Raw genomic sequence first — 144179 nt, forward strand, 5'->3', positions numbered from 1 at the left:
ACTTACCAGCTTTCTTGGGCGCTGGTGCAGTTTTCCCGGAGATCTGCGCATGCTCAGTAGCCTGCTCTGCCAGAGACAAGGGGGCCCAAACGGAGGCTGCACACGGGCCCTCTCCTCTCTTAAAACTCCTCTGTGGGCAGTGCTGCATTTCCCGCTTTTGGGTGTCTGGCTAGCTTGTTATGGTGCTGCCTCTACTGTCATAATATTAAATGCTTAGCTCTGTTTTTGTGTTCATTTAATCTTTAATGAGTATGACTGGGAGGAAAGCACTATATAAATAAAATTATTATTGTTATATTACCAGGATGGACAAATTAACATTAATTACAGTTTATTGCTATTACAGTAAATTTCAGACTTGTCCAAAGCCTAATAGTTATGCTAATGGCATTCTGTACTAGTGGTTAAGGGGCAAATTGTGCAGGTTTCTCGTAGTGTAGAAAGTAAGCTGGCTTCTAACATTCGAGTTCTGAGAAGACTGAAAACACTTAACCTGACTTGCCAACTATTGTGACCTCCTCACATGGCAAGTGCAGGGGGCATGGTGACGTTATTCACATCATGACCCAGTGGCATCACACGGGTGTGCGGCCATGAAGACGCAAAGTGCATCATTAAACCCCTGGCCATTTTACTAGGGAAGAAGGTGGGGTATCATAGGTATCTCAAAATTCCGAAGTTTCCCAGACATTCCGGGAGAGTAGGCAAGTATGAACTAATACCTGTTTTTAATTCACAGTCATCTAAAAAAATCAATTATTGTCACCAATGTAGTTTTATATGTTTTACCTTCCCCAATCATAGAGGAATTAGAACTTGTTGGAGATGCTGATATTTTGCAATTGGCAGATAAATATGCTGAAATTTAAATTTGATCTTTGATGCTGTTTGAATAAATGTCAAATTATAATTGCAGCCTTTAGGATATGCCTCATTTAAATGTACTGTATATATACACACACAATACCACTGTAGTGAATTCTGCTATATGACATGTTTCCTCCCTTTGTTAGGGTCCTGTAAAAAGGATCACATTCACTGAGCTTTTTTATTTGCGAAAATATGGCTTTTTGTCCACCTAACGCACTTATAGGCACTTGCCCAATTCCCAGAGTTTGGAACTGACTGTAGACAATCAGAGCCTGATACCGAGCTGCACACAGTGCCGATAATCACGCAAATGGTCAATGTATTTCAACTGCACGTGGCTTAATCACCAAAGAATCGCACAGTGCACGAGTCCCATTGAGGCGCAGTTGCGACTGAGATACCCGCTATGTATAGTGTCTTGGAAATGTGCTGGGCATGGGTGATGACTGGGAGGTGGCTATTTAGATACGAGAAGATGGCTTGTAATATGGGCGTATTTTGGGAATGTCACTGGCATGTCTTTAAACTGGTTACAAACTCAGAAGCTTAATTACTTACATCGGAGGCTATACTCTGACAGAGAATATGCACCTAACATGGGGCTGGTGCGACCGATCGTTGTGTCTATAAATGTACCAAGCTGTATTTCAGCATCTAAAGATGCTCAAACTGGGCGACTCGATCCTTGCACATTCAGACGTACGGCTGTACACCAGGAAAGGGCTTGTAGCAGTATTAGCATGAAGTCACACAGGATACACCACCAAAAGATGGAATCAGCCTCTCAATGTGCACCTACTTTTGCATTATTGTGAGTGTCATGTGCGATACTGATAGAGTTTGCTTCACTATAATCCCCATTATGAGGCATTTACCAAACATGGTTTTAGTGCGATGTACATACCTTTAAAAAAATAACTTAAAAACCCCACAGAAAGAGCATGAATGAGAATTGCATCCAAAATACAAAAATTATAGGATTTGAATTAAGCAGCTTTTCATTAAGGAACAAAATGGAATTAAGGAACAGATATTTCCAAAGAAATAATAAAATCTGGGACATGGGAAATTGGGATAGCTGCTCCTTATTACTTGCACCTCCTGAGTTGCGGGGATGAAAAAGCTGTGGCCCAAATTGTGGAACGTCTCGTAATTTACACTTTTTCAAACTCTAGAAATGCCCCATCTTTCCTCGGCATGACGTCAAGAAAACGGACTCTCAGGGAGTGTGGCCGGCACAGGGTGCCGTAAAGCCCTGTTGTGGCGCTGCATGCACCGGTTCTCTGGACACATGGCTACCTGTGATATGCATTAATCCTCAAACTATTTACGTCTTTTTCATTTTTTATGAAGTATCCAATTTGTAAGGACCCGATTCTCAGGTGGGAGCAAATAACTTTGCACTTTAGCAAAACCATGTTGCACGAAGATGTGGCAGATTTAAAATGTGCAGAGAGATTTATATTAGAGAGGGGTGTGCCCAAAGTCAGATCTGAATTGCAGTCTATAAATAAAGCTATTCAGCAAGCAGACAGTATTTACCATGCATGCCAATCATATATCTCCATACAGATTCAGAGTTACTTGCCTTTTTTGCTTTGCTCCCACCTCACTTAATCTCCTCACACTAGACTATAATGCATACTTGCTTAATCTCCCGGAAATTGTGGGAGACTCATGATTTTTCAGGTAACTCCCCCACACCCCCTAGAAGAGTAGGCAGATCTGACGCCCCTGACCTCCACCTAGTGAGGTGGCCAAGATTGGGAGATTATACAGGAAATTTGCAGGACTGTACAGAGGTGTGGGGCTAAAATTAAGCAAATCGTGTAATTTAGCCCCACCTCCTCAAGTATCCGCGAATTGTGGCATGTTGCTGCGACAGGGGCGGGGCCTAAAGACGTGGAGAGCCTGGCCGCACCCCCGAACTTGTCAGCTGCATCCCCTCTCCGGGCTTCTTCCGGAGAGGATTTAAATAAACTGTAAGCAAGTATGCTATAATGCCTTTTACTTTACAACAATACTAAACTATGTATGTTGTTATTTCAGGCATAAACGTGCTGCCCCATCATTATCCATATACTACGAACTGACTTTTACCTGAACTTAAATGTATGTTTGTATTTATTTTGTCTAGTGCAGGTCTGCCTGTACTAATCTTCTGTCAGTTGGTCTGTAAATAAATGTTAAGTTAGTCAAGTTAATATACAGTAGGTCCACCTTGTAAATGTGCTTGCTCAATAGTGCTCACTTGGATAAGTAAACAATGTGATTGGTAGGCATGCTCCTAGTTACTGTAATACTGGCCACATACAGTACTGATTGATTTTGCAGTTCAGCTTGACGTTCAGTGTCTCATTTCAGGGGGACCACATTGTGTATAATCAGAATGTTGTTCTGGGCAAAGTGTCTGGATCATGTCCCATTAGTGCTTTCAGATGAATATAGAGGCTGATAGCAGTTATATTCCAACCAAATTAACCAACATGCCCATTACCAACAGGATTTGATTGAAATTGATGACATTATTAATAGTGCTAGTTTTGGTGCCAGGTAATTATGTCACGATAACTGGTCAGTTGCACCCAAGTAATATTGAAGCTTTATATATGCCATTAGATAAGTCCCATAACAAGTACAGTAGCTTTGGGACAGGACATGAGGCAGTATAAATAACAAAGAATTCGTAACTTTGCATTTGAATCAGTCTCCTGTCTGGGATGTGGCAGATTCTCCCTGTTGATTGTGTATTAGCTTTAGGCCACATTTTTTAATCACCTATGTGCACGAATTAGATAAGGCTAATAAGGATTATTAAACGTAAGTAAACCAAAGCAATTAAAATAAGTAAATATATACACATGGCATCTCTTTCTTTTTCTGACTTTGCTGGGTGCAGATTCTCCATCTGAGTATGGCCTGCAATGTGACAGATGACGCGTCTTTGTACGCAACGAATTGGGTATGGGATCCCGGCGGTCGGGATGCCACCGGTCAGAATACCGATAGCGGCATCCCGACAGACAGAATCCCAACCCCTCTAGGCTTGTAAGGTAACACTAAAGCTGCATACAAAACACAATGATTTTGTAAATAAACGATTTTATTAAACGATTTTCGTTCATTTTTTCAAGGGAAAATGAACGAAAATCGTTTACTAAAATCGTTCATTTACTAAATGTAATGAACTATTTTTTGAACTACAAACGATTTTTGCATATTCCCTTGATGAAAATCGTTGAGTTGGTCAGTCTGACTGAACTACAAACGTGAACGTGCATGAACGATAATCACTCGTTTTAACTTAGAAAGTGAACGATTATTTCAACGATGAACGATAATCGTTAAAAAAATCGTTGTGTGTGCATGCACCTTTTAACCCTCACCCCTAACCCTCCCCGGTGCCTAACCCGACGCCTCCAGGTAATTCTGCAGTGAATGTGATTCACGGTGCCACATACCCTGCACCTCCCACCTGAATCTCCCTGGTCATTTAATAAAAAAGGAGCCAAGTATGTTGTTAGCGAATATATAGATTGTAATATGCTCCACTGTGACAGTGACAGATGTGAATGAATAAACATTACCTGTGAAAGTGCTTTGAAATATGTAGCTCTGTATAAATAACTTAATAAATAAATCAGGACAGCCATTAAATTGACATTGATGGAAATGATTCTCTCTGTTTTACATGTTGCCGGCTGATAGCTAGGAATTCCCTCACTCTTCATTATGTCATCCTGTCTCTCACAAGGACAGATCATTATCATGCTAAAGGCTGTCTCATAGGAGGTCCTCCTGACATATAAATACTGGGAAACACTGATCACAGCAGCTGATAGGAGAAAATAATGTGACTCATTTGTAGCTGTTGTAAAATATTCAAGGCACTATTTGTTCCTCTGCTTGTCAGTAGGTGCCAAACAGGTTATTTTTGAATTATGAACCACAATATAATTAATATTTTTTTTATACTAGTAGGGCTGTCTAGAAGATCAGAGTATCTGTGTCAAACTGCTGTCCAAACTGACATGAGGGACTAGGGAATCCAGGCAATCATTATACTCCTTCACACAGCACAAACTCCTGTTCTCTGCAACGTAAGATAAATTAATGTTTGTATGCTAAGTATATAGATTGATGTTTTGCATGCAGCTGTGTTGCAGTTTTCCCTTGCAAGCGCTTCAGCACAGAATCCATCTCTTAGTACAGCATAGCATACGCTGTCAGTTCTCAGTTATTCTGATCGCTCCTGAATTAATGTCAACCTCTTATTCTTGCAGTAGATTAAAGCAGTGTTAATTGCCTCCTGCTCTATTAGCTAGCAGTAGTGCTGACCTGAGCCTTGCAGAAGAGACACAGACAATCCCTAATCTGTTTACTTTAAATTAACCAGCAGGACTGTCCCACCCTTTTTGTGAGGTCCTCCTAACATCCAGAGAAGCAACCTGATGGGATCCAACAGTGCACTAAACTTATTTCTTTCTTTTCTTACATTCCCTCCTCCTGTTCTGCCTGCTCCTCCCATTACATTCAGTCTCCTGCTGGCTCCGTCTGCCTTCACTAACCACCACTTAGACTTTGCTAGGGAAAGAGTAAAGACACATCAAAACCTCTAGGAAAGAAACCGCAGGACTTGTCCACCTCTTCGTCCTCACACACTCCACAAAGCTCTTCAGCCATGATTGGATTCAGCTGATATCCAGAGAGCCATCATTGTGCCCGAGAGAGGGACATCTTTTCCAGAGAAATAGCTACACCAAATTTCTGTAATGGTATTTTATTTATGAACTCCCCTTTGGATAGAAGTACAGGTGCTGTAAAGTTTGCCCTACAAATCCAGGGGAAATGAATGTTTTCTTAAAGAACAAGACGGGTTCCACGTTCCTGTGTGGCTATTTGTTATTGAGGTCAATCCTGGCCGATTTCACTTTAGACAATGAGGTCCACTCCAGCTTTATCCAAAGGAGGTTGCGAAGCCAGGAACGAAGGGAGATGCAGAGGGAGATCTTGTCCATTTTGGGTCTACCACACAGACCGAGACCACATTTATATGGGAAACAGAACTCTGCTCCAATGTTCATGCTGGATTTGTACAATGCAATGACCGTTGAAGAGGAGGAGGCTGAAGGATACTCTTATCCGTACAAGCCCATCTTCACCACACAGGGTCCCCCACTTGCCAGTCAACAGGACAGCAACTTTCTCAATGATGCTGATATGGTTATGAGTTTTGTCAACTTAGGTGAGTACCTCCCCCCACATACACTTTATCTTCTTTTAAAAGGATCATATAGACCCATAAACCAGTGCTTTGTAGATCTCCCTGGGAACTAAAGGGTTGAGCATATCGAGGATGATTTAAAATGTTATGATGGCTTTTAGGCAGTGCCAAATAACTAGGGTTTTTGAGCCACAAAGAACAATGTCCGTGTTAATAGAACAGGATAGAACACACATAATAAACATTGGCTTTTAAGATAATAAATTAATAATATAAATCATGCATAGAAATTATATTGCGAGTTTGTCTCCATTCACTGCCTCTCCTGAATACTGTATGTTACAGACACAGGGGTGTGCGTGTTGTCTGTCTACCTACGTTGTTTCAGGTGCATGTGTCTTCTGGAGGCACCATCCGAGCAATTTCTTGAGATTGTACATGATCCAACAGGTTTCGGCTCTTCTTTGAAGTAGCAATTACTGTACAGGATGAGAGGGGAGCAGGAAGCTCTGAGCCCAGCAGAGTTCAAAGCACAGCCCTCAGTGATTCACCCTGCAACATGAAGCGCAAATGGACACAGTCCCATTAGGCGGCATAATAACATCCTTCAAGCTGCCTGCCAGACCCCTTCCATGCTGGAGAGGCGACTACTGCTCCTGCTTAAAGAACAGGAAGGCAGGTAGAATAAAATGTGCCCGTTAGGAAGACTAGAAGGGAAATGTATCATTGGGAAGTATTTAGAAAGAATCATAGATACAATGGACAACCACGGACACATCTGTGTGTATACAAATACAGTGTTGTATTACAGGTCTGGGGAATATAGAGGGTGACATTTCAATGCAGGTAGGAAAGGTCTCCGTCAACCTATATATTGATTGCTTCAATGTATAATGTGAAATATTGCAAACATTTACACAATAAATTGAATACTTTAAGTAACACAAACAGAAGCCAGTTGGTTGGCATACTGTTTTACTGCCCCTGAAAAGCAACCATGCTTCTAAATGAGCCCAATTAATTTTCTGGTCTTTTCCCAATCAACGTCTGATTGAGATGTATTCAATTGCAATCTGGATGGATGGTTAATCCACTACGATGATGACTGCATCTAACCATGTATTTGGTCATTGTCTACAGTGTTCTTTTGTATCTGGGCAGTCGAACTGAGTAACAAACAACCAAATCTCCCAGATTTGGTAATTTGTATGTTTAAGTACGTGTTTGGACACCTTTAGTCGCTAGCTACAGTATAAAGCAGGAGAGTAGAGATTTTTTTGTCTAATTGACAGTTTGTCTCTTGCGGATCATGTTTTGTAGCATTATGTAGATATCTAAATGTTTGCTCACATCGATGAGGTATTAAAAAATAAAGACACATAAGTAAAAAAAAAAAAAAAAAGAAGAGTCTGTGCATTGGGAAGGACACTTTAATTACGTGGATGTGAAAACTACATTAACACATGACAGTTGCAGCAGTGTGTTGGAAAAAATGTGAAAACAGGGAGGTGAATAGAGCTGTAGAAAAGCTTTGTACTGTACTATTAATACTTTTTTTCATAAATCCAAATAGCTTATTAACAAGCTAAAACTGCACAAATGTGAATGAGCCCTCATTGTTTGCCACTTTTTCCTATAGTATTACTCAACATTGTAGTCCGCCCTCCGCCAGGTTGAGTTTCCCTGCAGTGAAGAGCTTACTATGTAATTTCTGAAAGAGTAGTGGATGCATAGATCATACCTCCAGCAGATGTAATGGGAAAAACAAGAGTAGATCAATTGAAATATGCCCGAGATTAACACAGGTATGTTTGGGGGCTAAAACGGGCAAATGAGATGGATTTCTGTCCTTTTCTGACATATATATTCCTTGTTTTTCAGTTTAAGTTTTTGGAATGCAGCAAAAGTGACTTGGCCCAAGTTCAGAAAATACTGATTATGGATTTTAGCTCGTTATTGCTAAAGGTTCTGCAGTCAGAACCTATGGGGGTCTTGATAGAAGGATAAAAGAAATATGTAAAGTAATGGTTTCAGGAATACACATAAATGTCAATACATTAAAGTAAAAGCAGGTAAACAACCCCCTTAATCATTGAGTTTTTGAGACAAAAAGAAGAAAAAAAAAAAGAATCTTTTATGTTGTGTAGATATGAATCTGAATTTTTGGCTGCTGAATGTTCTTGATGGAATTATTTCATTTTTAAACATCCCCAGATTGCAACTAGCCAATGGTGTCACTCGTTTCCACCAATCTATATCTGCTGAATTAGTCAGAATTAGTTAGTGGTGATGTAACACTTGCCAGTCACACTCGTATAATGAAATGATGACAGAGCTTAGTTGCTGTGATGTCATATGATTTGATGGTGAAATATTTTGGTTTTAGTAGAGCATTTTACAGTGTTTTTGTTCTAGAAGGTGTAAAAATATAGCATTCTGTTTAGATTATAGATAGGCAACTTGTTTCAAATATGCCCTGTACGTAGAAAGCTTAGCTTCTACTTGGTATAACACGCTGGGACTTGTAGTTTCACAACAGTATTGGAGACACAGGTGACCTATCTTTGGTGACTTAAAATTGCTATGATTTGCACTAGGGGGAGCTTTATCCTATGTATTACCACATTTATTTCTGAAGCACCTCATGCAGCTTTTATAAATTGTACAGTAGCAGATCTTTAGGTATTTGTGGATGTATTTGCTTTGGTGCATTTCTTACTCTATGCCAGGTGGAGGCGCTGTACAAGTGTATGGGAGGTATGAAATATTGACTAAATGTTTACCTCTTGGGAGCTCACAGCAATAATGCATGTGCCAATCAGAACGCAATGTTAGCATCACTGGTAAAATACAAGAACATAGAGATCCAATAGTATTACACACAGCTTTGAGGCTACCGAAATTAAATGATGTAGACCCCATTGTCCTCAGTTTAGCAAAGCAGAGTATTGTATATATTTGCTGTCCATATATATAGCATGGGTGACATTGCAAGGTGATAAAGGCATCGCTATGCTGAGCCATTTTCCTGTTCTTTTTCTCTCACTTATTCAGAAACAGAAAAGTATGTGCGCGATCACAATTACCTTGGTACAGAGGTTCCCAAACGCGATCCTTAAGGCAGGTTCAGGTTTTCAAGATATATATGGTTGAGCACAGTTGGTTAAATTGACTGAGGTACTAATTAAGTCACCTATGGTCAGGATAGCCTTAAAACCTGAACTGTTAGGGTGAGTTTGGGAACCTTTGCCTTACTATAATCTGGTAGTGTGTAGCAAGATAAAAATGTACCATCTTTTAATGTTGTGGAAAACAAATGTATATAAATATTATATTTTATTTGGCAATACCATAGTCACTGCAAGCTATCGGAACACCAAAACTAAATTCCAGCATTTGTCTCTAAAGCATGTATGACGCCACTGCTTGTACACGTTTGTCCAGAAAATGTGTATATTCGCCTTTCATCCTCAACGCACGCTTGTTACAGCCCAGTTGTGCCTACTCATTTGCAGGGGTGCCAAGAGGGTGAGTACTTATTACCCGGGCACGGGGTTGTCAGAGGGGCCCGATGGGTCCCGGTCAGCTACTAAGGGGCACAAATATCCCCTTTAGCAATGCAGGGCGCCACGTATAGTATTTGTGTAACTTTTTTGGAGATGGGACGTGACCACGCCTCCCATATTTGGCCACGCCCCTCATGTACCTGGGTCTTTGTCGGTGACTGCTCATTTGCAAGTGAGGATGTGAATGAAATGCATACAACTCTGCATTTTCCTCAATTACTTGCTTCTAGGGGATGCATAGTGCAAATGAAACGCAAAATTGTTCTAAAAATAAGTGTATGCTTAACTCTTCATCGGCCCATTATAGTTTGTGCACATTACAATTATTACATGTATAAGGTGTCATGTATGACTTGGTGGGTTACTAAGCTATTACCTTTTTACAATATTAGAAACAGATTATTATAGTTAATAATACAGTATTACATGTAAAACCCCTTGGCATTATTACTTTTTTTAAGAGCGTGTTAATTAATGTACAAACCAATATGTTAACTGTCCAATATAAAGTGATTATAGGCAGTTTAATCTTAATGTATCATTATATTTAATCCATCCTACTTTTGAGAATGCCTCATTTTAATATTATACACAAATGATGCTAATATTCGTATACATTCATGTACATGGCATCTGTGAGCTATGATGTCATTGCTTATAATCATTAAATGACTCCTGATGTCATCAGTGTTCATTAAGAAATGTGTGTATTACAAGGCAAAACACACGCCCTTTGGTAAATTGTGTTATACGTATAGCTTGTCACAAATTACCCTTCCTTCCATTACTCTGAAAACTGATTTGCTGTACTGTACAATAAAATCTAAGCTATGCTATAATGTACTTTTTTATGCATAGCACATTAGTCAGCAATATCCTGCAGAATCATTATTAGCTGTAGCTAGATTGCAGTTCTATGGTCTTGCTTAATACTGATTTTGAACTTATGGGGTCCATACTGTACATCAGCAATCAATTGGGGCAATTCTGCATTTTTGTAGATGACTCTGAATAAATCGGCGAGGTATGAGGTTCGCAGATTGCCGTTTCCGACCATAAAGTGATTGGAATCGCTGAATCAGGTTGTCCAACATGTTGGATTTCACCAACCAATCGGGGCTGTAGATTTCTAGCGTATGGTAACAGTAAGCAGATTTGCCGACCGTTACTAGAATTTTACTAGCAAAATAGGCACAGATCTGATTTTTGGATGAAAAAGACCTGCAAATAGCTGATAAATATCTGCAATATATGGTCACATATTAGTGGATTTAATTGTAAAATCTGGGGGGAAAAAAATGCAGAATTCAAGAATATTTATTTGTGATTGCTGATGTTTGTGCCTCATAAGGTCATCTGTGAAGGGAACTGAAAGAAATATGGGAAATACTGTACATTGGAGAACACTAAAAAAAATGGGGATACAATACCAGTACAAAAGTAAAGAGGGAGTACTCTGTAAAATCGTAAGATTTTGGAGTTTACCATGGTCTTATTTAAAGCTGTGTACATATCTTTTCTCACCAAATTAGGTCCATATTGTTGTATCTTATCAGCATGCCAAGGAATGATACAATCAGATAATTTATTTGGAAACAGCAGAAGATCTGGAGGGAAGTGAACACTATCTGCCTTTTGTTTGATGGCCACCCTAAAAAAAAACAACCAGCAAGGGGGTGGGGTGGGGTTGGGTGGGGGGATTGGGAGTCTCCAGTAGTATAGAGGTTAATTACCACTAAGGCTGTGTACACACCTATAGATAAATCTGTCCAATCTATCTGGTGGGAAGGAAGATGTATGGGCGCAACTAACATTAGAAATTTGCACCCAAACACTGGAAAACAGACCAGATTTTCCATCCCACCAGACAGATTGGACAGATATATCTATAGGTGTGCATGCAGCCTAAAGGCCCCCATACTCGGCATATATAGTTGCTATATCGTGCTGTGTATGGGCACGATATCGTACATCGCATCCCCAGATCTTCCTGCAAAACCATCTGATCTGGGATGCAATGTACGATCCCATTCAGATGAAGGAGGGGGAAGCCGGCATATCGTACGGTCTGCGGGGACCGCACGATTCCCGTCGGCAGTCGCCCTACACGGTGCATCGCACCGTGTATGGGCACCTTAAGACAGGAATAATATCTGCGGCTTCCAGGGATGGAAGATAATATGAGATATGGTAAGAACTTACCCTTGTTATCTCTATTTCTACGAAGTCCATAGGGTTCCACAGGATACCTTGGGTATAGGTGTGACGTCAGTCGCAGGGCACCAAAGAGTTAAGCTTTCAGCCTCCCAGGATGCACTAGGTCCCCCTCCTATACCCCGCCCCCGGGCCAAGGCACCTCAGTTAGTTACCAAGCCATAGGCCGGAGGAGGAGAAGGAAGAGAGAGAACAAAGATCTGGACACATACAAGAATCACATTCTCACCAGAGGGAGACGGAAAACCGGTGACCAGAGCAAAGCCCATCTGCAGCACAGGTGCGACAGGGCGGGAGTCCTGTGGAACCCTATGGACTTCGTAGAAATAGAGATAACAAGGGTAAGTTCTTACCATATCTCATATTTTCTACTTCAGGGTCCATAGGGTATCCACAGGATACCTTAGGGATGTCCCAAAGCAGTATCCTTTAAGGGTGGGGACGCTCCTGTGCAGAAAGGAGAATCCGCCGCCCGAAGGAAGCATCCTGAGAGGCGAAGGTGTCAAACCTGTAATACCTCACGAAGGTATGGACAGAAGACCACGTAGCAGCCTTGCAGATCTGAACTGCCGAGGCACCACGTCGAGCTGCCCACGAAGGACCCACAGACCTAGTGGAATGAGCCTTCAGAGAAGGAGGGACCGGTAGGCCTTCATGAAGATAAGCTTCAGAAATAGCCATACGGATCCAGGCTGCCAAAGTTTGCTTTGAAGCAGGCCAACCCTTTTTACGGAAGCCAAAGAGGACAAACAAAGCGTCCGACTTCCTAAACGAAGAAGTGCGGTCAACATAAGTCCTTAAGGCCCGCACAACATCCAAAGAGGCCTCACCCACGGAAAGACCCGGTGAGTTAAAGGCCGGAACAACTATTTCCTCGTTAATATGAAACTGGGAAATAACTTTGGGAAGAAACTCGGGCCGAGTGCGGAGCACTGCCCTGTTCCCATAAAAAAACAAGAAAGGGGGTCTACAAGAAAGAGCCCCTAACTCAGAAACACGTCTGGCCGAAGCAATGGCCAGAAGGAAAACAGTCTTAGCTGTTAGCCATTTAAGATCCACTGAGCCCAGTGGTTCAAACGGCGGTCCTTGGAGAGCCCTCAGGACCACAGCCAAATCCCAAGGCGCCACAGGTGGAACAAAGGGCGGCTGAATGCGGAGAACACCCTGCATAAAGGTGCGCACATCCGGGATTGTAGCAATCCTACGGTGAAACCAGACAGATAGGGCCGAAACCTGTACCTTCAAAGAAGCAAGGCGAAGCCCATGATCTAGTCCCGCTTGCAGGAAGGCGAGAATCCGAGACAGACGAAACTCCCGCGGTGCATAACCTCTCGGTCGACACCACTGGAAGAACGTATGCCACACGCGATGGTATATCCTCGCGGAAGACGGTTTCCGAGCTCGTAACGTGGTACGCACCACAGAGCTGGAAAACCCCCGGGACCTCAGCATGGCCGTCTCAACAGCCACGCCGTCAAAGACAGCCGAGTCAGGTCCGGGTGAAGGCAAGGACCCTGAGACAGAAGGTCCGGTCGTAGCGGCAACCGCAGAGGAATGTCCACGGACAGACCCTGAAGGTCTGAGAACCAGTGCCGTCTGGGCCACGCGGGAGCTATCAACAGGAGCGTCCCTCCTTCCTGTTTGAATTTCCGGATTACCCGTGGAAGAAGGGAGACCAGAGGGAACAGGTATGCGAACCGGAACGTCCACCGGACGGACAGAGCATCCACCAGAGACGCCCCTTCGTCTCTTGTGCGAGACCCGTACACCGGCAACTTGTTGTTGTGCCGGGACGCCATGAGGTCGATTTCTGGAAGACCCCACCTGTCCACCAGTAGTTGAAAAACGTCCGGGTGCAGGAGGGACCATTCCCCCGGATGAACGTCCTGGCGACTTAGAAAGTCCGCCTCCCAATTGAGCACTCCCGGGATGAAGACCGCTGATATGGCCGGAAGATTGCGCTCCGCCCAAACCAGGATCCGAGAGACCTCTACGAGAGCCGCCCGACTGCGAGTTCCTCCTTGCCTGTTTATGTAGGCCACGGTGGTAGCGTTGTCCGACTGGACCTGCACCGGGCGACCCTGGAGAAACCGCTGTGCCTGCTGGAGAGCATTGAAGACCGCACGGAGTTCCAAGATATTTATTGGAAGCTCCGCTTCTGTCGGCGTCCACCTGCCCTGGAACAAGTGTGGACCCGAAACTGCTCCCCAGCCCCGAAGACTGGCGTCCGTTGTCAACAGGACCCAATTTGGAACCCAGAACGGACGTCCCTTGTTGAGGTGGGTCGTCTGTAACCACCACGTAAGGGACAGGCGAACCTCCTGGGTGAGCACAATCGTCTGGGACTTCAGAGACTGAGTCAGCCCGTTCCACTTGGACAGGATCAGGTGCTGCAGAGGTCTGGAGTGAAACTGGGCGTATTCCACCATGTCGAACACCGACACCATGGAGCCCAGTAACCTCATCGCCGAGTGTAAGGACACCCGGCGGCTGTGCAGACAACTGCGCACCCTTGACTGTAAAGCAGAGATCTTGTCCTCCGTCACGAAGATCCTTTGCTGTCCCGAGTCCAATAAGGCTCCAAGATGCCGAATCCTCCGAGACGGGATTAGAGTGGACTTCTGCCAGTTGATTAGCCAGCCGTGCCGTTGCAGCAGTGCAATGGTCAGGTCCAAGTGGCGTAACAGGAGCTCTGGAGATCCTGCCACCAATAACAGGTCGTCCAAATACGGCAACATGCGGACTCCCTGCAGCCGCAGAGAAGCCGCCATGACCGCCATCACCTTGGTGAAAACACGTGGTGCTGTTGCCAGGCCAAAAGGTAACGCCCGAAACTGGAAGTGGTCGCTGCTGATTGCAAACCTGAGGAACTGTTGATGGCGCCAAAGAATAGGGACATGCAGGTAAGCGTCCTGTATGTCCAATGACACCAAGTAGTCCCCAGGTTCCAGCGCCAGAATGATGGACCGTAGGGTCTCCATCCGAAACTTCGGGACCCGCAAAGACTTGTTGAGTGCTTTGAGGTTGAGTATCGGACGATATGACCCATTGGGTTTCTGTACCAAAAATAGATTTGAATAGAAACCCTGGCCCCTCTGGGAGAATGGAACCGCCACTATAACTCCAGCCTGGAGCATAGTGTGCAATACCTTCCGCAGCTCCGTAGCCTTGTTCCGGTCTGATGGGAGACCCGTGGTGAAGAAGCGAGCCGGGGGTCTGTGCCGGAAGGAGAGGGCGTATCCATGGGAAACCACCTCCAGAACCCAAGTGTCTGTCGTAGTGGTCGACCAACACTGGGCGAACTGTAGCAGGCGGCCTCCCACCCTGGGATCCCCCAAAGGGAGGCCCGGACCGTCAGGCCGCAGGCTTGTCATCTGGCTTGGGGGCCGGACGTCTGGTACTCCATGCCTGCTTCCGGGGCTTGACCGATTTCTTAGGGCCAGCCTGTCGAGGAAACGACTGTGGTTTGGGCCTGCCCTGGGCCCTAGATGACCGAAAGGACGATGGTCCCGAACCAGAAGGAGCAGCGGCCGACGGGAGACAGGCAGATTTGGCTGCCGCCAGCGTGGCCACAATCTTATCCAGATCCGGACCGAAGAGAACTTCTCCGGTAAACGGCAACGCTTCCAGACCTTTCTTGGAATCTGCGTCCGCCTTCCAGGATCGCAGCCACAAGGTGCGACGAGCAGCTACCGCTGCTGAAGAAATTCTAGACACCAGAGTACTAATGTCTAGAGCCGCCTCGTTGATGTAGGTGGCCGAATCACGGAGATTGCCAATCAACTCCGCCTGATCGGCCGGACAGTCGGATTCAAAAGAAGCCTCTAATGAATCCGCCCAGCGCTCCATCGCTCTGGCAACCCAGCAAATGGCCATAGCCGGCCGTGCTGCCCCCCCTGCAAGGGAATAAGCGGACTTCAGGCAGATTTCTACCTTGCGGTCCGTAGCATCCTTAAGGGAGGACATGGATGCCATCGGCAATGTGGCACTACGGACAAGACGGGTCACGTGAGAATCCACCTGTGGAGGGGATTCCCACTTAGCAAAATAATTATCCGCGAACGGATAAGCCACCGCCAGGCGTCTCTGCGGCTGGTATCTTTTGCCAGGTTGTTTCCACGCCTCCTCTAAATGGTCCACCAACTGACCCGAAAGAGGAAAGACTGTGGCATCGCCCTTCACATCTTTGAAAAAGGCATACTTAGATTTAGCCGCTGGGGGAACTTCGTCCTCAATCACCAAGGCTGTGCGGACCGCCCGAATAAGTCCAGGAATATATACTTTGTACTTAGCATCAGCGTCCTTAGTATGGAGAGGTTCCTGATCGTAAGGATCTAGAATCTCCCCATCATCAGACGTCCCTTCGTCATCCTCATAAGGAGCGGACAGAGACGCCACCGGCCTTTTATGAGACCGCATCACAGACTCCCCTTGCAACACATCCGACAAGTGCTGTACAGAACTTGTCAGGGAGTTAACCCACGCTGGCTCCTGAGAACCCGGGAGCGGGGAAATAGGGAGACTGTGGGGTACCACCAATTGTCGTGGGAACCCCTGCATGGGTGACGACACCACAGACTGCTGGGACAAACCCATCGGAGTAAACGCGGGCTGCGGAGCTAACTGGCCCACTAAAGCTGTTAACGCCTGAGCGAAACAAGCCCAGGGCGGCTCCTGTACCGGTGCTGTAACCGTAATAGGCCGCGCCATGGACAAACACTGCCGGCAAAGGCCCTCCGCGCTACCCTCCCCCTCCGCTAACGGTACTTTGCACGTGGTACACTGTAGCCGGAGGGGAAAATCACTTTCAGACATGATGGCACCACGTATGTGACCTCTCTCACCAATTAAGTATTAAATAGGCGAGAGACCACCCTGCAGCACCGCACCGCAAGGGCTTTAGCAGAAAGAACAGGGACAGTAATAAAGCTGACAGTTTAGAGAAGAAAAGATTACAGGCAGCAGCGCTAGCACAGTCACATACAATGCAGAAAAATAACAATTCCTGCACTAACAGCGCTGATCACTCAACTACACAGACACAGGGCCTGGTAGGACACAGCGCTGCATACACAGACCTGACCACAGCGGAGGAGAGGTATGCGGGGGGACCCAGACTACGATGCTTCCGTCCAGCGCTTCCAGCAGCGTTCACCATGCGTTCTGGAGAAGATGGCCGCCGAGGAGCAGAGAGGAGGCTGGCCTGGGGGAGGAGCGCTGCCACAGGACCAGTCGGCAGCATGCAGAGAGGGCTGTGTGCAGCGGGGGAGGCGCCGGCTGTGAGACAGGGAAGGCGCGCTCCCCTGGCATGCATTTAACCCCTGGGACGCCGCAGCGCTACCGCTCTGCTGCGGTCCACTGTCCCAGGGGGTAGTGGAAGCGCAGATTGGTCGCCTGGCTCCACGCTGCAGCCAGTCCCCAGGGAGCCCCCTGCCTGGGGACTTAGGACCATGTGATCAGCGGGGACCCACCGCGGGACCCCGCTGCTTACCTCTGTCCCCCTTGAATCCGGCCATGGTCCGGAGCATCTGGGGTCACCGCTAGCTGTGACCCCAGACGCCCACCAGCATCCCCGGATCAGTACCGGCGTTCTGGTACCGGCGGGGTGTAGGGAAGACAGCATGGACGTCAGGACTGACTGTCCATGCTGTTCATCCAGATGTGCAGCCACAGCTGCATGAAGAATAAGCTTCAGGGGCTCTTCTAGCCCCCACTCCAACAGGTGCACCCGACTCCGGCCGGGCACCAAACTAAACTGAGGTGCCTTGGCCCGGGGGCGGGGTATAGGAGGGGGACCTAGTGCATCCTGGGAGGCTGAAAGCTTAACTCTTTGGTGCCCTGCGACTGACGTCACACCTATACCCAAGGTATCCTGTGGATACCCTATGGACCCTGAAGTAGAAAGTGACACAGACTCATTGATGGTGATTCAAATGTTTTTTAGGTCATGAGAATTAATGAGCACCCAGTTTGCTATTCAATTGTTCTGGGCGCTCATTAATTATCACTCTCTTTGCCACCTATGAGACGAGGTTTAGCCGTGTAAAACGGCTAAACCAGTCTAAAATTCTGGTTAGACCAGGGGGTTTCGCACACATTTCTGCTCGCACCCTCCTGAGTGCGTGCAGAAATGCCGGCGCCGGCGGCTATCGCGCCCTGACAGAGCAACAATATTTTTTATTTTTTTTCCTTTATAATATTTTAATGTATTTTAAACTTAGCGGTTCTGAGTGAAGCTCACTAGTTGATTACTACAGCAATATTTCAGTAACTGTGCTAATAAATAACACAAGATATCAGCTATATGCATTGTAAAGACTAAATATTATGTAAAGGTAATAATACAAGGAGTAGTAGACTAGGTTCTGCATCCTAATTCTTTCAATGTGAATAAGAAAGAGTGCTCAGCTCTTTCTAAGGGGATTGGTGAATCTGTGTAACTGGAGGCTATTTTAGTATGTAATTATATGTCCCATCAAGTTCATTTTCAAGGGGGGGGGGGGGGGGGGTTACTAAGACATAGTGGGAGTAAAAACACAAGTTATATTGTAGTCCTGCTGCTGTTTTTAATGTTCCAGAATTCCAAAATTCTTGTACAGATGAAGGGAAGTCCTGGATATGTACATAGGGCCCAATTCCGCATTTTACGCTCTGCAGTAGCAGCTGCTACTGAGAAATTATGCTAATGCCGCAGGATGTGTCTTGTGTAAATAGACACCTCTTGCCAGTTTATGTGATCCGCAGCTGTGTCAGAAGACGCATCATCGGATCACTCTGCGTGACCATATATGTCATCTTAGTAACTGACATGCTTGACGCTGCCCCTGCCCTGCCCCCAAACGGCCTCAGCCTGTCAATTAGTCTGCCAATCAGGCTGCGGGGTCTGGGCACTGCGAGCAAGCGGAAGGAGATATGCAGATGCAGTACAGATCCTGCGCATGCGCAGATCTTCATACATCGGCGTTGTACGCAAACCATCTGCTATCCAGATGCAAATGCCGTGGGGCAGCGGCGGTGCTGTCCACACGGCTTTGCTTTCTGCGTGGTGGCACCGCTCACACCCCTAGTTATGGTTCTGCTCACAGCAATGTTGTTTTGGAGGACTAGATGGAAATAAAAGTCTGTATGAAGGGCTTAGAGGGCTGATAATCGGGTAGTATAACCTAGGGAAGTTAGGCGGGTAGTTTGAGCATTTGAGAAGCTTGCCTGAAGAGGTAAGTTTTCATGGAATGATTGAAGGTTTGGAGGCTAGGGGGAAGTCTTGTATGAGGGAGGAAACAGTTCTATAACCGGGAATTGAAGCATTATGAAAGTTGAAGCAGACCTTGCACAGAGTGGAGGGGTCAAGTAGGGAGATATTTTGTGTGCTGGCCTTGTGCAGCTTTATTTAGGCCTTCTATGATAGTAGAAGTATTTTATATGGAGTCTGCAAAATACAGGCAACCATGGTAGAGACTGACCGGAGCAGCAGTAGGAAAACCATTTTGTCAAGAACTACATTCAAAATATATATTGCTAAAGCTTGAATTAAAGTAGTTGTGATGTCTTGAGATATGTAAATAATTAACTCCGACTGCCTTAGTTCCCACAACCTCCAATGTTTACATTTGTATTCAGCAGCTGAGGAAGTGAGCAGCACAAGGTGGACAATGATGCAAATCTCGTTGAATCATGTCATCTCGGCATTGCATAGCTGGAGGCGGGGCTACGATAACATGATCCCCAAGACCCACCCACCCGCTTTAGCCTAGCCTGACCCTCCTCCCTAGACCCGCCCACCTCAGTCGAGCCCCGTCCCCCACAGTGCCGACCTGGCTGACTCCTCCTGGAGGCAGCTAAAAGGTCAGCAAGTATGACCTATATTTAGAGCCCTGCACATCTCAAGATGTGCCTGCATCTGTATTATATGCATCTGATTTACCACTAGTCGTCATCAGTGAGCGCTGCCCTAGGTGCAAATTATATTTCCACTTCTTTGGTCCTAACTAAGTGTAGATGTTGGTGAAATGCATATGACTCTGCATTGCCCATACTTGCGTGCTCCCATTTTTGGTGCAAATTCATGCAAGATACGCAGTATAAAACAGATGTACGTTCAACATAGCTTAAAAGCAGAAAATCATACAGTAAGCGTAGTCAACAAACTGTGCTGGGAACCCTGGTGCCAGCCATCCCCTGGAGCTGTCACACACTCCTACTAGATGGTTTGTCACTGTAAATCACACATTACAGTGCTCTAGCTTTACATCCACACAATGGTACAGCTCCTGATTCTGAAGACCAGAACAGCACAATGACATGTCCTCTAAGTAACACAAGGTTTATTTAGTTGGAAAGTTAAACAAAGAATGTCAAAAGATTGAATCTGTGAATTACATCAGGATATTCTGTTTGAAGAAAGAAAACAGGACATCTGTTGTGATCTGTTCTAACACGTCTTCTCTATACCCAGGAGCCAGCAGCTCCGCATGACAGAGAGGTGACTATTAACCCTGTGGTTGCTAGCTACAGATCCCTTTTTTCTTACATGAACACACATTACAATATTTTTACAAATATTTTGGCACTAGGGGGCACTATTCTATCGCAGTCTTTTATATATTGTCCATGGTAATTTTTGCAAAGAGATACTATTCTATGAAATACAGTATGTGGTATTTTTTCCCATGTTAATTTGCCCACCAAAAGTACTGTTAAAGTCTATAAATATAATATCCATAATAATTTGCCCACTAGGAGCACTGTTCTGCTGGAATCTCTGGGGCACATGCAGAGTTGGAGGTAAACCACCCCGCTTCCCAGCAAAATGTGTCTTTTTACACTGCACATATTGGCGTACAGTACACAGGCCGACCAAGTTGCGTTTAGCACTTATGACTCCTTGTGTAAAGTTGGTTGAGTTGGGGGAAGATGGTTGAAATACCATAATTCACTATTGATATGTTTATTCTTATAAAGCAGGTGCGATGGATGGATGGAGATAGGTCACTGGTAACACTGTTTTATGGTGTAATGGCTATGGTAATCTGTCACTAGTGCCACTGTTCTAGTGAAGTTTATAGTATATTATCTATGGGTAATTGTCAGTATAGACATTACGTTGTTGAAGTTAGTGGTATTTAATTTTGCTTTCGCTAAGAAACTTTACAGCAAGTGATCATCATAAGGAACAAACTGTTATACCAGTGGTCCCCAAACTCTGTCCTCCAGGTACCCAAACAGTCCAGGTTTTAAGACTGCCCATGGTTGAGCAGAAATGGTTCAATCAAAATGACTGTGGTACTAATTAAGTAATCTGTCCTCAAACATGGATATCTTTAAAACATGGACTGCTAGGGGCCTTGAAGATGTAAAGAAAAAAATCTATGTGTATATAGTATGATAATGATATATATCTCATTGGTCCAAGATACTAGAATCAGCAATAACCTACTGATTTTTTTTTTACGTGGATTTTTTTTTAGGTAGAGGTCATCTGCTTTATCCTAAAGCTGGGTACACACTAAACGATGTGTGTACCCAGCAATGTCGCCAATGATCCCAACGCCGACGGGCCAACGTATCGGATGGTACGTATACACTGGGCGATCTGGTGCCTGACTGTCCGATATGCCGACCCCCTCGCATAGCGCTGCATAGCCGCATCGCCGGATCTTACATGTTGCACATAAGAGCAAGAGAGGAGGCTGACGACCCCGTGGGAGCGCACACTACACGATGTAGTGCATACACACATTACACATTTTTAACGATTTGTCGTTCCGATGTTTCGGAATCGGACAAATCATTAAAGATATCGTGTAGTGTGTAGGGGCCATTAGCTAGATTAAGTTAATGATGTTTGTTTTATTAAATTATATATTTAAAATACTTATTTTACTTATACTTCTTACCATTAAGCATTGCAAAATACTCTGTATTTTAAAATAAAAACAAATACTCTAAAGAAGATTTGTAATAGCGAAAAGCAGTGATTTTGCCCTCTGTTTTGACAAAGTTTCCAGTCCCTGAAGCAGAGATGCATCTCCATATACTCCTATCACCACGCTTCACAGTAGGGTTACTGGTTTTGGGATGATGCATAGTTTTACCATTAAAAAAGTTACATTAGATAAAGCAGTTTAGGTTGTCCTTTGGACATTTGCTCCCATCACTGCCATATAAAACTAAAACTGTATCTCTGTCAGAGTGACCATGAGGGGTCTATGTACTAAGCCTTTCAGATAAAGTACCAACCAATCAGCTCCTAAAGCTGGTTACACACTAGACGATATGTCGCCCGATCCGGCAGATCGGGCCAATATATATTGTCCATGTCAGCAAGTGTATACCCATTATGAGCGACCATGCACGCTTCGGCAGGGTCGTTCATCGTATCGATAGATCAAGCCTACATGCTGCTCAATCTGTCAATTTGATAAACGATCCAATGCTTGTGGAGGCGGCTGGTGATCGACATACTGTGCGTTCGTTCACCAAAACGTGCGGTGTCAAACGACCCCACTATATGTCGTTCATCGCATCGTGTGTCGACTGGGTACACACATTGTACCAGGCAGAATTGTAATTTTTCAAACACAGCCTTTATAGTGTCTTGGCTACCTTCCTAACTAGATGGAAACAAGATGCCAGCGCTCAGGATCCCAGAAGTCAGAATCCGGACGCCGGCATCATGACAGGGTTAGAATACTGACACTTACGGGTCTATTTACTAAGCAGTGTTAGGAGACAGAGTGAAAAGTGATAAGAAAGTGATAAGGTGCCAGCAATCAGCTCCCAACTGTCATCTCAAAGGCTGTGTTTGAAAAATGACAGTTGGGAGCTGATTACCTGGCACCTTATCACTTTCTTATCACTTTTCACTCTTTGTCCTAACACTGCTTAGTAAATAGACCCCACAGGGGTATATTTATCAAGCAGTGAAAAGTGTAGAGAAGTGAACCAGTGGAGAAGTTGCCCATAGCAACCATTCAGCTTTGAAGTAGCATTTATCAAGTACAGTCTAAAATAGGTAGGAGCTGATTGGTTGCTATGGGCAACTTCTCCACTGGTCCACTTCTCCACTGCTTGATAAATAGACCCCTTAGTAGTCTAACCCTCCCCCTCTCCCTACTCTAACCCTCCCCGATGCCTGACCCTAACCTCCCCCTCCCCGCACCCTAAACCTAACCCTCTCCCCTTAGTGCCTAACCACCTAACCCTAACATTCTCCCCAACCCCGCTACGTACCTTAACTTACTTATAATAATTTTATGGATAATTGGAGGGAATATTACTTAAGATAGAAGCATCAATTCTATTAAGATTTTGTGGCACTACAAGTCCTAGCATGGATATTCTTTTATCGTGAATTAATATGGCCTCAATTAACATAAAAAATAATATTGGATTTATCAGTTAAAATAGTCTTATTTCTTTAACATTATTGCCGCAATAATAAATTTATTAAATAATTATGGCCCATCAAGAAAATTGGGACCCCTTAACTGAGTAATAAGTAGTGGCAAATAATACATATATTTAGAGTGGTTTATGCTCTGCTCGGGCACATAGCATAAAACACATACAGAGGCTACTCTTCTATTCTGCAAGTTTTTCCGGCGAGTTTGCAGTTCACATGCTATTACATATGACCACTTGCATGTTTGACATGACAAAAATCAAAGTGGCGATTTGTATCTAGTAATGAGTGTTTTGAGTGGATTGCTGGTGATTTTACCTCTACTCGCAGGCTATTACATTACCACTCTTATAGGCAGGGGCATATCTATAATGGGTGCAGGGTATGCGGGGCAGACAGGCCCCTGGGTCCAGTGGGGCCCACAACACACACCCTGCACCCATACTTCCAAATACCTACCTTTCCGAAGTCCCACGTCGGCTGGAGAGGCGCCACACAACGCCTGGAAAGTGGCCGCAGCAGCTGCTTTCCCAGCGTTCTGCGCATGCGCAGTAGGGAAATCGCCGCAGCAGCATGCGCAGTAGACTCCGGGCACAGACTAAGTAGACTGCCTGGAGTCTACTGAATGTGTCAGTACGCCACAGCTGCCGGAGAGAGAGGAGGGGGCCCTGGATGGTGAGTGAACACGGGCCCCATCCTCTCTATATACACCCCTGCTTATAGGTGGTAGTAAGAGGTGGTTACCAGAGATGGGGCACAGGTTAAAGGTAAATCTAATAGGGCAATAGGATTTCGAAATGAGATTTGACATGTATTAAGGATTGGCTTTGTTAAGGGCATTGTAGGTGAAGGGGAGTAATGTTTTATTAGATTCTGGAGGACACTGTGAATGAATAATAAACATGTCAAGAAGGCTACTTTTATTATAGAGATCAGCAGAAATAAAAGGAATTACCATTATACTGTATATCCTTTAATATAGAGGTAGAGAAACTGCAGTGGTACAAGTCCTAGCATCTATTTCAAGTTTGGTGCTTACAGGACTTGCTGGTACTTTTAGATCTACCACAGTTACAGAGCTAGAAGTTGCCTATTTCTGTTTTAAAATTGTATTTACCCAGAGATAATGAAGCTTTCTAACATTAGCTAGAAAAGAATGTGTGGCTTTTCAGCAGCTGTTGAACAACTGGCTCTAACTTGCAACTACCAGCGGTAATGTTCTATAGACCATGTCACTGACGGGTCCATTGAGATATCCACAGAGCTCAGGTACTGAGGGGAGCAGGGCCTAATCCAGGAGGCCTCAGCTGTGGGCCCGAGTCCCCTCCTGGCCCCTCTAACAGACCCAGGCCCGGATAATTAGTACCTGCATCCACCCACCACCACACCAACCCCATTCCTTCCCTTTCGGTGCCCTTGGCCTTTGATGTAGAACATAGTGAGATGGTGAGCAAGTGTTTGGCATTGATGGATGTGTAACAGTGTTATTCCTTATAAAAGCATCACTACTGTTTGATATATAGCAATTCATTCACAGAAATGATGGATAATAGTAAATTTAACATTCAACTGAAGTTTAATCTAGAGATCCACACAGAAAATGTCTACACTGACTATTGTATGTTTCCCCAGCCTTGATATATTATAGTCCTTCCTCTAAGTCCAATGCCTCCATCCAGAATAGCCACATAAATGTAAACCATATGCTACACTATCAGTCATCTTTTATGCAGGCTTCCCAGTGGACATCTGCCACACAGTTACTAGGGACAAGCAAGTGGGTTTATGCCAGTACACAAACGGTGGTGCCAATCAGCCAACCCGTTGACTCTCCACCAAGTCAGTGTTATATGCTGTTATCATTTCACAGAGAACATTTTTCTTTCCCAAAGCCCTGAGGTTTTCCAAGCCTGGTAAACATACCCTGGTGTTGATTAAAATAATCAGTGTTGTTTACAAACCCCACAAAAACTTTAAAACATGTGCAAAGAAAGGGAGAGGGAAACATTAGCTGTATTTAGAAGCTGATCTATTATATTTGAAGATTCCTGTGTTACATATGTTTCAGGCTTGAAAAATTGTACTGACACAATATTTCAGGGATTATAAAGTAACATAGACATACAAATTGACTCACATTTGCAAATGTTAACTGTAGACATGTTTACCCTCCAGAAGGGCAGATACATTATATATTTATATGCAGTGACAAAAACAATGGGAATGTTGTAAAGGGGAGATATACAGTATATGCCCCATGTTTTTAGCTTCTGTCTGGCAATTAAAAGGCTGATAAAGGATGTGTATGTCTCTGTTGTCAGTCTCTCACTGCCTGGGCAACGGTCAGAGACCTGTTGCGAGACACTGTGATTACTGAATGTAAGTGCTGTGCTAAAGACTTGTTTTGTGAGAGGGACGTTAGGTTCCTCCATTCAGAGAAAGAATAATTTTGTTTGGTTATACCCGGACAGGACACGATTTACTTTTAGGCTTTGTTTAATTTCGTGCTGCTAATAAAATTAGCTGCAGACTGCGGAAAATTTTACCAAGACCCTGGGCTGGTGTTGGTGCACTACTACTTGGTTGCAGCATGAAGCAATTGTTTACCCCAGGAGACTCAACTTGTACCCCGATATTGCCACTGACTATGAAAAGCACCCCCTGTGTGTATAATTATAATTGCAGGCAATTACAGCCTGAAGTCTGGAACGCATAGACATCACCAGACGCTGGGTTTCATCCCCGGTGATGCTCTGCCAGGCCTCTACTGCAAATGTCTTCAGTTCCTGCTTGTTCTTGGGGCATTGTTTGTTTCATTTCAAAGCCATTGTGGTGGTGAATAGAGGCCAAAATATGAAAATTCTGTCAATGTCCCAATATTTATGCACCTGACTGTATGTATGTATGTATATATATTTGTATTATTATTTTTTTTTGGAGTTCATGAGCTTAAATTTGGTGCAGTGATCCAATCTGATTGACTGCAAGAGCTCTACAGTGCTGCCCTCTTATCTACTAAGATGGCCCTGTTTCAGTCTCACAACTGTATAGTGCTATGCGTTCGGCATCCAGCGCTTGGGATGCCGACACTTACATTAGTGGTGCCAGAATACTGACGCTGGTCATAATCCCGGCACCAGCACCCCAACTGCTGGGATGCTGAAGGTAAGAAGCGGGGTGAGGGAGAGTTAGGTTTAGGGTGCGGGGAGGTGGAGGTTAGGGTTAGGCACCAAAAAGGGAAGGGTAGCGAGAGGGGGAGGGTTAGCATACTGACCAGCAAGTGTCAGTATGCTAACCCTGTCGGGGTCCCGGCGTCAGGATTCTGACCGCCAGGATCCCGACTGTCGGTATTTCATACCGATTTCCTATATAGTTTATGCCTCTTTTTATTTCAGTAATAATTTGCATAATTTAGAAAATCAAAGCAAGAGTGTGAGTGAAGAATATAGGGGAATGCTGCCTGAAGGCTAGAAGTTTTATCTTGGGTGAGGATAAAAGACACAACAAAACCTCAACCCCAATCTTTAAAGTAATAGTAATCAGGGTCACTCTCTTTCCTACTGATGTCCGCTCACTGTTTATGATTTGGGGCCTGATTCAGAGTTGTACGCTATACCAGCAGTTGGACAATGTTTTTTTTACAGTGCATATGTCTAAGTCGCTTGGCGCATGAATCCCGATGCCTCCACGAGAGGATTTAGTCGTCCTTTAGAATGTAAGTTCACACGAGCAGGGCCCTCTTCCCTCATGTGCTTCTCCTTCCCTTACTCATACTATCATCTACTCCTTACTCCCCACTAGGGTACCTAACACTTAGGGCCGTATTTAATTAGTGGTGAAAACGGCCATTTTTTTCGCAGGTGAAAAAAAAAAACTTAAAGAAAAGTTGTGATGTGGAGATTTCTTTCAGAACCCTTTGGACAGCCCCCTAATAATAAATTATTGAAAAAAAAAAAATCTTAACTTGCGTACTTTGCAGAGAAACGACAAATTTTGGGCGGAAAAAAAAAAAAAACATTGAGAAAAAGATAGAAAGCTATTTTTTTATAGGAAATTATTGTTCCACGTAAATTAGGGGTACGTTAAAATGAGTGCAAGTATATTTTCGTGCCGTAAAAACACAATTATAAAAAGTAAAAAAAAAAAACGCCTGCTGCAACCGCATGCAATATTTAAAAGACTTGACGCATCCATACCGCCCATCGAAAAATCAGACCCAATACGTTTAAATCATTTCCAAAATTTTTTTTTTCGCCCAAAATTTACACTGTTGTTTTTTGCCAAAGTACACAACTTACTATTTTTTTTTCCCCAGTAATTTATCATGAGGGGGTTGTCCAAAGGGTTCTGAAGGAAATCCCCACATTTTAGCCAAATATAGGGATTTTGCATTTTTTTTTTGCCTGGTCTGGGATAGAGAACACATTTCTCCAGTTTTTTTTCGTCTGTTGCAGTTTTCACCTGTTTTTTGTCGAAAATGTCGCCTTTTTTTGTCAAAAACTTAAGTTTTCAGTTTTCGCCACTAATTGAATACGGTCCTTAGTTGCTTACACCCCGATGCTTGTTGAGTGCTATGATCGCTAATGAAGCAATATTTATAAACCATGTCCTAGTCCTGCATTGTTTTGACCTGTAAGTTGCTGTTTTCTTGTTCGCTCATTTGTTCATGTACTTTGTAAGGTGCTGCAGAACCCTTATGCTGCCATATTAATAATAATAATAATAATAATAGAGTGAGTGTTAGGAAGTGTTTATAGCTTCCCTATCTAAGTCCCTTCTTATAGTATACACATATCACATTTTCTCTTTCTTCAATTTCACATCCTGCTAACCCTAGGCCAACTTTCCATTGCGACTGGATCATACAACTCATCAATAACATCTGCGATCGGGCTGGACCAATTTGCAGTATGTAGCACCTATCCTTGTGTATCAACACCTATTTCCCTATAGATTTATGTCTGTCTCTTACAACCCAGTTTTGATCTATTAATGTTGTTTCAACTTGTAAAGCGCAACGGAATATGCTGTGCTATATAAGAAAATGTTAATAATTAAATAAATAATAAATGCGTTTGTGGGTGTAACCAAGGAGTGGTTAGAAAAACGCGGGTGTGTTGCAACTGTTTTATAGGCGTGTCAGATCCAGCGACTGCAACTTTGGCCCTGATTCAGAGCCGGACGCAAGTGGCTGCTCGTTCGCTCCGAGCGATGTTTGCCCAACTGCGCATGCGTACGGATCGTAATACGCATGCGCGAACCACTCAGTGCGGCCGAAATTCATGTGCTCGCAAAATAGTGAATGCCTGATAATTTGAGTGACAGAAAGAGGCGTATGTGGGTGGTAACAGGGGAAGGTGCTTGAAAACGGGGAGTGGAGATCCGATCGCAGGCGTGCTTAAAGGTCAAAACGGGCGTTTTATGGGTGTGCATATTTAAAACAGCAGCGTCATTGACCACATCACTGGGTTATTTTATAGCCAGAACTGCTCGCAAAATTGTGGTAGCAAAAAACAACCACAAGAATAGCGAGCAGTTGATACCCTGGTCGATGTACTCGATTAATCTAATAAATAGTGGACATGACGTAGGATGCGAGCGGCCAGGGGGCGTATTTTTCAAAAAAACGAACGCAAGTTTTGTTCGCTCGTTCAGACCTAGAGGCGTGAACAGACCGCAAACAGCGAACGGTTCATTTGAATAGCCACCCCTTGTTTTAGAACGAACGACCGCAAATAGCGAGTGGCTCTGAATGAGGGCCCTTGTATGCAGTTTCACTGGTGCCAGTGTCTTAGTTTAGTCAGCCACCCTGAGTACCCATAGGGTTATTCAGCAGGCCGATGATTGTCTGATCTGCGGCTGATGCTTCATTTTTTTCTGCAAGTGCTGCAACTTATGCAGCCACTTGGACCTCTCAATACATATCATGGCGGCAGTGATATTTGCATATTAACAACATATTACAACTCTGAATCAGGCTTTAGATCCATATGCTGTTGTCTACAGTTCATCTAGCACCTGCATAATGGTGGTGCAAGTCATTTTACTTACATGTTCTAGATGTTTCAACCTAGACCATTCACAACCTCATACTTCTGCAATATTTATTGTAGTAATAAGTTGCAGATAATTAGTTTTTCTAACTTCTAGGGATCCACAGAATCCTACACTGATTGACAATAATGATAGACTCTGATGAGCATCTCACTATTTGAAACTGCAGTTCTCATTTTTGTTATAGGAACTATGGTCTTGGTCGTTTCTCATTACCCTTACCACTGGCACTCATAATCAAATATGTCACCCGCAAAGAAGTGCCATATAGCACTTTTGGACAAATCTACTTGTAAACCTTTTGAAATCATTTTACCAACAATGAACTATTTGTTTTCTTAGTTCAGAGGCAGATAGAAGAGTGTGAGAGGTTGTGTATCTCATTAGAAGGTCAGAAATATATAAAGGGAAGCAGTTGATAAGAGCTTTGAAAGTGAAGGTGAGGTCAAAGGGAGCCAATGTAGGGACTTGCAGTGGATGTACAAGAGACAGGAAGATCAGTCACCATGGCATTTAGGATGGATTGTAGTAGGGAAAGACAAGCAAGGGAAAGGCAGAATAACATGAGGTTGCAGCAGTCAAGGTGAGATATAGTGAGAAAGGATTAGCGTCTTGGTAACGCCATGAGAAAGGGAATGTTCTGGCAGTGTTTTCAAGGAGGAGGTGATAAGACAACTCAAGGGTTGAATGTGTGGAATGGAGCTGAGAGTGTAGTTGAGGAAGACACCAAGGCATCAGGCTTGGGGAACTGGGGCGGCTGTGATGTTGTCAACCATGTGAAAAAAAAAAAGGAGTAAAGTAAGAGGAGTAAAGTAACGCTTACAGAGGGGAAGATACTGAGCTGTAGGTAGCATTGAGACAACCAGGTGGAGATGGCAGAAAGTCAGTTGGAAACACAGGATGAATGAGTTCACCAAGAAATAAGAGAGAGTAAAAGTGGAGAAGTTGCCCATAGCAACCAATCAGCTTATAGCTATGTATCTAGCACAGTTTATAAAATGACAATTAGGAGCTGATTGGTTGCTATGGGCAAGTTCTCCACTATCTCTCACCAATGTGTTAGCTGGGAACAGAGCTTTGGGGGACCCCAACAGTGTGGGAATGTGAGGGGGTATATATCAGCTATACTGGCACTGAAGGAGTGCTGAGAACGTTTGGTGGTGAAAGCCAAGGTGATTGAAGGAAAATTAGGTGGTTGACTGTATCGAAAGTGGCAAAGAGTTCAACACCATCCATGTATATCCTGTACACAAAGGTGTATTAAGGTGTATTAAATACATTATGTCACCCTCTTTATAACGTGCACCCTCGCTATCATACCAGTTATGGCATCTGTCTAGGTTTCATAAAGAGGTAGAATTGTAGTGACATCAGATATCCGTGATCATCAGCAATATTGCCTGATACAACTTTAAGAACTAGCTCACACATCTAAAGAAAATAAACCCCAAACCAAATTTTGTTTAACAAAAAAAAAAAAAAAAAGAGCTCTGTGTTGGTTCTTTTGAAGTGTGTGAGGGTAGCTTGCTGCTACAACACTGCAGGACACCAAGAATAAAGGTTCTGTAAGACTTGAAACATATCCTCCGGAGCAATGTTTTATAAAACGAGTGCCGGTTGCAGGCATTTGCAGCTGTAACCTGGCTTGTGTTAAGACGTTTCTCTCTGGAAGGGGGTGCTGCACATTCCAGCTCGCAACACCCCCCACTTGGTGAACAGCCAAATGTTAACAGAGATGTCAGAGTGTTTCTGCAGGGAGAGAACTCAGATATATATTTAATATACACACACATACGTAATGTAACTCCTATGTTTGTCACAACCATTGCGCCCTCCACCATTTGTGAACTTTACTTGCCATTGGACGGTACATGGGTCCCACCCTTACCCACATTAATATGGGGCCCACAAATTAATAGTCATGCCCTTGTTTTCCTGGGTATCTGATTGCACAACTGAAAGAAGTAGCTACTTTACCCTTGAAGCCATGACAAAGTTAACACTGTAGATGCCAATGATACACATCAGTGCAGGCTTGAAATAGATGATCCTAACTGCAGTCGGCTGCAGGTGGGGGTTCCAAGCTGAACCATCAGACCTCCTGGTATGTTAATCCCCTGTCTGCTGGGAATTTTATATATTACCCCAACGCAAAAGCATATTAGCTGTCTGCATCTGTACAGTGGATTAGGGAAGTAATTTCCCCTGCGGTGATGAAATTAAAATGAATTCTACTATGTAATAACTATATGGGCTATCACTCCAATATTGCAGAACTGTACTTGAAAGGATATGAGTGTACGGTACGCAAACGGGAAGCCGACTGCCTAAATACCGGCAGCCGGCTTCCCGACTGTCATATCCCGGCAAGGGTGAAATGCCGTGCGTCTAGATGCAGACGCCCACATTTCCCCGACGCCAGAAGACCGGCGCCTGGCATCCCGATCGTAGTGATGCCGGGCGCCGCGAGCGGACAGCCGCGGGGGGGGGGGGGGGAGAGGGTTAGGTTTAGGGCTCCCGGGGGGACTTAGGGTTAGGCACCCCCGGAGGGGACTTAGGGTTAGGCATCCCCCCGGGGGACAGGTAGGTTTAGGCAGCGGGGAAGGGGGTGGTTAGGGTTTGGCACTTAGAGGGGGGATTAGGGTTAGGCACCCCTAAGGAGAGTTAGGGTTAGGTTAGGTTAGTAGATACTCACCTATCCACGATCGGGATATCCAGCGCTGTCGGGCTTCCGCTGCTTCGAACTCTGCTCATGTCGGGCTGCCGCTGACGGCCGGCGGTATTTCATACCCTTTCCGAGTGTACTTGTGTCACCCCAGATAATGATGATAACCTTTTCTGTTTATTAGAAGCTTTCCTCAATTCTCCCATAGGGGTATATTTACTAAAATGCATGCTTTTAGAAATGGAGATGTTGCCCATAACAACCAGATTCTACTTAACATTTATCTACCGTGTTTCCCCGATAATAAGACACTGTCTTATTTTTTTTTTTTGTTCAAAAAAACACCATAGGGCTTATTTTCGGGGTAGGTCCTATTTTAATTAACATTGACAGCAGTGCCGCTTATGCAGGCCCCCTTGTAGAAGTGCCCCTTATACAGGCCCCCCCTGTAGCAGTGCCGCTTATGCAGGCCCCCACCCTGTACCAGTGTCCCTTATGCAGCCTCCCTTGTACAGTAGCAGTGCCGCTTATGCAGGCCCCCCCTGTAGCAGTGTCCCTTATGCAGCCTCCCTTGTACGGTAGCAGTGCCGCTTATGCAGGCCCCCCCCCCCCTGTGGCAGTGTCCCTTATGCAGCCTCCCTTGTACGGTAGCAGTGCCGCTTATGCAGGCCCCCCCCTGTAGCAGTGTCCCTTACGCAGCCTCCTTTATTGCAGTGCAAGCCCCCCTGTAATTGATCCCCCACCCACCAGTACAGTACGGTACGGTACTTACCTGACTCGCCGCCGTCCGGGATGTCCCTCTCACTTGCGCACTGACTGGATCTAACATGATCCAGCAGGCACGGCCGCACAGGATCCTCAGCGCGCGGGTGATGTCATGGCGTCACCTGCGCACTGAATGACTGGGAACGCTGGCCTCTGAAGCGTTCCCAGCTCAAAATTGGATTTTGGTAGGTCTTATTTTCGGGGTAGGGCTTATTTTGGACCGGGTTACAAAATGAAGGGTAGGGCTTATTTTCGGGGTAGGTCTTATTATCGGGAAGTTAATAGCTAGAATCCGATTGGTTGCTATGGGCAACATCTCCAGTTCTAAAAACTATCAATTTAGTAAATATACTCCCTATTGTTCAACATTTGAAAATAAATCCAGGGACGGTTAGCCAGTGGCAAGGTACTTGTAAGCATGTTACACACACTGCCATGTCTATGCCATTACATGTACACTGAACATAGCGAAAATCTGCCATGCTTGCATTTTAAACTCTTTCTTAAATTAATTTGAAATTAATTAACCGCAGTAAGAGTTGCATCCAATATAATTTATATAGAATAATGGATAAAACCTGGGAATATCCTTAGAAATTAGGGTCAAATGTTAACCATACAATTGATGGCTGTGAGGACACAGTAGAACTTGAATTTTAATGTAACAGACAAGGACAACCCTGTTCTATGAAAGTAATTGTCATCCATCGCTTTCATTAACCCCAGTTAATGCTTTCTCTGTGATTGAGGATTATGATTGGTCCTCCTGCTCACACCCACCTCCCATTGTGCATAAAGGAACATCAGTGTTCCGGAGAGGGTAAGAGGCATATTAGTAATATATGGTATTGCAGCTCTAAATAGTCCCTATCATCCCATCTGTATGGCACTTGTGAGTATCCTGCCCTTTTTCTCATCCTTCCACTGCAATCAAAGCCTGAGGAACATGCAAGACTTTCATCTCAGCAATATAAGAAATCAGCATGAGGTGTACATCTTATGTAACGGAATTCAGGCCACAGATTTGCATGTTTGAGTTTCCCTGCCATAGCAGCAGTACCTTGCATTGTCTCTCTGTTACGGAGAGTGTTTTTCAGCAGTGTGGTAGATTGTAATGGGCTTATGCCACTAACTTATGTGCAAAGTCTTGGAATTCTTGTGCGTTAAGTAGTATAATTGTGCATGTCACACAGTGACCTCTTTTGCGGACTGAGGATTTGTAATTCATGTACTTGACTGAGGAAATGCTAAATTAAAAGCAGTGTACTTTTCAACATGGCAAAAAACAAAAACAAAGTAAAATCATCTGAGAGTGAAACATCGTTAATGTGCTATTTGAACTTCAAGGCAAAAGTGCTCATTGTTATGTGTGACAGTTAAGGTGCCCATCCACTAGCAGACATGAAAACGACTGCACAATTATGACATTGTAATCATGCAGTCGTTTGTCAGTCTGTGATGAGCCTGCACTGAACGAGCAGTCATTCAGTGCAGGCTCATCAATCATCTGCAAACACGCTCAACCTGACGTTATCGTCAGGTTTACCAGCATGTTTGCAGGATGTAACGGGCACGCGCATCGCTGGTCGTTTTAGACATTTTTGCAAACAATTTGCAAAAGATTGAACGATCGTTATCGTTCAATCGCTCAACTTAATCGTCTAGTGGATGGGCACCTTTACTCCAGGGATGCATCATGTATCGCATATTGCATGCGATACACCCCTCTCCACTTATCATAATATTTGTGGCGTTTATTAACCCTGTATGCATGTACAATTGTGATTAAAATTGCAAAGGACAGCTTTTCCCATAAGAAATCCTGAGATGACCCTAAATGTATCAATCCTTCTAAAGAATGGAGAAGAGGACTAGTGGAGAAGTTGTCCATAGCAACTAATGAGTTTCTAGCTAGCATTTGTCAAGTACATTCTATAAAATAATCTGTAGAAGCTGATGGGTTGCCATGGGCAATTTCTCCACCTGTCCACTTCTCCTCTCTTTAGAAGGTTTGCAACAAAGTATTAAAAAGTGAAAGCTAGATTTAGGATGGTTTAGTTTGTCCCATTACTTTTGGCCCGTTAAAAAGTGGGAGGCACATATAGAAACCGCTGTAATTCCTACACCGTTCACCTGATTTTGTTTGTTTGTTTCATTTCAAAGCCATTGTGGTGGTGAATAGATGCCAAAATATGAAAATTCTGTCAATGTCCCAATATTTATGCACCCGACTGTATTTACCAAAATAATGCAAAAGCCTGATGTTCAGTAACTCATGGTTACCATCCGACATCTGCATGCATTGTCCAATTTCCTGCTAGCTATAAACTGACTGGATTGGGTCACAGTATGTTTGTTCTTTTGTAGTAAACACCACCTGGCACACTGATATTTCCCATGTATGCCCACTGGCCTGGGACTGCGGCACCATTTTGTTGGGGGATATATTGCCACACCAACAGCTTTATTAAATGGTTGAGTAGAGTTGCCAAGAACTGTAGCATTTAATAATTAGATTTCTTTCATTTTGATTCTGGTATAGCTCATTAAAGACATTTAATCTCAGGATGGACATATGAGTCCTGTTAATGCAGAGACTCCGTTAGCATTGTGCAGTGCTGTCTGGCATATATCATAGGAACACTGAGCAGATGTTGTCAAATTAAATACTTCTCTACTTACAACCTTAAATTAATAGAATGAGTCCTAAACCTATAAGAGACTGTTACATTGTTACTAATTAAGAACTGATTTATATCTATATAACCTCACAGGGGATTATGATGATTTGGTGTTGGACAGAGTTACAATATCCAGAAATATACTTAACTGTCAGTAGTTCCAACATTCCCTTGATTAGAGCATGATATAAGACACACATCCATCCATTATGTACTTGACAGCTACCACTAACATACAGGATAATTCCAGGTTTCCATATTGGTCCCTGGGAATGTTTGCCTCTGAAACTGTCCCTATTTTCCAATGTGTGCAACTAAAATCCATCACTTTCTTCATGTTATTTGCAATTGTTCTATATTTTTATTCTCTGGTCTATAGAAGTTCATTTTTATTTTGGCGTTATGGGTATTTTAGTAGTCCAAGATCCGCCAAGCGAAAATGTCATGTTACGTGTGTAGTTTCATAGGCGCAGGAGCAATGAGTCGCTGATATATATTATAAAATGTTGGCAACTATGCCACTATAATGTGTCCATCGTAGCATTCAGAGGAGGCAGCCATATAATGTGCTGCATTCATCAGCCGGTATGTAGTCATTATTTCACAATGTCGACATTGACATGGTCATTATGTCAACAGTGATAGGGTCGACAGTACATGTCAGTGTTAGTTTAGGGTTAGATTTAGTATTAGGAATGTGCAGGCTCGGATAGGTTCGAATTTGCACGCCGAGTTCGGATTTTTCCCTCCAAAAATAGGGTCTCAGAAAGAGGCAAAACGTCATCTTTCATGGACAAACATCATTATTCCTGGACAAAAGTCCATGGAAGATGATGTTTGTCCATGAAAGATGACGTTTTGCCTCTTTCTGAGACACGATTTTTGGAGGGAAAAAAAACAAATCAGCGTGCAAATTCGAACCTATCCGAGCCTGAACATCCCTAATTAGGATGCAGTTAACATGCCGACTGTCAACAAGCACAATTTTCTTGACTGTAAGCAGTTGGTGGGTACGTTTACTCTATTGATTTTGGCAATCTGCGTAGTGAAGTAGTGCAATTTTGTCCAAGAGTTACGCCTGGCAGCAATCATTCCTGAAACATAACTGTAGGTAGTGAAGATAATTGTCCCATTTGCCAGTGCTCGGATCTTGGGTTTAATTCCAGACATGGCTCTGTCTGCATTGGGGGTTTTCACGCTCTCCAGGTTCTTATGTAACTTTTCTCCCCCCCTCAAATCCATAGACATACTGGTAAGTTAAGTAGCTTTTTAATACTGTTGGAAATGCTGAGGTAAAGAAATTAAATTGTAAGGGGCAGAGACTGATGTACCTGTAAAGAATACCTTTGTTTGAACAATTATTATTATTATCATTTATATGGCGCCACAAATGTTCCGCAGCGCCTTACAAAGCACATAAACAAGTTGTAGACAAGCGACTTACAGAACAATACAATACAAGACAAGGACATGGATAATATACAGTCAGGTGCATAAATATTGGGACATTGACAGAATTTTCATATTTTGGCCTCTATTCACCACCACAATGGCTTTGAAATGAAACAAACAAGATGTGCTTTAACTACAGACTTTCAGATTTAATTTGAGGGTAATTACATCCAAATCAGGTGAACAGTGTAGGAATTACAACGGTTTCTATATGTGCCTCCCACTTTTTAAGGGACCAAAAGTAATGGGACTATCAACTCAAAAGCTATTTCATGGACAGGTGTGGGCTATTCCCTCATTATTTAATTATCAATTAAGCAGGTAAAAGGTCTGGAGTTGATTCTAGGTGTGACATTTGCATTTGGAATCAGTTGCTTTCGACTCTCAATATGAGATCCAAAGAGCTGTCACTATCAGTGAAGCAAGCCATCATTAGGCTGAAAAATCAAAACAAACCCATCAGAGAGATAGCAAAAACATTAGGTGTGGCCAAATCAACTGTTTGGAACATTCTTAAAAAGAAAGAACGCACAGGAGAGCTCAGCAACACCAAAAGACCCGGAAGACCACGGAAAACAACTGTGGACGATGACAGAAGAATTATTTCCCTGGTGAAGAAAAACCCCTTCACAACAGTTGGCCAAATCAAGAACACTCTCCAGGAGGTAGGTGTATATGTGTCAAAGTCAACAATCAAGAGAAGACTTAACAAGAATGCATAAAGAGGGTTCACCACAAGACGTAAACCATTGGTGAGCCTCAAAAACAGGAAGACCAGATTAGAGTTTGCCAAACAACATAAAAAAAAGCCATTACAGTTCTGGAACAACATCCTATGGACAGATGAGACAAAGATCAACTTGTACCAGAGTGATGGGAAGAGAAGAGTATGGAGAAGGAAAGGAACTGCTCATGATCCAAAACATACCACCTTATCAGTGAAGCATGGTGGTGGTAGTGTCATGGCGTGGGCATGTATGGCTGCCAATGGAACTGGTTCCCTTGTATTTATTGATGATGTGACTGCTGACAAAAGCAGCAGAATGAATTCTGAAGTGTTTCAGGCAATTTTACATGCTCATATTCAATCAAATGCTTCAGAACTCATTGGACGGCACTTCACAGTGCAGATGGACAATGACCCGAAAAATACTGCAAAAGCAACCAAAGAGTTTTTTAAGGTTAAAAAGTGGAATGTTATGCAATGGCCAAGTCAATCCCCTGACCTGAATCCAATTGAGCATGCATTTCACTTGATGAAGACAAAACTGAAGGGAAAATACCCCAAGAACAAGCAGGAACTGAAGACATTTGCAGTAGAGGCCTGGCAGAGCATCACCAGGGATGAAACCCAGCATCTGGTGATGTCTATGCGTTCCAGACTTCAGGCTGTAATTGCCTGCAAAGGATTTGCAACAAAGTATTAAAAAGTGAAAGTTAGATATAGGATTGTTTAGTTTGTCCCATTACTTTTGGCCCCTTAAAAAGTGGGAGGCACATATAGAAACCATTGTAATTCCTACACCGTTCACCTGATTTGGATGTAATTACCCCCAAATTAAATCTGAAAGTCTGCAGTTAAAGCACATCTTGTTTGTATAATTTCAAAGCCATTGTGGTGGTGAATAGAGGCCAAAATATGAAAATTCTGTCAGTGTCCCAATATTTATGCACCTGACTGTATATTGCTACATTAGTGACCATAACACCCAGATAAGCAACAGAGCATAAGCAGCCAAGTGTTAGGTGCCCTAGTGGTGAGTAAGAAGTAGATGAAACTAAAGTAGGGAGAAGTACAAGAGATTAGAGGGCCCTGCTCATAAGAGCTTACATTCTAAAAGATGTCATGGATTACTTTGGATCTACATAAATAAAGGAAAATAATATATAAAATGCTTTTTGTTTAGCAAATCACAGCAAAGCATGTACTAAGGGATTGAAAGTAATCTGAATATATTTCAGCGTTATCTGCTGCATAAATGCTGAGTGTGTTAGCATTCATGGGGTTAAGCTACATCCTCTTTGACCCCTGCATGTCGTCCCACGGTGAAAATCCTCTCTTCATCCAAAGGAGTGGATTGAATTAAGAGCTAGCTGGAGACTATAAGATTTAGCGTAATAGCTTTATTGTTTTGGAACTCAAACTACTTCTAATCTACTGCTTGTGCAAACATGTTTAACGTGTGTTAATGTGTTTTCCAAGCAGGCCCTCTCAGCAAAATGCTGCTTCTCATTAATTGACATCAGTAGCACTATACAGGATTTCAAAGGTTTGGCCAAACCCTAGTCGTGTTTCTCATTTCCCCCTACTTTCCTGTGTTGGCAATTCCAATTTTAATTTGTTCCCATGGAGGGCCGGAGCCTGCCAAGCTGGGATTTTATATATAAATGGCTACATTTAGCTTGCCAGCATTAAATGCAGTGGAGGAATGCTTCCTTGTCGTTTACTGACACACTGGATGTGGTATCTGCTTGTGATTAGGAAGAAGTCTTGCTTTGGTCTGACAGAGACATCTCTCGGGCGGTGAGCGGAACCTCTCCCAGCAGCAAGCATGAAGTAATTGTTTTCTAACCGTCGTTTTTAATAACATTTCTACATGCAAGGCGTGCAATAGTCACTAATAAAGGCCAATGTAGCCTTCATCTAAAATGGCAGAGGGTGTAGGTAGAAAACGTGCTCTCTCTCATACTTGCCTGCTATGGCCAAGGGGTGTGTCTAGCTCCATCCATGGGCCAATTAAAGTGCCACCCATTGAATGTGGTGTGTGATGTATTTATTATTATTATTTGCACTAGACGGGCTGGTGGTTATTGGTGAGTGGCATAGTGGTGTTTCCATCTAGTTTGTTTGATAGCAAATGCAGGGCTCATAAAACACACAATATTAAAGAATCACATAAACAGAATATGCTTAAATCCAAAGCGTGCAAAGATTTATTAAAGTAAAAATATGTAAGAATGTGTCCAATATCAGTGCAAAAAGGTATTAAGCAAAAACATGTTAAAATCAGTCTATAGCCGGTTTATAAGACATGGCTATTTCATACCTGCCGGTTTTGACCGGCCAAGAAACAGGCAGAAGCCGGCTGTTTTTTTTTTCAGGCACTCAGTGTCTTTCATATGGAGGGGCTTTGAGCTGCTTTTAATGTTTTTTATTTCCCCTTCATCTACTGGGCATGTGCAGCAGCAGCACAAGCCGGCCAGATGGCACAGACACGGCATGGCAGCCGTCCAGCTCACTGGATACTCCTGGCTGTTACATGACGACCGTGCAGTGCCCATGCCGTGTGAAAGAACCCACCTGCTTCCATGCATCATTAAATTTAACACCCGGCAAAAAAACGGCCAGGGAAAACCGGCATGTGTGAAATAGGCCATAATGTTTCTATTTGCCAGAATATTTTCTGATTTGGTAATTTGTGTCACATAGTTGCCTACTCTCCCGGAATGGCCAAAGGTTCCAGAATCTTGGGTTCTGCTCCTGGCTGCCCGGAAGAGCATTCTAGTCTCCAGGAGGACATACTTACCTACCTTTAAAAATCTCTTCCCGGGAGAAGCCCAGGTAAGAGAAGCAGCAGGGGGCCGATGCCGAACGATTTGCGTCATTAAGCCCCGCCCCCTCGCGGCAAAACTGCCGCAATTGGATAAAATTTACATAGGGGGCGGGGCCAAATGCTATGATTTATGCAGAATCACATCTTAAGCCCCACCCCCTTCACGGAGACCCGCGATCGCCGCGGGTATTCTCCTCATTCTGCCCACTTCACTAGGAAGTGGGCAGAATGCGGTAGAAATGCCTACCCTTCCGGGGGTGCGGGGGGTTACCCGAATAATCGGGAGCCTCACGCGAAAACCGGGAGGGTAGGCATGTATGCTGCAGTGTGCACCGCGATGTCCATCCAGGGCCATCCATTTTACTGAGTAAAGTGGGCGGTCGATGACGTGATTCACGCTGAATCACGTCATCGTAGCCACACCCACTGCTCTGCAATGCTGGTAACCTCAGCATTGTAAAGTGGGCGATGATGACGGAATCGTGCCATCACCCCCCCCCCCCCCCGCAAAGCCCCCTTTGTCGCACTACACCACCTATGCCAACCTGGCTGCCTTCTCCCACAGGGGGCAGCCAGAAAGTCGGCAGCTATGATTTGCGCAATTACTTTTTTGTTTTCATAGGACATTGGACTTAGGCAGGTATTGTCCAGAATTTCTTAAAATGTAGTTCTCACATGTACCGAAGGCTCAGGTTTTGCTGCTTATCTTCTTTCTTTGCAGAGGTTGGGTACAGGATCACGCTGGTCAGGATGCAGACGGTCAGAATACAGACAGCGTCATGCTAACTACATACCATCTGCAGCCCCCGATATTAGTGGAGAGTTCCTCTATCGGGTCTTTGTAGCGGTTTGAGCCATGGGCGTATCTATAATGGGTGCAGGGTGTGTGGTAGTGGGCCCACACCGCACAACCTGCACACATATATTCTAATACCTACCGCTCCGAAGTCCCGCATTGGGTGTCTCAGCCTTGCACATAACACCTGGATAATGGCAGCGGTGGCCATTTTCCCGGCGTTTTGCGCATATGCATTGGGGAAATCGCTAGGAAAATGGTGGCCGCACCATTTCCCCAGTAATCTGCGCATGCGCAGTAGACTCTGGGCACAGACTAGTGCACAGAGGAGACGGCAGCAGACTGTCCACTGCCGGCCGCTAGGCAGAGAAGAGGGGGCCGCCGGGGACAAAATGCACACTGGCCCCCTCCTCTCTTAATATGCCCCTGGTTTGAGTAGAGGGGGGGGGGGGGGAGTTCCTATTATGTAGGGAATCTCCTGGACATTCAGGGGGGGTCTGCAATGTATAAATTATGTTAGACATAACATAGCTAATGTGTGGTTACTGTAGGCTACTGCTCATTTCTGCTGCTGGCTTCATTCCACTAAATATGGCATAAATCACCAGCTGCTGGAGATAATTACAAGTATGGGCATGCCACTGCAATCTCTGCCTGGCATGATTTGCTGGGACTTGTAGTTCCCCTAACAAATATAAGTCATTAATAGTTTTTATGCACAGATTTTGTTTGTTACTCTCAGTGCTGAAGTCCGATCATAGTGCTGTATGCAGGGCTATGGACAGTGTGTAATGACCTCGCTTTGTTGCAGTATATAATTAGCACCATTGCTTGCCATCTAATGGTAAAATGGGTTCCCAGTGAGGAGGAACCCCACCCTTTTATTTGTTGTACTGAGGGGGATTGTTTGTTATGAAACAGATTTACTATCCACTACTCATTTGCAGTGTGCTAAAATATCCTTTTTTTATGTAAATGCTTTCTTGTGGGTTTACACTAAAACTAAAAATGTTAGTTGCAAGTTTTGTTTTAACAGTAGGACTTTGTCTGAAAGTGATTTGGGTAAGAAATAGAACGTTAAACAATGAAAACATTTAAGTTCAGAGAAATAAAATTGTTGGTAGTAATGCTCTTTTACAAAAACTGAATATATTTGACATAAAGTGGTGCTCTCCTTACATATGGTTTTTAATTAAAAGAGGTCTAAAAAATATATGGAGGGAGTGGTCAGCTCCATGACTAGGCCCTGCTATTTCCTGAGTTCTGAATTGTAGCTGTATTAGGTATAGTTGATAGCTTAAGCTGGGTATACACTAACCCAACCCAGCCGCCAATCAGCCGCTCGATATGTCTGGTCAGATCCAGACATCACAACTGGGCGGGCATTTAAATTTGGCCGCCCAATTGTGATGTCAGTGTCGGTGGTTCCTGTGGCCAGTGTACGGGAGGTTGGTGGGTCGCCTGTAGATCATACTTGCCTACTTTTGAAAATGACTTTGAGGGAGATTGTAGATGGCTGCAGAATGCGACGCGCCTTTGTGGGGGCGTGGTCTGCTCCACCCAAAGGGCGTGTCTAACTCCACCTATGGGCGTATATATTCCTATAAGCTGACGCCCTAGCTCCCCCACTGACATTAATACATCTCTACCCTGCCATATTGACATTAATAGATTCCCCCCCAGACGCACATTCATTTATATGAATAGATTCACACATACACAGACAGTTTCACACACATCACATGAATAGATTCATACACACACACACACACACAGTCTCATACACATCCCATGAATAGATTCATACACACAGTCACACACACACAGTCTCATACACAGTCACACACATCACATGAATAGATTCATACACACAGTCTCATACACAGTCACACACAGACAGTCTCAGCACATCCAATGAATAGATTCACACACACACAGTCTCTCACACACAGACACCCAGTCAGTCACACACATCATATGAAGATTTCACCTCCCCACACACACACACACACACACAATTACATCACATTACTACACACACACATACATCACATTAGTACACACACACACATACATCACATTACTACACACATACATCACATTACTACACATACATCACATTACTACACCCACACATACATCACATTACTACACATACATCACATTACTACACACACATACATCACATTACTACACACACATACATCACATTACTACACACACACACATCACATTACTACACACACATACATCACATTACTACACACATACATCACATTGCTACACATACATCACATTACTACACCCACACATACATCACTGCACACACATACATCACATTACTGCACACACATACATCACATTACTACACACACATACATCACATTACTACACACACACATCACATTACTACACCCACACATACTGTACTACACATACATCACATTACTACACACACATCACATTGCTACACATACATCACATTACTACACACACATATATCACATTACTGCACACACATACATCACATTACTACACACACATACATCACATTACTACACACACACACATCACATTACTACACCCACACATACTGTACTACACATACATCACATTACTACACACACATCACATTGCTACACATACATCACATTACTACACATACATCACATTGCTACACATACATCACATTACTACACACACATCACATTGCTACACACACATCACATTGCTACACATACATCACATTACTACACCCACACATACTGTACTACACATACATCACATTACTACACACACACACACATACTGTACTACACATACATCACATTACTACACCCACACATACTGTACTACACATACATCACATTACTACACCCACACATACATCACATTACTACACCCACACATACATCACATTACTACACCCACACATACTGTACTACACATACATCACATTACTACACCCACACATACTGTACTACACATACATCACATTACTACACCCACACATACTGTACTACACATACATCACATTACTACACACACACACACATACAATTACACAGTAATAGATCGCCCTCCCTCCCCCACGGCACTGACATGAGTTATACATGTGGCAGGAGCTGCAGTGAGCTCTAACACTCACAGTCTCAGGCAGCTCCTCTGTCTTCAGTGTCCTCCGGCATCAGCTCCTCCCCCCTCTGTCATCACAGGCTGGCCAGGGAATGCTGGGAGCTTCAGTCTGTGAGCAGGGGAAGTCGTGCCCAGGAGACCTCACAGCAGCCACACTCCTGCCTCCCTGCACCCGGTGAGTGCGCCCCTGCGTCTTAAGCTCGGGCCCCGCCCCCTTTACCTCCGGACTCGCGCATGCGCAGTCCGGATTTTTAGACAGGGCAGAGGGAATGCGGGGGATTCAACCTACTTTACGGGGTAGCGGGAGCTCCCACCTGTATTCGGGAGACTCCCGCGAAAATCGGGAGGGTAGGCAACTCTGCTGTAGATACATGCAGATGTACCTATATATCTGCATGATATATCGGCATCGGCTATGCTGCAGTGTAATTCACAGACATATCGGGTGTACACACTCTCTGATGCACTAGCGCACAGATTCTCAAACTCCCAAACAGTGCATGTTTTCCAGGTCTCCTCACAGAATCACAAGTGAAATAATTAGCTTCACCTGTGGATCTTTTCAAATGTGACAGTGAGTAATGAATGCACCTGTGCACCTGAATCAGGGCGTTTTTTTTTTTTTTTTGCGAAGCGGCCTCTTGGACGCTCGCATAGCTGTGGGTTACCACCCACAGATTATGCAAGCGTCCATGATGATGGTCGCGATGGTCAAGACCATCGGGCTTGCGACGAGACCCTTGCGGTAGGGTCTCGTTGACCGCAAGCCCTGGAGTGATTTTGGCTCTATCAGAACCAAAATCACTCCCACTGACATCACTAGTGATGTCAGTGGGGCCAGACCCAGACAGTAGGCGTTCCCATGGAAACGCCTCCGTCTGGGCAGCCACGCCCCCGGCACGCCCACCAAAGGGGGCGTGCTGTCACTCACCATCGACAGCACGCACCCTTTGGCACGAGACCCATAACGACGGCTTGGCTGTCGATATGCGGGTCTCGCGCATGCGTACGACGGAGCTCCCTCCGTCATGCGCATGCGCACTAGGGCACCATCGACCCGCTTGTGAGCGCTCGGGGAGCGGGTCTGAATCAGGCCCATAGTGTGGTCTGGGCAGAGCTCCCTGCACAGCACTCTCTGTATTCGCAGCCAAACACAGGAGGTCTCAGGAGCATGTGTTAGGCTCCTTCAATCAGCACATTCTCCTGGGACTCTGCACTAGGGAGAGCCATAGGTGGTGTTACCATCAATATCAAGTAGCCATCGATGGCTACAAACTATTCACCAACCAATGGTCATCCCTGTTTTGTGACAGACTGGCCCCATGGGTCAATCAGAACCTGGGGGCAGGGCTTCGCGGGTGCTGGGGGCAGGGCTATGCTCCAAGTTCCAGCACCTTGTACAAAACAAAAAAACATTTGGTTATGCTTAGACATCGATGGAGGGAAACCATCTGGTTCTCGCTCATCAATGGCAAAAGCATTCAACATCGGCCGTAAAAAAACGATGATTATGAATCATCGATGGTCATCACTACTCTGCACATTCTCCTCTGACTCCTCCTCAACAATAGGGGATTGAGACTGAGAGAAAATTATGACAGCTGTGCAGTATGATGGCCATCAGACAGTTAACCATCGGGTCTCCATTGATGGTTCCATCGGTGCATAGAATCGATGGCATGTAACCATAGGAATCCACTGATGGTTTCACCCTCCGATAGACATCATTGCTTGTCCTATAGAGTGGGCAGCTGGCCAATTAATCAGGAGATGGGGGTCTTAGTTGCGCTTTTGGTAGGGGTAAGCTCTGCCACCCAAGTTTAGGCTTAAAAAGTAAATAAATAAAAGATAGCTGAGTCTCTGCCATCATTGTATCTCAACCATTCAGGTGCTGGCTAGCAACTTGCAATGGCAAGATGCATGTGGCAGGCGTGGTTTATCTAGTGGGAAAGCAGTTTACACATGTGTAATGAAATACTGTATATGAAAAATCAACGTCTAAGAACTATAATCAAATACACCCTTTCAGCCCTGTCTCACAAGACTATTCTAGTCAATGATATAAAATAAAGAAGCAATATACAGTCACCACCGCACAGCACATTCCACAGCCCTTTGAAAGTCCACCTCACAGCACCATATACTGACCAATCACATATTATCCATGGTCTTGCAAATCCTGGCTGCCTGCACCTACCTCATACATAATTATCATTCTTTCCACATTTCCTGCTGCTGGTTGTTTAAATGAACATTACTTGCAGTGCACAAAGGCAGAACCACAGTAATACCCCTTTTACACCAGATCAAAAACCTGGGTTTTTGCTTGGTCTACCCGGGTCGAAGCTCAGTGTAAAAGGGTCCCTGAAAAATAACCTGGGTCAAGTGACCCTGCAATCCAACCCAGGTAGCTACCAGGGTTGGACCCAGGATGGACCCAGGTAATGGTGCAGTGTAAACGGTGCAACCCAGGTTATCTGACCTGGATCATGCCTAAAATGAGCAGATTGGTGGTTGTGGAGCAGTCACCTCCCACTTTTTATGACCTCACAGGTTTAGCAGGGCTGACCTGGGAGTAACCCAGATCAAAGGTGCAGTGTAAATGGTCTGACCAGGGTTGGAACCATGTCCAAAAACCCAGGTCGGACCTGGGTTTTTGGTGGAAAAGAGGTATAAGTTACTGAGAATGGTCTATAAAGCTGGCCACACATCTACAGATTATCTGTCCAACCAGCCAACTAGTTGATTGGTTGGAATGAAATCTGGCAAGGTATGGGAGTAAATGGCAATCAGCAATTTGCTCCCAAACGCCGAAAAATGGACAAAAACTGTTGTTTGAACAAATTGTTTGGATCAAACATTCAAACTGTTTTCTGGCATTTAGGAGCAAATTGCTGATCTTCATTTACTCCCATACATTACCAGATTTTCATTCCAACCAACTAGTTGGCTGGTTGGACAGATAATCTTTAGATGTGTGGCCAGCTTAAGGCATGCCTCAGAGGGAGACATGTCTGTAACTGAGTACGATGCTGCTAGGAGTCACAGCCCACCAGTCACTGGTCAGTGAAGCAGGGGTATGGCGGTGTGCCCAGTACAGCACAGTATTATGGTGTGCCCAGTGTGAATCTTACCTGCTGCCAGTGTGCCTCTTTACTCCTCATGGGCTGCTCAGAGCTGGTGGCAGCAGATACTGTTGGTAGCCAGGTCCAATGGTCACTGTGTGTAACAGCTGCTGAGAGTGGACCCAGCAGGATAAAATGTTCCTCCCAGCAGAGTCAGTCTGAGGAGTACATGGGCAACAGCAGGAATCCTGACAGACTCTCCAAATAAGCCCCTCCCCTTTCCCCACTCTCCAACACCTTGGGCTCCTGGGAAAGGAAACTTGGCTCCTCATTGGTTGACAGTGGCCATCTCTTTGTAGCCTACTATGGGGGCAGCCATTTTATTTTAGTCCCTGGTGCTCAGCTATCTTTCTACTGTCTGGCAGCCAGGGGTTACACATATTATAACACAGAACGACCAGGTAGCAGGGGCATCTTTTTCCTGCCTCCTGCAGCCAGGCGGCCCTGGAATACTAAAATTGTACTGGCTGCAGCAAACCATCAATGGTTGTTAACTGGTATCAGGTATGTGTTATCAGTGTGACCTGTATATAAGGATCAGTGACCTGTGTATAGGGATCAGTGTGCATCATGTGTGTGATATTCTTATCTGTGTATAGTGATCAGTGTATTTCAGGTGTTTATAGTGTAAAAGTGTGAAATCACTGAATCAAAGGAGGGGGCCCCAAACCATTATTTCCCCATGGAGTCTTAAGGGTCTATTTACTAAGCTGTGTTAAAAGATAAAGTGAACGGTGATAAGGTACCAGCCAATCAGCTCCTAACTGCCATGTCACAGGCTGTGTTTGAAAAATGGCAGTTAGGAGCTGATTGGCTGGTACCTTATCACCGTTCACTTTATCTTTTAACACAGCTTAGTAAATAGACCCCACAATCCGACTCTGACAGTGACAGTGGCTGACTTGGTGGAGATCTTTGTTCGACCGCTTCTTAGAGACTTTTGTCTTTGAGTCACCGCAGATAAAACTGAAAGCTCAGTTGGATACGGAAGTGTGTGTGTCTGTTATTTGAAAAGAAATAAAAAATATGTGAAGGGAATTATCTGGGCCTTCAGCCAAGGTAAAAGTAATTACTGACTGCCCACAGTCGGTGGTGTTCCTGCCTTCTGAGCTAAAGTGACGGATGGGCTCAGCATTAAATGTGCATCCCATGAACTTTATGAGGTACTTCCAATCCCCTCATTCCTATGGCTATATATAGTATACCCCTCAGTATGATATAGAAAGGGATAACAGGGGGTTTGCTCACTGTGACTTGATCCGGTTAGAGCTTTTCATCATAATCCTTTAAGATTTCAACTAAAAATGGCTCTCCAGTTGCTGGGGAACTACAACTTACAATGAGCCAGCGTGTGATATTTTATTCTACAATAGCTGGAAAAAGACTGACACCTTCCAAAAATCAAATATTTTGCAAGTGACACAAGTCCACAAGCTGTCCAAAGCAAGTATAGGTAAGCAGTGTCTACAGACCTACATTGGCATCAAGGCTACACATATTAAGGGCCTGTTACAAACCAGAATTCACTAAAGCTAACTTACACAACGTAAAGATTAACCGTAACTAGAATTTATAGGACTTTATGGGTTCAACCTGAACATATGCATGGTGAACACTGTGTCAGGATGGCGTATAAAGGGCCTACCGACAATGACCCTTGTAATAATGTGCCATCAGAGGGTGTGGCTAGCCCATAGAGGGCTCCTCTTTCCTCAGTGATGTCACCAGTGCCTAGTTAATTGAAAGTCTGCATTCGTATGAATACTGGCTGAGTCTACAAAATGGAAGCCTCTAGTTTCAGTAGGCGCTGGGTACATGTTAAGGTCTTAATCAGGAATACAAGCCTTAAGATGAAAGAGTTGATGGTACACAAGAATAAACATTGGATGGGTACAAGGCAGTGGTACAGTACATGCTAAATCAATGTCTCTCAAAAGTTCCCTCTGATGCTTGTGTGATCTTAGCACTTTCCTCATATGCTTCAAAACCTATTTACAGCGTCTATTTCAGTATGCAGTCATAATATCAATATTTACTATAGACCTGATTCAAAGATGGATGCTAATACAAAGTTAATCATACATAATTGCAAGTAACCGCGGATATACGGACAGCAGCGTTGTACTACCCTCTATACGCACTAGCGTATGCAATTGGAACAAAGACGCACACGCCCATAGATGAGCTTGTCTAAATAACAGCTAAATCACACATCTCTAGAAAACTCTGCAGAAAATCAGATGGTTACGTGCAGTGTTGGTGTGCAGACCTTCATATCTGATGGTGTTAACCTATGCACGCATCTCTCTAATTGACACTTTTAATTGAACAATTTAGTTCTTATTACTACAAAGACACATTTAATTAGCATTTTACTAGTGTTTTATCTATCTTAATTAGGCGTGTACAGCATTTGAATATAGAATTACACTATACTATATACTATCTGCATCCGAGTGTTCTGATGGATATCGATGGTTTTTGGATAACCAGGTCCTCTGTCTTCAAGTTGCTTTGGTCAAGTCCTACTCCAGCATGTCTTCGCTGCTGCTTGCTTATAGTGTATGCGCTCCGTACTAGATCGCAGGTGCGCTCTATGACACGCCCAGCACACTCCTCCACCAACATGCCCATTTTTGCCTGTAAAAATCTTCACCTCCCACACCACACCCTGAAACTCCCATTTTCAGCTGTCTTCTGTGTGCATCTGTGAGTGTGTCCTTTGTGCTTGTGTTTCCACTAGCATGTCACTGCGCATGCCAAATCGGCGTTCGCGCATGTATATTTGCCATTGATCATAAAAATCATTGTTGCATCCATCTCTGAAGGAAAGAGGAAGTGTGAGAAAAAAAAACCCCTAGAGCAGAGGTTCCCAATCACGGTCCTCAAGGCTCCCCAACAGCTCAGGTTTTAGAGATATCCATGGCTGAGCACAGGTGGTTAAATCATAATAATTAAGTCACCTGTGCTCAGCCATGGATGTCTCTAAAACCTGAACTGTTGGGGAGCCTTGAGGACTGCGTCTGGGAACCTCTGCCCTAGGGGAATCAACAAGAAAAATTCAATGAATTTGCAATGCTTACAACTAGTTCCATCAAAGTGGATTTGTTATGCATTATAACGGAGCAGGTGAAGCTTGTATCATGGATATATGTCCCTGTTTTCCGCTGTGAAATAGAAGGTTTTGTGTTATGGAATGTTTTATTATAAAGGCACATTTGATGCAGCAGACATCATTCATAATATATAATATATAATGGAGGAGGGTGGATGATAAAATGCCGATGAGGTGGTGAATGGAGAGTGAGGATGAAAGATGAATGATGCTGAAAGGAAAGTGGCTGCTAATGAAAGGGAGCAAATAATGTAGGGTGATGGGCTACTACACAGTGGAATAGTTAAATAGGGGTTGATCATTCATGGTTACAGCCACACCAGTTCAGTGGAATAACTTGCAAAAGCCATTCTTGTGTATTATGAGGATGTAGTCAGGACAGTGAAAGCCTGGCATGGGACTAATGATAGGCGTCTAAATACCGACGACTATCATTCCCGACGCCCGGGATACTGAACGTAGGTAAGCCGGGCATTGGGAGCTCATAGCCGTAGGGGGGTAGGGTTAGGTTTAGGGACTCCCAGAGGGGACTTAGGGTTAGGCACCCCCCCGGGAGGGTTAGGGTTAGGCTAGGGGAAGGGGGGTTAGGGTTAGGCACCCCCAGGGGGGAGGTTAGGGTTAGGAACCCCCCAGGAGGGATAGGTTTAGGGTGCGGGGAGGGTGGGTTAGGTTTAGGCACCCAGGGGGGGGAGGTTAGGGTTAGGCACCCCTAAGAGAGGGTTAGGGAGGGGGGAGGGAGGGGACAGACTTCTATGTTATGCGCGTGCGCAATGGTTAGTCTGCACATGCACATAACTGTTTAACCTGTCAGGGACCGGGCAGTGCCTGGAAGGGCTTTTGCCAGCATTGGGGAGCGCATTGCTCTCACCATCTAAAGATGGCTAAAGCGATGTAGTCACAAACAGCGGTAAATTGCTGTTTGTTAATTATTGAAAGTATGACATAACCCCTTTAGCGAGTTGTGTGTTGCAGTTATATGGGGCCCTCAGTTCATGGCACTGTGGAATAAGCAGGATGCTTTTCTTCTTTTAAAAATTGGGCAGGGTGCAGTGCCCTGATAAAACAGCCGAGTGCGAACACCATACAGCAGTGGTTCCCAAACTTTTTTAAATCACAGCGCCCTAGAGTATCTGCATTGTTTTCATGGCACCCCTAAGCCAAACGTTTGTTATTGAGAAATTCAGAAAAAAATGTAGTGAAGTAGTAAAGTGAAGTAAATTGTGCTCATCTGTCATCCTTAGGCACAGTTACTGTATATGGTGGTGGACAGGTGTGCACTTTTGTTTGTCCACATATTTACATTACATTGACCATATTTGATTTGGTGCTGGACCACCAACCTGAGGCACCCCTGCAAGTGTCCCGAGGCACCCCAGGGTGCCACGGCGCACAGTTTGGGAACCACTGCCCTATAGTGAGAGATTCAATTAGCTGCATGGCTAATTATATTTCCCCATTCAGTTCTATTTCTATAAAATTATTGTAACACTAATTACAGGTTGTTTATTACTTATATGACACTGAACAATGAACATACTGTAGTTACTTATAATGAACATAGTTATATTTTCGACCTTGTGTTCCTGTTACCTATAATTAGCAGCTAAATCGTTGGATAGTATGTAGCTCTGTCATATGGGCCTAGCCCGAGAGTAATCTGCTGCACGTTATAACCTTATATAACATGTATTGAAAGGTCACTCATTATCAAGAAAGAGGTCCTGTATACATGCTCTTAAGTGCCTACAGAAATTTGGAAGAAGTGTAACGTGCACTCACATTATAGATTGTGTGAACATTTATTGAGGTTAATTTTATATTGTGCAATATAAATTAAATTAAATGCAGAAAAAGATGATTTTAAAACTGTATATTTTCCCCTTAAAATGCACCTTTCAATTATACATTATGAGCTGTACAAATATTTTACCAATTAATTCAGAGTTTCAGTCACCTCATTAAAGAACAAAGTAAACTGATAAGCTACATAATATTGAATATTTTTTCAAACCGCACAAAATAACCCCACAATATCAATATTCACGAACGTGTATGCTGAGACAGCTGTCTCCCCAAAGTGCATGCACACAAGAGCCCCAAAGTCTGGCGGAAGGATCTGAAAAAATCCCTCTTGCAGGAACATTCGCCATCTGAAGATGGCGAATGTTCCCGCACTCAAGCTCCAGAGATGGCAGTGTATCTCGGTGCAGGGACGGGTCCAAGAGGCAGCCTGGACCCCACTGCAGCCCCTTCCTCTGCAGTCACCGTATCTACATGCTTGCCTGTGAGTGGCAGTTGGTCTGTCAAAGATTGGAAGAGTGTGTACAGTGACAGAATGCTTTAGTAGATTGTTTCAGCTGAGATCTGCAAAATTGGACAGGTGTGTAAGCATATATTGGGTGTTAAATCTACATCCAGGTCTCCAGTAGGATTGTGTCAACAGTATGGTCTGGAGTTGGATCCCCAGAGGATTGGACAAATGTGCACCCATCTTAAGTCATGCAGCATCATATCAGATGAATAATTTGTTTCATCCAATGTTTTTATATTAAAAACTGCAGATACAATGGAGGGAGGGTGACAGGCCAAAATTTGTTATATAGTCCTTACCTGTAGATGTTATTCATATTCTTTTTCTGATGATGTTGCTGTTCAGGACCTTATTGGAGGATGTAATCCAAAATCCATATCAGAAGTCGTTATCCAAAGTTGCTTAAATAAAGCAGGAACTACTCAGAGAGTATCAATATAGGACAAAATGTCACCACAAAATGGCTGTCAGTAGCTGGGCATCCTTTATATAGGACTGTGACCTGCATTGTGACATCACAATGCATTCAGGCAGCAGCTAGAGATGGCTGTAGCTTGGATCATCTCTGGGCCCAGATGTCCTGCAGCAGCGTTCTGGTGAGAATAAAAAAGCCAGGACTGAGGAGATGGCAGTGTAACTTGGTGCAGGAAGAGGGCCAGGCCCCAGAGGTGGGCTGGGTCCTGTAGCAGCTGCACTCTCTGTACCTACTATAGCTACGGTCTTAGCCAGCAACCCTGACATAACAATAAGTCAGTGATCCAGAATGTATCTGTGTGTGCAAAAAGCTTTTCTCTCCCTCCTATTTCTCTTTCCCCTCTTTTCTCTTATATCCATCCCTCTCATCACTCTCCCCTCCTCTTTCTCATGCCCCATCTTAATTCTCTCTTCACTATCTATCTATCTATCTATCTATCTCATATCTATCTATCTATCTATCTATCTATCTATCTATCTATCTATCTATCTATCTCATATCTATCTATCTCATATCTATCTATCTATCTATCTATCTATCTATCTATCTATCTCATATCTATCTATCTATCTATCTCATATCTATCTATCTCATATCTATCTATATATCTCATATCTATCTATCTATCTATCTATCTATCTATCTATCTATCTATCTATCTATCTATCTATCTATCTATCCCATATTTATCTATCTATCCCATATCTATCTATCTATCTCATATCTATCTATCTCATATCTATCTATCTATCTATCTATCTATCCCATATCTATCTATCTATCCCATATCTATCTATCTATCTATCTATTTATCGTTTTTTTTCTCCCACTTTATCTCTTTCTATCTCCTCTTTCTCCCACTTTCCCTTTCCTCCGTCCTCGCCCTCTATCTCCCCCATTTTCTATCTCGCTGTTAGTTTTTCTTTCTATCTCCTCCCTATTATTTTCTTTTGTGCCCCATCTTCCTCCTCCCCCTCTTTTCAGCAAATACCCCCCCTTCCCCATTGCAGTTTTCTCCTACCAGCAGTTGCACCAGTTGAGATTGCAACTTCCAACGCAGTAGTGTTACAATGCCAGCATGATTACATCATATGACTACTGAAGAATAAAAAACAATAATACCACAGAGCTGCATAGTTTGGTAATACCATGGACATAAAAATAGCCGTGTGAATTATAGTAGCAGGCAGTTTTGGATTTTTTTTTATTTTTTTTTCAATATGTGTCCAGAACTAAAAGTAGAAACAGCATCTACAACACAACAGGACTCTGGGCTTCTCTTTTTCACACTGGAATAAAAATATTGTGCGGTGTAAGAACAGAAATGTAAAAAATAATAATTATAACTAAGGGGACTGTGTAATGTAAGAGCTGTATTTGTTTTTATTCTGTACTTATGCCGTCATAGGCTTGGGTTTTTGAATTTTGCAAGGGACATAATTATAAAACACCATGCTCAGGGTGCACAATTTCCTAGTTACACCCCTGAGTCACAGCGAATTGCCAGAAAAACACGACGTCTTACAACTCTGTAAAGGTTAGCCGCACTGTCCGAGTCTCAGGAGCTGCCAGTGCAGTCGCACACGTTTTGAGAAGACTTTGATTATACATTGGAGATACCAATCTGGGGGATTATGTCAAAGAGAACAAACCTTTATATTAGTCTTGCACCTGCATCGTGATGCGTAATGATTTCAGTATGATGGAATCCAGACCCCAGGAAGGATTATAAATTCTCATTTGATTTCATTTACTTCTGAAATGCTTGAAACCAGCTGTGCCCTTAGTTAAAAAAAACCTGATCCTTCTGCGCAGATTGAAACTTTTTTTTCTAGTTGGGATGTCTTGTTACATACGAGCAGTAATAGGTAGCGCGAATAAACATGAAGAACTCGCCCCCCCCACCCCAGGCCCGTGGTCTAATTAAATCCATCCTGTGTTTTCTCTTAATTTACAAAGATTTGATTGTTTGCTTAAGAGGAGCACATGTGCTGAGATTTAAGTGTTTAATTTACATTGAAAGCTATTCTATTACACGATTTCTTTGACATCTGGTCATTATGAGAATTGAGTCATAATATATAAGCTGTGCAGGATGTACGGATGGGGTTAACTGGGCCATTTGGAGAAAGATTGCGCAATTAACCCATTCCACATAAATACATATGGTCATTAGTGGTCTCACTGTAAATGACAGCATTGACTGTAGTTCTGTGTTATTTAAAATAGTCATTAGAACAATTTTGCAGGGAAAAATGTAAAGCAACAGTAACATTAACTACTTATATTTGCTTATCCATCATTATAGAGACATTTAAAATGTCTATAATGTAGGGATGTGCAGGCTCGGATAGGTTCGAGTTTTCGAGTTTGCACGCCGAGTTCGGATTTTTCCCTCCAAAAAACGGAACTCATGATGATGTTTGTCCATGCAAGATGACGTTTTGCCTCTTTCTGAGTTCCGTTTTTTTTGAGGGAAAAATCCGAACTCGGCGTGCAAACTCGAACCTATCCGAGCCTGCACATCCCTACTATAATGTTGTCGGGTGCAGGGATTCTTTCATTTCTTTTGTGTGTTTTTTTTTCGAAGACTCAGTGCACCCTCTCACATAAATTGTCACGGTGACATCACTGGTTCTTAACAATTAGGCTGCATCGTCATGAATATTGACTCAGGCCACAAAATGGCCACCAACACTGTGCGAGGAGGACGGGTGGTTAACATGAAAACAAATTGCTGTCTTTTGAAGCAGTTTGGAATACAAATTGCCTATTGTTTAGTATTTACTAGATTGCAGATATTGAGGGATACTCTTGGTTTATAGTTGCCTACTACCGAATTTCGGTGAGCGTAAGAGTGTAGACAACCCTTACGCATCCTGTCGACTTCAGTGTAGTGGATGGAGCCATGATGATGCAGTTCACTGTGAGCTGTGTCCTACCCTCCAACATGACCCGTTCAATTAGGTACAAAATGCTCTGCTCCTGGACTTCCCTTTTAATGTATGATTGCAGTCACCTGTGTTGAACTAGATAATTGATGAGACAGGTGTTTCAACACAGGTGTCTGCAATCATAAATTAAGAGGGAAGTCCAGAAACAGAGCATTTTGTACCTAATGGAACGGGTCATGTTGGAGGGTCTGCTGTGTCATCATGACCCCACCTCCCACTGCAAAATGCCATTCACTGCATCATGCACCCCGCAGTTGCCACTGGGAAATTCCCTTGAAGGGGAGTCCTACAAAATTGGAAACTGTGCTACTGCATCATATTTCATAAGGTGACACTAGTGGGTAGTTTATTTATTGATCCAGTTAGTGGCTACAGCATAGTTGCCTAATTTTTGGACCTTCCATCTGGGAGTCCTAGGAACAAATGCAGGGGTGTTATGATGAGATTTACAGAGGGATGCACCCAAAGGAGCAGAGTGTGGCCTGAGCATGTATACTACGTAATTAAAGCCCCACTTCCCAATAAATAGAAGCAGCATCCGGGAGGGTGACTACTCTCTTGGGAGTCCATGAAGGTTCCCCAAAATGTGTCAATTTCTCAGGCTGTAACAGAAATGTTTTGGTGAACAAATTTTAAATGCTATTGGGTTAAAGATAGATATTTGAAAAATCAGTGGACAGATGAAAAATATAAACAATATTGTTGTTCAGTGTAATTCTCCTAAGATAAAATTACCTTCTTTCAAAATTTGTTAGGAAAAATCTTGTTGCTGGTTGCCTATGTGAAGCTGCACTATATTGGTGATGTAATAAAATCGGCTCAGTAGCCTTCTGAACTCTCGCAAAGACTGAGGTAACAGTAGAAAATAACAGATACATTTTTTTGAGGCTTTCCAGTCATGCATCATTCAAGTCTTGTTCACATGTCAATATGGACTAACATCTCTAAGTAATGTTTAATGGAATCTTGTTGAATCCATGCCAAAAGGAACTTAGACTGGTCTGAAGGCAAAAGGGGCTCCTACCCAGCCCTTGTAGTCCACTGACTGTATGTGCAGGTTACTTTGAGAGATTTTGTCATTTATTCCCAGCTGATGTGTGCAGTACATATTATTAGGAGTAAATTTACTAAGATTCGAGTATGGTCAAGTTAGCATTCTCTGGAGAGTTTGGCCATTTTTTTCCACTCGGAAATTTACTAACGACAAACTCAGGAGAGAAATCTCCTTTGCTACAGGAAAATACTGGAGAGTTTGCAAACTCTTCACTTCACTATCGGCCAAACTTAAGTAACTTTTCACTAGTGAAGATAGGATTCGGGAATTTACCAAGATGAGATGGACAAAACTCCTGTAAAAATTTCTGAAATCAATTCACCTGCCTGTGAGCTGCGAGTTTGCCAGAAACATACACAGATCAGTGTGATCCATGTATGTTTCTGCCTGTAAATAGTAAATGAAGGGTTAATTAAAAACAAAAATGACGTAGGGTTCCCCCCCAAAAGCATGACCAGCCCTGGGCTGCTCAGCCAGTCCAGGTTTTTAAAATTACGGGGGGAAAAAATTAGTAGGGTTCCCCTGTAATTTAGGAACCAGCACCTGGCTGCAGGGCCAGTCCTGGTTTTGCATATAGGGGGACAAAAATGCTTAGGGGTCCCCCTATATTTAACCAGCACCGAACCCAAACTAACCGGGGTGTAATACCACAGTCAGGAGACCCTATCAACGGGACTCCATGGCCAAAGCATTAACACCCCAAGCCAGTCAGCCCAAGCTGGGGATCTCAGGGGAGGTGGGGACACTCCCCAAGAAGGGGTCCCCCCTCTCACAAAACCCCAGGTTTAGGCTGAATCCCGGGGCTCTTCCCCGCACCCCTGGGCTGTGGGTACGGGAGTAATAATGGGGGAAATAGTTCAACACAATTGTATTTTACAGTGGAATGTCCGCTTGTCCCATAGAATCCATGGGTGTACCCGAAAAAAAGATCTTATAATCACCTCTGTCCATGTGCTACTCTCTGTAGCATCCCCGGACTTGGACAAAAAATCAAACCGACTAACCCGATCCATGCGGACAAGTATTGGTATGTGTGTTCTCACACATACCAATACATCGCGAATGACAGGTGCCGGGGGAACCCTACTAATTTTTCCTCCTGTAATTTTAGGAACCAGGACTGGCTGAGCAGACTGGAGCTTTATTTTAAGATTTAACCCTTATTTTTTACAGGTATAACACAAGAGCAGCCTTCACATATCTCACTGATATGTACAGACTGCTTGTTCTGGAGAGTTAGGCAGAGAGAAGACACTTCAATCACGGGTGAGTAATCTCCTTCAAAACTTGCTACTCGGGGGAGAAATCTCGATCTGCTTCACCATCGGCCATCTTTCTCTCAGCTATACTCACTTCTTAGTAAATTTGTGAGTTTCAGGAGCCTCAAATCATCCAAGTTTCAGCGATGCTAATCGAGTTGAAGAAAAACAACTCAGACTCGATTCTTAGTAAATTTGCCCCTTAGTGTGAATGCACTGTTTTTGACCATTTATTCCTGAAATCACAGCAGGACATAGCACTTCCAAACAGGAACCCTGTAACTGAAGTTTAAGTTTCTCTGTTTGCAGAGTGTGTAACGTTCAAGAGACTGGCAAAGCCACAGGCCTGGGCACAGAAAATGTTTATTCTGGGTGTGTAGGTCTTTGATGTACTCTGGGGGTTACAGCCAGGGTTACTCGCAGGACATTAACATATCATTGGATGACTTGTAGAAAATATTATAGGGAAAACTTTGCCAGAAATGTCAAATAGGTTTTATGCTTGTCATGATGTAACATTGCTGGGTAATGGTTATGCTATGTGATCTACAGTTCTTTATTGTTCTTATAAGGTGTATTATGCCCATCTCATGACTGCCAACTATCAGTAAATGTACTGACAGTACATTCTAAGTGTTTCCCTATTTAGTGCAAAAAAGAGATTAATTAATGTTATACCCTATTTAGAATATTAAACAACACATAGTACACTAAATTATTGGTGTTGTGTCTGTATAGAGATTTGGCTTTGTCCTGATGCTCTAGATCAGGGGGAGCAACTACCAGAGCACATTTAAGTATAACATCCTGTGGTTGGAGATGTCTGATGGCATACACGGGGCATTTGGAGTGGTGTGATTGCATACAAAGGGCATGTGAAGAGGTCTGATGGCATATAAGGGGAATGTAGAGGAGTCTAATGGCATATATGGGGCATGTGGAAGAATCTGTCATATGGGACATGTTGAGAGGTTAGATAGTATATGAATGTAGAACTGGCACACTGTGTTTAACTAGATTTTATCCGGCACACTGATAGTAAAAGGTTGACTAGCCCTGCTGTAGATGCACGGCTCAGAGAGCGGAGCAACAGGATCATTTTCCAGGTAGCTACATGCATAGGTAGCAAATACAGATGAGAAAAGTCGATTGTTGGGTAGAGTAACTATACACTCTCGGCTGACTGTGCACACAGGCTGATAACAATCATCTTCTGACTGCAAAATCTGCCTTGTCAGATCATGTGCAGTCTTCTGTCTGCCCATACCACATAAACTGATAAGCCATTTTCTAAAAGTAATTTGAGCCATGCTGATTAACACCTAAGGGTTGATTTACTAAAGCTTCTAAAAATTAACAGTTGTGGTGTTGCCCATGTGGTACCCCTCCAAATGTCTAGTCTTAAATATTGATAATACTTGTTTTATATACCCTCTACATCCATTATATGTTATATGTATGTTTGTAAATATATATATCGATATATATATGTATGTTTAAAAATATTTCTATCTATATAAATATATATTTGTTGTATATGTTACATATACCTGCTAATGTATTATAGTTCAATTTAATACACCCACCACCGCACCTCATACTGGGTAGATTTTGTTGCTCGCCCAGCTCATGCTGCAGTGCTGTGCTGGGGCTTGCGGCAGGTGCTCTTCCATCTGTGTCAGGATGGGGAACTCTGCCCGCAAGTTGTCGGTGCTTGCTCGAGAAGGGCACCTGTCAAGGTAACACATACTTGTCGACTTTTCGGCTGCCCACTCCGGGAAAGTCGTGGTATGGCATAAGGGGCGGTGCGGGGACCTACAAGAGGTGTGGCGCTGCATAGGGAGTGGTGTGGGGGACATGACTGCGCAATCTTGTCAATTTGGCCCCACCCCCGCTATACAATGTTGAGATTACCGGCATTGTAAAGCGGGGGCATGGCTGCGATGACTCAATTCAGCACGAATCGCATCATAGGCTGCCCGGACCTCCCACGTTACTTGCAAAGTGGGCAGCACCAGGTAGACACGGGTCAGCCTCTGGGAGATTTGAATGATCTTACGAGCGAAAAGCCGGCAACAGCACCTGAGATTCGAGAGCCTCTTAGCCGAGAGAGTAGATAAGTATGGTGTACAGCAGCGCGTGAGACCAGCGGGAAGCTGCATTGGGTGACTGCTAGGGGACACGCTCTAACCGTTGGCAGGCTTTTCTGAGGTGGTCAGTGCGGGAGGACCTCTGCAGCTTCCCTTACAGGAGGAGCAGCGCTGGAGACAGGGTGCTTCATTGTTGAGAGGGTTTCTAACGCAATGGCATCAGTGGAGTTGGGGGGTCTGGAGGGATGGCTGCAGTGTGAAGGGGGGAGTGATCGTAAACCTTCCCCTGTGTATTACTGGCAAAGGAGGTGGCCAAATACTGCAGGCAGTAGGTCTGTGTCATTTGAAGGGGATGTACATTGAGGTGGTGTCAGGAAAGTTCAGGTGCTGCATAAAGTAGAGGGAGGGAGGTTGGTGGTGTCACTGATTACTACAGCATACTATACTTTATTTATACTGACTTAACCTCTATTATAGTTCTCTTGCTTGACAGGTTACTTACCATATGTGAAAATGTATGCACTTTTAGGGGTGGGCAATAGAACTACACATCTCAGCATACCCTGCCACAGTTTTGCTATTTGACCATGCGAAAACTGTTGCAAGGCATGCTGGGATTTGTAGTCCAACAACAGCTGGAGGGCCACTTATTGCCCACACCTGCAAGTCCTTAACCCACAGAAGTATATCTTTATAATATAGTGCATGCTCAGTCTGTTAGTCATAGACAATTCTCTTCAGCTACTACCCTCTGCCCTAATGTAGAAAAGTTAAGAGACAGTGGAATGCACACATACTTCAGAAGGGATACACAGGGGCGCTGAGAGGGGCGGGAGCGGGTACTAATTACCTGGGCCTGGGCTTGTTGGAGGGGCCCAGCAGGGGTCCCGGGTCCGATGCTCCCCCCATTCCCTCTTATCTGTCAGCAGCCCAGCGCATGACTGTGAGGAGAGCAATTACACTGATCATGCCCCCCCTGGAGGGTTGATGCTAGATCCAAGTTGGCAGAAGGACCTCTGACATCATAACCATCTGACCTCTACGGCATGGCCAGTAAGCTACCACTTTTACTATCCACGTGGACATAGAGGGGGAATATAAACATGCCCGAAGAGTGGCGAGCGTAGCGAGCCCGCAAGGGTACACTTTTAGCCCCCTGTTCTGAACCTTGCTCCTCCCCTTTTGTCTCGGGTCACATGGTTGTGACGTCAAAGGTCCTGTAGCCCACTTCATTTTAAACCTAACCCTAGGCTGAGGGGCTCACTGCGCCCCACTCCCTAGTGCGCAGAGTGGCGCTGCAAAAAGAGTTTTATTCCTAGGGGGCGTGGCCATGTCTCCCGCGATTAGGCCACCCCCGGGCCTGGGGCGGCTCTCTACGCTCCTAGGGATACACAGCAGCTGTTGCTTGAGTGCAGTCTTTCTGACAAAGCCCAGGTCCTCTACTCCTTCTCTCAGTATCAAACAGATACTCTGCATGGAATCAGTAAGTAATGCCGGTGGGCATTGTGATCTCGACGCCTATCTTTAGTCCCATGTCGGGATGTGAGTGTCGGGATATTGGCGGGCGGGATAGCGCCCACCGGTATCCTGACTGCATCCCATTCTGCATGTAGCACAAGTGATTATTGTGACACCTATACATATATTGACTGAAGTAACCATACCTAAAGATTGTTATCTTGCTGTTTATTCCAAGACTTTGTTATATAGTGTGAGAAAACACTAGCCGCTAACCTATATTCAGAAAGCGGAACATTCAGCACCAGGAAATCTGATGGATAATGTTAACTGTTCTGTCTCAATGGTATTGTACTATGTTTAAAATAGAGCTGTGCATATAGTAATTTTACAAGATTGAATGACACTGTCTTAAACAAGTTATGTGATGCACGAATTGGCCTATAAAGTCATAGCAGATGGGATTTGGTAAGAAATTTGGACTCGGTTTACATTTGAAGCTTTTTAAGTTATTACCACTCCAGTTAATCAATCCTTAGAAAATTAAGATACGTCAACTGCAGAAAAAATTTAGAAGCCTGCGTTTGCACCATTCAAGTATTCACTATTACAACGTCACCTCTGCTACTGCTAATATTCAGCTTCAGTATATTGTCTCAGCTAAGGAACAGTGACGTCACCTCTGCTACTGCTAATATTTAGCTTCAGTATATTGTCTCAGCTAAGGGACAGTGACGTCACCTCTGCTACTGCTAATATTCAGCTTCAGTATATTGTCTCAGCTAAGGGACAGTGACGTCACCTCTGCTACTGCTAATATTTAGCTTCAGTATATTGCCTCAGCTAAGGGACAGTGATGTCACCTCTGCTACTGCTAATATTCAGCTTCAGTATATTGTCTCAGCTAAGGGACAGTGACGTCACCTCTGCTACTGCTAATATTCAGCTTCAGTATATTGCCTCAGCTAAGGGACAGTGACGTCACCTATTCAACTGCTAATATTTAGCTTCAGTATATTGTCTCAGCTAAGGAACAGTGATGTCACCTCTGCTACTGCTAATATTTAGCTTCAGTATACAGTATTGGCTCAGCTAAGGAACAGTGATGTCACCTCTGCTACTGCTAATATTTAGCATCAGTATATTGTCTCCGCTAAGGGACAGTGACGTCACCTCTGCTACTGCTAATATTTAGCTCGGGTACATTGCCTCAGCTAAGGGACAGTGACGTCACCTATTCAACTGCTAATATTTAGCTTCAGTATATTGTCTCAGCTAAGGAACAGTGATGTCACCTCTGCTATTGCTAATATTTAGCTTCAGTATACAGTATTGGCTCAGCTAAGGAACAGTGATGTCACCTCTGCTACTGCTAATATTCAGCTTCAGTATATTGTCTCAGCTAAGGAACAGTGACGTCACCTCTGCTACTGCTAATATTTAGCTTCAGTATACAGTATTGTTTCAGCTAAGGAACAGTGATGTCACCTCTGCTACTGCTAATATTCAGCTTCAGTATATTGCCTCAGCTAAGGGACAGTGATGTCACCTCTGCTACTGCTAATATTCATCTTCAGTATCTTATCTCAGCTAAGGGACAGTGACGTCACCTCTGCTACTGCTAATATTTAGCTTCAGTATATTGTCTCAGCTAAGGGACAGTGACGTCACCTCTGCTACTGCTAATATTTAGCTTCAGTATATTGTCTCAGCTAAGGGACAGTGACGTCACCTCTGCTACTGCTAATATTTAGCTTCAGTATATTGTCTCCGCTAAGGGACAGTGACGTCACCTATGCAACTGCTAATATTTAGCTTCAGTAGATTGTCTAAGCTAAGAAACAGTGATGTCACATCTGCTACTGCTAATATTCAGCTTCAGTAGATTGCCTCAGCTAAGGGACAGTAATGTCACCTCTGCTACTGCTAATATTCAGCTTCAGTATATTGTCTAAGCTAAGGGACAGTGACGTCACCTATGCAACTGCTAATATTTAGCTTCAGTATATTGTCTAAGCTAAGAAACAGTGATGTCACATCTGCTACTGCTAATATTCAGCTTCAGTAGATTGCCTCAGCTAAGGGACAGTGACGTCACCTCTGCTACTGCTAATATTTAGCTTCAGTATATTGCCTCAGCTAAGGGACAGTAATGTCACCTCTGCTACTGCTAATATTCAGCTTCAGTATATTGTCTCAGCTAAGGGACAGTGACGTCACCTCTGCTACTGCTAATATTTAGCTTCAGTATATTGTCTCAGCTAAGGGACAGTGACAGGATTTGGTAAGAAGTTTGGACTCGGTTTACATTTGAAGCTTTAAAGTTATTACCACTCACGTTAATCAGTCCTTAGAAAATTAAGATAAGTCAACTGCAGAAAAAATTTAGAAGCCTGCGTTTGCACCATTCAAGTATTCACCATAGCAACGTCACCTCTGCTACTGCTAATATTTAGCTTCAGTATATTGCCTCAGCTAAGGGACAGTAATGTCACCTCTGCTACTGCTAATATTCAGCTTCAGTATATTGTCTCAGCTAAGGGACAGTGACGTCACCTCTGCTACTGCTAATATTTAGCTTCAGTATACAGTATTGGCTCAGTTAAGGAACAGTGATGTCACCTCTGCTACTGCTAATATTCAGCTTCAGTAGATTGCCTCAGCTAAGGGACAGTAATGTCACCTCTGCTACTGCTAATATTCAGCTTCAGTACTTTGTCTCAGCTAAGGGACAGTGACAGGATTTGGTAAGAAATTTGGACTCGGTTTACATTTGAAGCTTTAAAGTTATTACCACTCCAGTTAATCAATCCTTAGAAAATTAAGATAAGTCAACTGCAGAAAAAATTTAGAAGCCTGCGTTTGCACCATTCAAGTATTCACCATAGCAACGTCACCTCTGCTACTGCTAATATTTAGCTTCAGTATACAGTATTGTTTCAGCTAAGGAACAGTGATGTCACCTCTGCTACTGCTAATATTCAGCTTCAGTATATTGTCTCAGCTAAGGAACAGTGACGTCACCTCTGCTACTGCTAATATTTAGCTTCAGTATATTGTCTCAGCTAAGGGACAGTGACGTCACCTCTGCTACTGCTAATATTCAGCTTCAGTATATTGTCTCAGCTAAGGGACAGTGACGTCACCTCTGCTACTGCTAATATTTAGCTTCAGTATATTGCCTCAGCTAAGGGACAGTGATGTCACCTCTGCTACTGCTAATATTCAGCTTCAGTATATTGTCTCAGCTAAGGGACAGTGACGTCACCTCTGCTACTGCTAATATTCAGCTTCAGTATATTGCCTCAGCTAAGGGACAGTGACGTCACCTATTCAACTGCTAATATTTAGCTTCAGTATATTGTCTCAGCTAAGGAACAGTGATGTCACCTCTGCTACTGCTAATATTTAGCTTCAGTATACAGTATTGGCTCAGCTAAGGAACAGTGATGTCACCTCTGCTACTGCTAATATTTAGCTTCAGTATATTGTCTCCGCTAAGGGACAGTGACGTCACCTCTGCTACTGCTAATATTTAGCTCGGGTACATTGCCTCAGCTAAGGGACAGTGACGTCACCTATTCAACTGCTAATATTTAGCTTCAATATATTGTCTCAGCTAAGGAACAGTGACGTCACCTCTGCTACTGCTAATATTTAGCTTCAGTATACAGTATTGTTTCAGCTAAGGAACAGTGATGTCACCTCTGCTACTGCTAATATTCAGCTTCAGTATATTGCCTCAGCTAAGGGACAGTGATGTCACCTCTGCTACTGCTAATATTCATCTTCAGTATCTTATCTCAGCTAAGGGACAGTGACGTCACCTCTGCTACTGCTACTATTTAGCTTCAGTATATTGTCTCAGCTAAGGGACAGTGACGTCACCTCTGCTACTGCTAATATTTAGCTTCAGTATATTGTCTCAGCTAAGGGACAGTGACGTCACCTCTGCTACTGCTAATATTTAGCTTCAGTATATTGTCTCCGCTAAGGGACAGTGACGTCACCTATGCAACTGCTAATATTTAGCTTCAGTAGATTGTCTAAGCTAAGAAACAGTGATGTCACATCTGCTACTGCTAATATTCAGCTTCAGTAGATTGCCTCAGCTAAGGGACAGTAATGTCACCTCTGCTACTGCTAATATTCAGCTTCAGTATATTGTCTAAGCTAAGGGACAGTGACGTCACCTCTGCTACTGCTAATATTTAGCTTCAGTATATTGTCTCCGCTAAGGGACAGTGACGTCACCTATGCAACTGCTAATATTTAGCTTCAGTATATTGTCTAAGCTAAGAAACAGTGATGTCACATCTGCTACTGCTAATATTCAGCTTCAGTAGATTGCCTCAGCTAAGGGACAGTGACGTCACCTCTGCTACTGCTAATATTTAGCTTCAGTATATTGCCTCAGCTAAGGGACAGTAATGTCACCTCTGCTACTGCTAATATTCAGCTTCAGTATATTGTCTCAGCTAAGGGACAGTGACGTCACCTCTGCTACTGCTAATATTTAGCTTCAGTATACAGTATTGGCTCAGCTAAGGGACAGTAATGTCATCTCTGCTACTGCTAATATTCAGCTTCAGTACTTTGTCTCAGCTAAGGGACAGTGACAGGATTTGGTAAGAAATTTGGACTCGGTTTACATTTGAAGCTTTAAGGTGCGTACACACTGGGCGATTAAAGTGGACGACTGAACAATAACGATATCGTTATCGTTCAGTCGTCCACTTTATCGTCCATGTTTAACACAAAAAAGATGAACGATGACGACGACGCGCGTTCCCGCGGGTCGTTCGTCATCCTCGTTCATTGGGCTGACATGCAGGCCAACCTGACGACCTCGTCAGGTTGCTGCATGTCAGGGAATGGGTGAGAGAGCCCGGCGCTGAACGATATCGCTAATGATATCGTTCAGCGGCTGTGCTCAATGTCATGAACGACATTGAGCACAGCCTGCCGGGGACACACTAGACGATATCGCTCAGGGAGCATATCGTCTAGTGTGTATGCACCTTAGAAGTTATTACCACTCCAGTTAATCAATCCTTAGAAAATTAAGATAAGTCAACTGCAGAAAAAATTTAGAAGCCTGCGTTTGCACCATTCAAGTATTCACCATAGCAACGTCACCTCTGCTACTGCTAATATTTAGCTTCAGTATACAGTATTGTTTCAGCTAAGGAACAGTGATGTCACCTCTGCTACTGCTAATATTCAGCTTCAGTATATTGTCTCAGCTAAGGAACAGTGACGTCACCTCTGCTACTGCTAATATTTAGCTTCAGTATATTGTCTCAGCTAAGGGACAGTGACGTCACCTCTGCTACTGCTAATATTCAGCTTCAGTATATTGTCTCAGCTAAGGGACAGTGACGTCACCTCTGCTACTGCTAATATTTAGCTTCAGTATATTGCCTCAGCTAAGGGACAGTGATGTCACCTCTGCTACTGCTAATATTCAGCTTCAGTATATTGTCTCAGCTAAGGGACAGTGACGTCACCTTTGCAACTGCTAATATTTAGCTTCAGTATATTGTCTCCGCTAAGGGACAGTGATGTCACCTCTGCTACTGGTAATATTCAGCTTCAGTATATTGCCTCAGCTAAGGGACAGTGACGTCACCTCTGCTACTGCTAATACCTGGGAATAGAAATATAATAACTGACGGTATATGTGCACAAGGGTACCTGGCCAGAAAGTGTAAATGCCTTTAGGGGAAGTTATTATAGTGTTTTTATGAGGAATTTAATTAGAATTGTTTATTAAAAGTGGTAGAAAATATACAGTTTAGAGGAAGGGATAGGATAGGGTGTACTATTCACTAATGAAAAGTTACTTTGTTATGGTGAAGGAAGTTTATATATTTTTACAAATTTAGCTTTATTCTGCTTCCTACAGAGTTTGTATCTAATTTATAAGATGTGGAATTAAGGGACAGTGATGTCATTCTTATAGTACAAGTTCCATAGTTCCTGCTTAATAAATACTTGGGTGTGTGGTCACACTCTAAAAAATACATGCCTTGTATGCAACCACCCAAGGCGTGCGTATATCCGAGTGTGACCGCAAACCCAAGAGTGGTATATCTATCTGGTATAGTGGTCCCTGTTGTGACAAAATATTTCTACGTGGAGAATGATGTAGGGTGAATCAGATGCAGAATAGGAGATAAAAATAATTCAGAATAGACTGTTTAATTTTAATAATTTTTAATGAATACACATTTAACTGAACAACAGTGTAAATTAATAAAACAGGCTGTTAAAATAGTTATTGACTACTGTCACTTTAAGAGTGGTTAATTTTGGAAAAAAACATGAATTATATAGGCAGGAAGTGATTAATGCTTCTTCAGGGTCAGGGCTGGCACGTCTACTCACTGTTTGCTGTGCTGTATTCTGAAGTGGCTGCTCAGGTAAGTCCAGATCACAATTATACCAGTAATATTTGGTGAGGATTGATGTCAGGTCTTTTGAATTACATAGTAATTTTGAAATTTCTTGAAATTTTTCAGTCAGAAATGTGTATGTCTGTCAGTGAGGCAGTAATGTGCTGTTTTTCTGTGAGCAGTGTCTTTGTGAGAGATGTTATTGTTTGCACTTGTGGAGTGATACAGCTGTAACTTTGTGATGAGGTTTTGATGACAGTGGGAAGCAGATCAGGCGTGTGGTTACGGTGGGAGGTGTGCGGTTGTTGGGAAATAATGCACTGTCATGTGATCTGTGTCCAATACATACTACACCATTTTATAAATATAAATAAATGTTGAATGTTTGATACAATTGAAAGCAATGCATTGAGATATAACTGTTTATGTACATTGCATTATCCAACTTAATTCAGAGATAATATTCCCTTCCTCAAATAAAGAAAATTCTATTTAAAAAGGGATTTGATCATTGTGTCTGACTCTCCTTACCTCTCTGGTAAAACAAGAGGAAAAGGTGAACCAAAACAAGACAAAGGGCTTCACCCCTACCTGGTAACGCGCAAACATATTCATCCTCTACCTCTATAACACCTGTCATATTTTACACCTATAGCAATCAATCTGATTCTAGCTTTTGTTTCTCTATTGCATTATAGACATTGAGAGACAGAACCTGATTGGTTACCATGTGCACCACCTCAACTTGTCTATTTTAGAAGCTTTAGTAAATCTACCCCCTGGGCTAATAACAATCATTTTCTGGACCTGATTCAGAGGTGCTCGCTATTACAGCCGCGACTGTGTCTTTTGTCGCACAGTGACTTCATCTTTATGTTAATGCCACGGCCAACGGTATTTGTAAAGCAGCGCTAATCCGCCACCATGAATATTAAGATGAACCATCGGACACATCGGTCACAACATCAAACAGCCCTATGGAGGCACAGATTATTTGTTTGAACATGGTTGTTTTGTGACAGTGCTTAAGGCGCAGTGAGTTTACACGACATGGTCGTATCTAGTTAACCCCTGTTACTACCCAGAAATGCCCTTCAAAATTGCGGCTCTCTGTGTCCAAATCCCTTCTGTGTCTTAGAGCAATAACCATCGGGATGAATGCGCATTGTGACCTGTACTAATGTGCATTGCAGACTGAAAATGTTGGCCACTTGCATGCAGCATCGATAGTGGTGTGTGCACATCTGAATCCAAATCAATGTGTCCATTAATTTTTAATATGATCACTAATGGGTATTGCAGTAATTGTGAGGCAACATGGTGCTATACCGGCCCGATTGACTGATATTGGCAGCAATACTGCAGCTTGTGCCTCCAGGTTTAGACAGTCACAGCAAAGCAGGGCTATAACGATCTTACCCACTTAGGTTTAGTCAGTGGCGTAACTAGGGTGTTTGGAGCAAATTTAAAAATGGAGGCCCCCCCCTCTATGTGCACGCCAAAGTCGCGTGCGGCAAAAATGGGCGTGGTCACTTTAAAATGGGGCGTGTCAACATGACACACACCCCTTTATCATCACTCTGAACATTCCTTTCCATATGCACCTTAACCCCAGTAGTGCTCCTTATACAGTACCCCCAGTAGTGGTCCCCCTTATGTAGGCCCATAGTAGTGCCCCTTGTACAGCATCCCCAGTAGTGGTCCCCCTTATGCAGCCCTCCATTAGTTCCCCTTATTCAGTGCCCCCATTAGTGGTCCCCCTTATGCAGCCCCTCATTAGTTCCCCGTATTCAGTGCCCCCAGTAGTGGTCCCCCTTATGCAGTGCCCCATGTAGTGATCCCCCTTATGCAGTGCCCCATGTAATGGTCCCCCCTATGAAGTGCCCCCAGTAGTGGTCCCCCTTATATAGTGCCCCCAGTAGCAGTCAACCCAATAGTGGTACCCCCTTATGCAGTGCCCTTTATATAGTGCCCCCAGTAGTAGCCCCCCCATGCAGTGGCCCCCAGTAGTGGTCCCCCTTATGCAGGCCCCCAGTAGTGATCCCCTCTATCCAGTGCCCCCAGTAGTGGGTCCCCTAGTAGAAAGCCCCTTATATAGTGCCCCCACTAGTAGTTTCCCCCCCAGTAGTAGTCCCCAGTAGAGGTTCCCCCTCCCGATGCAGTGCCCCCAGTAGTAGCCCCCACAGTTGTAGTCCCCAGTAGAAGTCCCCCCCAGTAATGGTGCCCCCAGTAGTAGTAGTAGCTCCCCCCCAATAATGGTGCCCCCAGTAGTAGTAGTATCTCCCCCCCAATAATGGTGCCCCTAGTAGTAGTAGCAGTATCCCCCCCCAGTAATGGTACCCCCAGTAGTTGTAGTATCTCCCCCCCCCCCCAATAATGGTGCCCCCAGTAGTAGTAGTATCTCCCCCCCAATAATGGTGCCCCCAGTAGTAGTAGTAGAATCTCCCCCCCAGTAATGGTGCCCCCAGTAGTAGTAGTAGTATCTCCCCCCCCCAATAATGGTGCCCCCAGTAGTATCCCCCCCCAGTAATGGTGCCCCCAGTAGTAGCAGTATCTCCCCCCCGATAATGGTGGCCCCAGTAGTATTAGTAGTAGTAGTATCTCCCCCCCTTCCCCGTAGTGCAGACACACAAGTTACACAAAAAAAAAAATACACTTACCTGAATCCATGCTCCAGCCACTGGTCCCGCTGCACGTCAGTCCTCCCGGGCTGGTGCGCTTTGCATTATGGGAGAGACGTCAAGACGTCTCTCCCATTACCCACTGCAGGAGCCGGAAGGGAGCCGGCTCTTGCAGTGGGCCTGCAGCAGTCAATGAGAGTCTGTCTGACTCTCATTGGCTGCTGGTTAACACACACATCACCGCCAGCGCTAGCGGCGATGTGTGTGCTATGCACAGCATGAGCCCGTCTGCCACCCTCCTCCTGGCGCTATTTGGCAAGCGCTCAGGGGGAGGAAAGGGGCTCGGCTGTTGAGCACAGGGCCGGCGCTGGAAACCTAGCGCGGGTCCTGTGTAAATGTGTAGCGCTGACCGCACTCACTGCGGTAGGCGCTACACTGGCTAACTAGGGCGGGCCGGTACTATGGCCAGCGGTGCCCACCCCGCGCCGCCGGTCCCACTGCGCCCAGGGCACATGCCTCGCTCGCCCTGCCCTAGTTACGCCACTGGGTTTAGTGTTCGCTCACTGTGAGTTATGTCCTCATGCCTTTCAAAGGGCAGTAAGTTTGACTCAAAATACATATGCACAGTGCATTTTATTGTTTTATTTAGTGACAAATTAAAGACATTTACTAACACTTTGCACAAACATTTTACATCACAGGCAAACCAGTTCTTAAAAAGAATATTTAAAAAGGTAATTCACGATGTTACTGCATTATCCAGATCTGTCTACTTCTTTGACAATTATTTCCAAGTAGTGCTACCTTTTCTTACACTATTGACTGTCCCTGTGGACTGTCTGATTGCTCACCGTTATTCTGGGCCAGATTATCACAACTGGAGTCATCAGGAAAAATGTCACTGGTACAAAGTGCCTGTTCGCTAGTGACAACTCTTTTGCACAGAGCATTTTCTTTGATTAGAAAGCAAATACAGGTGGTACTGTCCCTTCCTCTGATAAACTCATGTGAGTTGATATTTTATTTTCATCATTAAAAAATTATTTACTGATATAAGAGCTAAAAACATATGATGCATGTACCAAGACAGGGTAGGAACCGACCCTCGGCATAGGTTTGCTGAATGGTAAATTCAAGCATGCCTATATCACGACCCATCAAGTTTCTTAATTATATATTGAATTATATGCAATTTACCATTCGCCAACTGTTGTCCAAATAACATTCTATGGCTGTAGCTGAAACGTTGTATGTGAAATCTGTAAAATGTATATAATTGACACAAACCAAATAGGACATAATAAATATTTAGTCTGTGGTTTTCTTGTCTTGCAGTGGAACATGATAAAGAGTTTTTCCATCGGAGACGTCATCATCGGGAGTTCCGGTTTGACCTCGCTAAAATCCCTGAGGGTGAAGCTGTAACAGCAGCTGAATTCAGGATATATAAAGATTATATTCGAGAGCGGTTTGACAATGAAACTTTCCAGATCAGTATTTACCAGGTCCTGCAAGAACATCAAGGAAAGTGAGTGTAGCGACAGGATATATGACACACCAGACATGCATAAAGCTTTGGGGGAAATATATTAAGGAGAGGTTTTTTTGTTAACCACTTACCTGGTGACACTGATTGTGATGCGGCCGGAGCCAGCTGTGCTTCTGCTGGCAAGGTCGCCTATCATACGACTGTGCCGTCCCAGTCTGTGCCCCGGCTGTACTCTTCTGCGGTGGTCTGTGACTGCTGACATCACAGAACTGCGCCCCAGAATGTTATGCAAATGGTACTCGGGAGCTCATGCACCGGTGGACAAAGGTGCGAGGAGGGGAAAGCAGCACATGGGGGGTTGCCCATGGAGGTTAGAGGGTAGCTCCTGCAGAGGATCTAGCATAAGTGGGGGTGGGGGAAGGATAAAATAAAACCATATGATATTGTAGGGGGGTAAATAATAATAAAAAAAAGATTAAACTGGTCACAGGATAGAGGGAGAGAAGGACGGTGAATTTTACGGGATGTGGGGTATTTTATATAACAGGGATTATTTATACTATTAAGGCATAGGCAAATGCAGTGGGGAAGGGGTCTGGTTTCCTGGAAACCCCCTCCCTAGCCCACACCATGGCCACACTAGAAATAGTAAAAATAGTAATATAAGAGAATTTGACTAGTGCTACATGTTCTTCTTAGTATATTGAATGAAAATAATTAGCACCACCTGTGGAGCTTTTAACATGTGTCAGCCAGTAATAAATACACCCGTGCACCAACTAGGAGATCTGGAAAACATGCACTGTTAGGGGTGCACTGCTATAGACCATCATACGGTTAATAAGTCATACTGTATAATAATATACTATACAGGACATAAGGAGACCAATATGTACATATATGTCCAGAGCAGTGCTAGGTTCTTCTGCTGCTCCCCCAGACTCCCGGACTTGCTCCAGTGCTCTGGAATGGTTCCCACATCTGAAATAAAAACATTTATTTCAGACAGGATGGCCCTACTGCTTACTGTGATCGCTGGTCCTGTATATGCTGGAGTTATGACACACAATACACCTTGTTTGACGCATATTAAAGATGGTCAAGTGCTAATTATGCCCTCTTCATGGGCTGGTCACATATATATATATATATATATATATAAAATTCTGAGCAGTTCTGTAAAAAAAAAATAAAAAAATTGTCAGTTAAATGGTTAAGGAAAAAGGGATGCTGTGATTTGAAAGCCACACATGTGTTAAAGAACATATCAATAGCAAACTGCTGGAAAAGCGCCATTTTCCAAAGTGCCATATTAAGAATCACTTTCCTGACTTTTAGCCATTAAGAAAAATTTAAGTGCTTCTGAGAGGCGAAAGAGCTCAAACTGCAGGCAGTATGAGCTACTGTATATCACCTGTCAGCATGTGTAAAAATAAATAATATGGAATGTCCTCTATCACTTCTTTAACAGACCTTACTACTTAGCGTCATAAGCAGTCCTTTCATTTGTGCAGCTCCCTAAATAGGGATATCTGCCCCAATGCAAAGAAGCATTGGATCCATGATGGTGCCACAGGCTACAAGAGAAGTAAAATAAAGAAGAGGTTAGATGTCCACTGGATTTACTTCTTTTTGCAGGAAGTGGACAAATGACTCTATTTGTCAGTATCACCTAGAACATATTTACATTCTGTATTTACTTTTTGTATAATTACTTTGCAGTACATTGTCCTGTACCAACTACCATTTACAGACACACTTTGATATATTCTGCAAAGCATCCCATACTTCTATATCACGTATTGATCCAATTTGTGATCCCAGCAGTGCCAGATTAAGGTCCACATAGGCCTGGAGCTGAAATCTATGAAGGGTCAACTGTGTGCTGCTGCAGAGGGTGTGACCAGCGCCATGGGAGTTTCACAAGTTATATGGAGTGCGAGACCAGTCTTGTGGAAATGTGGTCCGCATAGGTGGTGTGGACTCTGCTGAGGGGGGTGACTAGTGCCTACCTTCAAAACCTCAATGTCTTTCCATTCTTCGCTTAATATGATAGTCTACAAATCAACAAAGGGAAACACTACTTTTTAACTTGACTGTAACAAAAAATAAAAAATGTCACTTAATGATTATGTAAATGTGTAATCCCTCTACTAAATAGCATATGGGTAACTTAGTGATGTCGTGAATGGGAAATTTCTCTATGTAAAAAGAAAAAAGAGACCTTACCTTACTAATAGCTATAGGGGCATATCTATTAAAATATGTGTTCTGCTCGGATGTATCCATTTTAATTGCTGGGACAAGGGTTCTCATAAGAGCCTGTCCTGGCGATCAGGAAGAAGTAAAGTGAACGTATACACGATAAAGCATTAGAACATATACGCGATCACTTTACTTCTTTCTACGGACCGCCATGTGGCTACTGCTTTCCTCTTTTGGCAAAGGCCGTAAAGCATTTTTGGACATCCTTTAGCACACCAGCGTGGGATTGCAAGATCCCTCTATGGCAGGGCAGCCCTATAGTAGGTGGGGCGGCTGCTGCCTGACCCGGCGGAAGGATATATCTCCTTTTTTCCTGATTTGGTACATCTGAGGCATACTTTAATCTGCCCTTAAATTGCAGTTTCCACATATTTTAAAAAAGAGAACTAGAAAAAAAAAAAAAAAATATATATATATATATATATATATATATATATATACACACACACACACACACACACATACATGCTTTATATATATATATATAGATATATACATATATAATATATATATATATATATATATATATATACACACATACATGCTTTATATATATATATACATACATATTATATATATATATATACACACACACACACACACATGTGTGTATATATATATATATATATATATATATGTGTGTGTATATATATATATATATAAATATATATACATACTCACACACATATAACGTATATGTATAAATACTGTATGTGTATATGTTTTTATATATATATATATATATATATATATATATACACACATATACTACAAATACATATATCTATACATGTATATACATACATCATACATGTATATACATACATCCTACATGTTACTACAGCTTGTAGTACCTGGTAACTAATAGCACTGTAGCAGCCAGCAAAACTTCTGCTCTGTGACCCTGATCAGCAGCAGCCAGGGACCAGCAGGATAACGACAGTCCCAGTCTGATACATCAGGAGGACAGTTCGCAGCTGGGCAGCCCTCACGGAGCTCACTGGAAGGACACGCCGGGACGCTTCTTTCTGGACGTGGACCGGTGACAGGGGGACATGTGACGTTGCACGCCATGAGTACAGTTCTCACTGCGCCGAGCCACTATGCGCATGCGGCACAGGGAGGGCAATTAAAGCCTTGATCTGCGCCGCCATCTGTTTAATATATGCGGCTGTATTTAATCTGTCTCCGCGCACGGGGTGGGAAGGGGTTTAGCGACCCTCGGTTGGGGGAGCAGAACCTCACACAGACACTAGATGCTGCTGTGGCAGGAAAAAAAAAATCCTGTGTACAGGGCACAGCAGAAGCTATGGGCCTATTTTGAAAGGGGGCCTGGAGCTGTAGCTCCATCCGCCCCATTATCAATCTGGCCCTGGATCCCAGCAACTCATTTCTTATATAAACTGTTTCCTACTTTTCTTGTCCTAACCATTTCTATTTGGTTGTAGTGTAATAAATTGACAGTGTCTAGATCGACAGGCAATAGGCCGATATGGACAAAAATTTGACCATTTGCCAAAAGGTCGACTGACAATGGTCGACAGTGCAGAAGGTCCACAGGGCTAAAAGGTCGACAGGTTCAAATGATCGACACACAAATGGTTAACACAAAAATGGTCACATGTTTTTTTTCTTTGTAATTTAACACTAATCCTCCCTCTGGTGCCTTAACCTTAACCCTCCCCCTAATGCCTAAACCTAACCTTATCCTAACCCTAGCCCCTTCCCCTAGTGCAGTGTTGGCTAACCTTGACACTCCAGCTGTTGTGAAACTATATATCCCAGCATGCCCTGCCACAGTTTTAGCATGCCCTAATAGCAAAACTGTAGCAGTGCATGCTGGGTTATGTAGTTCCATAACAGCTGGAGTGTCAAGGTTAGCCAACACTGCCCTAGTGCCTAACCCTCCCCCTTAAACCTAACCTTAGCCTAACCCTCCCCCTAGTGCCAAACCCTAACCCTCCTCTTAGTGCCTAACCCTCCCCCTGGTGCCTAACCTTAACCTTTCTCCCCCTGGTGCCTAACCCTAGCCTAACCCTCCACCTAGTGCCTAACCCTAATTGTTCCCTTCGGCAGCCTAACCCTAACCCTCCCACATGTGCCTAACCATCACCCTAACCTTAAAAATGTTGAAAAAACATGTCAACCAATTATGTGTCGACCATTTGTGTGTTGACAATTTTAACCTGACAACCTTTTAACCCTGTCGACCTTCTGCACTGTCGACAATGTGTCAGTCAACCGATTGACCCTGTCGACCTTTTCAACCTATTGCCTGTCCACCGTCTGGTGTCGACATATTGACTGTCGATCTTCCATCCTGATACCTTTCTATTTATCAGGCCAGTTTTATTAACACTTCACGCTTTTAGTGGGATAACTCCACATATTTAATTCCTACAAACCCATGCATAAATTCCTAGAAATGTGACACTTTGTTAGAAATAAAATAACTTGTGCCAGAAGAAAATGTCAGCATAATGAAAATAATATCTTTATGTTGTCCACCCTGAACTGTAGAAGTTTGTGACATCACCAGCATTTAATTGCACAGAAATGCTTTATCATGCTTTGTGTATAACTGGTGGTTAGCGGACTATACATCTGCTGTTGTTTCCCCCAGATTCTAGTAAAAATGAAACGAATGGTGATCACGCTGTCATTTCTAGCCAAGATGAATAAAACTTTAACTTAATTTATTTTCAATTCACATTTCAAGCAGAGCCACATCAATCGGACAGACATAATGAAAAAACATTTAATGCTATAAAAAGTAGAGTTTAGGTAAGGACACTCTGCCTCTGTACAGGAATAAAGAAAAGCACTGTCACTATACATAATGCATCTCTGGCATAGATATGGCTGATCTAGGATAACCTGTATGAGTCAAAGGGAATCACTTTTAATCACCCAATCCCTTCATTATTATTTAATCCCACCCTTAATTTGGGGGTCCTTTAAAAACAAAGCTACATAAAGTACTCTGCCATTGATATTAAGTAACACCAGTCATCTACACACAGTGGAGACAGTCATTGTGCCAGCTGAATCAAGTTTCGGAATATAAATGCACTACGGACATGCCTGGTACACTGTGCAGATCACTCCGCAGATCAGATAAACACCGTGATCATCGTAGCGATGATCTGATCAGTGTGCACCCTGTACACACTGAGCTATGTTTAGCTCAATGTGTACATTCTTCGCAGGGATGCGTCCGTTGCAGGAGCGTTCACTGACGCTCCTGTGCACACACCTATGTATTTATCGGGGCGATCCGCCCGATAATTGCATAGGTGTCTACTCTGTTTAAAGCACGAATCGCTGACTTTGTTAAAGTGACACCATTGACTGCATAGTAGAAATGGTCACAATGTGTGTATACACAAAATAAAATAAACAAGAGCGCTTTGATAAACTGCTGAAATATATTATATAAAAATGTACTGACATCATAGGGTTAATACCCAATACACAAATCATATAAAGCACAAACCAATTCAACACTTTTTAAAAAGTCTTGTGTCCACAGCACTTAAAGTCTGGTCCATAAATATTGGGACATTGACAGAATTTTCATATTTTGGCCTCTATTCACCACCACAATGGCTTTGAAATGACACAAACAAGATGTGATTTAACTGCAGACTTTCAGATTTAATTTGAGGGTAATTACATCCAAATCGGGTGAACGGTGTAGGAATTACAACAGTTTCTATATGTGCCTCCCACTTTTTAAGGGGCCAAAAGTAATGGGACAAACTAAACAATCCTAAATCTAACTTTCACTTTTTAATACTTTGTTGCAAATCCTTTGCAGGCAATTACAGCCTGAAGTCTGGAACGCATAGACATCACCAGACACTGGGTTTCATCCCTGGTGATGCTCTGCCAGGCCTCTACTGCAAATGTCTTCAGTTCCTGCTTGTTCTTGGGGCATTTTCCCTTCAGTTTTGTCTTCATCAAGTGAAATGCATGCTCAATCGGATTCAGGTCAGGGGATTGACTTGGCCATTGCATAACATTCCACTTTTTAGCCTTAAAAAACCCCTTTGGTTGCTTTTGCAGTATGCTTCGGGTCATTGTCCATCTGCACTGTGAAGCGCCTTCCAATGAGTTCTGAAGCATTTGACTGAATATGAGCATATAATATTGCCCGAAACACTTCAGAATTCATTCTTCTGCTTTTGTCAGCAGTCACATCATCAATAAATACAAGGGAACCAGTTCCATACATGCCCACGCCATGACACTACCACCACCGTGCTTCACTGATGAGGTGGTATGTTTTGGATCATGAGCAGTTATTTTCCTTCTCCATACTCTTCTCTTCCCATCACTCTGGTACAAGTTGATCTTTGTCTCATCTGTCCATAGGATGTTGTTCCAGAACTGTAATGGCTTTTTTAGATGTTGTTTGGCAAACTCTAATCTGGTCTTCCTGTTTTTGTGGCTCACCAATGGTTTGCATCTTGTGGTGAACCCTCTATATTCACTCTTGTGAAGTTTTCTCTTGATTATTGACTTTGACACATATACATCTACCTCCTGGAGAGTGTTCTTGATTTGGCCAACTGTTGTGAAGGGGTTTTTCCTCACCAGGGAAATAATTCTTTTGTCATCCACCACAGTTGTTTTCCGTGGTCTTCCGGGTCTTTTGGTGTTGCTGAGCTCTCCGGTGCGTTCTTTCTTTTTAAGAATGTTCCAAACAGTTGATTTGGCCACACCTAATGTTTTTGCTATCTCTCTGATGGGTTTATTTTGATTTTTCAGCCTAATGATGGCTTGCTTCACTGATAGTGACAGCTCTTTGGATCTCATATTGAGAGTTGACATCAACTGATTCCAAATGCAAATGTCACACCTAGAATCAACTCCAGACCTTTTACCTGCTTAATTGATAATGAAATAATGAGGGAATAGCCCACACCTGTCCATGAAATAGCTTCTGAGTTGATAGTCCCATTACTTTTGGCCCCTTAAAAAGTGGGAGGCACATATTGAAACCGTTGTAATTCCTACACCGTTCACCCGATTTGGATGTAATTACCCTCAAATTAAATCTGAAAGTCTGCAGATAAAGCACATCTTGTTTGTTTCATTTCAAAACCATTGTGGTGGTGAATAGAGGCCAAAATCTGAAAATTCTGTCAATGTCCCAATATTTATGGACCTGACTGTATAAGATGTATATTCTAAACAGTCCAGTAAATTATGTGAGGAGGAAAAGTATAAACTTGGAAAAAAAATGTCCAATTCAACTGTGTTAGTGGTTGCTGTTGATTAATGGTAAACGTTGTTGGTATTTGTTATAGCCGTCCTAACAGGCAAATAGTTACATTGAGCCATATTTTAGTGCTCCAGATATCCCATCAGCAGGGTTACATTCAATGATACCACCAAGTCCTATTTGGGTAAGTGGGATGTATTCCCTTTAATTGCAACATTCTGAATTGACCCCTTTTATACAAATCAAAGATGTAAGCACTGAGCCAGAAAATCCAGTCACCAATATTATTCACACCAAACAGGCTGCATGGTAGTTGAAGATAATCATGCTGTTTGCATGTTATATATAATGGACTTTTTACTATTAAAAGCAAAATGCATACATAAGTCCAGACCCTCATTGGGCTCGATTCTATTCAGCGCGATGTAAATAGCTCCGGGAGTGAGCTCCCGGAGCTATTCAATACACCCCGCTGACAAGTCCGACTAATGATTTCTTCTCTCATCCCTCCGGGGATGAGAGAAGAAATCCGACAAAAGTCTCGGCGCGAGGCTGTTTTCTGCCCTTAGCGCCGGGAAAAACATCCTCGCGCCGGGAAGTTAGGTCGGGGAATGCCCGTTATCACGCCTAAACACCCTGTTTAAGGCGCGATAACGAGCCTTCCCCGACCTAACAGCGCAATGAATTGAATAGCTCCGGGAGCCATCTCCCGGCGCTATTTACATCACGCTGAATTGAATCGTGCCCATTGACTCTCTTGCCGGCCTCAGTCAGCAGCACATGCATATTTAGGCAGATGGATGACTAATAAATACTGGCGCTTGCAGCACTTACTACCTTACATGTGAAAAGCAATGTGTCTTCCTAACAGGTACTGTGAATGGAGAAGCGTCACTCTAAATATATGCTGTAGTTATGCTCGCTGCAGTGCTCAGATGAGTCTGGTCCCACAGCTGTATTGCAACTGAAGATATATACTGTGGTTATGCACGCTGCAGTGCTTAGATGAGTCTGGTCCCACAGCTGTATTGTATACTGTGGTTATGCACACTGCAGTACTTAGATGAGTCTGGTCCCACAGCTGTATTGTGAAGACATATACTGTGGTTATGCACACTGCAGTGCTTAGATGAGTCTGGTCCCACAGCTTTATTGCGAAGACATATACTGTGGTTATGCACGCTGCAGTGCTTAGATGAGTCTGGTCCCACAGCTGTATTGCAACAGAAGATTTATACTGTGGTTATGCTCGCTGCAGTGCTTAGATGAGTCTGGTCCCACAGCTGAATTGCAATAGAAGATTTATACTGTGGTTATGCTCGCTGCAGTGCTTAGATGAGTCTGGTCCCACAGCTGTATTGCAACAGAAGATTTATACTGTGGTTATGCTCGCTGCAGTGCTTAGATGAGTCTGGTCCCACAGCTGTATTGCAATTGTAGATATATACTGTGGTTATGCATGCTGTAGTGCTTAGATATGTCTGGTCCCAGAGCTGTATTGCAATTGTAGCTATATACTGTGGTTATGCTCGCTGTAGTGCTTAGATGAGTCTGGTCCCACAGCTGTATTGCAATTGTAGCTATATACTGTGGTTATGCATGCTGTAGTGCTTAGATATGTCTGGTCCCAGAGCTGTATTGCAATTGTAGCTATATACTGTGGTTATGCATGCTGTAGTGCTTAGATATGTCTGGTCCCAGAGCTGTATTGCAATTGTAGCTATATACTGTGGTTATGCTCGCTGTAGTGCTTAGATGAGTCTGGTCCCACAGCTGTATTGCAATTGTAGATATATACTGTGGTTATGCATGCTGTAGTGCTTAGATATGTCTGGTCCCAGAGCTGTATTGCAATTGTAGCTATATACTGTGGTTATGCTCGCTGTAGTGCTTAGATGAGTCTGGTCCCACAGCTGTATTGCAATTGTAGCTATATACTGTGGTTATGCATGCTGTAGTGCTTAGATATGTCTGGTCCCAGAGCTGTATTGCAATTGTAGCTATATACTGTGGTTATGCACACTGCAGTGCTTAGATGAGTCTGGTCCCACAGCTGTATTGCAATTGTAGCTATATACTGTGGTTATGCACGTTGTAGTGCTTAGATGAGTCTGGTCCCACAGCTGTATTGCAATTGTAGCTATATACTGTGGTTATGCATGCTGTAGTGCTTAGATATGTCTGGTCCCAGAGCTGTATTGCAATTGTAGCTATATACTGTGGTTATGCACGCTGTAGTGCTTAGATATGTCTGGTCCCAGAGCTGTATTGCAATTGTAGCTATATACTGTGGTTATGCATGCTGTAGTGCTTAGATATGTCTGGTCCCAGAGCTGTATTGCAATTGTAGCTATATACTGTGGTTATGCATGCTGTAGTGCTTAGATATGTCTGGTCCCAGAGCTGTATTGCAATTGTAGCTATATACTGTGGTTATGCATGCTGTAGTGCTTAGATATGTCTGGTCCCACAGATGTATTGCAATTGTAGCTATATACTGTGGTTATGCACGCTGTAGTGCTTAGATATGTCTGGTCCCAGAGCTGTATTGCAATTGTAGCTATATACTGTGGTTATGCTCGCTGTAGTGCTTAGATGAGTCTGGTCCCACAGCTGTATTGGAACCAGCATGCAGCAGAATTTTACGTGAACTGCACCAAATGCCACAATGCACCATCCAAAGTGACTTCTGTAGTTTTCTAGTGAATTAATGGGGTACTTTTTTGTGTTGATCTACGGCATACTTACCGACATCTGAAGTTTGCTCCCCGGGAGAAGTGTGCAGTGATGGGGTCGGGGCCGAACTATCTCATCATTAGGCCATGCCCCCTCACAACAGAATGCCGGGAATCGCGGGTATTTGAATAGGGGCAGAGCCAAATAATGCAATTAGCATAGTCGTGTCATTAAGCTCCGCCCCCTCCTGGCACATTGTGGAACCACGGTAAGATTCTCCCCATTCTGCCCACTTCACTAGGAAGTGGGCAGGATGTGGGAGAAGTGCCTACGCTTCTGGGGCTGTGTGGGGGGAGGCTACCTGAAAAATCGGGAGCCTCCCGCAAGTTCCGGGAGAGTAGGCATGTATGATTTACAGGCATTTTTATGAATATTATATTTACTAAAATATTGTGAAAATGGGTGTTTTCACACCCTTTTCACATTTTTTAAGTTAAGTATCACCTAAACGTACCAAAGGGCAATTATAGAGAATTCGCAAAATTCTCCTTCAAGCCCTTATTATCACATTTTATTAGTAAGCAGATCACATTTCTCATAATTGTAATGGGAAATGCGTTCTGCTCAGTTTTGAATTGAATTGTGAAAAAAAAAAAATGGGGGAAGCTTTGTGATAATAACGCCATTATTCACCGACTCCTGCTCTTCTCTGACAGGTAGAGCAGTGTCGGGAACCGGTGTCTCTAATCAGCTTTGTGTGTCTAAATAGACCAAATGCTAATAAAAAAATATTTCAAGAAAATACCCTGGGTTCGGTGATTGGTGATCCTGTGAGCTCCTCTGTGACTCCGGCAAGCTGAACTCCAGGCTCCTGCTCTGTGACCCCAACATCAGACGTGTACTGTAAAGTCGCACCTTAGTTTACAGCACACATCAGCTGACTGGGGTCATAGAGCAGGAACCCTGCAAACAGCTGACCATCGTCACAGAGGAGCTCACCGGATCACCGATAAGTGCAAGCGGAAGGGCGGGGGGGTTATCGGTATCCGGCTGCGGCGCTTGCACAGTCTCAGCAGTATTGTTTTTCACAAAGTACACTGAGCTGTGCGGAGAGGATACAAGCTCTGTCCCTACGTCCGATATTTGACACATCCTTGCGATGTATTCAAAGATAACAATGCGAATTTGGGCAATATTCTCGCATCCTATCTGCATCTGAGGTGTGTATTGGGATAAATATGCCCCTTAGTGCACTACATGTTGTGTTCACTATGTGTCTGGTACTCTTTTAGCTTCTTGATAAATATCCAATAATGTATCTGTTTATTGTGCAATAACACATCCATCCTGTTCTTCAAGGCCATATTTTTCAAATACTTTTAAAAGGGCTTCACCAATTATATTACAGGAGTCAAGATGCTTGGCATTGCACGCCATCTCCAGCGACCATGTTTTATGACTCCCAGGGAGGGTAAATATACATAAAGAATTTCAATAAACATCTTGACATTCTCTGCCACATTGTAACCAACAGCCCTGGACTCACCTTTTATGAGTTGCATTTATAGGGCAGTATGGAGGTCATTATACAGCAGATTTACACTTGTTGTTTTATCCCGACAGTATTTTGAAAGTCAGAAGCTCAGTATAGAACAGGAAAAGTATTCTCTATAATCTACTACACCAAACTGATTCAATAAGCAAGCATTAAAAATGTTACATTGCCCTGCAATGGAAATTGCAAAGCAAAAGAACTCCATGGGAGTAAATCCACTTACCACATGGTGAGATTCAATAAAATGTGTGGAACTTTGCTCATAAGTGAACAAATATTTGTTTCTTATTTTTAATTTAAAGTGGCATCTACACACAGTATAGGCAGCGCCGTAGTGAGGATGTCGCAACTCTCGGGTAGATAATGGATTCAACCTGTATTTGGGGATTGGCGAGACTTATTTCTGAGGCACGGAGTCTAATATGCCAGCGGTTTTCACCAGGGACCCTCGCAAGAAGGTATGGACTTGGCTGCGTCCGACACACAGGTCACTGCCCTCAGAATAGGTTCCCCTATACAGGTGCTGGTGAACTCTGGATGGAGCGGGGAAGACTTTCAGCGTAGTCAACAGGTCGGTTCAAAGCCAAACAGACGGGATGGTACCAGGTAGCAGACGTATAAAGGTCATGGAGGATAGCGAAGGTCAAAACCAGATTGACAAACGCAGTACCAGAGATCAGACGAAAACGGGTCAGGAACGAAGCCAAGGACAGGAACGGATAGCAAGTACACAGGAATGCTGGAGTAATGTAATGGAGCCTATACTCTGGCACTGGAGTGCTCCCAGGGACTTCATTATATAGGCAGGGCTTGAATTTAGGCGTCTCCTGTGACGTCACCAGGAGGCGTGTATGGCCCTTTAAATCAGTGAGAGGTCAGCATGCGCGCCGGTCTGCTCCATGCTGGAGGAGGGAGGAAGCAGCGTCTAGCAGCGGGCGCCGGTGACTCCCCACCCACTGCCCTACCGCAGACCAGTGCTGCTGGACCCGGTAAGTTTGTACCGGTGTCTGGCGCACGGTGACAGAGGATTGACGGGCCCCGGTTATTTGGGGGGGTGGCTTAATGAGGAGCCACCTGTCAATGGCTGAGGAGTGACAGGTAAGGGAGAAAGGGGCGGCAGACCCCTTTATCAAGCCCAGGGCCCAGGTGACTAGTACTGCTCCCCCTCCCCTCTCTGCAGCCCTGAGTATCGGTCATGTACAAAGTGCACCCAATGCATGACTCAAAACACCTTGGTTTTGCACCGATGTCATACTTAGTGCTTATCATGGGGCATGACTCATTTCTCTCTAATCCTGAGTAGGGATATGCGCCGAACCCCCGTATTTTGGTTCTGGATATGTATCGCCTTGTGTTTTAGATCTGGATTTGGTTTTGCCAAAACCGACCCTTGCGTGTTTTGGTTTTGCTTTTGGATCTGTATTTTTTTTTTTCAAAAATTGTTAAAAACTGTTAAAATCATATAATTTGGGGTTTTTTTTGGTTCCTACAGTATTATTAACCTCAATAACATTAATTTCCACTCGTTTCCAGTCAATTTTGACCACCTCACAGCTCACAATATTGTTTTCATCTGGGTTAGGCCCAAAATTTGCACCAAGTTAGCTGACTGACTAAGTTAAGCGGCAGCAGTGGGTGGCACAAACACGTGGCAGTTCAACTTACAACATGGCACATAAGAAACATATGTTTTCATTAATCAAGAGGCCTGAGGAAGTTGGAGTATGTATGTATTTGAAGGCAGGGACTTGACGTGTTGATTGGTAGTAAATTTAATTTCATTTTTTTATTCCGAAGCAAATTTATGAGGGAGGAGGGGAGAGCATGGGTGAACAATATGTCCCATGTTTTGCCCACAAAATTAACTTGGTGGTTCAGAATATTTTTTTTTAATTAAAGGGGCATGCAGGAGATGCTGTCTGTGGCCATAAACATTTCTGGAAATTTTTGGCATTCAGTAACCGCATGTCAAAGATTGCAGCAGCAGTGGCAGTTCAACTTCCAACATGGCACTTCAGGAAACAAATGTTTTTATTATTCAAGAGGCCTGAGGGAGTTGGAGTATGTATGTAGTTGAAGGTAGGGAAAGGAAGATTTGATTAGTAGTAAATTTTAATTAAATTTTTTGATTCCAAAGCAAATTTTTGAAGGAGGGGGGGAGAGGAGGAGGGAAGGCAATTACAAAAAATATTTAAATCATTCACATCAGTCCTTGCCCCAGAAGAATCCTTGAGCACTATACCTGCTGCTGGGAGTGGATTTTCATCCCAGAAGGGGACCAGGAAGACTACTAGTAGTACTTTAAAAAACAATTGACTGTTAAACAATCCTTTGCAAGGGGGAGCAAGTATGACAGCAGTCACCCAGTTGCATAGCGGATCACTGACACCATAATATCTATGCTGATATTAGATGTGCATCCAATATCCGCCAATAATGCAGTGGGTTTTAGACAGTTAATTGAGGTCCTGTGTCCTGCTACCAAATTCCATCAAGATTCCACTTCACTAGAAAAGCAATTCCCAACCTGTACAGGGACATTCAAAAAACTTAATTAGTGGCCTCCAAAATGCAGTTGTTACCCACTGTCCACTTAACACAGATATGTGGACAAGCTGTACAGAGCAAACACAAGATTTAAGACATAAGGTTTAAGTCATATGTTGTGTCTTTCTTCCCAATGGACACAGATCTGAAAAGATGCAAGGAGCTGTTGGTAAACAAATTGTTAGCTCAAGTGGCACGTGATGCAGTAATGGCTTCTCCTTCAGTTTCTCCAGCAAGTGCATCTGCCGAGAAAAAAACTAAACTTTCCCAAAAGACTCACTGGTGATGCAGATGAGACAACACAAAAACTTTTTGGGTGAATGCGCTGCAGATGACGTTACATGGAGGAGATTCATAGATGGTTAAGGTTCCTACTCTTTACAAAGGGTACAGATGATTTGACAATTGTTGTCTGGATTTGGGTAGAAATAATTCCACACATAAGAAGTTAATTTTTTTGTCTTGTGCCCAGGCATGACAATGGGATTTTCCTTATCATATTTTGAGGTTTTATGTCTAGTGGGAAAATTACTGATCCAGAAAATAGATGAACTCACCTGTGCATGATTAAGAAATCCATATCTGTTGGTGGTACATGAGAACTGGAATTGAAAACCCTTGTATTAAATTAAAGAATCCACACTGTCCATTCTGGCATATCCAGGCCTGTTACAAATCTTGGTATCAGCTGGGAAAACAAAAAGATTGCTATGGGAAAATAATATACTTATTGCAGTGTAAAAGTGAATGCATAGAACATGGACTAATATTAGTAAAATGATATACTTAGTAGTCCATGCTGGGCATAGTATGGAGAAATCCTAAATATTTTGAGGCAGATTCAATTAGTGACGAGGCTCTGTCAGAACCTCATGTGCTACCATAATGAAAGTTGTCTGAACGGTGATACTACACTGCTGCACACATAAACTAGCCAAGTTGTCCATCTTGTAATTGTCCCCAGTGTTTGCAGAATTGTTCAACAGAACTTTGAATTATTTAAGGGGCCTATGTATCAAAGCTGGGAGAGAGATAAAATTGCAACAAATAAATTAGCAACCAATCTGCTCCTAACTATAATTTTTTAAACACAACCTGCAAAATGTAAACTGGAAGCTGATTGGTTAGAGAGAAAATTGTGAGAGATAAAGTACTCTCTCCCAGCTTTGATACATAGGCCCCTAAATTTGCCCTTATGTGTGCATGGTATAGAGGTAAAATTAATAAAGTACAGAACCTGCCAATTATATGTATCTCATTGTCAGGGCCGCCATCAGGGCGGGACCGCTGGGCCTTGAGTCCCGGGCCCGGAGAGAGAGGGGGGCCCGGGTGCAGCAGGTAGAGCAGGTAGAATTGTTACAATGCCGGTTGCATGATAATGGAGACGGCCGTGGACCGGCAGCCAATCAGGAGAGTCCGTTCCTGATTGGCTGCCGGGCCGCGAGCTGTGATTGGCTCGCGGCGACGCCATATTTGAAATGCTGCTATGAGTACAGCATGGCGCTGCTGCACTACTGCCAGTGCTGCAGCCAGAGCCACCCGGGTCCCCCTTTCTGCTCTGTCCATATTTCTGTCGACGCTGATTCAGGCAGGCTAGGTGGCTGCACCAGCGCAGCCAGCTGAATTAATTATAAACAGGTACAAGCCACTTAGCCCTGTGCTCCCCCCCAGTCCAGCCAACCTTTCCTGTCCCCCTCCTAGTCCAGCCAGCCTTCCCTGTCCCCCTCCTAGTCCAGCCAGCCTTTCCTGCCATGTCCCACTCCCAGTCCAGCCAGCCCTCCCTAGCTTTGTATGTGGGTCTGGCTTTTTCAGTGTATTTTATGATTTTATGTGGATCTGACCTTTTTGTATGCTCTGTGGTCCTGGCTTGTATGTATATATATATATATATATATATATATATAATCTATATACACAGTCAGGTGCATAAATATTGGGACATTGACAGAATTTTCATATTTTGGCCTCATTCACCACCACAATGGCTTTGAAATGAAACAAACAAGATGTGCTTTATCTGCAGACTTTCAGATTTAATTTGAGGGTAATTACATCCAAATCAGGTGAACGGTGTAGGAATTACAACGGTTTCTATATGTGCCTCCCACTTTTTAAGGGGCCAAAAGTAATGGGACTATCAACTCAAAAGCTATTTCATGGACAGGTGTGGGCTATTCCCTCGTTATTTCATTATCAATTAACCAGGTAAAAGGTCTGGAGTTGATTCCAGGTGTGACATTTGCATTTGGAATCAGTTGCTGTTGACTCTCAATATGAGATCCAAAGAGCTGTCACTATCAGTGAAGCAAGCCATCATTAGGCTGAAAAATCTAAACAAACCCATCAGAGAGATAGCAAAAACATTAGGTGTGACAAATCAACTGTTTGGAACATTCTTAAAAAGAAAGAACGCACCGGAGAGCTCAGCAACACCAAAAGACCCGGAAGACCACGGAAAACAACTGTGGTGGATGACAGAAGAATTATTTCCCTGCTGAGGAAAAACCCCTTCACAACAGTTGGCCAAATCAAGAACACTCTCCAGGAGGTAGGTGTATATGTGTCAAAGTCAACAATCAAGAGAAGGCTTCACAAGAGTGAATATAGAGGGTTCACCACAAGATGTAAACCATTGGTGTGCCACAAAAACAGGAAGACCAGATTAGAGTTTGCCAAATAACATCTAAAAAAGCCATTACAGTTCTGGAACAACATCCTATGGACAGATGAGACAATGATCAACTTGTACCAGAGTGATGGGAAGAGAAGAGTATGGAGAAGGAAAGGAACTGCTCATGATCCAAAACATACCACCTCGTCAGTGAAGCATGGTGGTGGTAGTGTCATGGCGTGGGCATGTATGGCTGCCAATGGAACTGGTTCCCTTGTATTTATTGATGATGTGACTGCTGACAAAAGCAGCAGAATGAGTTCTGAAGTGTTTCGGGCAATATTATATGCTCATATTCAGTCAAATGCTTCAGAACTCATTGGACGGCGCTTCACAGTGCAGATGGACAATGACCCGAAGCATACTACAAAAGCAACCAAAGAGTTTTTTAAGGCTAAAAAGTGGAATGTTATGCAATGGCCAAGTCAATCCCCTGACCTGAATCCGATTGAGCATGCATTTCACTTGATGAAGACAAAACTGAAGGGAAAATGCCCCAAGAACAAGCAGGAACTGAAGACATTTGCAGTAGAGGTCTGGCAGAGCATCACCAGGGATGAAACCCAGCATCTGGTGGTCTCTATGCGTTCCAGACTTCATGCTGTAATTGCCTGCAAAGGATTTGCAACAAAGTATTAAAAAGTGAAAGTTAGATTTAGGATTGTTTAGTTTGTCCCATTACTTTTGGCCCCTTAAAATGTGGGAGACACATATAGAAACAGTTGTAATTCCTACACCGTTCACCTGATTTGGATGTAATTACCCTCAAATTAAATCTGAAAGTCTGCAGTTAAAGCACATCTTGTTTGTTTCATTTCAAAGCCATTGTGGTGGTGAATAGAGGCCAAAATATGAAAATTCTGTCAATGTCCCAATATTTCTGCACCTGACTGTATATATATCTATATATATCAAATTGGTGTCCCACCCCCTGATGTAGCTCCATCCACTTCTATTCCCCCCTGGTTGGGGGGGGGCCTGCCTGTTTTATCAGTACCGGGCCCCACAATTTCTGATGGCAGCCCTGCTCATTGTCCACCAAAAAACCTCTATGTCCATAATATTCTGTTGTATGCCATCATGCATTATGAAGTAATGCTAACACATAGCTGCCTCAGAAACTTTAACGAGATAATCAGGGCAGGTTGAACAATGGGGGGATGGAGCTACAGCTCCAGGCCTCCACATAAAAATAGGCCCATCATCGTAAGTATTAAAATTGTATTTATTGTTTCCTCACAAAACTATGAGTATGCCATTTTTAGATATTTACTTATTTAGGCGAAGATCTATCAAAGCTTGGAGAGATAAAGTGGATAGAAATAAAGTACCAACCAATCAGCTTCTAATTGTCATATTCCTCAGCGGTAGGAGTATGAACCAGTTCATGAGTTTAATGGAGGAACTGTTATTAGACAACCTGTACAAAGAATATATTTAACTAGGAGACTACAGGTGGAGTCTCCCATATCCAAAATGCTTGGGACCAGGGGTATTTTGGATAACGGAATATTCCGTATTTGGGAATAATTGCATACCATAATGAGATATCTTGGGAATAGGACCCAAATATACACACAGAATGCATTTGTGTGTTATATACACCTTATACACACAGCCTGCAGGTAATTTTATACAATATTTTCAATAATTTTGTGGCTCAAACAAAGTTTGTATACATACATAAAATTTATTTATGTTTCATATACACCTTATACACACAGCCTGAAGTAATTTTATACAATATTTTTAATCATTTGTGCCTTAGACAAAGTTTGTGTACATTGAACCATCAAAAATCAAAGGTTTCATTATCTCAGTCATGCCAAAAAAATTCCATATTTCGGAATATTCCGTATTTCGGAATATTTGGATATGGGAGACTCAACCTGTACAAGCCTTTCAGATGCTGGCTTCAAGTGATCTTCCTACACAGAATTAAAGTTGTTAGCTTTTACCTTATTGCCATGATGAATAGCATGCTGGTTAATTATGGCAAATAAATCCTTTTCGTGTACATTATTTTGCTGGACAGTACACATACTTTATTATCTATACTGTATTAATCTCTGCATGTTGTCTCCTTAGGGATTCAGATCTGTTCCTGCTTGACTCAAGGACAATCTGGGCAGCCGAAGAGGGCTGGCTGGTTTTCGATATTACAGCAACGAGTAATCACTGGGTATTGATTCCACAGCAAAACCTTGGGTTGCAACTGTCTGTAGAGAGCAATGATGGTAAGTGGTATATCAGAGAAGTTTGTGGAAGGGCCATTTAATCTAAAATCATAATCATATGTATGCTCTACAATTAAAACGCATATTATAACATTCACAAACAATGGGGCATAAAGCGTCCACCAAGGAAATGCAGTGATAGGGGCCCATGTTTAAGGGGTGTGGTCAGCCACCAGAGAGGGAGTGACCAGCCACCACAGTTGCTTGCCTTATCATTAGGCAAATCTTGGTGTGGTTTCTAACCAACAAGCCAAGAACCAATGTTTATCAGTAGTCCTGCTCCATCATGTACCTGACTCTCTAATAGAGTAACAATGTACTGTACAATTCAGTGCATAGTCTGGAACTGGATCCCTAGAAAAGGGGTTGGGGCCATCAGGCAGTGGGGCCCACCGGGGATTTCCCCTGTAAAATCAGTCCAACCCTGTTCACAAATATACAATGTGGGCATATTTAAATTGTCACTATTCAGGGCAGTATGTAGCTCTAACTGGCAGAATACCACCTATTTTTGGGGTGATATACTAAGCCTTAGAGAAAGAGAAAGTACCACCCAATCAGCTTCTAACTGTCTTTTTTAAAACAGCTGATTGGTTGGTACTTTTATCTCTCTCCCCTTTATACATCTGCAAGATTTGATACATATGCCCCTTAGTAAGTATACTATTCAAGGCATGCAGACAGAATACTGGGAAAAATACATTTAGTTCTAAAATCTTCCAATAGGGGGAAAATATGGTGTTGTATAAGAGAAACTAATTCTGGTCACATTGTATATGTAAAGGTTTCCATATCATAAGAGAATGTAGCTGATTTCAAACTATTGTTCCCTTTTATCAGTCATTTTAGTAAATAGGATCCTAAAACTGTTACATATATGTTTGTAAATGTAATTAGTTTTAGATTAATCATGTTATGTTTCAGGTTTAACAAACTTGTATTACCCAAATACAAACAGTAAGAATATACAGTAATTATTGCAGTGGTTGACTTGCTATTATAGACAGACTGGCTACCACAGTCTATTGCAGTACTTCTTTCAGCTGATATTGATGATACAGTACTGTTAATTTATTTTTCTATATTAAGACTTACCTGCTGGTTTGTATGGTCTGTAGCCCCGTGTTCTTTATTATAATACAATATATGTATTTATGAAGTTTTCCCTCTTTATCTCCCCCACTTTATATTGTATCTGATCTTACTGCTCAGAGATCGTACTGCCCCAGGAATTGTGTGTATTACACCCGCAATACCGCTCCCTCAGTATTCAGCATCCTCTGCTCATTTATTATTACTATGCCAAATAGGTGGTTGATGAATGTAATACCCCTTTCACACTGCCAGCAATAACCCAGGTTATTTCACATGAACGCACAGCAACTGGGGATATTGCTCAATATGAAAGGGCCCAGTTGAAATAACCTGAGTTGGGCATTTCAACCTGGGTAACGAGCAGGGTTGAACACTGGTCCAGCCTGGCTTGCGGTGCAGTGTGAACGGGTAACCTGGGTCGATGCGACCTGGGACCCGTTCACAGCATAGGAAGAGCTCGTGCTTGGAGATGATATCATCTCCAAGGATCGGTTCAGTATGTGACGGCAGTGACGGCATCGACGCCGCAGTAACCCAGGTCGGGCCGCCAGTCTGAAAGGGGTCTAAGCTGTGATGGACCTGTGTACAAAATCCAGAGCGCGACCCGGCAATGCGGTGTGAAAGGGGTATAAAGTACTCAAAAAAACAAAGGTAGAGTGAACTGTAGTGTCCCAGAACAGTGACACATTGTGGCCCACGAGGTCCCAAAACAATGGTATAGTGACCCATGGTATCCCAGAAAATGGCATATTGATCCATAGTGTCTAGAATAATGGTGCACTGACATTTTGGGGGAACCAGAAAAGGCAGACACATGACGCTTCAGATAATAAAAAGGTTGAGCACCAGTGTTCTACACCGTTTTAATTTGATATTAGAAATAGGGAAATGAACATGTTACTGTGCTTGTGGCCCCTATAGAATAGTTTAATCAGAAATGGTCACTTTCTTCATAATTTTGTGATCAAATCTGTATTTGATAATATAATATAATAAATAAAAAGAAAAAAATAAGTTAAAATACATGTACTGTAGGTGTCTGAACATCCCTCTCACAGGTCCAAACTAAATCAAAGTTAAAATATAGCATTTATTATATTATTTTAAAAAAAGCTATTTTGCCAATTGAATGTAATAAAATGGAAAAACTGACATCCAATATACCTAGCTGTCTGCTGGTAGACAAATATTTTTAACATTGTGTATCATGGAAAAAAAACTTTTTAGAGCAGTCTGGTTGATTACATACTGTATTATTCAGTATATGTTGTGTTACTCACAAAAAATTGCATTATATCATTGTATAAGCACTTGTTCTCTTAGTGACAGTAAATCACTTCCAGATGCCTCGATTGTACTAATGTTAAACAATTACTATTACAGCATGAGGTATAATAATATTCTGTATGTTTATAAAATACAGGATTATGGATTGTTGTTAATCTTCTTATTACTTCCAAGTATAAATAGAGTAACTGAGATTTCAAAGTGCAATATTAGGAGCTGTGACCTGGTCCGTTGCAAACTGTCGCTGACCCTACTCTATGATCTAAGTAGCCACAGCAACACACAAATATTTAGGGGCCCATTTATTATCGGGTTTTAGACCCAATAATTAGAATTTTTAATCAAAGCTATTCATGACAACCAGGGAATCCCGGCGGCAACCGCCTTAGTTCTGGAGGATATTATGTATATTAGTTACTGAGGATATTATGGAGATAATGAGTCCGTAATTTGAGGGTATTTGTCATAAAGAGTTCAGCTAAATATGGTGGAGCAACCACATTGTAACAGCAGTCTGAAAAATGGCCGTTAATCTCCTCTACCAAAAAGTGTAGGGCACCACAGTTCACACATTGCCCGTCCATAGTACCCAAAGAGTAGTATTGTGGCGATGTCATGTCCAATGCAAGCGGCGTATCAGTTGATCTTGTTACACATTGGTTGTGATGATAATATTGTAAGGGTTCCACCATGTCTATGTCCACAAGGCCGGTCTCTAGGCATGTTTGGTGTAAACAATGCGAGGTGAAGTAAATAATGAAATAACACAGCAGTCGGTGATTAAAGTCCCTGCAAGATGCGCTGGTATATGTGGCTGCAAATAACTGCCACAGTTTCCAGACTACCCAGCGGGTCACATGTTCTAGGTCACCAAGCAGGTGCACAGGGAGAGTTCACCAACTGTCACATTTTCCAGATTGTAATGCATTGTAACTGGCAGGCGGACGTTTTGCCATATAACTCCGAAACGAAGCAACCAATTACAACGGCAATATTCTTTGTCAAATCTACGGTCCAAGATGTGCCCTGCTCAAACAACGGCATCATCAGGGGCGCTGAGAGGGGGGTGGCGGGTACTAATAACCCGGGCTTACTGTAGGGGCCCGGTGCCCCCCCTCCCTCTTACATCAAAGCAGCTCAGCACACGCTGCTGTGTGTTGGGCTGCACTGGGAGACTGCTCACGGCTGCTAAGTAGCAGCCACAGAAGTCACCTATGCCTGTGGGGAGAGTGATCACACTGATCACGCCCCCCACTGGCTATGCGCCCCCCTCCCCAGCGCGAAAGCGGCGCTGCAAAAATGTGGTTTTTTTTCTCCTAAGGGGGCGTGGCCACGCATCCCATGATTAGGCACCACCCCCTTCTTTCCCCTGGAACGGCGCGGCTGTCGGCACCCCTGGGCATCATACTGTAGAAATATGTCACTCATAAAAGTCGTCCTTCAGGTATTAATATATAGATAACAAATTCTAAACCACCCGGATGTATTAAAAATCACATGCAGAGAGAGGGTCTCCAATATAAGCCCATCCCTGCGATGTGTAAAGTGATTGCATCAGCACTTTGGGGTCTATTTACTAAGCTTTGTTATGAGATAAAGTGAACGGTGATAAGGTACCAGCCAATCAGCTCCTAATCATTTTTCAAATACAGCCTGTGACATGGCAGTTAGGAGCTGATTGGCTGGTACCTTATAATCCGTTCACTTTATCTTCTAACAAAGCTTAGTTAATAGACCCCTTTGTGTTGTGGGACCTTGGGTGGCCGACTGCACTTGCATGATCATCAGATAGCGCATGCATTATTGGCTATTATCGGAGATGTGATATGTAGCCCATAGACTACAATTACTTACACCATCTGAAGATCGCGTTAGCTAATAGGGCAAATCTCAGGGCAAAGCTCTGCAATGCTTCACTTGGCTAGCTGGTGGTTGCCAACCATCGGCTTCCGATGTCCATCCCTAATCACCCAGTGGCAAGTTTCATCTGACCATAGTGAAGGCAGGGAGGATAGATGGTGCTTTCTGGGCTGCCCCATGCTGGAAGCACAGCGGATATTGCTGGACAGATGGCTCTGTGCAGGGAACATGGCACCAGTGTAATCTGAGTAATGGTCGAGCTGGCCTTGCTTCTCAGTAGGATCTACTTTACCGATAATAATTCTTGGTTGAGGACCCCTAATATGGGACACACAATGTGCTATATTTTTAAAGTGGAAAATCCTTTTAAACTATTTGCCATAGGCAGAATTCTAGTGTTTGGTTAATCCTCAGTACAGATGTTTTTTTTTTAATTGAGTTTTTCACATTTTCCTTTCTATAATAATCTTGGTTTTTCAGGAAGAGCATTAGTGTGCTAGAGGAATAAAATGTGTCCCCTTTTTCATATGACCAAATGCTGTGATCATCACATGTGTTTTGTGGAAACCGCACCAGATAAATATCAGTAAATGGCGTCCGGAAGGCAGTTAAGTTTTTGTTTACCCATAAAACAAAAAACGCCCGGAAAGAAGCAAAACCACTTAAGAGGCTGTCCAATAATTACCCAGGCATGTGAGATATTTGTGCTAACCTCTCTGGTATCACAAAGAGACGTGATACTGTACAATCTGGATTTCTCCGAGCTACAGATGTCAGCTTGTGTGTAATTAAAAGAGAGGATGTGAGGACTGGTTTAAAGGGAAAATATACCCATTACTGTGCAAGTTTTGTCTCAACTCTTTTTCTGTATTAATGTCCAGTAAAACATTCGGGTATTAACTATATGCAATAGAAAATTATAAGGGGGTTTGCCATGTTTGCAGTGATTCTGTGAGTAGCACGCATAGACACAATAAAAATGGTGTGATTTACCAAGCAACACCAATGAATTAAGTTAAGCGCCCTTTTAATCCTTAATCGGTAGTAAGAAATTTTAAATGCCAAAAGCGTCCACCGCTCAAAAAAAGTTTTAATTTAAGAATTAATTTACCAGCTTAACCCAACTTGTTCCAGTCTTATTAATATAACTTTCACACTGATGAAATAACCCGTGCTATTGCTGGTTCGACCTGGTTTGCGTCTCGTGTGTAAAAGTGTCCCTGAAAAACAACCCGGGTTGAGTGACCCAGGAATCCAATCCGGGTAGCAAGCTGGGTTGGACACGGGAACGATGTCTAGTGTCACTGTGCAGTGAGTGGTCCGACCTGAGTCATGCCTAAAATGAGTTGATTGGCAGCTGTGGAGCAGTCACCATCCACTTTTTATGACCTCACAAGTTTAGCATGGCAGATCCAGGTTCAGTGTTAATGGGGCCTATCCGGGAATAGCATGGGTCGACGGTGCAGTGTAAACGGGGTCTGACTCGGGTCTCATCTGAGACTGACGTGTTCAAAATCTCAGGTCCGACCCGGGATATTGGTGTGAAGGAGTATAAGTGTAAGACAATATTCAATGAAGGGAGAAAATGAGTCACGTGTTTTACTATATTGCAAAAAACATATTTTTTAATATGGAGCATTTAATGGTAACATTACCAAATATACATGTAATCCTTTACATGATCTTGTCAATACTGTAGAGATTTCAATATATTCGTAAAGCAGAGCAGAAAGTCATAGGGGCCTATTCATCATTACTAAAAATTCTCTGGAGGTAATTAGGTTTAGAACGCGCATGGAGTTCTACCTAATTACCGGAGGAATTCATCATTCCTCCTCTCCATAACTATCTATTCTGAAAATCTGTAATTTTTGTGATGACAGCTTTTTGGGAAATAGATACTTTTCCCTGTCTACTCTACCTTACCGCAGCTGGAATCAGTGCTGCGCATGTGCCGTTACATTCACAAAAAGCGGCGCATGCGCAGCACTGCCTACAGCTACGGTAATTCTATGTGTCCCCCCAAACCCACCCCCTCCGCTTTTAGAAAGAAAAAAAAGTTTTTTTTCTTCCAAACTTTACTGTGTTCTGCCGGGAGAACACAATGTCAAAGCAGTAGCCGGAGGTGGAGGAGAGACCAGGGAGAGCAGGAGAGAGCCAAGGAGGACCTGCCCAGCTGACAGCAGGTAAGTGTAACACGCTATACACCACCTCAGAGTGGCGTATAGTAACCCATACTAATCAGTGATATCTCCTGTGTTAAGTGTGTTCATGAATACTAAAACAATGGTAATTAAGGAAAATGTCCTTAAAACCGTTATTTTAGTGTTGCTGAATAGGCCCCATAATCTTTTTTGGTTTTTTTAATGTGCATATGTCCATTACACACAGTAAAGAAAACCATGTTGTGTGCTAAGCTGTTATTTATATGTAGACAGTAAATTCACTAGAGACAAGTTATATCGTTGAAATGGAATCAGTATGTAATGCCGGCTGTCGGGATGCCTCCTAACAAAATACAGACAGCGGCATCCCGATGGTTAGTATCCCAACAGGGGTCAGGTAAGTGTACTTACCCTCCACCCTTCTACCCCTAACCCTCCCCTCTTGTAGCCTAACTCTAACCCTCCACGTTAATGCCTAAACCTAAGTCTCCCCCCTTTGTGCCTAAACAAAACCCTCCCCCATAATGCCTAACCCTAACTCCCCCCCCCTCCCCAGTGGTCCCTAACCCTCCCCGTAGGGGTACATAGCCATAACCTCCCTCCAAAAAAAAAACTAACGCTAACCCCGCTACGCTGCCTAAACCTAACCCACCCCCCGCGGCTAACAGCTAGGGGCGCCTCGGACTTACCTGTGTTCCAGTGTCGGGATTAAGATAGACGTCGGTATTTTGACGCCTATCTTAAATCCCTTGTCGGGCTTCCCCTGTCGGGATTTAGACCGGTGGCATTAGGAGGCAATCATTTTGTGGGCATGAGACCGCATCTGATTAATTCATTAGGTATAAGTGATATTCCTGAGCCACAATCAAACACTTCTTACTGAATCGATAAGTTGGATTTGTTTACCTCCACTATATCCTCTGTAAAGTACCTCAGTAGTGTCATTAGAGCCAAGTAAATTAATTAACCAATTTGTTCAGCGCACAAAATGGTTCTATCAACTGTTTGTAGACAAATGGTGCTCTTTTGAGAGGACATACACTTCTTAATCATTAATAAACCAAAATTAGATTCAGGTGCTCAAATAATCAAATACACATTCAAATTATGCAACAATGTTTTCAATTAGTATAATAATCAATTGCTGCTCCTACTGAGTACCTCTGGAGTACTCTAAGGGATAATTTCACACATACCGATTTTGACCGGCTGGTGTACTAATTTTAATACTTTGTAAACAGATGAGTCCTTTCAGATGGCACGGACACAGGGCCTTATTCAGGCCTTATGATCGGGAACCTGCACAGGTGCATGACCCATTCTGCGCATGTGCAGAACGGGTCTACGACCATGCATGTAGACTGGCAGCAGACTGTCAATGATCGACAGTCTGCTGCCGTTTGTGGGCGAGGAGGGGGCGGCGATGGCCTAGCACAATGGGGGGGCGTGTCGCCACCGTTGGGGGGAGGGAAGAAGCAAAGATCTCCATCAGCTGACAGAGTTTCCTGGCTTCTTCTTCTCCTCTGCGGCGGCCGGCTGCGTGACCCCATGGGTCACCTTTGCCGACCAATGTTCCGCAGAGTATCCAATGCTGCGTTGGACAACACAGCTCAGATACGTAATGCAGCAGGAGACATTATGTCTCCTGTGCATTACCATATCTGCACAGATGGAATTGCAAAGCTTCTTGCGAGCAGCTTTGCAATTCCGTCCGTAGCTGAATAAGGCTCACAGCGCAGTCGCCATGTTACGGCCGGGAATATCCACTGGCAAGGACGGCTGATGCGCCGTGCCCGTGCCGTCACTGCAAATCAGTGAAGTACATGTCGCTGTGTTTGCTTTCACACACACCGGGTTTTCTGAGCTTGGACCTGCCCACAAGCCCATCTTTTCCAAGTGTTGTGGTTCCTGAGTGTCAACATGAGGGAAGACTGTGACATAGCTACTGAGAGGCTGATATCACTAGTAGAAGCCAGACCAGTTTTATGGGACAAAACACAAGATATTTATAAAGATAGAAATGGCACTCGAAAGGCGTGGCAAATGGTTTGCTTTGAATTAAAAGAAGATTTCAATGTGTTGGGAGACAAGGATAAAGATATATATGGTTAGTACAGTACTTTTATTTGTAGTACTGTTTTCAATTATTTTGTTTAAACTAGTATTATCTCTGAATAGAGCTGCTGCTGCACATGCCTACTACATTAAGAAAACAAACCACAACATTAAAAACGTCTGAAAGCCGTTGCATATGAAAGGCACTGATTGCCAGTAAAAAAACGGTGTGTGTGAAATAGCTCTATATCCAGTATATCTCCTAAATGTTTTAAACAACAAAGAGCACAATATATTTCAAAATGTATTTTAATTATACAAAAGATACATTTCATAGGTAAAAATCACAATTCACATAATAAAAACATAATACATGTGCACATTCAATGATCTAACACCAGAAGAACATATATAAATTAAATATCAGTATATGAATCCTCAAATAATGGTATGTCATTCTGACCTGGAGATATCTTTAAGATGCAATGTAAAAAAGTATTTTTATGAACTCCTTATAGTATTCAATATATCGCGGCATTCTGCCTTGCATAGCCCAACCTTGGGAGAAAAGTGCAGGTATCCAAATACAACGCTGTCACTCCAACCTACCCTAACTAGAGTCCCGTACTATTGACTAACAGCCCCTACTGGGTAAAGCGGCATTAAATTCAATTAGTATGGAAGGGATACCGCTCCCAGTTTCCACTGATCCGGTTAGTCAAACAAGGTAAATCCTGTGTGGGAGGGAGTGCACTGATACCATGGTCCTCTGTTGCCAAATTGAAGGATAGGTTAGGTGCACAGCAAGCAAGCAGGGTTCCTGTTCCTTGACGCGTTTCTCTGCTGTTGGGTACAGCGGTTTCTTCAGAAGGAAATGGTGTGAAATGGTGTCTTAATCATGCCTGTCACTTGTAGCAAATTTTCACTGGTGCCTGAGTCTGACTGTCCATTCTCAGTACTGGAGTAACTAATGGTGCGATGGTAATGGGGAATTACTGAATTTAATTGTGTATGATGTATGTGTGCACGCATGTGGTATGAAACAGATTGTAAGCTCCACTGGGGCAGGCACTGATGTGAATGACTGAATATTCTCTATAAAGCACTGCAGAATATGTGTGCACTATATAAAGAACTGGTAATAAGTAAATACATAAACTTCTTACTAAAGCTGTATTAATGGCTTAACCCTGCAGGGAAACAAGCATGAGAAGTAGAAAGTAATGATCTAGAAATGTTCTCATACATATGTGTAGTTAATTCACAGGGACTATCTTGCAGGGAGCCATTAAAATAAGAGTTATGCAAAAAGATTGTTTATTTGGTACTTAGAAAATAATCTTTTTGCAATGTCTGGTATGCTGACTACAGCCACATTTCTGTTCCTTGTCTCTATCCCGATTGTCCAAGAGAAGCTTCATGGACTCAGTGTCTTCATTCCATTTGTACCTATCTACCACAATCTAGTAACATATTTAACAAGCATCATTTGTTTTCTGAACTGAATGAATTACCTGAGGCAGGAATTTAAGATTCTCCTGAGAAACAAGCTTTATACTTGTGTTTTACAGATTTTATTTATGGGTTTCTTTCTGGTGTTAAGGGATGGTGAACTCTGCACAACCCTCCAGAAAGGGGGCAGGGGACAAGCTTATTTATTACCTGACTTAACTGTACAGGGTACTAGATTAGGTGACCTGTGACTGTTCTCTCAGATGACCAGTAAAAATAATATATTAAGATTTATTTTTGACAATTTTGCGTTAACAACTGGGAAAAAATGTGTGTGTCATTAGGATATTGACAGACACATGATGTGATGGGAGCAGCCATAGAAATGATCTGCCTCATGCATATCTGTATGAATCACACCTCTATTTCCATTAGTTTAACCCTCTTAAGGCTCCCATACACGGCACGATATTTGTGCCGATCCGACAGATTGGCACGATATAGGCGCTATATCGTGCCGTGTATGGGCACTATATCGAACCTGATATCGTGCTGCGCGCTTCCACGGGAACGTACATCGCATCCCCAGATCTTCCTGCTGTACCATCTGATCTGGGATGCGATGTATGATCTCATGCAAATGGAGGAGGGGGAGCCGGCATATTGTGCGGTCAGCGGGGACCGCACGATTGCCGGCGGTGACAGCACGATCCGTCTGCCGACGGATCAGCAGTCGCCCTACACGCTGCATCGCACCGTGTATGGGCACCATTAGTTGTTGAAATCTGCACCTCCCTCAAGTCACTGACTAACGTTATGTGTGTGTATATATATATATATATATATATATATATATATATATGATAACTACTGACAAATACCTTCTTGACCATGAGCTTCTATTCTTCTCTCTTCAGATCTTTTGTTTCCTGATATCTTAAGTTATCTATATTAGCTTACATTGATGTCATACTTACTCACTTTGGTTAAATCCTTTCCGGGAGCAGCCTGCTGCAGGTCGGTTTGGGGCGGCGGGGCGGCTACTGATGTAATTAGGCCCCACCCCTTTCCTGGGAAAGTCCGCGATTCACGGGTCCGCGAGGAGAAGTGGGGCTAAACAACGCGATTTGCGTCATTTAGCCCCACTCCCTCCCTACGGACCCACAAATTCCCCATTAATTTTCCCCACCCAGCCCACTTCACTAGGAAGTGGGCAGGATGCCCGAGATCTGCCCACAATTCCGGGGCTACCTGGAGCCCATGATTCACACCCTTTTCACATTATTTTAGTATCACCTATATGTACAAAAGGGCAATTATAGAGAATTCACTAAATTCTCCTTCAAGCCCTTATAATCACATTTTATTAGTAAGCAGATTCCATTTCTCATAATTGTAATGAGAAATGTGATCTGCTCAGATTTACTTAAATTGAATTGATGTATGCATATAGTATGTACAGTGATATTGGAATATATATACAGTACTTTACGTGACTGTATGTGAAACTTTGTTCAACATATATGTACCTTGACACTTATTGTAAATGTGCTGTTTACCTTTTACACTGAATGCATAAACTTCCATTCTAGTAATAACTTCATAGTATTTATTTTTTTGACCAGTAACGATGATTTTTGTAATAGACAATAATGTTTAACATAATTTGCTATTGTACCACCAACACTTAGAGGTCTGTGTACTTGGAGATAGATGAAGTGGATGAGATAAAGTACCAACCAATCAGCTCCTTTCACTCCATAAGCTGTATTTGAAAAATGACAGTTAGGAGCTGATTGGTTTATCTCCATCCGCTTTGCCTCTATCCAAGGCCTTATACATAGACCCCATAGAGATCATTGTGAGACTTCCCACCCAGGGGGCATGTTGATGTATACTATTTGAGTTTTGGTACATTTATTTTTTACTTTTCAAATAGGACAAAGCATCAACCCCAAAATGGCTGGTCTGATTGGAACTAATGGACCCCACAATAAACAACCCTTCATGGTGGCATTTTTTAAAGCCACTGAAATTCATCTACGCAGCATTCGATCAACAGGCGGAAAGCAGCGGAACCAAAACAGATCAAAAGCACCAAAGAGCCAGGAGGCGCTGCGAGTGGCAAACGTAGCAGGTGGGAGTGCCAGCTAGATGTAAACTTACTCTGTACCCAACAAAATGTCTGACATTCAAGATCTATCATGGCCAGGATCACTGAAACTGCAGACTATCTATGGCCCCTATCCCCCATTCTGCTGATCTGACCCGATCTGCCAGTCCGTCCATCTGTGGCCATCGATGATCGTCGATCCATCAACGGATCGAGGAAATTCAACATGTAAAAAGTCCCTGATTTGCCAATCATACGGGTCGGGATCATTTTTCAACATTTTGAATATCCCTGATTCCCTGACACCGCTGTCGGCAGAACGATAAATTGCAGCAATCAGTCGCAGATGTATGGGCCCCATTAGAGCTAATATTCCTAAAACCATATTATATTGTTATTATAAGCAATATAACTAGGTTTCCTTAGAAATAATAGTCTGTAGAGAAACCTCTGAAAAGCAGGGGTCCAATGTATGAGGTCCTCACTATTCATTACATGCTTCTTATTTTAGTATATTTGTCACTTTCATGGTGTCATATTCATTTCAGTGGCTCTGTTAGCCGTCTCATTAGTAATGATACAGATATGTAGTCAGCATGTCGACCTTCAGATTTTGCTTGTAGAATTTATTTAATCTTCTGTGATACAACTTAAAACGCCTGTCTACCTATGGATTATTAACCTTTTCTCGTTTGCTCTCGTGTCATTGTAGAGAACAGCAGTACAGATCAGAAGCAAGCCTGCAAGAAACATGAGTTGTATGTCAGTTTCCGAGACCTTGGATGGCAGGTGAATTTTTACTTAATGTTTATGGGCAGAGCAAACAGGAAGTTGCAAAAATTAATTTTAACTATTCTGATTAGTTTTGAAAAAGGGGACTGAAAAAAAAAATCTATTTTAATTTTTTACTTTTAAAAATCTTTTTTTCTCCTATTTCTTTGCAATGAAATAACTTTTATAATTTGCTCTAGAACTTTTCCACACCCTCTGCATTGTATCCTGTGCCTTATTGCTTTTGGTGTAGATTAATACTGCCACGGACCATGGAATGTTCTACTCAATTTGACGAGTTGCATAGTGCATTGCTACCTCATAGTTCTGGGGTCATGGGTTTGATTCCAACCAGGGCATTATCTGTGTGGAGTTTGTATTTTCTCTTTGTATTCGCATGGGTTTCCTTTTAGTGTTCCAGTTTTCTCCTACAGCCCAAAATACACTGATAGGTTTATTATGTTCTCCGTCGCAGTGCTGGGATCGCAAATGCAGCGGGGGGTGTCATACACCTCCTGCTGCATTTGCAGTATTGCAAGGATCGCATTTGCAAAGCTGCCTGCGTGCAGCCTTGCAATTGCGATCCATGCGGACTCAGGGCCTGATTCAGACCCGCTCGTGAGCGCTGAGCGCTTGCAAGTGGGTTGATGCTGCCCAAGTGTGCATGCGCGAGACCCGAATAACGACGGCCAAGCCGTCGTTATGGGTCTCGCACCAAAGGGGGCGTGCTGTCGATAGTGATTGACAGCACGCCCCCTTTGGTGGGCGTGCCGGGGACGTGGCTGCCCATACGGAGGCGTTCCCATGGGAACGCCTACCGTCTGGGGCCGGACCCACTTCAGCGGGAGTGCTTTTGGCTCTGATAGAGCCAAAAGCACTCCAGGGCTTGCGGCAGTGAGACCCTACCGCAAGGGTCTCGTCGCAAGCCCGATGGTCTTGACCATCGCGACCATCATATTGGCCGCTCGCTATAGCTGTGGGTGGTCACCCACAGCTATGCAAGCGGCCAGGAGGCCGCTCCAAAAAGGAGCAGGGACGGCCCTGATTCAGAGCGAGCGCTCTGTCAGAGCGTCCGGCTCTGAATCAGGGCCTCAGGCCCATTGTGTGCAATGAACAACACTGGAATCTCATTGAGTTCACTAGAATACAGACTTGGCCCAGCTCACATTATATTTACTGCAGGTCATACCATCAGTGCTGAATTTAAATGCACCAAAACATCTCTTTTGTACAGCTCTTAAACTTGGAACGGCTCATTGGAAAATAGATCTATTATTGTAAATGTACATTTCCAATTTAGTCAAAGGTCCTGATTCAGAGGTGCATACTATTGCACTATTGCAGCCGCGACTATGTCTTTGGCCGCAGCGTGACCGTGTCTTTATGCTATGGTAGTAGAGACATCCACCGGCTGAGGCGCCAATCTGCTGCCGTGCGCATTAAGACGCACCATCAGTTTTACCATCAAACATTGCACCAGCCCAATGGCGGCACAGATTATCCATCTGAACATAGCTGCCTATGTCACAGTACACGTCCACTACACACGGATAAGTATTTTCCATCCATCTTTTATTCTATACTTCCTAGTGACCAATAGGTAGCACCATTTTCTTCATACCTACCCTTTATTATTTGTCTATTAGTTTTTAGGTTTTGGGGGGATTAAGGGGGTCATTCAGACCCGCTCGCGAGCGCAGGACGCTCGCAAGCGGGTCGATGTTCCCCCACTGCGCATGCGCACGACGGAGGGAGCTCCGTCGTGCGCATGCGCGAGACCCGGCGAGCGCCGGGCTCTCCATCGCTCAGGGTCTCGCACCAAAGGGGGCGTTCTGTCGATGTTGATTGACAGCACGCCCCCTTTGGTGGGCATCCCCGGGGCGTGCCTGCCAGACGGAGGCGTTCCCATGGGAACGCCTACCGTCTGAAGCCGGCCCCACTGACATCACTAGTGATGTCAGTGGGAGTGATTTTGGCTCTGATAGAGCCAAAATCACTCCAGGGATTGCGGCAGCGAGACCCTACCGCAGGGTCTCCGTCGTAAGCCCGATGGTCGTGATGGTCAAGACCATCGCGACCATCATCATGGACGCTCGCATATGCTGTGGGTGGTCACCCACAGCTATGCGAGCGGCCAGGAGGCCGCTCCATTTTCATGGAGGAGGGCCCTGATTCAGAGTGAGCGCTCTGGTCAGAGCGCTTGGCTCTGAATCAGGCCCTAAATCCTTACAGTTGCAGTGAAGCGCCTAAGCTTATACCCCCTATTCCTTTTGTACAACTTGCTAGCCCCCCTTCTGTTACCACCCAGAAACGTCCACTGAAATTGCTTCTCTCTGCATCCAAACTCGTTCTTCTGCTCCCAGCGGCACCCATCAGGATGTATGCGCAGTGTGACTCGGACGCAAGTGCAGACTGAAAACATTGGCCGCTTGTGTGCAGCATGGACACTGCATCTGCCTCTGACTGTTTAGCCTGGTAGAAAATTTGGAAAGCTCTTCTAAGAAACTTTGCAGATTTGACGTTTCCCGGAAACCTGACATAGAATATTATAGGGAAATGAGATGTCATGTCTTTTACAACATTCTCACCATGTAGCACATTAGTGATGGTCTCATTATTACCTAAGAGCTGTCAGATTTTGCTGTTTCAGAGCTGAGAGAACAAAGAGCTTTTACCTCTGTAGGACAGGAGTGATCCCAGGTATTCACACTGCTGTGGATAAGAGGTGCCCTCTTCCGTCACCGACTGTCTGATCAGGAGCCACAGTCACTAAATCCATGATTTATCCTACCAAATCCATTAGGGGTGTTTTAACAGATAGGGTACCCAAATACAGCGGCTCCGCCCACCATGCCGTCTCTCACGTCATGTTTTTGGAAAGATGGCACGTGCATAGAAGATATCAAAGACTTTGCTATCTCCTTTGCCGATGCCATTTCTCCAAAGACATTGCCAGAAAGAAGTCACCTCTGGCAACGGTATTAATGGGAGACATCACATGGGCAATTATGTTGGGTTCAAGGTGTGCGTTGCCCCTTGACCTATGGGTCATTGTGCACTTTGCAACCTGCTCCCATCATAGATACACCACTGCAGCCAAAGCTCCAGCACTGACAGCTTTCTGTCTGCTTTCCCAGCGCTAAAAGAAGAAAGAATTACAGTAATTCTCACCACAGCTACACTGGGGATGTAGATATCTGCCCAAAACTTCAGATATGTACTTTAAAACTTATACTTGTATTACTGGTACTATGGATAATTAATGATGTGTTATGTTGTACATTCTGTGCAGGATTGGATTATAGCCCCCGAAGGTTACGCTGCATATTACTGTGAAGGAGAATGTGCCTTTCCCTTAAACTCCTATATGAATGCAACAAACCACGCTATTGTACAAACACTGGTAAGATTGGGAGGGTCGGGGAATGAAGGTAGATATCTGGTATAGACTTAACCACAAACACATTTCAGGTTTTAGTACAAAATCATGGAACTTGCTCAGTGGATGTGGCCTATAGCCTGCTGACTAAATTTGTAAGGATAAACGCTGGGATATAAAAATAAAAAAGCACTGGCCGAGCAGAATATAACTATAATTGGGTTTATTTACTAACATGCAGAGACATTGTATATAATCTTAAAACGGCTATGATCAGTCTATTGCAAGTTAATGTTTATTCCACCTCTTCATTCTAAAAATTAAAGCTTCCTGTTTTAAACTTTATATCTACACAGGTTCATTTTATAAACCCGGATACAGTTCCAAAGCCGTGCTGTGCACCCACACAGCTTACCCCCATCTCCGTCCTTTACTTTGACGATAGCTCCAATGTGATACTAAAGAAATACAGGAATATGGTGGTCAGGACCTGCGGATGTCATTAAACCTGAACATTAGGAACCATCTTCAGTCTTCGTTGTCAGTCTTTCTTACAATGGGCCTTGAGATGCAGTATATTGCGTGATCAGAAAAACTGGATATCATTTTTCTGTTTAACTTGGGGTCATACTTTTCTTTTTTACTTGTATTATGACAAGGTCAAAGACTACCTGTTGTGCTCAGCTATTCCACCTGGCTGTATCTATGTACTCAATAAGCAGGGACCCCCTACTTGTGTTGCATGACTCATTTTGAAAGGGGAACAAACAGCTGTCTTTGGAGGTCACCTAAGCATACATATAAGGATTATATCAGTTACCAGTAACTCATTGTGTTATCATTGCAATATGAATTTTTTGTTAGCATTCTGTTTCCCAAACTCAGATGATAATTCATTAAGATTTATGGTATTGCATTGGAATTACTGAGATGGTGGTGAGAAGATAATCCAGAGAGAATGGAGAATGAAGAAGCTGGTTGAAGACGAGCAAATGTTTTTTTGGGAGATGAAACCTCAATCAATTAAACTCCAGTGACTTTGGTCATTTTATTTTGTGTCATATGTGGATTAAATCAATTTAATAACAAACCGTTCATCCAAAGCTTGATAATGGGCTTTAAGGTTTGCCACAGTCCATGGATGCCAACACTTCTTTTTGGTCTTGTGTGGAGTGGCTGCTACAGATGAGGTGGGCGAAATTATACAGACGCTTCTGACCTCGAGGCAGATTGATAAGTATAGAGACAATTCTAGAGATTTGTTATTTTTATGAGGAGATTTTATTTTTGAGTGAGCATCATCAGATCCAGTGAATGGCTTCTTGCAAAACTATGTACAGATTGGAAATAAATCTCCTTATAACCATGAGGTTCACAGTTCAGTTCTGTCAATGTATCAGAAATGTGGACAAAAGCCCAGGGCTGATGATCCATAGCATATCTTTGTTTATGTTTATTTGGAAATATTCTTTGGAAATGGGGAGAGAATCTACACAGCTTGCAAAGTCCCCAACCAGCCCTACCCCCCTCCCCGTGCTGCGAAACCAGCTCTGACCATGTTGAAGCACAGACTCTAAAATACCTAAATATAAATAATAATGCAGACACCAATAGCAACAAGGCAATCAGAAGGCCAATCAGTTTTCAAACATTTGTAAACATATATCTATTACCCATTCATTGTAATTCAAGTCGCATAATTAGGCTATAGAAAATAAATGTTGTTATAGGGATACCCCTACAGTATTTCTTGTTCAGCGAGTATCTTTTTTAACTACCGTACATCAAATTTCAATTAACTACATCAAAGAGCACCTTGAATTATATATTTAGCCCCATTTAGCCCTGTAATAGAATGTAGCAGAGGTATAGCTGTTTTGGACCTGTAGGTATGCTGGAAGTTATAGTTCTACAGCAGGGGTGTTTTGACTTGCAATGTAATAGTGTATTTGTAGTCCTTTCTTTGACTGTCATAGGGTTTTAAGGCCTAATTCAGACCCGGACGCTATTTGCGGATGGTTGTTCCAAAAAAGGGGCCGGTATTTAAATTGAGCGCTCGCTCTTTGCGGTTTGTTGACGCCTCTATGTCTGAGTGAGCGAACGAAAAATGCGCTCGCTATTTTGTAAAGATGCCCCTTTGCCGTTCGCATCACACGTCATCTCCGGTATTTATTAGATTAATCGAGAACATCGAACGGCATCTGAACTGCTCGCAGTGCTTGTGGTAGGTTTTTCTTACCGCTGTCACTGCGAGCAGTTCAGGCTGAGAGACAACCAAGTGACATGGTCGATGACGCTCCTTTACTAATTATGCACTCCCATTAAACGCCCTTTTGACCGTTAGGCACGCCTGCGTTCGGATCTTCACTCCCCCGTTTTCTACTTCAGGGTCCATAGGGTATCCACAGGATACCTTGGGGTATAGGTGTGACGTCAGTCGCAGGGCACCATAGAGTTAAGCTTTCAGCCTCCCAGGATGCACTAGGTCCCCCTCCTATACCCCGCCCCCGGGCCAAGGCACCTCAGTTTAGTTTGGTGCCCGGCCGGAGTCGGGTGCACCTGTTGGAGTGGGGGCTAGAAGAGCCCCTGAAGCTTTTTCTTCATGCAGCTGTGGCTGCATATCTGGATGAACAGCATGGACAGTCAGTCCTGACGTCCATGCTGTCTTCCCTACACCCCGCCGGTACCAGAACGCCGGTACTGATCCGGGGATGCTGGTGGGCGTCTGGGGTCACAGCTAGCGGTGACCCCAGATGCTCCGGACCATGGCCGGATTCAAGGGGGACAGAGGTAAGCAGCGGGGTCCCGCGGTGGGTCCCCGCTGATCACATGGTCCTAAGTCCCCAGGCAGGGGGCTCCCTGGGGACTGGCTGCAGCGTGGAGCCGGGCGACCAACCTGCGCTTCCACTACCCCCTGGGACAGCGGACCGCAGCAGAGCGGTAGCGCTGCGGCGTCCCAGGGGTTAAATGCATGCCAGGGGAGCGCGCCTTCCCTGTCTCACAGCCGGCGCCTCCCCCGCTGCACACAGCCCTCTCTGCACTGTGCTGACTGGTCCTGTGTCAGCGCTCCTCCCCCAGGCCAGCTTCTCTCTGCTCCTCGGCGGCCATCTTCTCTGCAACGCATGGTGAACGCTGCTGGAAGTCTGGAAGGAAGCATCATGGTCTGGGTCCCCCCGCATACCTCTCCTCCGCTGTGGCTCAGGTCTGTGTATGCAGCGCTGTGTCCTACCAGGCCCTGTGTCTGTGTAGTTGAGTGATCAGCGCTGTTAGTGCAGGAATTGTTATTTCTCTGCATTGTATGTGACTGTGCTAGCGCTGCCTGTAACTTTTCTTCTCTAAACTGTCAGCTTTATTACTGTCCCTGTTCTTTCTGCTAAAGCCCTTGCGGTGCGGTGCTGCAGGGTGGTCTCTCGCCTATTTAATACTTAATTGGTGAGAGAGGTCACATACGTGGTGCCATAATGTCTGAAAGTGATTTTCCCCTCCGGCTACAGTGTACCACGTGCAAAGTACCGTTAGCGGAGGGGGAGGGTAGCGCGGAGGGCCTTTGCCGGCAGTGTTTGTCCATGGCGCGGCCTATTACGGTTACAGCACCGGTACAGGAGCCGCCCTGGGCTTGTTTCGCTCAGGCGTTAACAGCTTTAGTGGGCCAGTTAGCTCCGCAGCCCGCGTTTACTCCGCAGCCCGCGTTTACTCCGATGGGTTTGTCCCAGCAGTCTGTGGTGTCGTCACCCATGCAGGGGTTCCCACGACAATTGGTGGTACCCCACAGTCTCCCTATTTCCCCGCTCCCGGGTTCTCAGGAGCCAGCGTGGGTTAACTCCCTGACGAGTTCTGTACAGCACTTGTCGGATGTGTTGCAAGGGGAGTCTGTGATGCGGCCTCATAAAAGGCCGGTGGCGTCTCTGTCCGCTCCTTATGAGGATGACGAAGGGACGTCTGATGATGGGGAGATTCTGGATCCTTACGATCAGGAACCTTTCCATACTAAGGACGCTGATGCTAAGTCCAAAGTATATATTCCTGGACTTATTCGGGCGGTCCGCACAGCCTTGGTGATTGAGGACGAAGTTCCCCCAGCGGCTAAATCTAAGTATGCCTTTTTCAAAGATGTGAAGGGCGATGCCACAGTCTTTCCTCTTTCGGGTCAGTTGGTGGACCATTTAGAGGAGGCGTGGAAACAACCTGGCAAAAGATACCAGCCGCAGAGACGCCTGGCGGTGGCTTATCCGTTCGTGGATAATTATTTTGCTAAGTGTGAATCCCCTCCACAGGTGGATTCTCACGTGACCCGTCTTGTCCGTAGTGCCACATTGCCGATGCCATCCATGTTCTCCCTTAAGGATGCTACGGACCGCAAGGTAGAAATCTGCCTGAAGTCCGCTTATTCCCTTGCAGGGGGGGCAGCACGGCCGGCTATGGCCATTTGCTGGGTTGCCAGAGCGATGGAGCGCTGGGCGGATTCATTAGAGGCTTCTTTTGAATCCGACTGTCCGGCCGAACAGGCGGAGTTGATTGGCAATCTCCGTGATTCGGCCACCTACATCAACGAGGCGGCTCTAGACATTAGTACTCTGGTGTCTAGAATTTCTTCAGCAGCGGTAGCTGCTCGTCGCACCTTGTGGCTGCGATCCTGGAAGGCGGACGCAGATCCAAGAAAGGTCTGGAAGCGTTGCCGTTTACCGGAGAAGTTCTCTTCGGTCCGGATCTGGATAAGATTGTGGCCACGCTGGCGGCAGCCAAATCTGCTTGTCTCCCGTCGGCCGCTGCTCCTTCTGGTTCTGGACCATCGTCCTTTCGGTCATCTAGGGCCCAGGGCAGGCCCAAACCACAGTCGTTTCCTCGACAGGCTGGCCCTAAGAAATCGGTCAAGCCCCGGAAACAGGCATGGAGTACCAGACGTCCGGCCCCCAAGCCAGATGACAAGCCTGCGGCCTGACGGTCCGGGTCTCCCCTTGGGGGATCCCAGGGTGGGAGGCCGCCTGCTGCAGTTCTCCCAGTGTTGGTCGTTCACTACGACAGACACTTGGGTTCTGGAGGTGGTCTCTCACGGGTACGCCCTCTCCTTCCGGCACAGACCCCCGGCTCGATTCTTCACCACGGGTCTACCATCAGACCGGAACAAGGCTACGGAGCTGCGGAAGATATTGCACACTATGCACCAGGCTGGAGTTATAGTGCCTGTTCCATTCTCCCAGAGGGGCCAGGGTTTCTATTCAAATCTATTTTTGGTACAGAAACCCAATGGGTCATATCGTCCGATTCTCAACCTCAAAGCACTCAACAAGTCTTTGCGGGTCCCGAAGTTTCGGATGAAGACCCTACGGTCCATCATTCTGGCGCTGGAACCTGGGGACTACATGGTGTCATTGGACATACAGGACGCTATGGCGGTCATGGCGGCTTCTCTGCGGCTGCAAGGAGTCCGCATGTTGCCGTACTTGGACGACCTGTTATTGGTGGCAGGATCTCCAGAGCTCCTGTTACACCACTTGGACCTGACCATTGCACTGCTGCAACGGCACGGCTGGCTAATCAACTGGCAGAAGTCCACTCTAATCCCGTCTCGGAGGATTCTGCATCTTGGAGCCTTATTGGACTCGGGACAGCAAAGGATCTTCGTGACGGAGGACAAGATCTCTGCTTTACAGTCAAGGGTGCGCAGTTGTCTGCACAGCCGCCGGGTGTCCTTACACTCGGCGATGAGGTTACTGGGCTCCATGGTGTCGGTGTTCGACATGGTGGAATACGCCCAGTTTCACTCCAGACCTCTGCAGCACCTGATCCTGTCCAAGTGGAACGGGCTGCCTCAGTCTCTGAAGTTCCAGACGATTGTGCTCACCCCGGAGGTTCGCCTGTCCCTTGCGTGGTGGTTAAAGACGACCCACCTCAACAAGGGACGTCCGTTCTGGGTTCCAAATTGGGTCCTGTTGACAACGGACGCCAGTCTTCGGGGCTGGGGAGCAGTTTCGGGTCCACACTTGTTCCAGGGCAGGTGGACACCGACAGAAGCGGAGCTTCCAATAAATATCTTGGAACTCCGTGCGGTCTTCAATGCTCTCCTGCAGGCACAGCGGTTTCTCCAGGGTCACCCGGTGCAGGTCCAGTCGGACAATGCTACCACCGTGGCCTACATAAACAGGCAAGGAGGAACTCGCAGTCGGGCGGCTCTCGTAGAGGTCTCTCGGATCCTGGTTTGGGCGGAGCGCAATCTTCCGGCCATATCAGCGGTCTTCATCCCGGGAGTGCTAAATTGGGAGGCGGACTTTCTAAGTCGCCAGGACGTTCATCCAGGGGAATGGTCCCTGCACCCAGACGTTTTTCAACTACTGGTGGACAGGTGGGGTCTTCCAGAAATCGACCTCATGGCGTCCCGGCACAACAACAAGTTGCCGGTGTACGGGTCTCGCACAAGAGACGAAGGGGCGTCTCTGGTGGATGCTCTGTCCGTCCGGTGGACGTTCAGGTTCGCATACCTGTTCCCTCCGGTCTCCCTTCTTCCACGGGTAATCCGGAAATTCAAACAGGAAGGAGGGACGCTCCTGTTGATAGCTCCCGCGTGGCCCAGACGGCACTGGTTCTCAGACCTTCAGGGTCTGTCCGTGGACAGTCCTCTGCGGTTGCCGCTACGACCGGACCTTCTGTCTCAGGGTCCTTGTCTTCACCCGGACCTGACTCGGCTGTCTTTGGCGGCGTGGCTGTTGAGACGGCCATGCTGAGGTCCTGGGGGTTTTCCAGCTCTGTGGTGCGTACCATGTTACGAGCTCGGAAACCGTCTTCCGCGAGGATATACCATCGCGTGTGGCATACGTTCTTCCAGTGGTGTCGACCGAGAGGTTATGCACCGCGGGAGTTTCGTCTGTCTCGGATTCTCGCCTTCCTGCAAGCGGGACTAGATCATGGGCTTCGCCTTGCTTCTTTGAAGGTACAGGTTTCGGCCCTATCTGTCTGGTTTCACCGTAGGATTGCTACAATCCCGGATGTGCGCACCTTTATGCAAGGTGTTCTCCGTATTCAGCCGCCCTTTGTTCCACCTGTGGCGCCTTGGGATTTGGCTGTGGTCCTGAGGGCTCTCCAAGGACCGCCGTTTGAACCACTGGGCTCAGTGGATATTAAATGGCTAACAGCTAAGACTGTTTTCCTTCTGGCCGTTGCTTCAGCCAGACGTGTTTCTGAGTTAGGGGCTCTTTCTTGTAGACCCCCTTTCTTGGTTTTTCATGGGAACAGGGCAGTGCTCCGCACTCGGCCCGAGTTTCTTCCCAAAGTTGTTTCCCAGTTTCATGTTAACGAGGAAATAGTTGTTCCGGCCTTTAACTCACCGGGTCTTTCCGTGGGTGAGGCCTCTTTGGATGTTGTGCGGGCCTTAAGGACTTATGTTGACCGCACTTCTTTGTTTAGGAAGTCGGACGCTTTGTTGTCCTCTATGGCTTCTGTAAAAAGGGTTGGCCTGCTTCAAAGCAAACTTTGGCAGCCTGGATCCGTATGGCTATTTCTGAAGCTTATCTTCATGAAGGCCTACCGGTCCCTCCTTCTCTGAAGGCTCATTCCACTAGGTCTGTGGGTCCTTCGTGGGCAGCTCGACGTGGTGCCTCGGCAGTTCAGATCTGCAAGGCTGCTACGTGGTCTTCTGTCCGTACCTTCGTGAGGTATTACAGGTTTGACACCTTCGCCTCTCAGGATGCTTCCTTCGGGCGGCGGATTCTCCTTTCTGCACAGGAGCGTCCCCACCCTTAAAGGATACTGCTTTGGGACATCCCCAAGGTATCCTGTGGATACCCTATGGACCCTGAAGTAGAAAATATGAGATATGGTAAGAACTTACCCTTGTTATCTCTATTTCTACGAAGTCCATAGGGTTCCACAGGACTCCCGCCCTGTCGCACCTGTGCTGCAGATGGGCTTTGCTCTGGTCACCGGTTTTCCGTCTCCCTCTGGTGAGAATGTGATTCTTGTATGTGTCCAGATCTTTGTTCTCTCTCTTCCTTCTCCTCCTCCGGCCTATGGCTTGGTAACTAACTGAGGTGCCTTGGCCCGGGGGCGGGGTATAGGAGGGGGACCTAGTGCATCCTGGGAGGCTGAAAGCTTAACTCTATGGTGCCCTGCGACTGACGTCACACCTATACCCCAAGGTATCCTGTGGAACCCTATGGACTTCGTAGAAATAGAGATAACAAGGGTAAGTTCTTACCATATCTCATATTTTCAAGCACCTTCCCCTGTTACCACCTACAAACGGTACATTCTGTCAATCAAATTAGTAGCCCCTCTCTGTTTTGCGAGCACACAAATTCCGACTGCAATGACTGGTTTGCGCATGCGCATTACGACCCATACGCATGCGCAGTTGTGCGAACATCGCTCACAGCGAACTAGCGGCCGCTTATGAGCGGCTCTGAATCAGGCCCTTAGTTCAGTAGTGTTGATGCTGGGATGGTATAAACTAAAATATATATAATCTGTTGTTATATGGCTAATATGGGGCTACACATCCCTGACAGTAGCTGTGCTACTGAAGATTTGAAGGCCTTCTGATTGCCTTATTATTGTTGACATTGGCAACCAAGTGCTTATATGTATAATATAAGTTCTGTCTACAGTTAAATATTAGTAGTTTCCTGGCTTTGAAGATTTTGAAATCAGAATTGTCTTTGTTTCTCAGAAATTAGTCAAACACCATATGTATTATAAATCTCTCTTTTCTGTTTAAAAAATGGGGTCACCCACTGCTGTGAGATGAAGACGATTCAATCACACATCATTTACAAACTGCTAAATATGCAAAAACACATTTCATTTTATGCAAAAATTATTCTGCTGTGTGTCCATCTGATGTGCAGTGCAAAAAGGTAAAAAGTCGGCTACTACTTTTAATTTCATGTTCCATTTTCTTGTAAAATAAGGTTTAGTTCAGTCTCATAGAAGTTTTAAATGAATCATGAGAGAGCAGAGACTGCAAGACTGTATTTATTACATGTGTTCTTACATTGTATTGTCTTTATATTTGTAGATAAACTTCTATGAATGCACTTTCCCCATATAGGGCCTGATCCAAATGTGCACGCAAATGACATTTGTAGCTGAGATCTCTTATGGATTGGAATTTGCGAAAATATGCTAATGACTCACTTGCCGTCCAATGACTCACTTGCCGTCCAAGGGGAAGTGTGTGGAGGGGAGGACCAATAGAGGGCTGGGGAGAAAATAGCTTAAAAATCGCCTCTATCACTTCTCCTTGTCTGACATGAAAGAGGAGATAAACCAGACTTTTTTAAAAATGTATATTGATCTGAATTTGGTGCTTAAACATTAACAAGTGTGCAGAGGATGTTAAGTTTGTCAATCAGAATCAAATATCTGTATTCCTTGTCCCTATGGGTCTTTACAGATTCAAAGGTGTGGTGACAAGCAAAAAAGAATTGGCACTCCTTGTTTTTTCTGTTTATGGTCGCAGGTATAAAATACACGGGGAGACTTCCTGGATTGCAGCTTTGGGTGCAGATGGTGGATAAAGTGAGTTTCGTGAAGAAAATTTAAATCCCCTATGAGGGTGTTAAAGGAACTGAAGAATTTGGAGTACTTTTGGGGAGAGTTAAGCACTTTGACATTATAGCCTAATAACCTTACTGTCATTAGAAGGTCAGTGGGGAGGAGTCAAGAGAAGACATATGGAGTAGGTGAGTATAGCACCTATGGATTGAGGGATGGGGAGTGAAGGGCGACCACAAAAACATAGGGGAGAGGAAGGAGCATGGGGGTGGCACAGCAAACAGATGAACAATAAGTAAGCCGTCTAGAAGTCTGGAGAGAGATGGGTCAGTATGGATGGCCAGATAAAAAGGGGTGGAGAGAAACATATTGAAATATACATAATAAATCACAGAAACAGGACAGGAATGGGAAACAGCATACACGTATTTGAGTATAGTTCTTGATTAACACTTAGAAACTAAGTAGGTAACAATACTATAGGCGTTATAGCTAAATGTTACTAAGCACGACCATGTCAAGATAAAAATCTGAAAACTATTTCTAGATAAAATCTAAACAGCACAAAATAAACTTCTCTGAATGGGTGCAAGAGTGAATAGGTTCATATGACAATCAAAACATGAATAACTATGGCATGAAAAAGTTATAACTGCAAGATCAGAAAAGGGTACCGGTCATGGCTGAGGGTTGTCCATAGCCAGTAATGATGATCCCACAACATCCTCAGTGAGCTTATAAACCACAGTCTAGTAGTGAAGGGGCTCGGTAAGACTCCAACCAATAGGACGAGATTTCTGCAAATTTAGCTGAAGAGTTAGATATGATACACAAGATATGCTCCATGCCATGAAGATGCCAAATTATATAGTGTTGGCACAAGAGAGGGGAGTCAGACTCTTTCCAACAAAAAACAATCTGACGCTTGATGGAATTTAGTATGTGCCAGATTAGTCTCTGCATGTGTTTCGGTGTGCCTAGTATGCATGATATTCCTGCTATCATTTCCCACTGATGGATACTGAGAAGATATTTACTGGACACCCAAATGTTACATTTTTTATTGACAGGAGAATATTGGAGTCAAATTATTTATTACTTTGTACTTTTTTTGTAGCAGTTTAAAAATGAATAATTTATTCTATGATAACAGTTACTGTTTTACTTCAGTACAGAGATTCATTTAACAAAATATATTGTATACTATGACAATATGATATTCAACTGCACAAATATACCAGAGCAGCCGTGCAAAAGGTGTTATCAAACCATCAAACAATGTATCAAATGAAATGAAAGAAATTCTGTGCTTCTGTATTATTATTACTGAAATAAAACAGTTACTCCACATTGATAGAAGTTCAAGTTTTTAAGGAAATATTTAAACCTTTTCTTCAGCGTATTCTTAAGCGGCGTACACACTGCCCAATATATCGCTAGCGCATCAGCGGGTGTGTAACCCTGATATGTCTGTGAATAATGTCGATTGTGCAGCACAGCCGATGGGCGATATATATCCGACCGTTCACTTGCTGCAGGGAATGGAGTAACAGCTGGGCGTGCAAATTCAAATGCACACCCAGCGGTGACGTCAGGACGACATGTAGAGCGGCCGATCGGTAAGTGTGTATACTTAACCTGAGTCAGCCTCTCGGTTTGCATAATGGCCAGTTGGCGTCAAGTCGACTAGTGTGTACCCAGCTTTAGCCAGTCGGCACTTATTCTGTTTGGAAACGTCGTCGTTCACAGACACATAGTGTCGGCTGTGCAGCACAGCCGATGGCCGATATATATTGCAGATATATTGGTGCATATGGCTGTGTGCACGAGTAGTCTAGCGACCACTTGTACACTTGCTCTGAGGACTGACATCACATCTGGGCGAGCAAATTCAAATCCCACCTAGCTGTGACGTCAGGACATGTTGAGCGGCTGACTGGTAAGTGTGTTTACTTACCTGAATCCACCACTCTGTTGGCGCGAGGGCCAGTCGGCCAATAAGTCGACCTAGTGTGTACCCAGTTTTAGCCAGTTGGCACTTATTCAGTTTGGATCATCTTCTCCCCAAAATTTAAAAAGGGGAAATCCTCAAAATAACTGATATAGTGCATTAATCACTATTACAATAAAACATAAAATGAGGTAACTATTCTGCTTACCAATGGAATCTCATTAGACCCTTGCTGGTGTTGATTAAAATTTGACACTTGTTATACTAAACATCTCTTAGCGCCAATTACAAGCATTGGTCCATTTATTAGTATAAGTTTCCTCTGATCACTTCACCAATTTTGAAAGTGTAGAAGCAAGTGACATTGGACTTTATAATACAATTCATGTAGAATTTATTCACTCACCTGCAATTGTTTAAGGCTTTGCTTGCTGCAAGTTTACATATTTCAGCCCTAGCTGTTCCTGTACCTGCCGCACCTACACTTGAGTTGCTACATTAGTTACGCAGTACAAAGCAGCTTAGTTTTGCACCACTTTAAAATGTGATACTGTAGCCTAAAGGCTACAATGGTTAACTCCATGTAAAAGTGGCATTGGCTATTGGGACCATGCTTTGAAACTTTTTGGAGCTTGGTAAATAGGCCATTTTCATAGACCCCATAGAAAGGTATGGGGACCGCTTTTCTGATCCAAACGGACCAACATAGATACCTCTGATATCTGCTGCTGTACCCCATACTTAAATAATGCAGCAATCCTCCATACATAGGCCCTTAGACTGTACCCCTTAACTTACAACTTGTTAGGGTCATGCACTGAATAAGGAGTATAAGATGGAGGATCTCCTTATATATTATTTCATTATCTTTAAATCAAGTTCTTAAAAGACTATCTTAGCTTCAACAGATTCTTCCTGTCATCAGTTTTCCTGAGGTTCTTTGTGCTTTAGTGCATGTTAGAAAAAAATAAAAATAATCTCCTATCCATATGTTTAATAGTCCCAAATCTCCTTCTTCTTCAAATGCATTATGCCATAATATATTTTTGGTACCACTCCTAAACAAAATCACTATGAAATAAAAAATATGTTTCCGTTGATTTCTGAGCTCTTCAATCAAATTTCTGGAGCCACTACTTTATGTAAACTTGATTTACAATGTGCATCTGCATCAAACAAGGGCAAGAATGGCAGACCCTTCAATACATGAGATGGGCACTTTGTCAGGCTATACAATGCACCAGTAGTCTGTCAACATTTAGGTTACACATTTCAAGGATTTTCTCTTTCAATTTGTTATCGTCTGCAAAGAACATATTTTAATTATTCTTCAGATCTAGTTTCGCACTATTCCCTTGTCAAATCTGTTCTTCAATACATTTGAGAAAATTGATTGTAACTCGAGATATGTTTGTTTAAACAATCACAGGTCTCATTCCTGGGATATTGTTTTTTTCTGATTCCACCCTTCAAATAGATCCTCAGAAAGTAACACCATTAATAAAGTGGCCACAACAAAGTGCCCTGAAAGTTAAGCGATGTTTTCTGTTATTTAAAAATTACTGGTTACTTTTTTTATAGTTCTTAAGCTCTGTACACATTGAGCGACTTAACGATCAGACAACGATCAGACTATCATTGTCTGATAGTCCTGCATGTGCTGGATCGAACATCCAGCACATGCACCAACCCCCCAACTATTATAATGACCCGCGATCAACCTTTTTTACTGATGTGACTGGTTCTTGACCTTCCCTGTGCTTCAGGTCTGATTGTTGACCAACCATCCGGTACCATCCCAGTCTATTTCACTTAACCCCTATGTGCTTGATATCCTGTTCTTTAGTTTGTATTCCATGGCAGTACTTGGCCTGCTAGTTTTGGCCTGTCTACGACTTCATCTGAACTCATTCTAGTTGTATCCTACCTTGCACGGTCAGCTGCAGCCTATAGGGGCTAGCCTGAGGGTCGTAACCTTTGGGTGTTTTAGTGTATAGCAAACCTCAAACACAAAAGTGACACGTAATAAAAAATTACACAAATAATCCTCACTCTTGATTATGGGAAAAGTTCTAATTAATGACGTGGGTGTGTCGAAAATGTACATGGTGATTTACCGATTTACCTGCTTTAATTTTTTTTTAAGAGTTTCCCAAATGTAGGAACAAATTTCCTGTACTGGGGTCTTTTTAAAGGCCAGAAGTGGTCATGCAGCTTGGAGTACACTTGAATACATTAAAAAAACCAATGTGGAACTGCACGTTTTGTGGTTTGTAAATGTCCCTCACTGTGCCATGAAAACTGGTCCTGCATCTGAATTTATTTTATTGACTAATTCACACACAGGAAAGCTGAGATTGAAAGACTTTCTTTACACTTGCTACTAGTGACATGAGTTATGAGAGACTTGGAAACTCTTTCTGACCTGCACAGGTCTCCCATAGGCACAGATTACCCACCTATGGCTTAATCCTCAGCCACCAAACTGGCTAATAATGATTGATGAGGGAGGGAAGGTGACTTTGAAAATACGGCTGCCCTGTGACCTTTCAAATCTGCACCAGATGCTTTGGTAAAGTGTCTAGTGTAAAGAATTTAAAATGTGACCCTTGAGCTGTAACCTCTCTCAGACCTGTGTGAAAATCAAGTATGTTTGGTCTGTTGTGTCCCTAATGGGGTATAACCTGCGCGTACATGCATAGATTTTATTTCAAAGACTAAACCCTTAAAAATTGGCTTTGACATTCATAAGTCATAGAATTGAAAATAATTAGACATAAGGATGTGTATGGTGGCTTTGGCTATATTATCCAGTCTTGTAACTCTACCTGACGAAGGGACCTTTATGTTCTTAGATTTCAGCAGAAAAATTTTGTAAAACCTTCAATATTTAAACAGAATTTGATAATTCATTTTCTGTAGTTTATTACAAGCATGTTTTCTAGATTCTCAGTAAAACACACAGAAAAAAATAATTATCTGCTTAGTTGCATTTATTGTCCTAACTGGAAGTTGTTACATTGCCTTGATCTTGGTCATTTATAACAGTAGAAAGTTATGGAAGTAATGCTCAGTTGAAGTTCACAGGAGATACTGGCTGGCAACGGTAATACTTCACCAGCTTCTGTGCATACATGACTCGGCCTTGCTGGTGTGCACTAGACTGGAAGCCTGGGATAATGTGACCTGATGAAAATAAAGCTGCCCCATCTCTCACTATTTTAGTGATAAACGGAAATAGGCTTCCCTATAAATGTTTTTATTCAATAGGCTTTTGTGTGGGAGTTTTAGCCAGAGCAAAATATACATATAAAGCATTTTTCCTGTTGGCTGCCCTTGCTATCGCCATTCTGTGATTTACATTTACAAGTACAGGTACTGCCATAATCTCTCATAAATAAGATCCCCAACATGGTGAAGCTTTCGCCATAGTTTCTCTGGCAGGATCTAACCTTTAGTAGATAGGAAGAAGCCATAACTCTAGTGAACGTTCTCAGTAGAGAAAGTACTTGTATCCCTTTAGTAAATAGACCTATTAATGTGATAAATGAATGGATTTTGTAGGTATGATGGAGGACCCAAAACAGTATCTTACTTAGAGCCCTGTGGCTTCTTAATCTTGTTGTAAGGGTTACAGGCAATAGTAGGCCTGATTCAGAGATGGACACTAATGCTGCAGCAGCTGCGAATTTGTATGCAGTGGCTGTGCGAAAATATGCCATTGTCGTAGCCGCCTAGATTGAGAAGCCCACTTGCAGCTTCGCAAATCCAAGAGACTGTGTACAAAGATGCAACTTGTCCACGGATCAGTCAATTATTGGTCTTCTGAGTAACCCTATGGTCATGCAGAATGGCTGTGAGAACTGAGATGCCAGATACAATTTTTACGGTGTGCAGGATCGCAGTCGCAGGCAGAGACACACCCCGCATACGGTCGCGACATCACCTCCTCCTCGTCGCCCACAAAGGGTCCCTGCCTGTCAATCAATTTACGAATAAATCCTCACTGCTAGCAACATCAGTAATGAAACTTGAGGCCTACACCGTGCGTCTCAGACACATGCGCAAACCACGGATAATTGCTCATCAGCATTGTGTCCATCTCTGAATCAGGCCAAGAGTCTTAGAGGACCTTGTTATGCTACAGCCCAGTGGCATAGTGTTACAGCCCAGTGCTACAGCCCACAGCCTCCGTGGTGGCTTGGGGGTGCCGTCTGGGCCGGATTAATTGGGTAGGGGGGGTGCGGGGACGTTGTTATGCCACTGACTCAGGCACCACCGGCTCCAAAGCTGTGCCAGAGGGCAAAGGAGCACAGATACACATCTAGCAGCCAGGCATATAAAAATTTATACATACAGTGACTGACACATGACACATTCCTAAAATAATATAATATTGTTGTTGAGCTCTTTGTTATAAGGGGCACAGCCATTTTTGTCAAGCCCACCCCAGACACGCCCCCTCAACTTGCTTTATACAATCTCCTCCCCCTATTCACATGACCTTGCCCTGTGGAGGTCAGCCCACTCTTCTGGCCAGCAACAGACATCATCAACGGATCCTAAACTGATGATCTGTGCCTGAGGGCTGAGCAGTAGGCAGGCTTGGCAGTCGAGGTGGCAGGCAGGTAGCAGCTAGGGGGATGAGGCAAAAACCATATTCATAAAACACTAAGCTAACATTTCTGATCTGTGAATGCATCTGAAGTGTTGGCTTATTTTTGCAAAGTGTCCACCATATGGATGTCCCAGTAACATTGTGACAGCTTGCACTCTTCATCGTATTGCAATTACAGCATAATATTATTATTTGTATTATGTATAAGGTGGGTTCACTGATCTCAGGGTGGTTTGTATGTTTTATTAATATTTTAGCATTAAGATGTCTAGCAGTCATTTGATGGTGGTCACATATTCTTAAACAAGAGCTTCATATCTGACAGTCCGCTCACACCCCTCACTCACTTCCCGGAGCTGCCTCCTCCCAAGAGCGTGCACTCCTGGGCTCAGGCCAAGGCTGTCTGTCACCAGTAGTGCACTGGAACGCTGGTGTGTAGCTATGACTTGTGTGCATTCCTCTGCTGCGACTTCTTGTTGTAGAGTTATGGTGTCAGTCAGAAGACAGTGACACTGACATACAGGTTTCCTTGATCCTGCATATAAATCCACTATTGCTGCAGGTCCACATTACATGCATAACACCGTTCTATTGTTTACTTATTTTTTGCCCATCTGGCTTCCCTCATTGTGGCCTGTGATTGGCGGGTAATTGCAGAATGAATACCCAGCAGCACCACACTGCCCTGCAATCCCCTAAAATTGTGATTACATGTGACATAACTTTTATTTGTGCATGAGGAGAAATATATACTATATATATAGGGGTGTTGCCAGAAACTTTTTTGGCAGGGGGGAGCAAAATTTATAGTTACACCACTGCTACAGCCCCCATCATGTCATGATTTATTGAATGTGATAATAGTACAGTTGTGCATTTAAAAATACTTATTTTCATAAAAAATTTACTTCTAAAGCCTAGAGAATAATAATAGATAGAAAGAACTGCATCTAGCAAGTCGAAAAATAGGATTTTATTGTGCAGTTGGCAAATTCTGAAAAACAGAGACAGAGATTTAAAAACTGTAACTTTCCCAAGAAATCGGAACTCTTACCATTTATACATAGTAATAGAAGAGACGCTATGGTGTGTATGTAAAAGGCTGCGGACTTCAAGCATTGGCAAGTCCTGTGCGAGACTGTCCAATGTTTTAAAGTAGTAGTCATTTAAATTGCAAAATCAACCTGATTTTGCCTTTGAAATGACTACTACTTTAAAACATCTGACAGTCTCGCACAGGACTCGCCGATACTTGAAGTCTGCAGCCTATTACATATACCCCTAAATCTGTTTTCCTGATACTTGTATCACACTTGCGATGCTCCTATAACACGCCCATAAGATGGACCATCTCAGTGCGTCTGCATAGTCACCTCCCAGTCATTGCCCAGGTCACCTCCCAGGAATGCCCAAAATATTTTCAATACACGTGTGTGTGTGCATTGGAAATCGCTATTGAGACTGCCCTGAACACATGTGCGTTGTAATTTACACGCATGTGCAATAAAAAAAAATCATCCAAATGTGTCCCACATTGACATAGCATGTCATTTAGAATCAGGTACATAGTGTCTACTGATTCCTTTATTCTTTAATGTATACCATTATTCATTGGTACACTCACAGGGCCTGATTCAGAGCCACACACAATGCTGATGTTCACATAGATGAGAGAAATCATATGGCACATGCATTACACACATTATAATGTATGTTCCGAGACACAGGATATGAGAAATGTTATGGAAAAGTTCAGGGCATTCCTGGGCCATGACGGGGAGGGGGCTATTAATGGTCAGTTTAATGAGTGTCGGGGTTGTTTCAGCCTTAGTAGCTTTGTACACAGTTGTACAGCCGCAGACCTAAGACGCCATAGTCAGATAGAGAAACGTCACCTGCAATAGAGCTGGGGCAAGGTACAATGGTGCAAATGATGGTGACGTATAAGGATGCACCAATCGGTATTACCGTATGTATGGATACTGAAAGTGGGAAGGACGTTATAGCGGCATTTGCATAAAGTCGCAGAGGGGCGACTGCTATTAGATGCTGTGTACACTTCTGCGTCCACCTCTGAATTAGACCCACTCCGTATTGTTACTTGACTTTTGTTGGTACCTAATAAAAACAAATTATAAAAAAAAAAGAGACGCTAGAGTGTTAGTCAGTGATTGGTGGAATAGTGCCTGTCCTGCAGTATCTATACTCAGCACTGTGTTTTGGAAAAGTCTTCATATTATAAAGGAGGTATGTACAAGGTAAGTAAGAGCAACAGAAGGTGGAAACCCCTTATGCTTACCTTAGTAACAATATAGGAATGATATTTAAAATATATTAATAATATCTGTGACAAGCCCAATAGCTCATTGTCTGCCATATTATTTAATGTAACAATACACTTATTGACACTTATCTATGTAGTATAGTGTCCTGACCATTCCCTGCAGGTATTTCTTCATAGACAAGTCATAGTTACAAATCTGACTGCTCCCAAGGCTGCCAAATCAAGGTTTGCGTTCTCCCCCCACCAACTCCCTGACCTTTCTCTGTACTGGGAGCCCACATCTCTGGAACTAATACAAAGTGACTTTAACCACAGGCAACTTACATGGACCAATTCCCCTCATGACTGGAAATGCTAACTTAACCCCTTCAGTAGTGGAAGAAGGCAGGACCAGGGGTCAGTGCTGGAAAGCTGTTTTGGCATCTCCGATGGCGCAGGCTCTTTTGTGATAATGGTCACAGAACTGCCAATCATTATAACTTTGGTACAAGATACGGTAAAAATAAAGGCCACAAAGGCCAGCAACCTAGACATGGCTAAACTCGCTAATGGGCATTTCATTCTCTGGGCACATTGAGCTGCTCCATGAATAGTTTTTATATGAGCATTACAGATATTGTTGACCTCTCTGATACTCAGAGGTGCCAATGTGAGTCTCTTGCTGTGCTCTTCCTCCTGCAATTTAAATACTTTTATTTCCCGTGTCTGCAAGTACACTCGCTAACCAGCACAGATTAGCACAGCTAATGTAACTTCCTATGTTATACAAGCATGCAAATCAGCCCAATCTGTTACTGAATGGACTGACTGGAAAGCATAGCATTACTCGCTGGGACATTGCAGTAAGTACAGTGGATCATCACTTAGGTGCCATTGCACATAATTACAAAAAAGGACTATAACTAGGAAAATGGAGCCATGGAGGATGAGGGACCCTCTAGACAGCACAAGGTAAGTAAATGCAGGACTGGGGTGCCCGCTGCTCAGAGGAAGAGGCCCGCTGCACACGGGCTCCCTTGGGCGTTGTTAATACACACCCCTGATCAGGGACTATCCATTAGTCGTAAAAAATATCCCTTTTTAATTTATTTTGTTTTCCTTATTTAGGCCTTTACAAACAACCATCACAATGACTAATTTACCGTATATACTCGAGTATAAGCCGAGTTTTTCAGCACAAAAAATGTGCTGAAAAAGTACCCCCTCGGCTTATACTCGAGTCAAGTGTAGCGCTGACCGGACGGAGTTCGGTCAGCGCTACACACTGCCAAACACACAGCCGCCGGAGCTGGCAGCTGCATGTTTGGTGTAATCAGCAGCCGCCGAGAGTCTGTCAGACTCTCAGTGGCTGCTGCTGCTCCCACTGCGGGAACCATCTTCCGGCTCCCGCAGTGGGTAATGGGAGACACATCATCATGGCGACGTCTCTCCCATACAAAGCGGCCGGAGGAGCGGACAGCGGCGGGACCAGGAGCGGGAGTTTAAGGTAAGTGATTTTGTTTTTTTTTTCTTTTCACGTCTCTCTCTACTAGGGGGGGACTACAGGGGGCACTACCAGGGGGCGATGACTACAGGGGGCACTACCAGGGGGCATTATCAGGGGGCACTACCAGGGGGCGATTACTACAGAGGGCACTACCAAGGGGCATTATCAGGGGGCGATTACTACAGGGGGCACTAAAAGGGGGGATTACCACTGGGGGAACTACAAGGGGGGGATTACTACAGGGGGCACAACCAGGGGGGATTACTACAGGGGGGGATTACCACTGGGGGAACTACCAGGGGAGGATTACTACAGGGGGCACTACCAGTGGGGGATTACTACAGGGGGCACTAAAAGGGGGGATTACTACTGGGGGTACTACCAGGGGGGGATTACTACTGGAGGCACTGAAAGGGGGGATTACCACTGGGGGCACTACCAGGAGGGATTACTACTGGGGGCACAACCAGGGGGAATTACTACTGGGGGCACTACCAGCTGCTGCCATTTCCCACACTAAGCTTATACTCGAGTCAGTAAGTTTTCCCAGTTTTTGGGGGTAAAAGTAGGTACCTCGGCTTATATTCGGGTCGACTTATACTCGAGTATATACAGGTAATTGAAAATACTTATGACAGCATCAGCTCTATATATAGCTCTGACAGTCACCCACAAACCATCTATCCAGTATCTGTTATTATCTAACTTGAGAGTCTATTTATAAAGCAGTGATAACCCATTAAACCTGCAGGTATGGGGAACCTCAGGCCCGGGAGCTGTATAAGGCCCGCGGATTCATTTAGTCTGGCCTTCTGAGCTTTTTTCTGCTAGTTTCATCTGGCTAGCAGGATGCCTAGAATGGCGCCCTGCAGCCAGAATCTATGTAGCAGTGCCGCCTGGAGCGTCCTCAGGATGCTTCAGACAGTCACACCGCTGTCCTTACAGCTCCCAGGAGTATCCTCAGGATGCTCCGGGCATTACAGTAATCCCTGGCAATTGTTGCCCCGCCCCTATGTGACATCACATGGAGGGGGAGTGGCCTACACTGGGACCGCAAATAGTGTTATATATATCAAAATGGCCCTTGGCAGAAGAAAGGTTCTCCACCCCTGCGTTAGGGGGTGGAATAGCATGCCTTGTCGTGAAAGGGGTCATTTTTATTATATTGCACCTGTAGCACACTGTGTATCACTGCTATAAGAAGAGATACAAAATTGTGTCTTACCACTGCAAAAACTCTTTCCTTTATAAATAGGCCCTTTGGTTCCTAGTACCTGCCATGATATGTAATAATGTAACTTTAGATATGGTTGCAGCCAGAGCCACCATACTGTAGATTTATATTGTCTTAAACCATAGTCCTAGAGGTGTAACCAGGACATTTTGTGCACTGTACACAAAGTATGGGAAAATTAGAGTAACAACCATTTTCATCAGACCACACCCATCTTTCTTCATGATATGTCATTCACAGCAATGAAATATCTCCCAACATTTACATATGCAAAATTGGGACATTAACCCGCCACCCTATCCACCCACACACTGCCCTGATCCACCCAAACTCTGTCCGGATCCAACCAGAAACGCTCAGTTTTGGACAAATCCCCGCTGCCATCCAAAGCCCGCCAATCAGGGCTGTCCAGCCGGGTTTGGGACAGTTAGGCTGTATGCCTGAGTGACATCTATGGTATAATACAACATACGTAAGAATTATTTTTGGAGTGGTCTTATGAAGTTCTCCATTTATACTGTACGGAAAAAAGATACTGAGAAATCCACCTTCATCTGACATGAACTTTAGCTGCACCACTACAGTAGAATTGCAATATGTACCTCATGGATCATCTCTACTTACTAAACCCATATACTGTGTAAAGCTAGAGGCTGAGCCAGAGTAATGTGTTCTTCATCTTAATATTTTCTCATTTAATAAGAAAAAAAAATCTCCCTTAGAAGAGCACTGCACCAGACTCCCCTTTCATTGAGTATGAAGCAGGTGTGAGGCTTAAGTACACTTATTTTTACCGATTCTGTGCAAACAGAACTGTACATCCACAAACTACATTGATGTGTGGCGGCTGAGAGACAGACAGAGGATACTGTCTGATTGTGTTTTAAACATAGCATAGCTTTCAGACAGCTTCCTTTTTCTGCTTCTCAGGTGCAGCCATGCAGTGAGTGACGGCAGTAGCATAGTGATTGGTGCATGGTGTTGGTGATTCACCAATCAGTGTACAGGACGAGGTGGTGAGGCTCTACTAAATCATCCCTCCTATTGCCCCCTCTAGACCTGCCCCGTGAACAGCCTGGGTGTGTGGGCATGGGGGCCCGGGAAGTCTCACAGGAATCCTACCTGCACACACAGGCAATGAGACTGTTTGCATATTTAACATACATTCATGAAAATGTAGTCTATTCATTCACCCAGATCTAGTGACCTACTGAGTTAATGATCAATATATTGTGGGCTGAATTTCTATGAATAATGGATCTCCCCGATTCTAATATTGCCCCTTGCTCGGAAGAAAAGGGGTTAATTGTATGGCATGTGCAGGAGCTGGGAACGTTTCTACCTTGAAGCTGGTTGTGTTGTTCCTGTAATGTGTTTATCGGCCAGATTTACTGTATGAGAGTTCATGATTGAGGCTGAATTGCAGATGTCAACAGCTGCTTGAAAGAAGAGGGGGTAAATCAGTTGTGTTTACTGCAAACATAGTTCTGAGACAGAGTCATTGCATTAAAATCAGAGGCACTACAGGGGAAAGCAGGTCTGATAGGGCCCACACAGACACACAATTTAAAAAAAGAAAAAGCTTGTTTATAACCCTATTTTGCAGGTACTCCCTGAAGGGTGTTTATTCTTAAGCTATTATTTTGGATTGCCATCTTCACAATCATTTGGTCACATTGGAATTGTCTTGTTATGAGGAATGGTTTGCGGACTGAGGATTGAGGGCAAACCTTTTTGTGGGGGTCCAAAGCAGTTACTTAACTAGGGGGGAGTGGGCGGAGCACGCCAGCAGGACCGATCAGAACTGGACTAATGAGAAGTTGCCCATAGCAACAATTGGTATACAATCGGGAAGCCGACTGCCTTAATACCAGCAGCCGGCTTCCCGACTGTCATATCCCGGCGAGGGTGAAATGCTGGGCGTCTATATCTAGACGCCTGACATTTCCCCTGACGCCGGGAGACAGGCGCCCGGCTTCCCGATCGAAGGGATGCCGGGTGCCGCGAGCGGACAACCGCGGGTGGGGGGGGTTAGGTTTAGGGCACCTGGGGGGACTTAGGGTTAGGCCCCCCCGGGAGGCTTAGGCTATGGGGAGGGAGGGTTAGGCACCCCCAGGGGGGACTTAGGGTTAGGCACCCCCCCGGGGGACTTAGGTGTAGGCAGCGAGGAAGGGGGGGGTTAGGCACTTAGAGGGGGGATTAGGGTTAGGCACAGGGGGGGGATCAGCTTCTACAAGATGATAGGTTTTATTGGTTGCTATGCGCAACTTCTCCACATTTCATCTTTAAAAGGTGTAATACAGCTCCCTCTAAGAGTGATAAATAATTGTTGGATGAGGAGCACTCCTGCGCTGCCTCCATCCTCAGTGCAAACAGGTAACTTAGCTGGCTGTCTCTAGGAGGAGGCCTGACCTCCAATATGAGTTACTGGGCATGCATGCTTTGTTTTCAAGTCATTCCTCCCTAGCGTTCCTAGTGAATGGACTCACCTCTGAGACCCTCTTGTATGTATACCAGCCCCGCAGAGACCACACAATACCGCAAGTACACTATGGGGTCTATTCATCATTGGAGGCCATATGGCCTCCGATGATTAAGTATTGAACTCGCTGCGAGGGATACAGAGGGATCTGCTGAATATCAGGGGGTCCTATCGGAGACCTGATGATGAATGGCCTGGTAACTAAAACATGTGGAAACTAGTGTTTCCGCATGGTTACCGGGCCATTTATCGTTTGATGAATAGGCCCCTCTATCACCACTGCTACATTAGGGGGGCATAGTCAGGGGCCGGTGCTAGGATGCTCTGAGCACCCTGCAAACTATACATTTGAGCCCGCCTACAAATAAGTCCTCTTGGCATGTCTCTTTACAATACACTAATTGGATTTCTATGTTACTCTTATACTCTGCTTTTCTTCTGTCTCTTGTCTCTCCTATTGCCTCTAACTGGTTCTTTATTTATTTTCTTGGAGTGTTCTGAATGCTAGTACAGGTGTTATATACTAGCAGATGTACCTGGTTTCACCTGGGCAGACCTTAGATATTTACTGTTTCCATTTCACCTCTCCAGTATGTAACACATTAATGCTTCACCTCTACAGTAATGCATCACTGCTATTGTAAGACATTACCCTCCCTCACCTGTGTACTAACACATTCCACTCCCTTACCTCTGTAGTAAAACATTATCCTCGCTCACCTCTGTAGTAATACATTTCCCTTCCTCACCCGTGTTGTAACACAATTGACTTTAACCTCCCCCAGCCGTGTAGAAATACAACCCCTCACTCACACCTGTAGTAACACATAACCCTCACACCTGTAGTAACTTATTCTTCTCCCTCACCTCGGGAGTAACACATTACCCCCACTAACCCCTTTAGTAACATTCCCCTCCCTCACCCATGTTGTAACACATTCCCTTCCTTCACGCCGTAGAAACACATTTTGACACTCCCTCCCTCACCTGTATAGTAACACATTTTCCTGTCTCACCTCTGTAGTAACAGAGTGTCCCTAACACTACACTCCATACTGTATACTTACCCCCTAACTCTGAACCCACTACTTTATGCTTACTACCATAGCCCTGCACCCAATACTGTGTCCTTATGCCCCTAATCACGCACCCATTACTGTGTCCTTATCCCTCAACACATAACCCAATACTGTACCCTTATCCCCTAACCCTGCTACCAATACTGTACCCTTACTGCATATCCGTGCACCCCATATTGTATCTTTACCCCTAACCCTTCACTCACTATTCAAATAGGGGAGCCACACCTACTGCCTGTGATGTTTGGCAGCACTTGGGATGACAGTTGGTGCTTGAATATGAACTGTGCTACAGCCACGATGAGACAGTCAGGCAGGACATTGCACAGAGAGAGGAAACATTTTAGCCCTTTTCACCCCCTTAGGAGTCGAATTTCAAAAAATCCCTTCTTAGTGGGTACCTACGTCATGGAAGGAATATACTGCCCGATTTTCATATTTCCAGGGGTTTGGGCTGGGCATTGATGAGTCAGTCAGGACATCTGATTTTATATACATAGAACACCTATACAAGCATTCAGAACACTCCACGAAAATAGATTTGGACACCAATCCTCTTAGCACTTAACTTGAGAAATCCTTGACAGTTACATTATCCTTTTTTTTTAAATCACATATTTCTTAGTACTTCAACTCAGCTTACATGTAGGAAGTCTCTTGTATGTACAGGAGAATATATGCACCTTCAGTTTCAACATTCTATATACTGTAGATAGAATTCACAGGTTTCCTTTGCAGGAGCAAATACCTCCATGTGTAAGGTGCCTAACTGCAAAGTGTAAGGTGATGGGTTAGAGTCCTGGGTATGATGGTATTTTGAAATGTGTTAAATTAAGAAGAAGGTGCTTAGGGTCAAAAGGGGAGGTGGCCCAGCACCAGAGGGGATGGGGAAGGGGAGGAGATGTGATGTGATTAGAAAGGAGATACCAGGTCCCAAAAATGTGAAAGCTACAAGTAAGAATAACCAGTGCAGCAGAGTGGGGAAGGTGCCTCTCTAACCTGGCGCACCCCTGCATTACCGGTGTTTTTACCACTTTGACACCCGGCACACTGCAACAACTAGCAATACCCTAATGCTCCAGGCTGCATCAATACTACTATTTGTACACCTGTTATATCCCTGTGTCTTATGCTACTTCATGTTCTACCTGGTTCAATAAACATAATACCGCCACCAGCACCAAACTTCTTCCCAACACAGTTAAAACCTTTTATACTCTGGCACAGTGTATGCGCAGTAGACTAGTGCCCAGAGTCTACTAATGCTCCGGTGGCTGTCCAGCCACGTCAGTATGCTGCCGGCCGCCGGGAAGAGAGGAGGGGGCCCCGGTTGGGATTGCACACAGGCCCACTACTCTCTAAAGGCGCCCCTGGTCTGTGGTGGTTAGTGCTTTAAATTGGTGCAATTTTTGACCTGAACATAGGAGCACAAACACTGATCTGACAGCCCTTGCGATGAAATCCACAGTGGTATTACATACAGTATAGCTGTATCATATGAGAAAGTTGTCAGTGACATGATGTTGGAACACACCAGTTCACTTGTCAGCTATTGTACTCTTTATAAGCTCTGTAGGGAAGGAATTATTTGCTGCTGTTGGTGGTTGGAGGGGTACATAACCGTATTCTTGGAGTGTCTTAAAGTATACTTAAATTCAATATTTGCACCAAGTATATTTACTTAAGTGAACAATGTAATAATACTGTACAATGTGTTGAAATGATTAGTAATAATAATGTATTGCTGTGTACTGCAGGATGTGCACAGGGCTTCCATCAGAATCTGTTGGACCCAGTCCAAATAAAAAAAGCTCGGCCTCCCTTTTTCCCGACCCTTCCCCCTTCCCCTTCAAAGGCCTGGTGGAGGCAGAGGTGTGTCATTAAGCTCTGGTACCCAAAGCAGGTACATGCTATGAAGTGTTCTCTTTGGTACAGATGCACCCCAAATGCCTCTCAGATCTCTGCAAATGTCCCCCAGCAGTGTCAGACTGGGACATGAAGGGGCCACCAGGAGAATGCAATGTTAGGGGCTCACTGACCCACGGCAGAACACATATTTTTGTCACCTCAGAGGGACCTCTAAGTACCAGTTGCATGTGCCAGGGACTCAGGGAATGTAGTTAGTACAAACATGGTAAGGGCTTGCCCTCCTACACAGCCCTCCTCACAGATCACACTGCCCTCCTACACAGCCCTCCTCACAGATCACACTGCCTCCTCACAGCCCTCCTCACAGATCACACTGCCCTCCTACACAGCCCTCCTCACAGATCACACTGCCTCCTCACAGCCCTCCTCACAGATCACACTGCCCTCCTACACAGCCCTCCTCACAGATCACACTGCCTCCTCAAAGCCCTCCTCACAGATCACACTGCCCTCCTCACAGATCACACTGCCTCCTCACAGCACTCCTCACAGATCACACTGCCTCCTACACAGCCCTCCTCACAGATCACACTGCCTCCTACACAGCCCTCCTCACAGATCACACTGCCTCCTCACAGATCACACTGCCTCCTACACAGCCCTCCTCACAGATCATACTGCCGCCTCACAGCCCTCCTCACAGATCACACTACCTCCTACACAGCCCCCCTCACAGATCACACTGCCTCCTCACAGGCCTCCTCACAGATCACACTGCCTCCTACACAGCCCTCCTCACAGATCACATTGCCTCCTCACAGATCACACTGCCTTCTCACAGATCACACTGCCTCCTACACAGCCCTCCTCACAGATCACATTGCCTCCTCACAGATCACACTGCCTTCTCACACAACCCTCCTCACAGATCACACTGCCTCCTCACACAGCCCTCCTCACAGATCACACTGCCTCCTATACAGCCCTCCTCACAGATCACACTGCCTCCTCACAGATCACACTGCCTCCTCACAGTCCTCCTCACAGATCACACTGCCTTCTCACACAGCCCTCCTTACAGATCAGACTGCCTCCTACACAGCCCTCTCCCCCCACAGATCACACTGCCTCCTCAAACAGCCCCCCTCACAGATCACACTGCCTCCTACACAACCTCCCTCACAGATCACACTGTCTCTTCATACAGCCCCCCACACAGATCACACTGTCTCCTCATACAGCCCCCCACACAGATCACACTGCCTCCTCACACATCGCACTGCCCTCCTACACAGGCCTCCTCACAGATCACACTGCCTCCTATACAGCCCTCCTCACAGATCACACTGCCTTCTCACACAGCCCTCCATACAGATCAGACTGCCTCCTACACAGCCCTCTCCCCCCACAGATCACACTGCCTCCTACACAACCCCCCCTCACAGATCACACTGCCTCCTAACAGATCACTGCCTCCTCATACAGCCCACCACACAGATCACACTGCCTCCTCACACAGCCCTTCTCACAGATCACACTGCCTCCTCACACAGCCCCCCTCACAGATCACACTGCCTTCTCACACAGCCCCCCTCACAGATCACACTGCCTCCTCACACAGCCCCCCTCACAGATCACACTGCCTCCTCACACAGCCCTCCTCACAGATCACACTGCCTCCTCACACAGCCCTCCTCACAGATCACACGGCCCTCCTACACAACCCTCCTCACAGATCACACGGCCCTCCTACACAACCCTCCTCACAGATCACACTGCCCCAGGGTTCGCAAAATACGCGCTATAGCGCGTTTTTACGTGCTACAGCAAGATGGGGACCCGGTTTTTAAATCCCTGCGGGTCCTGCAGGACGCGCTGGCTGAGTTTGCTGCCTGTAGCGCTGCAGCAGCCAATCAGCGCCGGCGGCCTCAGCAGCCACTCAGCGCCGGCGGCCGCAGCAGCCAATCAGCGCCGGCGGCCACAGCAGCACCCAATCACCGCCGGCTGCTGCAGCAGCAGCCAATCACCGCCGGCGGCATCTCCTGCACCTTTCACCGTCGGTGGATTATCCTGAACCCATAGCTGCCGGCAGCGTCTCCTCAACCAATGACTGCCGGCAGCATCTGTCTTAATTTCTGCCTGACACCTGTTCCCACGCGTTCTTCAGAAAATGGATGGTCTCTGCATCCAGGGACAGCGGTCAGGAGGACTCAGCATGTACAGGGGATGTGCTGCTCTGACGGCTGGTGACAGAGAAAAGACCCTGAACTCAGACAGGTTAGTCACTTACAGCTTACAGTGTTATCACTGTGCAGAGCCCCCCTGACTCCTACTGTGTGACCATGTGCATCCCCCCTAACCCTCCCTGACTGTGTAACTGTGGCCACCCCCACCCCCTAACACTGACTTTGTAACTGTGCGCACCCCCTTCAACCCTGACTGTGTAACTGGGTGAAGCTCCCCTAACCCTGACAATATAATTGTGTGCACCCCTTCTAACCCTGACTGTGTGCAGAGCCCCCCCTAATCCTGACTGTGTGACCATGTGCTTTCCCTCTAACCCTCCCTGACTTTGTAACTGTGCACCCCCCCCCCTAACCCTGACTGTGTAACTGGGTGCAGCCCCCTAACCCTGTCTGTGTGTAGCCCCCCCTAATCCTGACTGTGTGACCATGTGCATCCCCCCTAAACCTCCCTGACTGTGGAGCTGTGGCCAGCCCCCCCTAACTGTGAATCTGTGTGCAGACCCCCTAACCCTGACTGTGTAACTGTGTCTATTTCCCATTTACCCTGACTGTTAACTGTGTGCACTGCCCACCTTACCCAAGCACTGCCTGTCTCTAACCTCCTCCTTGGCCCCAATACTACCCCAGCTATCTACTCTAACCTCCTCCCTATCCTTCGTACTGCCTGTCTCTAACCTCCTCCTTGGCCCCAATACTACCCCAGCTAATTACTCTAACCTCCTCCCTACCCTTCGTACTGCCTGCCTCTAACCTCTTCCTTGACCCCAGCACTGTCGCAAACTACTGTCTGCACTTACCCCTCCCTATCCCCAGTTCTGCATGCCCTTACTGCCCTCTGGCTCCAGCTTTAACCCAACTTCTCCTTGCCTTTAGCACTAGCTCTACCCCAACTTAACCCCCATAATATCTGATGGGACCCAAAAAGAGTGGAGCAGGACCCCATTTTTATAAAGTGAGGGGTCCCTGGGACCCACATTTTTTTTCGCTTTTCGCGATCACTGCTGCCCTCCTACACAGCCCTCATCACAGATCACACTGCCTCCTCACACAGCCCTCCTCACAGATCACACTGCCTCCTCACACAGCCCTCCTCACAGATCACACTGCCTCCTACACAGTCCTCTCCCCCCACAGATCACACTGTCCTCTCACAGATTGCACTGTCCCCTTGTACAGCCCCCCCACAGATCACACTGTCCTCTCACAGATCACACTGCCTCCTCACACAGCCCTCCTACACAGCCCTCCCCCCTCCACAGGTCACACTGTCCTCTCACAGATTACACTGTCCTCTTACAGATCACACTGTCCTTTCACAATGACCCCCTTACACTGATCTCACTGGGGAGATGTATGAACTGCTGAAGCGGTTACTGGGAGGCTGGGTGGTAAATGACTATGCGCCCCTATCTTCGGCGCTGCTGTCTACAAGATAGCAGCGCCGATAACCTGGGCAATGTATGAACGGTCAGTTTGCCTGGTCGTTCTGACAGCTGCAGCTTTTGATATCGACAGCTGCAGCTGGCGTTGCCCTACCACCACAGCAGGGACAATACTGTCCCTGTTGCGGAGGCTGCCAGCTCTGGGTGCTGCACGTGGGATCTCACAATGCTTGTGAGATCCTGCACATGCCCAGTGGTGCCGGCCGGGAGGTGTGAGACAGTGCATCAGCACTAAGCTGATCCGCTGTGTGCTCAGCGGGGGATCGCCGAACAGAGTTTTCACTACCCCACTCACGCAGATGAGATGTTTATACATCTCATCGTTAGTGCTTCCTGCTTTACCTCGGTAAAGAGGCTCCCCCACTGTCCTCTCACAGATCGCACTGTACCCTTACACAGCCCTCCCACAGATCACAGTGTCCTCTCACACCTCCCTCACTGTACACAATATCCCCTTACACAGCCCCCCTCTCAAATCACAGTCCCCCTCACAGATCACACTGTCCCCTTACACAGCAGCCCCCCTCACAGATTACGCTGTCCCCTCACACAGCAGCCCACTCACACTGTCACCTCACATAGCAGCACCCCCTCACATATTGCACTGTCCCCTCACACAGAGCACACTGTGCTCTCACACACCAGCCCCATCGCAGAGATCACACTGTCACCTCACATTGCAGCCCCCCCTCACAGATCACACTGGTCCCTCACACAGCTGCTCCCCTTCACAGATTTCACTGTCCCCTCACACAGCAGCCCCCTCCCTCACAAATCACACTGGACATTCACACAGCAGCCCCCCCATCACACAGATCACACTGTCCCCTCTCACAAATCACACTGTCCCCTCACACAGCACCCCCCACATTCACACAGATCACACTGGTCCCTCACACAGCAGCCTTCTCCCCTCACAGAACACACTGGCCCCTCACACAGCAGCCCCCCATCACACAGATCACACTGTCCCATCACACAAATCACACTGCCCCCTCACCCAGCAGCCCCCTCACAAAAAACACTGTCCCCCCACACAGCAGCCCCCCTTCACAGATCACACTGGTCCCTCAAACAGCAGCCCCCCCATTAGATCACACTGGTCCCTCTCACAGCAGCCCCCCCAGATCACACTAGTCCCTTACACAGTAGCCCCCCCTCACAGATCACACTATCCTTCTCAAGCCCCCTCACAGATCACACTGAAACCCCCCTTGACACCTCTAGCACTAACTTGCTTTCCTCAGGTCTTCTCTGGCTGTGGCCCTACCCCACCAAGCATCCGAAGTCATCCTCAGGCAAAGCCAGGGGACCTTTATCAATAATACAGATGGCGGCTGGGGCCCCTGGAGACAGCCCTGTCAGCCAATACCTACAGCTGCGGCTGGCTGAGAAGCACCCCCCAACACCCCCCACCACAGCCCGCTAAGCCCCACCCCCTCTTACAAAGGGACGTGGCCTAAAATCAGTGTGGCCCATCGGGGAATTACCCAAATCCCCGGTGGCCCAGTCCGAGTCTTTCCCTCAGACATTGCTGTATCAAATCAGACCTCTCACCCCAGACCTGCATGACATATTTTTTTAGATAGATAGGTATACAATAAATCACAGATTCTGCACTCTGTATTGAAAAAAAAAATACTCAGTTGCCTTCTACACAGGATCTCCTTCGTCTTTTGTATCTGGATTTGGTTTTGCAAAACTGCCCTTGCACATAACTTGGGCCTGTTTTTGTTCCTACAGTATTATCACCCTTAATAACAATTATTTTTATAATCACAAGGGGAAGGGAACAAGGGAAAACCTAAGCACTGGTAAGACAAATGAGATGACAAAATGATGGCACAAATTATGTCATACAGTAGATTACCCACTGCTACTAGATAAATCCTATGGTATATACTTATCACCAAGAAATCACAAATGTTGGAGTACACACCATAGAGTCTAATATTAGACAAAGCAAAAATTGGAGAAAAGAAACTCTCCTTTTTTGGGGACACTCATTGTTTATTATATTATCCATCTAAAAATTCAAAATATTCAAACCAACATATATTAGTAATAACGAAAGAGCTCAATACAGATGCCTTCACAGGATTTGGGTTAAAACAATTCCACACCCAAGATGTGGCTTTTCTGGTCTTATGCCCAGGCATGACAATATCTTTCTCTTTTTCATGAGCAAGAACTGCTGCCACTGGTGGCTGATTTATTCAAACAACATCCTCATCATCAACATCCACATTAGCATCAGATAGGATACAAATATCCCCTTCATCCTCCTTTTGCACTGCCTCCACACTCAACCTCAATTTCTATTATTTCACCATCTAATACTAGCACAGCTGTCATGGCGTCAGTGATCCACTGTGCAACTGAGTGACAGCTGTCATACTTGCTTCCTCTATCAAAGGATTGTTTAACAGTCAATTGTTTTTTTAAACTACTACTAGTAGTAGTCTTCTTGGTCCCTTTCTGATCCACCTCCAGTAGCAGCAGGTCTAGCGCTCATTCATTCTTCTGAGGAATCCTGGATAAGAGAGGAGTCAACTAGCCTTATCCTGGTTGCAGAACTACCTCCGATCATTAGGGAGGATAGTGATGATGAAGGTGTTGGTGGTGGAGATTGCAGTTGCTGGAATCTAGCTGAGGGAATGGAGCTAACTGATGCTGGGCTGTTGATTATTTTTATAGCACCAGTATCTGATTTTCCCCAAAACATTCCATGAACTCGCTGAAAATGATGTAACAGGGAGGAGGTTCCTAGATGGTAAAGGTCCCTAACTCTACTTATTAGCGCCAGCTACACAAATATCCTCCTCATCCTGGTGCACTTTCACAGCAGCATCCTTGATTTCTATGTCATCATGTTGACTTGTGCTGCTCATCCCCACATTTGCAGAGGGCGCACAAATGGCGGAAGTAGAATTTTCTTCAAGTACAGTATTGGAAAGTTCAGGCTCACACATGGCACCCACGGATACACTTAGATTCTCCTCAGGGATTTGTGACATTTCTGAACACACAGTTGGCTCCTGTGCGTTAACGATTTACATTTTTTTAAAACTTCTACAGGGAGAAGGGCTTACATCATCATAAGAAGCAGAACCACCAGTCATGAATAAAGGACAAGGTCTTAGTCTTTCCTTGCCACTTCATGTGGTGAATGGCATATTGCCAATTTTGTTTTTCTGCAGCTAACTTTTCCTTTTGATATTTTATTCTTTACCACTGTGAAAGATTGGTTCTATAATTTTAGATGTCCTGACTTAAGCCCTCTATGCCTTTGGGCATCTGCTTTAGAAGATGACGTTGGTGGACTAGTATCATCTTGACTGGTGGCAGCAGCTCCAGCACTAGTATGTGGTTCCTGCTCTCCACTCAACAGATTGTTCTCCATATCAACAAACACAAAGTAGGGTACAGCACACACCACTATTTGTTCCAATTTTTTTTTTACTTTAACTTTGTTCACAAATGACACTGCAGACTCACACTACTTATGTTAATGCACTGGGGTAGAACCTACAGCGCCACAATAAGTATATGAATATTACACTGCGGTATGAACGACCTACAGCGTCACAATACATGTATGACTATTACTCTGCTTTGTGGCCGGCAGCATCACAAATCACAATACTTGCATGAATATTACACAGCGGTATGAACCTACAGCATTACAGTACTTGTATGAATATTACACTGTGGTATGACCTACAACTTCAATACTTGTATGAATATTACACTGCGGTATGACCTACAACTTCAATACTTGTATGAATTTTTATTTTACACTGCGGTATGATGAACCTACTGCGTCACAATAATTTTATTAATTTTAACCTGTGGTATGATGAATCTAAATCGTCACAATACTTGTATGAATATTACACTGTGGTATGAATGACATTGTCACAAAACGTGTATGAATATTACACTGCGGTATGAATGACTTACAGTATCACAATACTTTTATGAATATTACACTGCGGTACGGACAGCAGCTTCACAATACTTTTATAAATATTACACTGTGGTACAGATGGTAGTGTCACAATACTTTTATGAATATTACACTGCGGTATGACCTACAGTGTCACTATACTTGTATGAATATTGCACTGCGATATGAATCACCAACAGTGTCACAATACGTGTATGAATATCACTCTGTGGTATGGCCGACAGCGTCGCAAATCACAATACTTGTATGAATATTACACTGCGGTATGAATCACCTACAGCGTCACAATACGTGTATGAATATTACACTGCGGTATGGCCAGCAGCATCACAGTGCTTATATGGATACACTGGGGTACAGCTTAACTCATATATATATATATATAGATATGTAGAGTTACAGAGTAGATAAAAAAATATTTGAATAAATCTACTTTAGGTGAAAGAGGAATAAAGCATTTGAGAGAGAAAAAGCTCTACTGATTTAAGGCGGGATATACTAAGCATTACATCGTGGACGTGATACAACCCGCCATTTATTGGGTACACCTAGAAAATTGCAAAAGGACAGCTCTCCCAGTAAGAGCTGACCTTTGCAATAGAAGAATGTCAGAGTTTATGACCCAGGAGTCCTCCTGTGCAGAATGACACGAGTGCCGCAGGGGACACTGGGAGGGATCTGATTGAATCCTTCACAAAAGGAAATGCAAAAAGTAGCCCATGGGCTTCTATCTTGCAACGCCATCTTCACCGGGTCCAAGCTCTGGATTGTATCTCATTCCTGAGCTTCGTACATATGGGAATGTGGCCAAAACTCGTTTTGGCCACATTTTAAGCTTCAGTGCATCTTGCCCTTAGTAACAGAAAATTGTCCTTACCTGCCATCCTTAGTTTTGTGGCATTGAGCGTGATTAGTCTTCCATCCATCCACTCCAATTCTGATAACAGCCACCAGCCATAGGGTAAGGGTGCAGAGGCACACATGCAGGTAGGGGGCAGAGGCACCATTGGACGTGTGACAATTGAAATTTCAACCACTGTTCTCAACTGTGTTCATTATACATGCAGATGTCATCAGTGTTCATTTGCTGATAAACGGTATGTTTATTATCCAAACTCTGTTATAGAAGAATGTGCTTCCTTCTTTCCTCTCCTCCATGTTGAAAGCAGCATGTTAAAGTCCGCAGCACGTATTTGATCTTGTTTATACAGTACATAAATAAAGAGTTCCTGTTTGATTATACTTTTTGAAGCTCCTATATAGCGTATCTAACATGTTATGGGCCCAGGACTGCAGAAAGAAAAGTTATCAAAGTCAGAACCTCAAGAAAAGACAGAGCCCAGAGTAAATGGTCCTTGCTACCAATGCTATCAGACATGGAAACTCAAAGAAATATGCTGCTCATAAGAGCAGATATGTGGAAATGTGTACACGAGGCTACAGTCTCAGAAGAATGGACTGAGAAAGACCAGAGTACAATATCTCTCAGAGTAGATGATCTCTCAGATTTTGTGCATATATGTAACTATAACACTGCAAGTGAAATATGGGATGTGCTACATGAAAAAGCTAATTTAAACAATAAGCTGTATTTATTAAGTACAATTTTATCAGACTAAACTGCTTAAAGGCCAGTACAAAGGCAGCATTACACAGGATGTATACTAGAAATGGTAGAACATCTGCGTTGCATAGGAGAAGTAATAAAGGACTTTCCTATAACAGCCTTACTACTCAGTGGTCTGCCAGACAACTATGAGACACCTGTAACAGCATTTGATGCCAGACCAGGTGTCTCTCACCTCCGTGCCGGCTTCCCCTGACTTCCCGTGTGGTCAGACGCCTGATGCGGAGGCGGGTGATGTGCTGAGTATTCTGCCTTCTATTGTTGAGCCTGTGTCTTGGGGATTGTGGTTTCTGGCATGGGTGCCGCCATAACAGTCTTTTC

At 44.2% G+C, this 144179-nt stretch overlaps 1 protein-coding gene across 1 annotated transcript; it reads left to right on the top strand.

The window, feature by feature from the left end:
- Positions 1-5407: 5407 nt before the first annotated feature.
- On the top strand, positions 5408-110489 carry BMP7 (bone morphogenetic protein 7). The gene is made up of 7 exons (XM_088467176.1): positions 5408-6115; positions 72573-72765; positions 91759-91907; positions 103761-103958; positions 104647-104723; positions 107998-108108; positions 108441-110489. Exons 1-7 carry the CDS (start codon positions 5719-5721, stop codon positions 108588-108590), a joined length of 1275 nt encoding a protein of 424 aa, XP_088323302.1. The 5' UTR covers positions 5408-5718; the 3' UTR covers positions 108591-110489.
- The last annotated feature ends 33690 nt before the right edge of the window (positions 110490-144179 follow it).

The sequence above is a fragment of the Taudactylus pleione genome, unplaced genomic scaffold, assembly GCF_031769625.1.
Source record: "Taudactylus pleione unplaced genomic scaffold, aTauple2 ptg000069l, whole genome shotgun sequence".
NCBI lineage: Eukaryota > Metazoa > Chordata > Amphibia > Anura > Myobatrachidae > Taudactylus > Taudactylus pleione.

Bases quoted from the DNA above. Each gene is read 5' to 3' on its own strand.
- BMP7 (XM_088467176.1), top strand. From the start codon at position 5,719: ATGAATGTTTTCTTAAAGAACAAGACGGGTTCCACGTTCCTGTGTGGC. The intron at 72,766-91,758 runs GTGAGTGTAGCG...TTGTCTCCTTAG, and splicing joins CTGCAAGAACATCAAGGAAA to GGATTCAGATCTGTTCCTGC. The intron at 91,908-103,760 runs GTAAGTGGTATA...CTTTTCAAATAG, and splicing joins GTCTGTAGAGAGCAATGATG to GACAAAGCATCAACCCCAAA.